The sequence below is a fragment of the Mercurialis annua genome, linkage group LG6 (assembly GCF_937616625.2).
Source record: "Mercurialis annua linkage group LG6, ddMerAnnu1.2, whole genome shotgun sequence".
Classification (NCBI taxonomy): Eukaryota; Viridiplantae; Streptophyta; class Magnoliopsida; order Malpighiales; family Euphorbiaceae; genus Mercurialis; species Mercurialis annua.
Genome location: NC_065575.1, coordinates 43,266,787 through 43,410,965, shown reverse-complemented (window position 1 = coordinate 43,410,965; position 144,179 = coordinate 43,266,787). Strand labels below are relative to the sequence as shown.

At 31.9% G+C, this 144,179-nt stretch overlaps 12 protein-coding genes, 2 long non-coding RNA genes and 1 other non-coding gene across 18 annotated transcripts; 4 read left to right on the top strand and 11 right to left on the bottom strand.

Moving 5' to 3' along the window:
* Positions 1-10,549: 10,549 nt before the first annotated feature.
* Positions 10,550-15,231, bottom strand: LOC126686803 (probable alpha,alpha-trehalose-phosphate synthase [UDP-forming] 9). The gene is made up of 4 exons (XM_056106164.1): positions 15,040-15,231; positions 11,825-13,859; positions 11,454-11,727; positions 10,550-11,354 (listed from the first exon to the last, which is right to left on the bottom strand). Exons 2-4 carry the CDS (start codon positions 13,810-13,812, stop codon positions 11,031-11,033), a joined length of 2,586 nt encoding a protein of 861 aa, XP_055962139.1. The 5' UTR covers positions 13,813-13,859; positions 15,040-15,231; the 3' UTR covers positions 10,550-11,030.
* An 8,654-nt stretch (positions 15,232-23,885) lies between these two features.
* Positions 23,886-32,426, top strand: LOC126685824 (uncharacterized). Of its 2 annotated transcripts, XR_007643741.2 has the most exons (4): positions 23,886-24,419; positions 25,132-29,252; positions 31,382-31,497; positions 32,210-32,426. It is a non-coding gene; the product is annotated as an uncharacterized LOC126685824 (long non-coding RNA). The 2 variants fall into 2 exon arrangements; XR_008791076.1 differs by lacking the exon at positions 32,210-32,426 and having other exon boundaries at positions 31,382-32,203.
* Positions 32,427-44,819: 12,393 nt separating this feature from the next.
* Positions 44,820-45,931, bottom strand: LOC130015629 (uncharacterized). Its single transcript, XR_008790905.1, has 2 exons — positions 45,816-45,931; positions 44,820-45,177 (listed from the first exon to the last, which is right to left on the bottom strand). It is a non-coding gene; the product is annotated as an uncharacterized LOC130015629 (long non-coding RNA).
* An 11,716-nt stretch (positions 45,932-57,647) lies between these two features.
* LOC126688284 (LOB domain-containing protein 16-like) lies at positions 57,648-59,419 on the bottom strand. The gene is made up of 2 exons (XM_050382922.2): positions 58,952-59,419; positions 57,648-58,078 (listed from the first exon to the last, which is right to left on the bottom strand). Exons 1-2 carry the CDS (start codon positions 59,243-59,245, stop codon positions 57,788-57,790), a joined length of 585 nt encoding a protein of 194 aa, XP_050238879.1. The 5' UTR covers positions 59,246-59,419; the 3' UTR covers positions 57,648-57,787.
* Positions 59,420-63,990: 4,571 nt separating this feature from the next.
* Positions 63,991-71,242, bottom strand: LOC126687363 (poly [ADP-ribose] polymerase 1). The gene is made up of 20 exons (XM_050381910.2): positions 70,777-71,242; positions 70,607-70,656; positions 70,306-70,507; positions 69,520-69,706; positions 69,136-69,412; positions 68,367-68,562; positions 68,131-68,295; positions 67,986-68,046; positions 67,823-67,886; positions 67,492-67,743; positions 66,772-67,009; positions 66,563-66,675; positions 66,407-66,483; positions 66,114-66,274; positions 65,487-65,678; positions 65,277-65,385; positions 65,098-65,180; positions 64,884-65,021; positions 64,442-64,624; positions 63,991-64,237 (listed from the first exon to the last, which is right to left on the bottom strand). The coding sequence occupies exons 1-20, from the start codon at positions 70,918-70,920 to the stop codon at positions 64,190-64,192; spliced, it is 2,940 nt and encodes a 979-aa protein (XP_050237867.1). The 5' UTR covers positions 70,921-71,242; the 3' UTR covers positions 63,991-64,189.
* A 3,833-nt stretch (positions 71,243-75,075) lies between these two features.
* LOC126688202 (uncharacterized) lies at positions 75,076-77,285 on the bottom strand. Its single transcript, XM_050382824.2, has 2 exons — positions 77,205-77,285; positions 75,076-76,774 (listed from the first exon to the last, which is right to left on the bottom strand). The coding sequence occupies exon 2, from the start codon at positions 76,752-76,754 to the stop codon at positions 75,450-75,452; it is 1,305 nt and encodes a 434-aa protein (XP_050238781.1). The 5' UTR covers positions 76,755-76,774; positions 77,205-77,285; the 3' UTR covers positions 75,076-75,449.
* A 1,111-nt stretch (positions 77,286-78,396) lies between these two features.
* LOC126688374 (uncharacterized) lies at positions 78,397-80,539 on the top strand. Its single transcript, XM_050383040.2, has 2 exons — positions 78,397-78,500; positions 79,467-80,539. Exon 2 carries the CDS (start codon positions 79,482-79,484, stop codon positions 80,508-80,510), a length of 1,029 nt encoding a protein of 342 aa, XP_050238997.1. The 5' UTR covers positions 78,397-78,500; positions 79,467-79,481; the 3' UTR covers positions 80,511-80,539.
* Positions 80,540-89,335: 8,796 nt separating this feature from the next.
* LOC126688304 (uncharacterized) lies at positions 89,336-90,354 on the top strand. The gene has a single exon (XM_050382956.2). The coding sequence runs from the start codon at positions 89,895-89,897 to the stop codon at positions 90,240-90,242; it is 348 nt and encodes a 115-aa protein (XP_050238913.1). The 5' UTR covers positions 89,336-89,894; the 3' UTR covers positions 90,243-90,354.
* A 4,578-nt stretch (positions 90,355-94,932) lies between these two features.
* On the bottom strand, positions 94,933-97,401 carry LOC126685701 (deoxyhypusine hydroxylase). Its single transcript, XM_050379628.2, has 7 exons — positions 97,114-97,401; positions 96,804-96,937; positions 96,480-96,715; positions 96,258-96,396; positions 95,813-95,939; positions 95,368-95,486; positions 94,933-95,279 (listed from the first exon to the last, which is right to left on the bottom strand). The coding sequence occupies exons 1-7, from the start codon at positions 97,265-97,267 to the stop codon at positions 95,244-95,246; spliced, it is 945 nt and encodes a 314-aa protein (XP_050235585.1). The 5' UTR covers positions 97,268-97,401; the 3' UTR covers positions 94,933-95,243.
* Positions 97,402-98,378: 977 nt separating this feature from the next.
* Positions 98,379-101,653, top strand: LOC126685834 (bet1-like SNARE 1-1). Of its 3 annotated transcripts, none has more exons than XM_050379806.1 (6): positions 98,379-98,536; positions 98,715-98,786; positions 100,513-100,660; positions 101,031-101,087; positions 101,189-101,248; positions 101,332-101,653. In XM_050379806.1, exons 2-6 carry the CDS (start codon positions 98,773-98,775, stop codon positions 101,419-101,421), a joined length of 369 nt encoding a protein of 122 aa, XP_050235763.1. In that variant the 5' UTR covers positions 98,379-98,536; positions 98,715-98,772; the 3' UTR covers positions 101,422-101,653. The 3 variants fall into 3 exon arrangements, with proteins under 3 accessions (XP_050235763.1, XP_050235762.1, XP_050235764.1); XM_050379805.2 differs by having other exon boundaries at positions 98,382-98,536; positions 98,725-98,786; XM_050379807.2 differs by having other exon boundaries at positions 98,382-98,536; positions 98,712-98,786.
* Positions 101,654-102,029: 376 nt separating this feature from the next.
* LOC126687917 (uncharacterized) lies at positions 102,030-105,243 on the bottom strand. Its single transcript, XM_050382468.1, has 2 exons — positions 105,163-105,243; positions 102,030-104,330 (listed from the first exon to the last, which is right to left on the bottom strand). The coding sequence occupies exons 1-2, from the start codon at positions 105,241-105,243 to the stop codon at positions 102,030-102,032; spliced, it is 2,382 nt and encodes a 793-aa protein (XP_050238425.1).
* On the bottom strand, positions 104,521-104,591 carry TRNAG-GCC (transfer RNA glycine (anticodon GCC)). Its single transcript has one exon. It is a non-coding gene; the product is annotated as a tRNA-Gly (tRNA).
* Positions 105,244-109,614: 4,371 nt separating the features above from the next.
* Positions 109,615-110,588, bottom strand: LOC126688165 (zinc finger protein 10-like). Its single transcript, XM_050382769.2, has one exon. It carries the CDS (start codon positions 110,367-110,369, stop codon positions 109,797-109,799), a length of 573 nt encoding a protein of 190 aa, XP_050238726.1. The 5' UTR covers positions 110,370-110,588; the 3' UTR covers positions 109,615-109,796.
* A 7,794-nt stretch (positions 110,589-118,382) lies between these two features.
* On the bottom strand, positions 118,383-119,333 carry LOC126687916 (putative CCR4-associated factor 1 homolog 8). Its single transcript, XM_050382467.1, has one exon. It carries the CDS (start codon positions 119,331-119,333, stop codon positions 118,383-118,385), a length of 951 nt encoding a protein of 316 aa, XP_050238424.1.
* A 20,447-nt stretch (positions 119,334-139,780) lies between these two features.
* Positions 139,781-140,731, bottom strand: LOC126687915 (putative CCR4-associated factor 1 homolog 8). Its single transcript, XM_050382466.1, has one exon. It carries the CDS (start codon positions 140,729-140,731, stop codon positions 139,781-139,783), a length of 951 nt encoding a protein of 316 aa, XP_050238423.1.
* Positions 140,732-144,179: the final 3,448 nt, after the last annotated feature.

The window sequence follows — 144,179 nt, the reverse complement described above, 5'->3', positions numbered from 1 at the left end:
AAAATTTATTATTTTTTATTAATATAATTTTTATTTCATTGCACTAAAATAATAAGCATTCATTTAGAATAATTTTATAATAATTAAAATAAACATATTCAATTAAAATAATTTTTCTAAGTTAGACTCGTTTTAAACTATAAATGGTTAAATATTCGAATTTTGGATCACGTGGACTTATCCAAACTTTTTAAAAATAAAATAAAAAATTTAACGCAGTGTTTAATTAGCCATATGCGTAAGACACAAGCCAATGAAATATAATATAGGGATTTAAATTAAAAATTCCTGATAATGTAGGGAAGAATTTTAAGTTTTTGAGTGCATGGACCCAATCTGGAAAAAAATTGTAATGCAGGGACTCAATCTGAAAAAGAATTATAGTGTAGGGACTCAAATATGTATTTGGCTGAGTTAACATGTCCTAGTCATCACCTGTTTTTTATTTCCTTTCTCACCAAGCTATGCGTGTAACACACGAGCTAACGATATTTAACGGAGGGACTTGCATTAAACATTCCTGATAGTGTAGGGAAGAATATTACACTTTTTTAGTGTAGGGACTCAATCTGGAAAAAAGTGATAATGCAGGGACTTAAATATGCGTTTGGCCAAATATTAATAATCTCATCTCAAGCATGAGTCCATTTAGACACCGCTTGAATTAAAAAATAAAATTTTCAATTTTAATTATTTTCTAATTGTTTACGTTTCTCATAATGTTTATCCCTTTTTTCTAACATAAAAGTGAATTAACTATAATATTTGATAAATATATTATTGAAAAAATGAAGATGAATGTGCGAAGTTTATTAATATTTATGAATTTTTTAAAATTTTTTGAAAGTGACAAAGTGCCAATTAAAATGATAAGCTGAAATAAAAACATTTGTAAATTTGTGATCATCTTTTAAATTTTTTATTTTAATTATCATTTTTTGAGTAAAAAATATAAATTTATGAATTATTTTAGTATTTTAGAATCATTTTCGTAAATATGTTATTTTATATTCAAATACATGGATAAAACATTTTATAAATTTAAAATTCCTAAATGTTATTAAATGTATAAAATTTAAAAAACAAATTGCGTCCAAATTCTTAGTCCTATCTTTGGTACATAATATATTGGTAATATATATATATATATATATATATATATATATATATATATATATATATATATATATATATAATACTTGCTTGCTTAAGGAAACATTTTAAAAAACAAATAGCAAAAAAAAATAAAACAAAATCAATGTTACACCTTTCGGTGTAAAATAAATAACAAAAAGAAATACAACAAGATAACGGCTATATGCCTACTATGTTATACTCCCTCCGTCCCGTTTAAGAAGTGATATATTTTATTTTTATTTGTCCCATCTAAAAAGACCATATCGTGTTTTCTGTATCAATTTATACTAAATTTCCACTTTTATCCCTTTCCTTATTTCAATATGCATTAAATACAACTCAATTTACAATACATTTATGATATGCGTATTTTATATAGAGTTTTTCCAAGTATTTGATATAGTATTATTGCATTTTTTTTAGGATATTATGCTTGGAAATGTGTTTATTTTCTAGATTTATGTGTATGGAGTGAAGCGTAGCAATTTAGAGCAAATTGGAGAAAAGCTAGAAAAAGTGCCTAGTTCCTCAAAAGTGTCTAGTTCCTAGAAATCAGGCACTATCGAGAAACTGGCCCAGATTACTTTCTGCGAATCTTTTGTGGCCAATTCCTCAAAAGTGCCGAGTTCCTAGGAACCAGGCACTATTGAGGAACTGGCCCGGATTTACCTACGAACCTAAAACGTGAAAATCCTTTTTCTACGTAGATTTGTATCCGATTTCAACTACAACTCTTGCAACACATCAAGGACTCCTCTACTATATAAAGACATCTCAAGATCATGTATTCTATCTAGTTTTTCATTATTTTCTATTCTACAAACAGTTTGTCTTAGGTTAATATCGTTTTAGTCCTTAGTTTATTTTTAAGACTTAATTCTTCGAAATTTTGATTCGAAGACTTGTGTTCCGAATAATTCCAAGTTTTTAATTCAAGTATTTTCTTTCATATTATTTAATTATGTTCATTACTTTTGAGTTATTGATTTCTTCAATTATGTTTAGCTAAATTTATTAAATCTATGATATTGTGAGTAGTATGGGTTTAATTCAAATCTGAAATTTAATATTCTTATCTTTCTTTATTCTTGCAATTCTTATTATTGGGATTAATGCTTGTAATTACTTGATCACCAATTACATGATTAAAAATCGATTTGTGAGTAAACGTCATTAAAGCAAGTTGGTTGGAAAAGATAATAAGAACGTAGTTATAAAACATGAGTCCGTCCACTATGTTTGCGTTGCGTGGCATGTGTGGATAACTTTTCTTAATGCTTTGTTTATGATTGTCGGGTTATTTTCTATTGTCCTCTAAGCCGTGACAGTAAGGACGATTCGGGGTAATCGGGTTATAAACGATAGGTTAACTGTCACGACCCAATCTCAGGGCCGAGACCGGCGCTAGGGAATGGGAGTGGTTGCTCCGAAACCCGTAGCAAGCCTAAAAAAACATAAAATAATTTTTCGCGAACATAAACGTCATGCATGACAGACAATAAACACGTGTCATGCAGAATCATACATGCCGGGCATACACATCCTCTGACAATCTCAAATATCAAAACGCAGCTAGTGTAAAACATTTAAAACTTTAAAACATTAAAGTTATATTTACAGAAAACTATACATTACAAGCTGACTTGCAAAATACTTATCTACTGCAGCTCTAAGAGTAAAGTACTGTTTCTTTACATACTCAAAAATACAGACTTCTGAAAGTAGGATAGAAGTCCGTTGCTTCAAAGCGTCTTTATCCTGAAAGGAAATCTGTGAGGGGTCAGTATATGGGAATATACTGAGTGAGTTCATACATTTACTAATAAGTATTCAAATAAAACATAAAACCACAATCAATCGTATGCAGCCAAGTACAGAATCTGATTGAAAACCTTAATCCTCAAACATATTAATCATCAATCAAGCAACCCAATCATTAATATCACATTGTGAGTCCAACTCACTGGTGGGTCCAACCCACTAGATACGGGGACTCCAGGCTACACCGTAGCCGAGTGCTCGCTCGTATCGAACTATACCTCAAATTTCAAATTTCGTAATCATAATCAGCTCATAGCTGTATCAAATCAAAACTGGTGATCACACAGTCTTATTGCCGCTCAATAGGTAGCACGTTCCATCGGATCGATACTGGTTTCAAATCAAGCATATGCGCAATTCATATAAAAGTTTCGCATATAAAACATGCAGTTCGAATATAAAGCAATATAAAATAATTGCTTAAATAAACACTTTAAAAGTAAATCATATAAACTCACAGAAAACGCTTATCCAAAAATACGTCGGGGCTTTAGAACGTCAAGCTTCCCGAACTACTGGTCCAGCTGCTTCTTGCCTCGCCGGATCTAAAACAGTTTTTAAAACATTTGACTAATATTAGAATCCTATTCTAAGATTGACTCTAGACTCGAGACTCGACACATTTTACTTTCATTAATCGTCGTGCTTTTCACGTATATTTCGATAAACGGTATCTAACTTGTTTACGGATCGTATATCATTTCTAATTCAACTCCCGTTTAACCTCATTAGGTTAACTATACACACTAATCGATCAATTACTATTCGATTTCCGATTCAACACGCGAATTCAACTAATTCAATTGAGGTACGAAGAATCGGGGTGCGAGAATCGTAGGGTGCACGTTCGTGCATGGGATAGTTCATTAATTGATCAAATGGAACTTGAGAAGCATGTTTAGATATCCCCGTGTCAAGTTGAAATTATGATATCTTTAAGTTTGTTGAAAGTATTTGATTGAAATCATGAGTTTGGTTTTGTTTTAATAATTTTTATTAACTTTTGAAGCATAACATTTAAGCACAAAATTCTCTATTACTTGTGATTTAAAGATAGCCAAAAATTTCAACTCTTATCAAAGTTAATTTTGCTTAGATTTTAATTAAGTTTCTTGAGAATTTTTGAAGGACTAGCCACATGATGCTGTTTACAAACTACACTTAAGAATGTGAGATTTTTGAGCCTAAAGTATCAATATTTTCTTGAGTGTGCTACTTGATAATTTTATTAGTATAGATCTACTTTTATTAGTATAGATCACCGGAAAATTATCTTCTCTCCGTCCATAATTTTATTAGTATAGATCTACTTTTATTGTTTGAATAAGACTTTTTTAAAATGTTTTTTTTTGGTTTGGAATTTTATCTTATGAAATAAATTGTTATGATTTGTTTTCTTACCTCTTTGATCCGATGTTGTATATCGTTCAAAACTATTTAGTGTTCGTTCGAGCTATAGATCCAAGTTCTTGTAAATCTAAACATTGGGGAGATTTTTAAATCTATCTCTTTAAAATATCGTTGAAGATGAACCGAAAATATTAAACTTCGTCGGATAGAGCGGATTTCTTATCAAATCGGAAAAAGGATGATCTAAGTACCCCTTCCAACGGGAACATAGTTCTTTCTTATATTAAGTTTATTGTGATCCATGTCATGGTTTTATCCTTATTTTCGATTATTTTTTGCTTATCTTGAATTGCTGTTTAGTAGTTGTTTGTTCAAATTTGAAAGATCATATTGAAATCCTTATGATATAATTTCCATTATTTGTATTTATATCTTCATCAATATATTCGAGCTTGGGAAAAAAAACCAGTTATAGTTTCAGAAGATCAAATTGAACCAACTCGCTTGAGCTGTTCGAGTTAATTATTAAACAAATTCGAGCATTAAAATACCATGCTCGATAATCTAGTAAGTCCAATTGAATTTTAATTGATTTTTTACGCTTTTTAATTATAAATATTTATGTAATATCATTATTTTTATATGAAAAAATAATTTTAAAATATTTATGCAAAATATAAAATCAAGTCAAATTTAAATTTAAATTACTGTATCGAATTCGAGATTGAACTCCTAAAATTAAATTCAGCTGAATTTGAATAAAATTTTGAAATTTAAATTTTAATGTTGAATATAATTCAATTTTAATAGTGTTTTGATTCGATTCGACTAGACTCGTTTAGTAAAAATAGAAGTATCATCTTAATTTCTTTAGCACAGAGATGGTGAAAAATATCTTTTAAATAAGATAGGTGATTTTGAGAGCGAACAAAGGATCACTTTACCCCTCGAACTTGGCACAAAGTATCAAAAACGTCCAAATTAATAAAACGGGATCACTTTTACCCTGAACTTGTCAATTTTGGTACAAAAACCCCATCCCCACTCTCAACTAAGAGAGTGAGGCACACTCTCTGGTTTTAGAGGTGGATTTTTTTTCTTAGGTGGTTTTTAATGGTGAAATGTTTAAAATTGTCCTAATTTTTTCAATATTGTATAAATTAGTCCCTAATAATTAAAAAAAAAACAATTTAATTTTAAAACCTTACATACCAAAATTATACTAACTAAAAATATAAAAGACTTTTTTGTATATTTTTACAAAAAAAAATCGATTTTTTTTTAGTTTGTGGTGAGCAGCTGCCGGAATTTTTTCCGGCAGCTGCTCACTGTGAGAGACGAACTGGAGTTCGTCTCTCAGGCGAACTCCAGAGAGACGGAGTTCGCCTGAGAGACGAAGAGACGAACTGAGTTCGTCTCTCAGATCTGAGAGACGAACTCAGTTCGTCTCAGCCGCTGCGACGGTACCGGCGGTGTCGGATGGGTTTGGGCGGCGGATTATGAATTTTAGGTGGTGGTCGGTGGTGGAGGAATAGGGATAGTGGTGGTGGAGGAAGATGTGTTTTAAATTAATTAGGGTTAAATATTTAATTAGATTAGGTTAATTATTTTAAATTTAGAATCTCACTCTCCCATTAAGGTGCCACATCAGCATAGGGGTGTTTTTGAAACGGTTTTGCCAAGTTCAGGGTAAAAGTGATCCGGTTTTGTTAATTTAGACGTTTTTGATACTTTGTGCCAAGTTCGGGGGGTAAAGTGATCCTTCGTTCTTTTGAGAGCTCACTAATTTGTACATTAGATTCTATATATTTATTAAATTTTTTATTTTTAATTAGAAAAACTTTAAAAAAAATGTTCTAATATCACCAATATTAGTGTTATATGTGTAGCACAATTTTTGGAATGTAGATTACAAATTTGTAATTTTATAGATATTTTGGTGATTTAATAATAATTTTGCTTAACCATTTGATCTCAAAAAACATAATATAAATATAATTTAAAAAATAAAATAAATAGAAAATCAAAATCAATTTGAGCGACCGTAGTGTTGGGAATGACTCCCTCTAATTTAAATTTTTTTCATTTCCCTCAAATTCACTTAAATTTTTGAAATCTAAGCAAAATGATATGTAATGCCCTTTATTTTTATTAATTTATTTAGGTGTCAAATATTTAGGTGAACTTGAAAACACAGGAAGAAATTTAAATTTGAGGTGATCCTGCTTGTCATGGCTTGAGCTGCTAAGAATTGGCCTATTAAAGAGAAATGATCTGCGTTTGTGAAACTAACTGGAGGAGATGCTAGAAAGTGGTACTCAAATCATCGAGATGAAATTCAAATAGCTCAAAATCAAGTTGAATTTTTCAAATCGATTTCGAATAAATATGAGTAACCCAACTCATATACATCCCTACATCCCATACTTTAAGAGTCTCCACTATAAAAACGACAAATTTGTTTTTCAAAAATATTAAATAATATAGATAGAAACGGAAAAAATTGTGTCGTAATTTTTTTTTTTTTTGATAAAAGGTGTCATCGAAACTCAACCATTGGAGATTTCCACCGACGACACCAAAAGTAAATCTATACCTACATGTTACATGGACATGTGGGTTGAGAATAAAATTCTAAAATTGATTTCTATTTAAGCTTTGCTTGGTTGGGAGGTAAATAGAGTAGGAAAGTTGTACTTCTCGGAAAGTAGCAAATTTTTTTTACTTGATTCAATTTATACGTTCTACTTTCCGGGAAGATGGATGTTTGACTTTCCTTTGAATAGGGAAGTAACTTTGGCTTAATAGATCATTTGACCCCTAAACTATACCATTTTATTCTCTGCAACCTCTAAACTAATTTCGTATTCTTCTGGACCTCTTAACTCTTTTTTTTGTTCTATTTAACCCCTCATCCGGAATGTGCACACCACACGCGATGACGTGGATAAAACTGATGACATGGCTTTGCTGACATGGGGTTAAATAGAATAAAAAAATAGTTAAGAGGTTCAATGGAACATTAAAATAGTTTAAAGGTCATAGGAAATAAAAGGATAAGATTTAGGGATTAAAAAATATATTAAGCCTAAATATTTTTGTAATTTAAAATAAAAAGTGATGTACTTTACATATTATTTGAAAAAAATCATTTAAGGCTTTAAAAATCATAAAATTTAGCGTGTTTTCCAATTTTAACACGAATTTTAAAGATTCAAAATTGATTTGAAAAGTTTGAAATTGCAAAAAATTAAAAGCTGGTGTATTAAAAAATTTAAAACTGGAAATTCGTGAAACACACTAAAAATTAATTTTTTTTAAAAATGTATTCTTTTTTTAATATTATCACAGTATAGTAAATTTATAATATTTTATAATATCGCTAAAAACAGACAAACTTCATTTATCATTATTGAAATGTAAACAAATATTTACATGTACAAGAAGTTATATTATGTAATTACTTGATTAAATTTCAATATTTTTTTATTTTTCTAGAAGATTAAATGGATAAAAATTAAATAATTGTATTTTCGAGAAGGTTAAATGGGTAAAAATTAAAAGTTTGAAGGTGCAATAGAAAAATAAAATAAGTTTAGGGGTCAAATAGAACAAAATAGTGTAGTTCGGGGGTTAAATAGAACAATTTATGCATTTTAATTATCCTTCACGCGCTTCAAAGCGTTTGAAAACACGCGCTTTTGCCACGTTGGATGAAAAAGGTCAGATCGGCAAAAAAGTTGCAGTTGACGGGTTAAATAGAACAAAAAGTAAAGTTAAGAGGTCCAATAGAATATCAAATTAGTTTAAGAGTCTCTAAGAATAAAAGTGTATAGTTTAAGGGTCAAATGATGCATTAAGCCAAGTAACTTTCCTAACAAAATCCAAGGAAGTAGAACTTACTTAGCACTTTTGTTTTATTTTTCTAATTTAACCTTAACTTTTTTTTCTTTTAAAATTCATATAAAAAATATTTTTATTTACTTCAAAAAATATATCTACATTATTTTATAATTATTTATAATAAAATAAATATTTTTATTTAATATTTTATATTATGTAAAATTCAAATAAAAAAATATAATTTTTAAATTTTAATATTTAAAAACTCTCTCAAATAGTACTTGAATCGTAAAATAAGAATTAATAAGTAAAAATTAAATTATTTATTGCTCGATTTAAAAACATATTTATTTATTTAATAATATAAAAATTATCAAAGGAAATTTTTGTCTTTTAATTAAAAATCAATTTCGCACTTCCCGGGAAGTAAAAATCAAAACAAACAATATTTATCAACTTCCCAGGAACTATACTTCCCGGGAAGTTAATTTTCCAGGAATTACTATAAAACGAACCAAGCGAGGCCAGTCATATGTTCTTTGTTTATTTAACATGATTTTCGACTCATAAATAATTCAAAAGATAATTGAATCTTATAGTAAATATTTCCAATCAATAAAGTATGAACAAAGGGTCAACGCGCCCCCTAAACTTGTGACACGGGGTCATCTAGCCCAATTTATACTTTTTTGAGCAACTAACCCCAAAACTCTTCAGTTTTGGGTCAAATAACCTCATAATTTATATTTTTATTTTAAAAAACAGATTTAGGATAATTTTATCGCAACAATTAGGGAAGTATTTAATTACTTTTTTGCATCCCTCACCTCCGATTTGTATTTTACACGTTTTAAAAATAGGGTTAAATGCAAATTCATACACCAACTTTGACCTAATTTGCAATTACAACATAAACTTTTAGACTTGGCAATGTCGGAAACAAACTTTCATTTTTTGGCAAATTGGTACACCGAGCAATCATGCAACGACAAATGGCGGCATATTATAATGTCCACGTTAGTGTTTTTTGAGTTTGGTGTATCGATTTTCCAAAGGTGTAAAGTTTGTTACTGAAATTGCCAAGTTTCAAAGTTTATGTTGTAATTGCAAATTAGGTCAAAGTTGGTGTATGAATTTGCATTTAACCCTTAAAATATAATTATGGGGTTACTTGACCCGAAAATGAAGAGTTTTGGGGTTATTTGCTCAAAAAAATATAAATTGGGTTAGATGACCCCTTGACACAAATTTAGGGGCGCGTTGACCCTTTGTTCAATAAAGTATTGAGCTATTGAAAATGTCGTATTCTATGCTAGTTGGTATTCAATAGACAAGTTTCAAGCTGTCCTGCTTGAATTCGAAAGAAAAAAATCTTGCTTATATACGGACGAACATATTAAAAGGATCAACCATCATAGATCAATAATTATCAAAAATTGTACATAAGAACAGGAAAACAATAAGCCAATTATTGTCAAATAACCAATACCATCAATTTAAGCAATAACCAATACCATCAATTATTGTCAAATAACCAATACCAAAAAGTTTTCTCGCCCAATTCTAAACACACAACCCCACAATCAATCTATATACATCAAATAACCAGTACCATCACTAACACACTCCGCATGTAAAAATCCATTGAACTTAGAAATGTAAACAAACATATGCACCAAAATGGAACTTAGAAATGTAAACAAACATATGCACCAATAAATTGTAATTCAAATGGCATAATCTCCCTCCCTTCTAATTATATATAAAAATAAACACATGTGCACATTTCATATTGTGTACACAATTAATTAAAAAATGTACCAAACACTAGACTTTTCAATCATAGAGAATCTGATACCACGTAATAAACAATTTATAAATAAAACATCAAGCTATTTACAGGAACTCTTATAATAGTATATCATCAAAAATACATAATTGTTCTTATTCTAACATCATGCATTGAAGATTCATCATGCATATTTTATCTCCAACAGCTATCAATTTTGCAATTGCAACAACCAATTAATAAATTTCTATTGGTGCATTGAAGACTACTTTAGAACATCATATCTAAATAGGGGAAAGGAAAATGACACAACTACCAATGAATGATGGGACATCACCTTCCATTATCCATTTTTAATTTTAGGAAAAATACAACTTTTTATCAGGATAGCCGTCCGATTTTCTTGTTTTCTCGAACCGTACAAAACAAAAACTACAAACCAAGTCGAGTCGTAAGAAAAACGAGTCGAGTTGAGTCTATGGTATGAATCAAAATTATCGGTCCCGAATCGGAAGAATCAGTCCCAAATCAATAGAATCAGTCCCGAATGGACTGCATCGGTCAATAAGTTCACATTCAGAATCCAAATTGACAGAAAAATAAGTGCACTTCACAAAAAAGGTATATTTGTTATCGTAAAAATTGAGATGGCAACACAAAACTATATACAATAGCATCATGCAAATATCACTGAACCATGCTATACCAAGAAACATTCCAATCATGTTGATACAGAGTAAAATTGACATGCGTATCAATCAAATTGTGACAGTAACAGTGTGCCTATACAAGTTAATGGGGCCTCCTAATTTTGAAAGAGTGGGAATGAAAAAAAATACCGGTCGTCTCTGTCAGAAACTCCGGAGGGCTAATGGCGCCAGTAAATTCAAGACTCGTCTCACTCTATACATCAACAAGAATTGTATGATCCTCACCCTCAATCCATGCAAGCCATCCATTTCAATGGATGTTGAAAAACAAGAATAGAGTCTGTGCAGTTATCTCGTGCACAAATAAAGTTAAGATCAACAGATCAACGGTCGAAAACCACGAAATCGAAATGATGCAGAATTTACCAGCTTTATCCAACTCAACTAACACTCTCAAAAGAAACAAGGGTTTCTTCAATGTGCTTAGGTCTTGGGCATGAAGAAGTTGCAAGGCCTTGAAGCAATTTCATCACATCAGAAGCATCGTCAAGATAATATCTGGCCTTACTTGGTTTCCGCCCAACAGTGCAGGCAAAAATATCCGGAGATGCAGGTAAACTTGGGCCGGAAACTGTGCTCAATAAACTCTCAAACATGTCCTCATCTGATCTATCATCACCAATGCAGAGAACAAAATCAGGTGAATTGTCACGATTGACCATGTCCAATAGAACTTTTTCAGAAACAAGTCCTTTACTTATTCCCTGCATATTAAAAAATAAAAAAATTATACGCATTTTTACATGAAGTGTGAACACATGTACAATCAACGTATAAGTGCATGTTTCGGTGTGTAAAACTACCTGAGGTCTAACTTCAACAATATGCTGGCCTCTCGTAACAACAGCTGCTTCATTCGCAAGAACATTTTCGAGATGATCCAACAATTCTTTAGCCTGGCAGGATCCAAAATCAGGGTCTGCATCTTGATGGTGCCATACCAAAGCACTTTCCTTGACTTCTATATTGGAGCCATCAGTTGTCTCTGTATACAGTCTCATTATCGGTTCCACAATGTTTTTCCAATCAAGATCATCAGCGACATGATTGGTTTCCCATTCAGAAGTTCTGTTCCATCTAAAACCAAAAAAACAAATCAACAAGTAAAAGCATCAGTAACTTTTAAATTACTTTGACAACAAAGCTGTGGTCAAACATAAAAATATTGATGTACCTCATGAAATATCCATGTTCAGCTGCTATTCCTAAATTTTCACAAGGCTCAAGCCAGTCACTAAGTGATTCTCTTCCTCTCCCACTAACAATGAACACAGTGTTATTCGGATCGTTTGACAGAGTTCTCAGAACAGAGATGACTTCAGGGCTGGGACTTTTAACAATTGAACTCTGCGGAATAACAGTACCATCATAATCCAGAAATATTGCTCTTCTGTTTGTCCTTTTATATGCTGAGCCAATGTGATCAATACCCAACCTCCTGAAGCTAGGGGAAAGAGAGACAACCCTGAACCCCAGGCCAAAACCAATTCCCCAACACCTTTTGTTAAAATGATCTTGGCACGCTCGCTCCAAATCCTGCATAAAGCTGCGTGCCCAATAAGCTACATCGTGAGTACTAACATAACGGTAATGTTTTTCATGGCGTAACTGCTTCTCAGATTCGGGCATGGTAATGGCCAGACTTAAGGCATCAGCTACTGCATCAATGTCCCATGGGTTTACCCTGATTGCTCCACTTAAAGAAGGTGAGCAACCAATGAACTCGGACACAACAAGCATGCTTGTTCGAGGAGAATCTGCTTCAATGCCCAGAGCTTTTTCCATATATGGGGTTCCCTGCCTGCAAATTATATATTTGTAAGGTACTAAATTCATCCCATCTCTCACAGCATTCACTATGCAACATTCTGCTAGGGCATAATAAGCGGTCTTCTCATATCGAGGAACATGACGATCGATCAAAATAACAGGCTCGTATTCAGGTGAACCATAAACCTCATTAATCCTTTTAGCAGTACGATATGTTTCGCTCTTTGCTTCTTGAACATCTTTCCCTGACCCCCTCGCAGGATTCACAATCTGCACCAGAACCACTTTTCCCCGCAAGTTTGGATGTTGCTGCAAGAGTTGTTCCATTCCTAATAACTTCAGGCTGATGCCTTTAAATATATCCATGTCATCAATACCAAGAATAAGTTTCTTGCCTTTGAACTTTTCTTGAATTTCCTTGACTTTAGCAGATGTTAAGGGCAGATTCATTACGGATTCGAGTCTGCCCATGTGTATACCAACCGGTAGTATCTTAATGTACACTGTACGGCCAAAATAATCAAGACCAATGTGCCCCCTCTTAGATTCATAGTCCAATCCCAGCATTCTGCTACAACATGAGAGAAAATGCCGTGCATAATCAAACGTGTGAAAACCGATTAAATCACAATTCAGAAGTCCCCTCAGAATTTCGTCCCGGACTGGCAATGTTCGATATATTTCGGATGAAGGGAATGGACTGTGAAGGAAAAATCCGAGCTTGACGCGGTTATAGCCCTTCCTCAGAAAGGTCGGCAGAAGCATTAAGTGATAATCATGAACCCAGACATAATCTTCCTCTGGATTGATTATTTCCATAACTTTGTCGGCAAATATTTTGTTAGCAGAAACATATGCCTGCCAAAGCACGCGGTCAAAGCGATCACCATGGTCTGGGCACATTGGCAGCATGTAGTGAAAAAGCGGCCACAGCTGCTGTTTACAGAACCCAAGATAGAACTTCTTCTGCAAGTCCTGGGGTAGAAACGTAGGCACGCAGTTGAAATCTTCAAGCAATTTTTGAGAGACTTCTTCCTGCTCACTAACATCTATATCAGCTTTGAGAGATCCCACATAAATAACTTCAGTTTCAGGAGAAAATCCATCTGTTAGTTGCAAATAAAGTGAATCTTCGTCTCGACTGAAGCACCATTTGCCAGTTTCAGTGTCCTTTTTAGCATGCAGTGGTAGCATATTTGCCACTACTATTTTCCGTTCATGATAAATAGAAGAGTTGGCCTCCGAATCCCCATCGTTACTGCCATAACCTTCTAAATTGGAGATAATTCCCGGGACTGTCATCACTCTAGGAAGAGATCTTGGAGTTTGGGGAATGTCCAACAAGTAGCCAGAGGCCAGGTCTAAGAAGTTCACATATGATCTTGAGACCATCACGCATTAAAAATGGCGAACTTCCAAATTACAAAAAACCTCAACACCTACAAAATAAAAAAAAAAATCAATTCTATTGGACATCTTCTCATTTTCCAGAACAAAACTATGAGGTACATCACACATCAAAAGGCCTAGACCAATTTCACTTTGGTGTTTACTTGGATTACTTTGTTTTAGAATTCACAAAAAGATTATAATAGTTTATCAAATAAGACAACATTTAGTACATTCACTGCAAATCATTTTAAGTTTTAATATAACTCATGATGTGTTTAAGCAAATAAATCTCAAAAATAGTATTTTACATAAAGATGATCATATACTTAAAGTACTCTAATTAACAAAAATTGAATATAAATTAACATTTTTCGTGAGATTCGTATAATATTCAGAGAAAATGAAGTGGGGGTGACTATGAAACGCAAAGCAATCCTAGAAAGCACATCCAAATAAATAGCTTAAATTAGCAATCTTAAGTAACTACATCACAAATTTACTAAACTGAAGTTCCTAAAGATACCATAGTTATCAACATCATTACTTTAATATTATTCAAAAATTAGTCATATTGAAATACGTGAGCACATAGGTACCATTCTTCAGATAGACAGGTATGAAGAGAGTTGACATTCATTACTGTCGACATTTTTTCTATCGGAGTGTATAGAAATATATAACAGCAGCTAATGTTGATGAAACAGCCTAAATAATGATTTTTTTAATTCTATTATTAACAAACCAATATGCTGTTAAGCAAAAAATTTGAATTAAAATAACTAAAAGGTACTATAATTCAACGGAGTAATAATTTCACAAAATTTCCTATAGAATTTTTAGCATAAATAATAAAAACAAATATGATAAACATAAAATAGAGGATAAAAACACTCAAAAGAGCAAAAAAAAAACAGAAAATAGGTTTAGATCTTGACTAATCCAAAAACAAATTAAATTCCTTACTTAGATCTTCATTAGACTAATTCTAACGCATATAAAATTGCTATATACATAAAAAAAAGTCAAAGAAACCGAAATTCACTCATCAAAAATAGAAAACAAATAATAAAAAAATTATAATGTTTTTCTATTTCTGTTTGGATGCAAAGAAAACGCGTTCTACACAGTTCAAATAACCTTCAAATATCTATCTCTCTATCTCTCTAGCCTAGTCCACATTCTAACGATAACAAAACGGAAAACAAAACGGAAAAACAATATCCTCACCGTTAAATGAAAATTAACGAACGATCCAGGTGACCGGAGGAGAGACGTTAGCGTTCGGCGACGGAGAGTCCGGCGAGTATTAAAAAAATTGGAGTTAAATATAAAGAAAAATAAAGAGAGAGGAAATGGAAGGTGTGTTGGATTTTGAATGAAAATGAAAAGAAAGATGAGAAAGTGAGTAAGGGAGATGTATTTATATGAGACGTGTTTGGATTGGTCTATTTTTTTAAAATTTGGATAATGAAAATAAGATTAGATTAGGATATAGCCTGGCCGACCCTTAACTTAACTACAGTTAACTTCTTCTATTTAACTCTAGTTTTCTAAAATTTCAAACTCCACCTCACACCTACTCATTTACCAAATTGTCCTCCTTTAAATATACTATTAATTGTTTTGAAAAATAATATTAATAATTATTGTAAAACAAAATATATTGTCTTTTATATTTTACTATCTCCATTCCAAAATGATAAATCGTTTGGACAAATACAATAATTAAATTTATTATTTATCTATATTTTAATTTTTATGAAAAATTAAATATGTACATAGTATATTAATAATTAATCTTTTATTGATACATTTTGTATTGGTATTAGATATAATTTTTAATTTATGTTGGAATATGAAATAATTACTTAATTTGTAGATAGCTATGTATGTTTATTAAATATTAATAAAAAATGAAGTTTTTAAAATTATTTATTAAAATAGAAGATAATGTTTAATTTGAAATTTTAAAAATATAAGGTGGCATATCAATATTATACGAAAAGAATATTAATTAAAAAATAAATATCTCACTACTTTAAAATAATTATAGCTCTATTAAAATGTGCATATATTTTTGAAAAAAATAAAAAGTTTATTTTCAAAAATTATGTATATTCTCGTAATGATTTGTAAAATAATGGTCATATAAGCACATTTTTGGACCCTCCAATGTGCCCACCTAACACTAGGTTATAGGTGAATCAATATAGGTGGACTAAAATGTTGAAAATTATTTTCCAAAATTTTATGATTATATGCGACCGACTTTGTCATGCTTCTTATCTAAAATATAATAAACCATAATTAACCAATTAGATTAAAATAAAATGCAGTAATTATTTTATTTTGACATAAAATTAATATTTTTGTAAATACGAAAAAATATTTGCAGCCTTTTCTTGAAGTTTTATTTTAGTTTATATGCAATTATATTTTTTGGAAGATAATGAGAAATTGGATTGAGCTTACCTACAAATTGGCTTGAGTTAGACGGTCTTCATTTTGCATGACGAAATGTGTAGAGAAAAATGTTAGTGGTAAAGACTAATTTAAATTAGTTTGAATTTTTCAAATTAACTGACTGAATTAACCAATATATATTTACATACAATGTTATTTTTACAATTATATAAAAGTTAAGATATTCTATATAATATTTAAATATCAATAAACTATATAAATTTGTATGTAACTGTAAATTAATATTTAAATTATCTTTGCATTCATTCGTTTTTTTAAATTAATTAATATTAACAAATTTTAGTTGTATAATTAAATAAAATATTAATAATTGTTTTAGTTTAAATAAAGTTTTGATTCGTATATTACTATTATATTTTGGTTAAAAAAATTGATTTCAATTTAGTTCAATGACCGTATTAGTCGATGCGCATTCCTTTCGACTACCTCCGCCTCGATACATAATTATATCGGGTAATTATAATGTATAAAAAACTAGGAATAACCTATTTACAGGTCTTTAAACTATACATGTGTTGTTCATCTAGTCCTTAAACTATTTTTTATCCTTATCTAGTCCTTCAACATAGCGAAAAATCATTTTCGAATCCTTAATTGACAAAAACGACGCCGTTTAGGATAATAAATTGCATTTTAAAAAATAACAAAAAAACGCCGTTTTTATCATTCAGAGACTTGAAAATTATTTTTCGTTAAGTTCAAGGACTAGATAAGAATAAAAAATAGTTTAAGAATCGGATGAATAAATTAAGTATAATTTAGGGACCTAGAAATGGGTTATTCCAAAAAAATATTGTGTGGAAATGAAGGATAAGGTGGTGAGAAATGCACATGTGTTTTACCAAAGGGGGTTTTCAGGCGCTAATAAATAACATTATCCTCCACTAACACATTATTTTCTCAATTAATTAATTTTTCATAATTTACCATTTTTAGTTAGGTCAAATGTTGAGTTTAGGTCCTCCAAATTATATACCTAGAAGTGTTCCAGCCTAGCACTAAATGGAATATAAATTTGTTTAATCGGATACCAATTTATCTTAAAATTTGCTTAGCACGCCTGATCTGCAATCATTAATTGAATTGAACTTCAACAAAACAAGTAGTACTTCCGTTTGAATTGACGGGTTATTTATTATTTTTGACGTTCTAAATTATACTTATATCATTTTTGTAGTTTTTATAAGGCCTAATGGTAAAAAAAACCCAAACTTTTACGATTTGTTGCAATTATATCCAAACCTTTTAATTTTTTGCAATAATATCCAAATTGCATTTTTTTTGTTGCAATAATATCCAAATTGCATTTTTTGTAGCAATAATAGTCAAATTGATGGATAAACTTGTTGTTTTCAATTAAGATATTAGGCTATTACTATATTTTGATGTATAATAATATAGTAAACGTCTCAAAAAATGGCAAAAAACTCAAAAAAAATCACATAAAAAGTACAATTTGGATATTATTGCAACAAAATAATGCAATTTGGATATTATTGCAAAAATTAAAAGGTTTGGATATAATTGCAACAACTCGTAAAGGTTTGGGTTTTTTTTGCCATTAAGCTTTTTTATAACTAATTATAAAATTGGTCTTATTTATTCCTAGTATAAAAATAATTATTCTCAAATAAATTAATTGTTCTATATCCAACATTTTTTTTATAATATATCCGACATAAAACAAAAATCACATTTAATACAATATAAAATGCAGTAAAAAGTAGTCTTATATTTTAAGAAATTATAAAATGGATACAATTATAAATTTTAACCAAATAAACTATTTTTAAATTACCATCATTTTGAAACGGATGATGTATAACTGTTTATAATTAATTTAGAATTAATATTGTGTTATACATATAACTAATTAACTGAGTATGAATTTTTTTGTTTGTATGTCATTGTCTGTCAAAAATATATTCATAAAACAAGAAAAGAGTGGAATAAACACATATAATCTAAATAATTTTCAATAATCATCCTTGAATATATTATATCTCTGAACCGTTCTAAAATTTTAATTAATATTTTAATATTATAAATTATTTGTTTATGTTTATCTAATTCTGTTCATTTTGAATAATGTGTTATCTGGTTTGATAGTCTGTTTAGTGGCATGTCAGCCAGCTTAAATAAACTTTTTTTAAAAAATATTTAACCTATTAAAATATTAATTAATATCAGCAATCAAATTTGATAATATATCATTTTTTCAATTATCTGATTCGGCATATATGCAATAAGATTGATAAAGATAGTTTAAAATGTAAATGAATGGCTAAAATATTATTTAATATCGTATATTAAAAATATTATATTTAATAGAAGATGAAAATATATCGAGAATTACGATAAACAAATTTGTTTTGTTATTTATTATTTTATTGAAAACTTGTATAATTACATAATTTAAGTTTTTGCTATATAAATAGATCCCACCATACGAGATTTATGGATCCGTTACTGATAGGGTAGTTTGAGGATGATACCATGATTTTAACATAATTCTAGGGTCTTATATTAATAATACATGGAAATTAATGATATGGGTACTTTGCGAAATAAAGGTTTACTTGTGTTTGGGGAAATAGAGTATTCAGGTGCTAATAAAAAACATTATCCTGGCTAATCAACAAAATTGTTTTATTTTTCTCAATTGCAATGTCCTTTCTTCATTATTTTATTCATACTATTGTTATAGCTAGCTAGGTCAAATGTACAATTTATGTACTCCATATTATATATATACAAAAACAAAATGCAATTCCATGTTAATTTCTAATAATAAATTGGTCAATCGAAGAAATATGTATATTTGATTATCATCTCTTAATAAATTAACAATTTATATAAACTTTCTAATACTTATAAACCACTTAATATTATTACGAAACTTAATTTATTTAAAACTTTTTAATGTATTTTACAAAAAAAATTATGTCATAAGAATTATCACATATGTAATTAATTAAATATATTTTTAGTTTAATACCATTTAAAAGTGTACGAATGAATAAATACAAGAAATGCCATGTTGTTGAATTTAACATTAATTAAACAAGTTGTTACAACGACCTTATTAATTTAATGTCGATAAACTAATCATATTGGTATTGTTATTGTGGTCAATATGTATCTCAACTGCACCACACATTGCATTTTCTCGGTCAATATTTCGCAGGAATGTCGATTAAACCAATTTCAAATTGTGTTTAAAACCAAATTAAATTGAAAAATTCTAAACTCTAATTTTGTTAAGTAATTATAAGTAAATTTAGGGGTAAAATGGTTACAAGATTTTAACATTGATCCCGTTTGTGTCAGACTTTTTTAGAGCAGTACAATATGAGCTGTGTTTTAGTATATGCCAACTGGATAAGCCTAAGGTTGCCCGAATTTACCATATCATCCTTCCATAAATATTGCTCAAAATAATATGAGCTGCGTTTTATAAATGCCAACTTTATAAGCATAATGTCACTGAGTTAGGAATTTCACGCGCTAACCGCGCGGCATTTAGGCGATCTTGCTTGTGAAGATGTTAAGTAAGCCTTGAATTTTAGTACGAAAGTAACTTAGTAGCAAATAGGGACAATAAGAGCTTGAAAAATACAACTCTGTATTGATAGTAAATAGAGAGCTTTACAATGATTCATGTATGTTACAAATGAGGGGGGGTTTGCCTATTTATAAAGTTTTCACCTCCTCAATGAATGGTTTGGATCTATTTGATCCAATGGTTTATATTCTACATTCTAGAACTATCTACATTATGCTATACAATGTAAGAAGCTACTATATACATCTAGTATCTTCTTGAGAGTTCTAGAGTATTCCGGATTAGTCTAGAGGATTCTAGATAATTGCAGAATAGTCTCGTGAAGAAGCTTCTAGAATGTTCCAGAACATTCTAGAGTATTCATGAGAATTCTAGGATGTTCTAGAGGATTCTAGAATATTCCGGAGGATTCTAGAATGATCTAGAGTGTTCTAGATGATTTTAGAATGTTCTAGAGGATTCTAGAACGTTCTAGAGAATTCCGGAAGATAAAGTTTCTAGAACGTTCCGGAGGATTCCGAAACATTAGATTAGAGTGTTTTAGAGAGGTTCGGGACAATAACCTCTATCACGTGCGAAAAATTATATAGCGCGTGACATTCTCCCCCACTTAATCTCGCAACGCCCTCGTTGCGCCTTCTTCCTTGTAACGTCGAACATGGTCACGGAATTGCCATAGTAGATCTTCTCGTTCCCAACTGATCTCACTATTAGGCATATTTTTCATTTCACCAAGTATTCAGTGTAGTTAGGGACTCCACGTCTTCTTATCACACGATCAGCTAGGATGCTATCAATCTCCTTATCAAACTCTGTAACAACAGCAGTTGGAGCTCTCCTCGACTCCCCTCTCTGCGGATCATCTTTGTCTTCATGATAAGGCTTTAAAAGACTCACATGAAAAACTGGGTGAATCTTGAGTTTAGGAGGGAGTTGTACTTGATAAGCAGCCTTGCCAACCCGCCTAATGATGGGAAGAGGTCCTTCGTACCGTCTTATCAAACCTTTGTGCACTTGGCGAAAGGACTTGGATTGATTGGGCAGTAGTTTTACCATTACTAGATCACCCTCGGCAAACTCTAATGGTCTTCGTTTATTATCGGCCCACTTCTTCATTTTACGAGCAGCTTTGTCAAGGCAGATCCGAGTGATATCGGCTTCTTCTTGCCACTCCTTAGCAAATTTATATGCTGTAGGATTATTTCCTTCATAATTAGTGGCAATGGCATTCGGAGTTATGGGTTGTTGTCCCATAACAATCTCAAATGGACTTTTGCCGGTCGATTCGCTGCGTTGGAGATTATAGGAGAATTGGGCGATATCAAGCAATTTAGCCCAGTCTCGTTGATGCGCACTAACATAGTGCCTTAAATATAACTCCAATAATGCATTGATGCGCTCCGTCTGACCATCACTTTGCGGATGGAAACTTGTTGAAAAGTTTAAGTCTGTCCCCATCAGTTTGAATAGTTATCTCCAAAACTTGCCGGTGAAGCGGGGATCTCGATCGCTGATGATGCTTCGTGGAATACCCCAATATTTAACAACATTTTTGAAGAATAAGCGTGCTGCTTCATCAACTTTCACGTCTGGGGAACATGCAATGAAAGTAGCTGTAATACCCCGAAAATTTAAGGATGTAATCTTAAAAGAACGGACGGTGAGATTAGTCCCGTTGACTTTTAGGCCGGGAATAGAAAAGTTAATTTGACAATTTAAGGCTTTAATCGAGTCAAATTGTGTGAATTATGTGATTACGTGTTAGAAATAGATTGCGTGCTATTTGAAAATTGATTTGTTATGTGCAGTGGCATTTTCGTAAATAAATGCAAAATATTTTAAAATGGATTTTGTAAATATTTAAATGGGTTAAAATATGAAATTTGACTTTTAGAGCTAAAATAAATATTTGTGGATGCATTGGTAGAACATATTTTATTTGTTTTAAAAAAAAACGGTATTTAATTAATCATAAAAATAAATATACTATAAAATATAGTGTAGAGACTAAAAGGAGAACAAATGGGGTGTAAGGGTTGTGATACATGTAGATACATGTGTCATGGAAACAAAAAGGGGTTGACACATGTAAAGACATGTGTCACCATTTTGGAAAGAACTTGGAAGTTAAGTTTCCAAGGTGACAAAATGTTTTGTTTTATTAACAAAAATGGCAATTTCCTTTCTTTCTCTTTTAAAACAAAAGCTTCCATTTTCTATTTTTCTTACCAAAACCGTAACACCCCCACCAAGAAGAAGACTCTAGTTTCTTTTGATTCTTGTACTTTTTCAAAACTACAACAAGGTATTCATACTTTCCATGGTTAATTTTATGTATCTTTTAAGAGTTATTTTGTAAAAATTCATGATTGTGTGGGTGATTTTTCAAAGGTCAAAAACTTGATTTTTATTTCAAATATATGATAGAAAAGATGATTAAGTTAATGGGTTTTGATTATCTTTAAGCTTTACTTCATATTTTTATGGGTTATGATTTTAAAGTTTATAAAATCAAAACTTTTCTTTGGATTATGGTCTATTATGATGATCAAACTCATGGGTGTTTAATAACTTTGAGTTTTGACACTTAAATCTAGGTGTTGAGTGTTAAGTACCCTTGAGATAAAGTTTTAATTTTTAAAATTTATTAAATCCGAAAATAAGGTTTAAATAATTATAATTTCAAGTTCTAAACTTGATTATGATTTTAAAAGTATATAATCGTAAGAAAATATTTGAGTAGAGAAAATCGACATGCAATTGAGTTTTAATATTAAATAGTCTAAATTAAATTATGGGTGTTGGTTGTTTTCGGAAATTTTGAAATATTTTTCAAAGTTATGGTTTGTTTGATAAATGGTATATTTGAGTGTTCTTAAGATAAAAGCTTTGATTTTTGAGTTTTACAAAATCCGAAAATTTCATGAGTAATTGTAATATGAAATTTTGAGGTTTAGAGTGTTCTTGAACTCTTGATAAAAAAGTTAAAGATCTAATAATTATTTTATTTTATTAAATCTGAAAATAATATTTAGATGTTATAATTTCAAGTGGGAATCGAAAATAAAAATGTTATACCTTAGAGATTATGATTTTGAAATTTTTATGTGTTAAAGTGAAATTTTGATATGGAATTATGGTGGATAGTTGTCTGTTAGAATTGTTGTGGATGCAATTAATTTTGTGTTGGTATTTAAAAAAATGTAGAATTGCTAAAAATTGGAGGCCGAATATATTGATTTTTATTAGTCAAAATTGTTAATAATTTGTATGAAAATTGTTTGATAATTCGGTATTATTTTTGTAAAGCATAATTACATGGTTTATTATACATGTTAAATATTCATGCTTAGATTTATTGAGAATGGTTAAAAGTTGGTGTGAATTTTGTTAATTTTGGAGATGATTAGCAAATTAAAAAGTTAAGGGATTCAATTGTATAATTGGTTAAAATGACGGATTTGATTGAAATTAAATGAGAACTTGATTTCTGGATATATAAGAATTTGTGTATGTGAATTTGATGGTTTATTGAATTTTGTTAGATTTGGACATGATTGTCAAAGTTTAAAGTTAAGGGGTTAAAATGTAACTTTCGTAAAAATAAAGGACCAGGCAGTATTTTAACCAAAATTTCAGATTATAGATGTACATAATCTGATGTATAATGATTTTAAATGATTTTGGTAATTTTTGGAAAGATTTGAATGTTTTTGCCGAAAACTAGAGTTTTGGGGTTAAATTGTAGTTTTCCAAATTATGAGGGGCTACATGGTATGTTAGCCAAAGTTTCCAGATTATATTTGTTAATAATCTGAAGTAGAATGATTTTGGATATTTTAAGTAATTTTCTCGATTTTAAAATCGATTAGTTTACGAAAGGACCTAAATGGTCAATTTTGAAAAGTTTGAGGATATTTTAGTATTTTAACCAAAAGAGGAATTTAAGCCAATAAGGGGCTGTTTTAATTATCTTATGAAATGGTTAGACCCAATATTGAAAGTAAATCCAAATTTTAATAATTAAAATATTATTAATTAGTTCGGTAATTAATGGAATAAGGGTAATGTGATAAAAGGGAAATATGGTAATTTGATTAGTTTAGTGAAACTAATTAAAGAGATAAAAGAAAAAGAATTATTTGTGATTAATTATGAAAGGCCATAGATGTGGAATGAACCTTGAATTTATTTCAAGTGTTTTCCTGAATCGAACCCGATATAGTAGGTTCGTAATTCTCGAATAGTCGAGAATGAGAAGGAATTGTGAATCGGTTACGTTGAAATAACGACCGAAAATGATAGTGTTTTGTGAAAAGTTTTTAATGTGATGATTGTTTGTATACGATATGATATCGTATTTATGTGGCTACGTGTTTAGAGGTCGGTAATAGATTTAGAATTCTATTTTGAAATCGACTTAACACGATTCCTGAATATAGATGTGACGGAAAGTCAACTATTGACGGATCAAATTGAAGGAGCACCGGTTGGAATAGACCGAGTGGCTAATAGTGGATCATCGTGGCGTATTTAATTATTTATGGAGCGACAGTCTGTGAGTTTGCATTTTTACATGCATACATTAAAGTAATAAAATTACTATTATTACTTTAATGTGGAAATTAATGTCATAAAGCATTTTAAATATATCGTATATTTATTTTGAGTAAATAAAATTATTATGGAATGAGTCTACGAAACGTGCCATCCTATTGGGCTATAATAGGACTATGTGATCACTAGTTATTGCATGCATATTTATTTTATGAGTAAAGTGGAATGGCTGTGTGAATCTAGACGACGGTCTAGAAGTCTGAGACGACGGTCCAGACATAGCGGGAGAGCTTCTAAGACGACGGTCTAGAACCCCGAACAAGTTAACGGCGATGGAACGATAGAGTTCGGCCGATTAATTTAAGGACTAACGGCGTCATGGAACATTAAATGTTATCGGTCGTTGAGTCCATGAGAAAAGTTGGAAACAGTCTAAAGAAAGGTTTAGAACTGTAAAGGATTGTGGAAAAATAAACTAGAGTCGAGCGAATGTACGGGTTCAGCCGACTAGTTTATTAACCTAAGTCTGAAAGGAGACTTAGAGGGAAATGGATTAGAAATGGCATTTCATTTAAAGCATTACGTTTCTGTGATTAAACCGGTAATAAATATTTTAATATGTCTATTTTATAACGTGGTAAAGTATTTAATGTGTGTTTGTAAGTTGTAAACTCACCAGTATATCTGACCCACGTTGTGGAACTATTTTTCAGGAATATTGCCTGTGTTTGGACGAGACTTCATCTTTTTGATTCTTGAAGTCTTCGTTTTGCGTATATGGTAATTGGTCTTATTTTGATCTGTAGAGCTGCAGTAGAATAGATAGACAGACGCCTTAGCATGTCAGTATTTGCGATATTTGCCACGCATGAACTCTGTTTTGTTTTCATCGCACGATTATAATATAATTTAACGACATGCATTAAGGTATTGGAAAATAGTTGCAACCCGGGTACACGGTAGTACCGGGAGTTTTGAGATACAGTGTAAAGGAAACTGTACGCAACTATGTTATGTGTATAATATGGGGCCCAGCGTGGCTATATGCATGATTGCATGTTATCGGTTTTGTAAAAGACGGTATTCGAGGGATACGCGTTAAAACGATAACTAGTAATTGAAAAGTAACGGTTTTAATTTAATGAATGTATTTGCATAATGAAATGCATTTAAATCCATAATGAAATGGTCTGCATAGTGAAATGCAGTTATCACCATAATGAGATGGTGTGTGCATAATGAGATGCATTATTAACCCCAGTGTAGTGGGTATGAAACTTGAATACATTAATTAAATAGGAAATTAATTGTAAAGTTTCATTATGATTTTATCGGAACGTTTTTAAACGGAGATTTTAAAATGTTCGAAAATGTGTTTTGAATTCCGCGAAAAATTTGAAGTGATTTTTAAAGTGTTTTTAAGGCTTGCTACGGGTTTTGGAGCAACCACTCCCATTCCCTAGCGCCGGTCTCGACGCCAAGAATCGGGTCGTGACAAAGGTGGTATCAGAGCAATGGTCGATGAGTTGGGCCATTGCGTGATAATGTGTGAGCAATATTCGAAAAAGTTGAATTATTGCATAGTGATAAAGAGTAAAGGCTTAGAAATGTCTATCGTGTTCCTAGGAATTGATTAGTATTCATAGGAATCTACTGCAGCATATAAGAATTCGAATCATGTCTTTGTTATGTCATCGTTTTCAAAATCCTCGATCTTCAGCTTTCCCTTAGGAAGTGAGTATGTGATTATGTGATTATGTGCTTATTTGCAATTCTATGATTCGTTGATTAAAGTTGATTTCGGTTAATGAAAACCGAATATGATTGCATGATTTTTAGTATTTAAAACGTGCAAAATGTGATATGTGGGAAGTATGAAAATTAATTGTTTAATTGTTATATGAGGAAGTTATATGGTTTATGTTTGGCTATTCGATGATTATGTGTTTAAAGAATGATGTGCGATTTGTTTGCGCATTTGAATTTGATTGGTTGCTAAGTGAGCAACGTGATTTGATTAGAATGAGTGGCTAAAAATAAGTGGAAACTCATGTTGTAGAAGTAGAACATGATAAAGAGGAGACTCATGATGAGACCTCTGTTAAGGGTAAAGGAAATGCCCATTACCTATAGTAGGTAAAAATCGTGAATGATAGATGATAATAGAGATCGAGGCGTTATCGTTGACATTTCAATGGTCAACGAAAAATAAAGTGAGAACGATTTCTACAGAGTCGAAAAGATGTCTAAGGCAAACTTATTAAAACAAAATTTATGGATTGTTTTCAAATGAATTTGTTTCAAAAAAAAAAAAAAAAAAATTGTGCGCACAAGAAAAAGAAAGTTTTAACGATATTTCTTTGATTTCAAAAAAATGAGAATTCTGAAAGGTTATTGAAAAGAAAAAGGGGACGCCCTAATTTTTAAAGTGAATTTGAGTTTCAAATAAGTATTGCTGGACACAACTCTGTAGTATCGAAAGAAGTTTGAGATAATCAATATTGTTCGTGGGACAAAGAATTCAAGTACGTTCTGATATTCAAGTATAAGGAGAAATTCTTATCGAATATCCGGATTTCTACCCGAGTAGAAATTCGATAGCGATAGAGTAGAATTATCAGGTATTTTAGATGATAATACTGATAATGTAAGCTAGGTATATCCTTTGAGATATAAGGATTACGCGGCGGACCGAGCGAATAGATCGATTAAGCGTACGCTAGCGAGATGTTGCACTAAAGATAGAGTAGTTAGTACGAAATGTAGAAAGACATTGAGTAAGTGGTAACAATTGGATGTGTAGAACCATCCTATTATAATAAGTAAGTGCGTTTGTGGTTAAAGACGATGTTAATGCCAAAGTATAATTTCATCTTTTACGAAATATGATGAAATGGAAAGGGAGTAATCCTGAAATAAAGAGTAGAGGTGAATAAAGGATTAATAGAAAAGAGTATGGAAAGTGATTACGATCAAAGATAATCGGTAAATCTTGTGTATTGGTCATGAACGGAATTCATGAATTATTTAAAGAAAAATAAGTATAAATGGAAGAGCAGATAAGTGAAAGTTAGCATTGAAGCTATATAAAGTGATGAACAAGAATTTAAAGATTGTCGTAGTGAGAATAAAAAAAAATCAAATGAGAAAGGTGATTAAGAGGCAAAGTGATTGGAATAAGGATGTGTGTTCTCTGACGAATAAAGTCATGAGTAGAAAGTGATGTGATAAGGAGACAAGATAATTGGGTACCAGAAATATCTTTTCTGACGCCTAGAAAGGTAGTAGAAGGTTGTATGCGTGTGCTCAAGATAGAGACACGAGTTGTATGATGTAATTAGTGAGATTTTCACGAATCAAAGTGAATGGAATCTCAGGCTGAGAAATTGATTTAGAAAATTTCGAAGCTATGATTACACTGCAAAAACATTACAGAATAGGAAATGTTATGGCAAATGTGTTGAGTACAAAATCTTCAGATAGTCTCACGCGTAATGCAAAAGCATTGACTAAATTCTTAACTCAGAAATATTATAATTTTCTAGAGAAAGAATTCTGTGGTAGAAGGAGGTAAGTTTCGGTGTGGGAAATTGATTATTGGCATATGAATTAAGGAGTTATGAAGTAATGAAGTGTATTTGGCGAAAGAATCGTCACAAGTTAATTCTGGAATTGATTCAGATTAAAGAGAAAAAAAGGGAGAGAATCTAAGGACGTTACGAAATAGAAAGTACAGTGACGCAATGGTGTAAGAAAAAGCTAAAAGAATAAGATTTGATATAAGAAAGTGGTAAGTACGAGTTTGACATGTGAAACTCGGAAAACATAAAGATGAGTGCAGGAGTTGTAAAGATGTAGTCAATATGAAAACTGTGAGAGAAATATAAATAAGATAGTGATATTTGGATGAGAACGCAGTGAGAGTGATAGGTAGAGTCGGTAAACATTAACAAAAAGTAAAAGTAATTAATGAGATAAGGACCAATGAAAGAATTTTATATATTGGAAAAGAGAAGAGGTAAAGTATCAGAGTAGCGCAGTGGAAGCGCAAAGGATTTATATTTTACACTAAAATGAGTAACTGGTAAGCACAAACGAGTTTTAAGCAATTCGAGGACGAATTGTTTTTAAGTGGGGGAGAATGTAATACCCCGAAAATTTAAGGATGTAATCTTAAAAGAACGGACGGTGAGATTAGTCCCGTTGACTTTTAGGCCGGGAATAGAAAAGTTAATTTGACAATTTAAGGCTTTAATCGAGTCAAATTGTGTGAATTATGTGATTACGTGTTAGAAATAGATTGCGTGCTATTTGAAAATTGATTTGTTATGTGCAGTGGCATTTTCGTAAATAAATGCAAAATATTTTAAAATGGATTTTGTAAATATTTAAATGGGTTAAAATATGAAATTTGACTTTTAGAGCTAAAATAAATATTTGTGGATGCATTGGTAGAACATATTTTATTTGTTTTAAAAAAAAAACGGTATTTAATTAATCATAAAAATAAATATACTATAAAATATAGTGTAGAGACTAAAAGGAGAACAAATGGGGTGTAAGGGTTGTGACACATGTAGATACATGTGTCATGGAAACAAAAAGGGGTTGACACATGTAAAGACATGTGTCACCATTTTGGAAAGAACTTGGAAGTTAAGTTTCCAAGGTGACAAAATGTTTTGTTTTATTAACAAAAATGGCAATTTCCTTTCTTTCTCTTTTAAAACAAAAGCTTCCATTTTCTATTTTTCTTACCAAAACCGTAACACCCCCACCAAGAAGAAGACTCTAGTTTCTTTTGATTCTTGTACTTTTTCAAAACTACAACAAGGTATTCATACTTTCCATGGTTAATTTTATGTATCTTTTAAGAGTTATTTTGTAAAAATTCATGATTGTGTGGGTGATTTTTCAAAGGTCAATTTTTATTTCAAATATATGATAGAAAAGATGATTAAGTTAATGGGTTTTGATTATCTTTAAGCTTTACTTCATATTTTTATGGGTTATGATTTTAAAGTTTATAAAATCAAAACTTTTCTTTGGATTATGGTCTATTATGATGATCAAACTCATGGGTGTTTAATAACTTTGAGTTTTGACACTTAAATCTAGGTGTTGAGTGTTAAGTACCCTTGAGATAAAGTTTTAATTTTTAAAATTTATTAAATCCGAAAATAAGGTTTAAATAATTATAATTTCAAGTTCTAAACTTGATTATGATTTTAAAAGTATATAATCTTAAGAAAATATTTGAGTAGAGAAAATCGACATGCAATTGAGTTTTAATATTAAATAGTCTAAATTAAATTATGGGTGTTGGTTGTTTTCGGAAATTTTGAAATATTTTTCAAAGTTATGGTTTGTTTGATAAATGGTATATTTGAGTGTTCTTAAGATAAAAGCTTTGATTTTTGAGTTTTACGAAATCCGAAAATTTCATGAGTAATTGTAATATGAAATTTTGAGGTTTAGAGTGTTCTTGAACTCTTGATAAAAAAGTTAAAGATCTAATAATTATTTTATTTTATTAAATCTGAAAATAATATTTAGATGTTATAATTTCAAGTGGGAATCGAAAATAAAAATGTTATACCTTAGAGATTATGATTTTGAAATTTTTATGTGTTAAAGTGAAATTTTGATATGGAATTATGGTGGATAGTTGTCTGTTAGAATTGTTGTGGATGCAATTAATTTTGTGTTGGTATTTAAAAAAATGTAGAATTGCTAAAAATTGGAGGCCGAATATATTGATTTTTATTAGTCAAAATTGTTAATAATTTGTATGAAAATTGTTTGATAATTCGGTATTATTTTTGTAAAGCATAATTACATGGTTTATTATACATGTTAAATATTCATGCTTAGATTTATTGAGAATGGTTAAAAGTTGGTGTGAATTTTGTTAATTTTGGAGATGATTAGCAAATTAAAAAGTTAAGGGATTCAATTGTATAATTGGTTAAAATGACGGATTTGATTGAAATTAAATGAGAACTTGATTTCTGGATATATAAGAATTTGTGTATGTGAATTTGATGGTTTATTGAATTTTGTTAGATTTGGACATGATTGTCAAAGTTTAAAGTTAAGGGGTTAAAATGTAACTTTCGTAAAAATAAAGGACCAGGCAGTATTTTAACCAAAATTTCAGATTATAGATGTACATAATCTGATGTATAATGATTTTAAATGATTTTGGTAATTTTTGGAAAGATTTGAATGTTTTTGCCGAAAACTAGAGTTTTGGGGTTAAATTGTAGTTTTCCAAATTATGAGGGGCTACATGGTATGTTAGCCAAAGTTTCCAGATTATATTTGTTAATAATCTGAAGTAGAATGATTTTGGATATTTTAAGTAATTTTCTCGATTTTAAAATCGATTAGTTTACGAAAGGACCTAAATGGTCAATTTTGAAAAGTTTGAGGATATTTTAGTATTTTAACCAAAAGAGGAATTTAAGCCAATAAGGGGCTGTTTTAATTATCTTATGAAATGGTTAGACCCAATATTGAAAGTAAATCCGAATTTTAATAATTAAAATATTATTAATTAGTTCGGTAATTAATGGAATAAGGGTAATGTGATAAAAGGGAAATATGGTAATTTGATTAGTTTAGTGAAACTAATTAAAGAGATAAAAGAAAAAGAATTATTTGTGATTAATTATGAAAGGCCATAGATGTGGAATGAACCTTGAATTTATTTCAAGTGTTTTCCTGAATCGAACCCGATAGAGTAGGTTCGTAATTCTCGAATAGTCGAGAATGAGAAGGAATTGTGAATCGGTTACGTTGAAATAACGACCGAAAATGATAGTGTTTTGTGAAAAGTTTTTAATGTGATGATTGTTTGTATACGATATGATATCGTATTTATGTGGCTACGTGTTTAGAGGTCGGTAATAGATTTAGAATTCTATTTTGAAATCGACTTAACACGATTCCTGAATATAGATGTGACGGAAAGTCAACTATTGACGGATCAAATTGAAGGAGCACCGGTTGGAATAGACCGAGTGGCTAATAGTGGATCATCGTGGCGTATTTAATTATTTATGGAGCGACAGTCTGTGAGTTTGCATTTTTACATGCATACATTAAAGTAATAAAATTACTATTATTACTTTAATGTGGAAATTAATGTCATAAAGCATTTTAAATATATCGTATATTTATTTTGAGTAAATAAAATTATTATGGAATGAGTCTACGAAACGTGCCATCCTATTGGGCTATAATAGGACTATGTGATCACTAGTTATTGCATGCATATTTATTTTATGAGTAAAGTGGAATGGCTGTGTGAATCTAGACGACGGTCTAGAAGTCTGAGACGACGGTCCAGACATAGCGGGAGAGCTTCTAAGACGACGGTCTAGAACCCCGAACAAGTTAACGGCGATGGAACGATAGAGTTCGGCCGATTAATTTAAGGACTAACGGCGTCATGGAACATTAAATGTTATCGGTCGTTGAGTCCATGAGAAAAGTTGGAAACAGTCTAAAGAAAGGTTTAGAACTGTAAAGGATTGTGGAAAAATAAACTAGAGTCGAGCGAATGTACGGGTTCAGCCGACTAGTTTATTAACCTAAGTCTGAAAGGAGACTTAGAGGGAAATGGATTAGAAATGGCATTTCATTTAAAGCATTACGTTTCTGTGATTAAACCGGTAATAAATATTTTAATATGTCTATTTTATAACGTGGTAAAGTATTTAATGTGTGTTTGTAAGTTGTAAACTCACCAGTATATCTGACCCACGTTGTGGAACTATTTTTCAGGAATATTGCCTGTGTTTGGACGAGACTTCATCTTTTTGATTCTTGAAGTCTTCGTTTTGCGTATATGGTAATTGGTCTTATTTTGATCTGTAGAGCTGCAGTAGAATAGATAGACAGACGCCTTAGCATGTCAGTATTTGCGATATTTGCCACGCATGAACTCTGTTTTGTTTTCATCGCACGATTATAATATAATTTAACGACATGCATTAAGGTATTGGAAAATAGTTGCAACCCGGGTACACGGTAGTACCGGGAGTTTTGAGATACAGTGTAAAGGAAACTGTACGCAACTATGTTATGTGTATAATATGGGGCCCAGCGTGGCTATATGCATGATTGCATGTTATCGGTTTTGTAAAAGACGGTATTCGAGGGATACGCGTTAAAACGATAACTAGTAATTGAAAAGTAACGGTTTTAATTTAATGAATGTATTTGCATAATAAAATGCATTTAAATCCATAATGAAATGGTCTGCATAGTGAAATGCAGTTATCACCATAATGAGATGGTGTGTGCATAATGAGATGCATTATTAACCCCAGTGTAGTGGGTATGAAACTTGAATACATTAATTAAATAGGAAATTAATTGTAAAGTTTCATTATGATTTTATCGGAACGTTTTTAAACGGAGATTTTAAAATGTTCGAAAATGTGTTTTGAATTCCGCGAAAAATTTGAAGTGATTTTTAAAGTGTTTTTAAGGCTTGCTACGGGTTTCGGAGCAACCACTCCCATTCCCTAGCGCCGGTCTCGACGCCAAGAATCGGGTCGTGACAGTAGCATACTTGCTAAATCTATCAACCACCACCATGATGCTACCGCAACCTTTAGATTTTGGTAGCGCAACAATAAAATCCATGGAAACACTCTCCTATGGTCTTTCGGCAATGGGCAAGGGTTCCAATAAGCCAGGTGGGTGTTGTTGTTCTACCTTGTCTTGTTGACAGACAAGGCAGGTACGAACATATGCCTCAACATCATCTTGCATTCGCGGCCATAAATAAGAATTTTGTACGAGAGCTAGCGTTCGTGCCATACCTGGGTGCCCGGCCCATAATGAATCATGGCACTCCTTGAGGATATCTTTCCGTAGACTCCCATATTTTGGAATGAATAACCTGTTTCCAACCGTACGGAGTGTGCCATCCTCCAACCAGAAGCGTCGTGTTTTACCTTCATTTGCTAATCTCAACAAGTTCTTGGCCATCGGATCTTGTTCAAGACCTTCTTTAATGCGACCAAGGAGGTCACAGTGGGGACTACTCATGCTTATGGAAGATAATTCGGCCTTTCTACTTAGTGCGTCAGCTACTACGTTTGCTTTCCCTGGTTTATACTCTAGCTTGTAGTCAAACTCAGCAAGAAAGTCTTGCCAACGAGCCTGCTTCGGGCTTAGCTTCTTTTGCGTTTGAAAATAACTGGTGGCAATGTTATCTATCATCACCACGAACTTGGTCCCAAGCAAGTAATGCCTCCATGTACGCAGGCAATGGATGATAGCAGTCATTTCTTTTTCTTGGACAGTATACCGCCGCTCTGTGTCGTTTAGCTTGCGACTCTCATAAGCGATGGCATGGTGATCTTGCATTAGGACACCTCCAATCGCAAAATCAGAAGTGTCTGTGTGTACCTCGAATGGTTTTGAGTAATCGGGCAATGCCATCACAGGTTCTTCAGAGATTGCTCGCTTCAACTTCTCGAAAGCTTTTGAGCACTCTTGAGACCAGTCCCATGCTTTATTTTTCTTAAGCAAGTCAGTCAACGGGGCTGCTAGATTTGAGTACCCTTGGATGAACCGACGATAGTAATTAACCAACCCGAGAAAAGATCTCAATTCGGGAACTTTTGTTGGAGGTTTCCATTCTTGGATTGCTTGCACTTTTGTCGGGTCCATCATGAGCTTTCCTTCCTTAATCTTGTGACCAAGGAATTCTACCTCTTGTTGTGCAAAAGAACACTTCTCCACTTTGATGTATAGCTCGTTTTCGCGGAGGACTTGAAAGACTTGCTTGAGGTGTTGCACATGTTCATCTAACGTCTGGCTATACACCACAATGTCGTCCAAGTAAACAACCACGAATTGATCCAAGAACGGATGGAACAACTTGTTCATGAGTGTGCAAAAAGTTGCGGGTGCATTTGTTAGACCAAATGGCATAACGAGGAACTCAAATGCACCATAACGCGTCACACAAGAGGTCTTTGGCTCATCTCCGGCAGCAATACGAACTTGATAGTAGCCTGACCGCAAATCGAGCTTGGAGAAGTATCTTGCTTTGCCCAATTGATCAAAGAGATCCGCTATCAAGGGAATGGGGTACTTATTCTTGATAGTGATCTTATTCAATGCTCTATAGTCGATGCACATGCGCAACGAGCCGTCTTTCTTCTTTTGGAAGAGGACAGGTGCACCATACGGGGCTTTCGAAGGTTGAATATAGCCAGAATCTAGAAGGTCATGCAGTTGCCTTCTTAACTCTGCCAATTCCGGTGGTGCCATGCGATAAGGGGCCATGGCAGGGGGTTTTGCACCAGGCTCTAGCTCAATCTGATGATCCACCTCACGTCTGGGTGGAAGTTTCTTAGGCAGCTCCGAAGGCATTACATCCTTGTATTCATCAAGGATAACTTGGATAGATGGGTGAACTTCTTTGGGGCCAGATTGACCTTCTCCGTCGCTAAGTTCCCTTACGGTGGCAAGATAACATGGCTCCTTCTTGGCAGCCCTCTTAAATTGTAAGGCAGAAATCATTTTTGAGCATGATTTCTCCATGCATTTTGTTGGGACCACCCGTATTTTGGAGTTATCCAAAATTACAAGGGAGCATGATGCAGGAACGGGGAAAGCCAATGCCTTGTAGAAGAAAGCTAGACCCAACACAACTTTGAAATCGTCCATAGGAACAATAGAGAAGTCTAGCGTACCTTTCCAATCGCCAATTTGAGTAGTTACTCCTTCGGCAATGCCAATTAGTGGTTTTGCATCGGAGTTTACAGCCTTCATAGTTCCATTCCCTTTTTTAATCTTTAGGCCCAATCGTTTGGCTTCTTTTTCATCGATGAAGTTGTGAGTGGCTCCCGTGTCGAGCATCACACTCACATGTTTTCCTTCAATCGCAGCGTTGGCGTATAAACGGCCTTTCTCCTTTGAGGGTTTTGAGGAGAAAAGTTCGCTTATAGCATTCAGCTGTTGGAGAGATCCCATGGTATCTTGGGATTCCTCTTGTTGTTTGTCCTTTTTGAACTCTGCGGCCATAGCATTGATGGCTTTCTTGTTAGGACAATCTCGAGTCCAATGCGGTCCATCACATATGAAGCAGGGTTTAGGCGGCTTCGAGGCATCGCGTTTAGTACCGAATTGCTTATCATTTTTATAGCTACCCGAAGGCTTGTGCTTGTCATCCTTGCGGGCTTTATCCCCTTTTTGTCCATCTCTATCTCCCCCATTCTTATTCAAATTAGGCTTCTTGCTTTTGAATTGAGAAGAGTAGTCAACGAGAGATTCAGCCGCAGCGATAGCATCATCGAGAGACTGAACACCACGTCGATCTAGCTCAACTCTTGCCCAATCTTTTAATCCGTCTTTGAAGTAGAAGAGGGAGTCCTTATCGGACAAGTCCTCGATTTCAAGCATGAGAGTAGTGAATTCTTTAATATAGTCAGAAACGGTACCTGATTGTCTCAACCGTCGCAACTTTCCCCTTGCTTCACTGTCAGCATTATGCGGCATAAAATGCTTCAGTAACTCTACTTTGAATTGTTCCCACGTATTGAGAACACATAAGCCCTTTTCCTTGTCAGAATACTTCCTTCGCCACCAAAGTTGGGCAGCATCACGTAGGAATGTAGGGGCATTGCTAAGCTTAGTTGCATCATCCAACACTCCCATGGCATCAAAGTATTGTTCGAGGCCAAAAAGGAAGTTTTCCACCATAGTCGCATTGCGAGTACCATTGTACATCGCTGGCTTAGGCAGCTTGAGACTGTGCGCAGCAGGGACATTATTGGTGGAGCAAGGGCTACTTGCTCTACGATGAGAATCAAAATCTGTACGAATCTCATCCACCTCCATTCTTAGTCCGCGAAGCTCTCTCTCAACAAATCCACGAAGATTTGGGAGTTCTCTTGCAAAAGATTGTATTTCACCCCTTAGGGTCTTACCAAGTTCATCCATTATGGATTTTGCAGCTCTAGTAATTTCTGCATTCTCTTCGACCAAGTTTTCAAGGTCATCCGGGATATTGCCAACAACATGTTGAACATCCTCAACGTGTTTCTCCAACATAACAATTCTAGGCTCAAGGGTCAACCCAGTGGCATCACCTGTTGGAACCTTAGATTTGCTACGTTTGGTGTTGGTACGTTGAATAGGTCGTCCACGAACGTCAGATTGCCCACTAGTTTGCTCTTGTTGCACACTCACACTAACATTAATGGCTTCCTCACTTGCCATGTTGCTAGTTTGCAAAACAGGAGTACCTAGGATAAACCTTTGCTCCGATACCACCTATCACGGAGTTAGGAATTTCACACGCTAACCCGCGCGGCACTTAGGCGATCTTGCTTGTGAAGATGCTAAGTAAGCCTTGAATTTTAGTACGAAAGTAACTTAGTAGCAAATAGTGACAATAAGAGCTTGAAAAATACAACTCTGTATTGATAGTAAATAGAGAGCTTTACAATGATTCATGTATGTTACAAATGAGGGGGGATTTGCCTATTTATAAAGTTTCCACCTCCTCAATGAATGGTTTGGATCTATTTGATCCAATGGTTTATATTCTACATTCTAGAACTATCTACATTATGCTATACAATGTAAGAAGCTACTATATACATCTACTACCTTCTTGAGAGTTCTAGAGTATTCCGGATTAGTTTAGAGGATTCTAGATAATTGCAGAATAGTCTCGTGAAGAAGCTTCTAGAATGTTCCAGAACATTCTAGAGTATTCATGAGAATTTTAGGATTATCTAGAGGGTTCTAGAATATTCCGGAGGATTCTAGAATGATCTAGAGTGTTCTAGATGATTTAGAATGTTCTAGAGGATTCTAGAACGTTCTAGAGAATTCCGGAAGATAAAGTTTCTAGAACGTTCCGGAGAATTCCGAAACATTAGATTAGAGTATTTTAGAGAGGTTCGGGACAATAACCTCTATCACGTGCGAAAAATTATATAGCGCGTGACAATAAGGTGCCCAAAATTACCAATATTATCCTTCCATAATAATTTGTTCATTACTAGTATTAAATTACATTATGGAGATCGAGTTTATAATTATTTATTAAAATGCTAAAAAATGTGTGTATTTTTTTCAAGAAATTTTCTTTCATGTCTTACATTATTTATACATAATATTTTTTTTCCTAAATGGTTCTTCCAAATAGGGCCATAAATATATTGTACATTGATTATGGAGTTACTAAAACATCATTTTATTTTAATGATTTAACTAGAGGTTTTTATGAATAATGCATACTTTGCAGTATATCTTACTTAATTTTAGCAGTTGGCGAGTAGATTTTGTTAAATTTTATTACTTTTGCTAATTTATGCATACATGACAAATTTTCAAAAAAAAAAAAATTCAATTTTTGCATGTGTATTTATAATAAAATCAGGTGTCATATATGCGACATTGATATAAGAATGTCTTATTGAAATTAAATTAAAATTAAATAAATTAACTTTTCATCATATAAATGAAATAAGACGCTAATTTAGTAATTCTAAAAATCAATAGCCTCGATATGCATGTTATAAAATTTTAGAAGGATAACAATTTTAAAAATTAATTACCGCCGCACACCTACCGAAATTTGTCGCCGCCTCCTTATCCTCTGTCGTCCGAGAAGGAACGATGTTCTTCCTCGCTAGAGAAGGAGCACAACTCCTTCTCGGACTACGACGGCTACGGAGTCGACGATTTTTTATGGGAGGAAGGATGAAGGCAATCGGCGGTCGGAAAATCAGAATGGAGTACTGGAGACGGCAGTTGGAATGGAGGAGTGAATTGATCTGGTTTTGCATAGTAGAGGGGGGGGGGGGGGTGATATCTCACTCTTTTTTGGTGTTTTTGATAGATTTTTGCAAAGGTGTGGATTTGTTTGATCAACTTTCACGACCTTAAGCTGTTTTGATCTTTCATGTTAAGTACGGGGAGTGAATTGATCATTTGTTCATTTTATAAACATAGCATACGAGAACGTATAACTTGATTTGAGGTTTATCAACGAGAAATTTAAGTTTTGTATATTTCTCTTCATTACATTTTAAAAGCACTACAAATAAATTTGAAATGGTTTATTTATTATTATTGATAACCTATCATGGGAAAAGAACAATTCGACAGCCTGAAGTCATTAACTCTGATAATACCATGATCGACCTAGGTATAACCAAACAGAAGAAGGCTAATAAAGAAAAAAATCGAGATACCTACGACTATATTTCTATATATCAATAGACTCACGATCGATATAAAAATTGAGCCTACACTTCAACCGATATTGAGTATACATTATCAGACTGAGTTCGAACTGAGATAAGAACTCGAACATTACCTACTTAGCAAGATAGTAAAAGACCATAGAAGATTCGCCAACATATATGAAGTATTTCTCGCACCATCTACATCTCACACACTTTAAAAAAAATAGTACAACTATCAATATAAAAATTGTTGAAAAGCATATCATAACCTACTTTATAAGATCTTTGTTAAGATAAAACCTTAAACACTTATTTTTTTTTATTATATCGTATCTGTTTTCATACTAACTTGAACGTTAGAGTAAACATCCAAAACTCCATTCAATGTTCTTTATAACCTCTATTTCTTTACATTCAGGCTATTCATCGTCGCCAGAGTACTGCGGAAGTTCATGATTTATTAATTATTAAATGCTAAACCAATTTTCAAGTCCATACATTATTAATTTTTATTTCATTTAATCTTTAACAAAAAAATTATATTCAGATGGTCCCTGAACTATTTATTTTATACTTTTGTGGATGAATTTTGGAGCATGCAACCAAACGCAAGTGACATTGTTAACTATTTAAGTCTAACCTACTTAACTCGTACTATTTTTATTTTACCTAGTTCTTAAATAAATATTTGGTATTTAAGTAGTCTTTTAATAATTTATTTTTCAATTGATCTTTAATTTAAAATTTTTGTCAATAAAAGATCCTTATGGATTAATTTGCGAGATATTATAAATATTGAGGTTATATTCAAACCTTTTTTCTAATAACTATGATTGCACTAACTATGATTTAACATTTGACTGCACAAAATATTTAACAGAAAAATTTACTTGTACAATTTCAAAAAATTTAAGAGTTTAAATGGTCCAAAAATAAATTGAAAAGACTTAGTTGTTTTCAAAATAGTTTAAAAACTAGTAATTTATATTTTTGTGAAAATTACAAAAGATGTTCTTTACCTTTTGCCTGAAAACAATCATTTTAACTTTAATTTCTTATTATTTATATTTTTGATTTCTATCTTTCTACTGTACATCTAATGGATCTTGAGTGAAATATTAAAAAAGAAACAAAAATTCATTTTATCTTTTCACCTTGGAACTAAAAATCACACGAGGCTGCACTCATAGCTTTGAATAAAAACACACTTGACATAGATGTTTTGAATAAAAATATTTCAAAGTAGATGTTTTAACTCGTTTACTCTTCTAATTTCAAAATGGTCAAATAATTCGATGTCATTTCAGCCCCAATTTCTCTAATCATTTTGTCATCTCAGTTAGGAGGTAAAATAATCCAAATTAGTCAAATTATCAGTGTTTTTATTCGAAACTGTGAACTTATCATTAATTGAAATTTTGTACCAAGTAAAATAATTTGTTTATTAAAACAGAGAACCACAGTATAAAAGAGCAGGGATAAATGTGAGAAGGATAAAAAGGACATTTAGTTAAGGAGCGTGATCCCGGCATCACGTCGCTGGCCGACCAAACCATTTCCAAGCTGGCAATCTGGATAAGTACTGGATTAGACATTTAGAATACTCTCTATACGATCACATCGCCCACGTAGTTCTTCTTATTTACGTCTTCGCCCTCGTCGTAGAAACTTTTTAACTTTGCAATTGGCATGCACTCGTCAAAGTATTGTTTTCTTACTCAACATCTAATTGAATTTTGCAAAAGAGATTAAAATTTCAATTAATTCTTAACTTTTCAAGATTAGAATAAAGCACAAAATACACAATCTATGCCCAACACAAGTAGCATGCAACTTATAAAATCCAAGAGGCCGTGGTGTCTCATTAATTTTGTCATTAGAATAAAAAATATTAATCTCCATCTCAAAAAAATGATAATCAATTTACAATAAATATAAACATTAAAAAATCGAATTAATTTATAACTAAAAATCATTACATTTATTCTATTTAATATAATATTAATCTATTTTTTTGTTTTATTACTTTTATTTTTAATATGTTTTACTATTATTGATAAATACATATATGACAATTAATTATCAAAAAATAAATAAATGTTTATAATTTAAAATAAAAATGTAAATTTTGGTTATCTATTTACAACATAATGAGTATTATTTTGTAGTAATAATATTCGTATATCCATAATTTTTAATATATTTATATATCCATAAATTTTAGCATATAAAAATAATTATTTTTAAATATACAATTAAAATAAAAAAATAATTATAAAACATTGCATCTTAACTATTACTATTATTTAAAATAAAATTAACACCCGCTTTTTAAATTTAAATGTTCGCTTCTTTTATCAATTACAATCAAATATTTTAATGTTTATAAATGCAGGTCAAATAGATAGACTTGTTGCGATTATGTTACTTTTAAAATTGAAATTTAATTTTATTTCATGTTTTGGCATTATTTTCTAGCCACCTTGGTGCGATATCTAAAGGTGTTAAATAGAGACTATGTAGCTTGTTATGTAAGTAAAAATAGAATTTCAATCAAAAATTAAAATAATTACATCAAATTTTGTGTGCAATTGACAAAAATTGTAAAGATAAGAATTTAAAAAATAATTTGTCAAAAAATAAAGGATGAAAAGTTAAAAAAACCAGAACGAATTGAATCTTTCTTTTCATCTCCTATGTCAATTTTCTCGTCCATGACAGAAATTGTCAACAATCTACAGCGCCACGTGTCATGTCCCCACCATACCCTCGTGCTTTTGAAGCCTACCTAATCCTATTTTTCATTATCCAATACAATGGCTTGCGTTCTGATACTGACTCCTTATTGGACCTCCCTCTATGGCCCCACCCTATCGAAACGTTTCGTAACACAAAAAAAGTCTAAATGGGCGTCGGGGTCATCCTTCCCCGACACGTGTCTTCCACGTGATTAATAGAGAGAGAAGATAGGCCCGTTTTTTGAGTGTAGGGCCCATGGTTATCTGGTCGCCGCATTTGGCGGGATGGCTCGTCCCTATCCAATACCCAATTAGGTGGGCCCTTTTGCGGTATTCCACGAACCTGCTTTTTTTGTTTATTATTTGATTTTTTTCTCACTTTATTTTCACTTCAAAAATAAAATAAAATATGACTTTGTTAATTTTTGAAGTGGAATGTTCCGACGTATATCTCACGCACCGATATTTACAATTTCCATTTGTTATATATAAGAAATCACATTTACATTTTGTTTCTTTCTGTTTAAGTTTTAACCATCTCTACACATTTCAATTTTAAAGAGATATCAAGCTTTTTTCATATTTTATTACTCAAACTCAAGTCTAATAAATATGAGCTGAACTGATTCAATTCGACTCACAACGAGTCGTTAATATACGGAGTATTAAACAAGTCAACTTTTAACTCATTTCTAATAAATTTATTTATGTACAAATAGATAAACTAAAAACTGAATTAGAATAAATTTCAAATTAGCTTGGCAAATGTTTAACTTTAAAGCAATGAGTTATAACTCAAATAGTATAAGTGATGGGCATCAAACTCCTAAGTCGTGGTTCATTTTTTTCACAAGCGCTCCCTTTTCCAATGATAGAAAAACATTTAACTTTAAATACTAAAATTTAATTTAATGAGTCAAGTAAATTTCGAACTAATACTAATTAAATACAAATAAATTTTAAAACATAATATAAAACATTTGCATATTTTTTTTAATAGGAATAATTACTTTCTTTTTAGTTTTTTCTCACCATCGATGTGAAAAGAAAAGTTTATAAAATCCTATTCGAGAAACCACGAAAACAGGCATGAAAATATTTTATACTTTTATTTTATATTTGATACTCCGGCCGGAGAATATTTTATACTACTATATTTGTTTTTTTAAATACCATAGAAATACGAACTAATGTGAAAAAAAAACAAATAAATTTATGGTTAATCATTCTACCAGGTTTGTACTTTTTAAATTTTTGGTTTATATTTAGTAATTGAGTAATTTTACATTTATCCAAGATAACTTTAATTATATTAACTTTTTAAATTCTTAGGGAAGGCTAGGTATTCACTCCACATATTCATTTTATATATTTAGCTATTGTTTATAATATAAATACAAATATTCGATATTATTATTTTTAATTATAAATTGAGTGAATTAAATGACCAGGATTAACTTTCTTGGCTACCTCCCCGGTTCTGAATCGATTTTGGCTTGATTCTGATTTTGACTGGTTAAGGGCCTGTTTTGATCAAGCAGGTCAAAACTGGCCCATGTCCAAGGCTATTTAAGCCCATTACTGACTAACGCTTGCAAGAAGCACATTTAATAGCCCACTAGAAGACAACAAGAACAAACGACTCGCCGTTTGAAGCACACATGGCACAGATGATTACATATTGCTCTTCCTACGCCCCAAACAGAAAATACAGTCGACATGTCGTTCTTGTTGAAAGCGAAAACTATATAAAATGGGCCGGTCTATCTTAAAGAGTAAGTTTACGGGCTTTTGTTTATGAGGTTATTACATAAATATCGGAAAAATAAAAAATATTTAAAAACTACAACCTTAAATATTTATTTACAAACAATACCATATTTTAAAAAATATTTATAAAAATGTAATCTTTTTTATATACAAAAATATGGTTTTGTATACACTCAGTACAAATTTTGTATATATTCAATACAAATTTCGTATATAAATTTAGATAATATGCATATATAATTTTATTGTATATAATTCGTATATAATACAAATCATATACGTATTATATTTTTTTTTTTAATTTTCAAATTTGAGAATATCATATCTGAAATTTCATTTGATGAGGGGTGGCACTGTGGAGATGGGCGAGCGACGGCGTGGAGGAGAAGCACCGTAGGAGCAGCAGTGACGACAGCATGGAGGAGTAGCGGGTGGCGTCGTGGAGGAGAAGTGGGGGGAGGCGGCGTGGAGGAGCTGACGAGTGGCGGAGCAACAAATTCATGATAAAGAGCGGTAGTAAAGTTTAATAGGTGAAGGTTGATGGTGGTGGTAGATATTAATGGAAGAGGAAAAAGGTTTGTAGGAAATAAGAAACGAAGAAGATGAAAATATGATATTTTTATAAATAATTTTTAAGAAAGAGTATTGTTTGTAAAAAAAAAAATGAAGTGGTATTTTTATAAATATTTTGTCTTTTTTTGGTGGAGGGTGTAAATTTCCCTTTGTTTATAGAGAAAAAAATCATAAATACCCATACTATGTATAAATATTTTGAAAAATACAGTTTGACCAGTCTGAGTTGATTTTTACGGTTTGACTTTTAAAAGTTGCGAAATTACACTTTTTGAGTTGAAAAATACGGTTTTTTATTTTTAAAAATACATTAAGTTTACTATCGGGTTACTAACAGTTTACCAATAGTTTACCAACAAAATGTTTACTAACGGTTTACTAACAATTTACTAACGGTTTTATTTATAAAAATACGGTAAAACTCCTATCGGTTTACTAACAAAAAGTTTACTATCAATTTACTAACTGTTTACTAACAGTTTATTTAAAATTAATTTACTATTAGTTTATATTTTAACCGTATATATTAACCGTTTACTAAAGGATAAATTAATTTACTATCCGTTTACTAACAGGTTTACCATAGTTTACTAAAAATAAAAGTTAATTTATTAAATAAAAAATATAGTTAATTTATTAACCGTTTACTAACAGTTTACTATCAGATTACTAAAAGTTAAATTAATTTACTAAAAAGTAAAGCAGACTCCTAAAATTTATAAATCGAAAATAAAAAAAAAAATAAGATTGGAAAGAGTGTTTAGACAGATTAATGGAGAAATCATAATAATTTTCATGATGCTTCCCGGAGAAAACACATCATTTGTCCTATTTTTAATTATAGTTGTGATTCTTGTAGTTTGGTTAGTTAAAGTAAATAAATCAGTAATCAACCAATAGTAAACCGGTAGTGAACAATAGTAAACCGGTAGTCAACAGATAGTAAACCGTCAGTCAACCGATAGTCAATCAATAGTAAATCAATATTCTAACATATAATAATTTTAATTGGGTATCCTTAAAAACACAAAAGATTACAATTTTTGTAATATTAAGCTTGAGGATCCATCTAACAAATCAGTATGATTCTTCATAATTTTAAGGTCATTTTTATTAGAATAAGTGCAAAGTTACATCGACACTTCAACTACATAGACCATTGGTTACAACAAAAATTATACCAAAAGACAAGAAAATGTAGTGGACACTTCAAATGCATAGACCACTCTTGTTCAATTCACAAAAATCAATTGACCATCTCATTATCATCTTCAATAATTTCTTCGATCTTCATCTTCTACAAAGCGTGAGCAGTACCATTCTTTAAGATACTTGGAATCAACACATCAACTCAAAAAGGAAATTCTTTGGGATACAAACATCATTCTTTGGATCTCATATCCGCTGCTAGACTCCATTGGTTCGAATCATCTTTGATTGGTTTCTGCAAATTGGAATAATAGTTTAAAGAAATTCATTCTATATAATTTGATTCTATATACAAAATCAAATACTATTCTATCGTGATTGTTTTACTTTCCTTACAACAACATGATCATTCACCCAATTACCAATATTTCTAAGAACTGTTCTAATGTTCCTTCAATTTCCTACAATGTTTTGCTTTACTTATCCTAAAATTGCACAGTAAGAACACATGTGTCAAACATGTAATAATAACAAAAGCTTCACTAATGATCTTAAAGAACAAGAATGTGAAAAAGGCAAACATCTAGAAAACCATCTTTATGACACTACAACCTCTAAAAAGAGAATTTTCGCATCTGACTACAAATTAACTTGGCAAAAGATGATGAACTTAACATTGTATGCACAAAACGGCAAAAGATGATGAACTTAACATTATATGCACAAAACTTTGTCAGAATTTAAATAAGTTTTAAGAAATCCATAATAACAAAATATCAAATGAAAGGCTCTTTTCAGAACAAAATAAAGTGAAGACCAATTCTTCTAAATTATACGAAAAAAGAACATTATAAATATGAATCTACTAAAAGAACCCTAAAAATCTAATCTTTTTTTTCACAAAGGGTTCGAAAATAAAGAAGAAAACAATACCAATTTCGGCAACCTATCGCCGTTGTAGCCGCGGCACGACAACCCATCGCCGCCGCCATCGACAATAAACCCATGGATCGGCAACCCATTGATGTTGTAGCCGCAACCTTGAAATTCAGAGAAAAATCGGAGAAAAGAGTACTACTTGAGGAAGACGGAGATCGGAATAAAGAAAGAAACGTTGGAACTGATAAAAGCTTTGGACTTGATTAATTGAAACAGTAATATTGCAATGAAGAATTTTGTTCCCAAGTTTTAAACGTATTATTCATTACGGGCTTTAGAAACAGTAAATCTCAAATTAAGTTGGGCTGTAACAGTGCTGGGCCTAATTTCCTCTTGTTTATATTAGCAGAAAGCCCAACTATTTAATCAGCTGAAGTCCTTTTTTGCCTTAGTAAATCAATAACTTTTTTTATCTATTTTCCCTGCTCTGCTCTGCTCTGCATTTCATTTCATTATTTTACTTTTAATATTTAATATATTTAAAGTGGTTTATTTTGTTTCGCATACATAGTCAAATTGGGAATTACCATTTGAAAATAAAGGTGATATATACAATAAATACACATAAGATACAATCCCACACCCTTGATGAAATTTGGGTCCTAAAACTAAAGTTGTACTTGTATATAATACATGCATTGAATCAGCTGTATTATTTCGAATTGTAATTAAATTATTAGAATTTTAAAATAAATTCTATAATGTAAAATTTTCTTAATAGAGAAAGGTAATGGATAAAATACACCTCAATTGGAATTATTGTATAATATACTAATATTTGTTTTACTTTTTTAAATAAATTTTATATTTATTTTTCAAACACTAATTCCATTCTAATATTTATTCAACAAATGAAAGAACAAAATTTAATAAATATTATTCCTTCCGTCTATTTGTAAGTCCTTTTATATATTATATATATAAACTAGTATTTATTTATTTTTAGTAATGTCTTATAAATATTCAAACTATTTACAATTATTTAGGAAAATATAAAAAAGAATATTATTTTTAATAAAAAATAAATTTAAATATTTAAAATGAGATTAATATTTTAAAATGGAATCGGGACTTCGAGAGGGTATATTTTTCGTACAACTCATGAACAAACCGGACCTACAATTTCACTAGCTAAAATGCACGTGTGAGCAAATTATATGGTCAAACATTTGTATTTAATCCATGATTGCTGGTTTATACTACTATTATTAATAATTGTTTACTATATAGTAATCTATGCTAAGCTCCAACCATTTGGTTCGTTATTCCATTTTATTTTGTTTTTCTTTCAATCAATTTATTATGAATTTAAATATAAACTTAGATGAATCGATATATCACAATATGATTTTTTTTAACACAATCATAGCTTTAGGTACTTTTGTCTCATGTGGAGCAAAATTGCTTTACAACAAATCAATTGTACCACAAACTTGAATATTGAAAAGGTTTATTACTAAAGAATTACTTAAAGTAATCACTAGAAAATATGTTATGAAATCCAGCTGTCATTAAATCAGTAGAAAACCAAGGATTAAACATTTAATTAAAAACTTATGAATTATATTGAAAATTAAATTAAAAAAATTGAGGTACAAAATCAAACTAAACCGAAAAATTAATATTTTAAAATATCAAATCAAATCGAATCAAACCAAAACAAAATATGTTATTTTTTAAAATAGGGGGTGAAGTAAAATTTTAAGAATATAAATTTCCCAAATCGAAATGGACCCGTCGGTTTGCTAGGGTTTAGTTTAATTATTTTAGACTGGTTTACACTAGAATTTAATTTGAAAAGATACTATGTGAAAGAACGAACCAACCCAAAAACCATTTAAAATATCAAACTAGATGAATCAAATCAAATCAAAAAAATTCATTTATTCAGAATTGAACCGAACCAAAATTTTATATTTTGGTCAATAACAAATCAAATCAGAATTTTATTTTTTTCATACCAAACCAGACCCATTGTTTCAGTCGGATTTTTATTCAATTTATTATAATTGAACTAAAAAAATTATGTCCAGAACCAAATCAAATAGATTTTTTGTTCAATTTATTATAATATAACTCAAAAACATTTTTCTTTTTGATTTTTAATGGGATATTGTTAAAGTAGTTTTATTTCTTTATTTTCTTAAATATTAGTACAATCTTTAATTAAAATCACTTTCTTGGGACAACTCCTTTGAACTCACATTAAACAATCATTTAATTGATTAGTAATTATGTAATTTTGGAATAATCACTTTTCTTCAAATGCAGCAATGGACACCCAACATAAGACTTATGTAATAATGGGTCCCATTTTTTTCTCTAATAAAGTTCTAATTATTATTAAGTTATACACTAATAAACCTTTTTTTTGCTATTGTCCAAAACAGAAGGCGAAAGTGGTTCAATGGTGCTTGAACTTGACTATATATGAAAAAGAGTATAAAATATGTTTATTAATCTTCTGGCCATGGGATCGAACCCAACATGGTGTTTGATTAACTAAATTATCTATCTAATCATGCGGCTTCTAATTACTTTTGTCAATTCTTTAAAAGCTTGGGACAAGAGATATATTCTATTATATTATAGCATATAAACTCAATTATGAATTGTTGTTTCACATTGTCTAGACATGATAATTTGAAATTTTGGATTCAGCATCGATACAAGTAGAAAATCCGCTAACTCGTTTTGATTATCTTCCTGCATAGAGAATAAAAAAACTGAAACAGTCTCAGACCGATGTCGCTTGATAACCACTCTGATGTTTAAGTCAGATTCTTTAATAAAGTTAATGAACGTAAAGAGTATTTAAATTTTAAAAAATATTATCCTCCTTAACATAAGTCGAGTGATATTTATAAATGTACAGTAATTAACTACCTAGAACGTGGTTTTGGCATGTTCTTTTATAGTTAGTGTATACATGGATTACTATGGTGTGCAATATTTGCCCGACTCCATTCCTGGAAGACTTCAAGTTGGTGAGCTATGAATGGCAGGGGCGATCTATTAGCTCTTAGGTTTGGATTATATTAGGACAATATCAAATATTAATTTATGTATGTTCATTATTTAAGTCGTATTTATATCATTCGTAGGTGTGACTAACTCCCCATAAGCCACAAAATTGCCGAAGCCTACGCCTTTTTGACATGGCGATATATTTATACAAAACTTCTACTCCGAGTACAAATTGGATGGTGATCTATTATATTATAGAATAATTACAAAACAAATCATTTTAACCTATTTTGAAATATCTAGTGAACTATTTACATAATCTTATATAAATTCTAGTCTATATTGCCATCAATTTTTAAAAAAGAGAAATAGATTGGATTTATAGTTAAATCAGAGTCAGAGAGGTTAAGCCTAAACTACCGGAAGGTCAGAATTCAGAAATGGACGAAATGATTCACATGTCATTTATCTCAAGTTAAACAAATATCACGTTTCCGCCACCGCTTTAAATTTTAACACGAATCATTATAATTTTTTTTTTAAATATGACAAATAATTTTAAAAAGTACAGCACCAAATAATTTTTCAATAAAAAAGTTAGATGCGGATGTCATAATCTATATATTATATAATTGAGAGGACCAACGGAGCTCTCTAATTGATTCTCACCAAATAGAGCAATTCTATGAGTTCCCATTTTATATAAACAACTTATTTTAATTTTATTTTTTTAATGAGTTGGATAAAAACTAAATGCTATATTTTGTTTTGATAAGAAAAACTAAATGCTATATGAATAGAAAGTGTAAATAGTAAAAAAAATAAATACAGCAAGTCTATGAGTTTCACTCTATCTAAATTAAATAACTTATTTTTTTAATGAGTTTGATAAAAAGTTAAAAACTAAATGCTATTTGGATAGAAAGTGTAAATAGTAAAAAAATTGTAAATTACTTACAAAGTAAATAGTCAAGTTAACGGCAATGGAGATTATACGTTAGAAGAAACATATAAATTTTTTATATTCATAACAGATAATTTTATCAAAATCAAAAGTATTGAAAAAATTGAATACATCATAAAAGGTAAAACTTCTTTACTTCATAAGTTTGAAAAATATGGTGAGTTTATATTTGATAGACTTGCTGTAAAAATTATCATGACATAAGAAAATTAAAAAAATTTACTAATAACTTTTATAAAACTACCAGTAAAATTTTTATCATCAATTTTATATAGAGATTTCAACTTTTTTCACTAATATTTTATAAACTCTGTACTCACCAAATAGAATTTTCTCATTAATTCTCAACAAATAGATTATTCTCATTAGTTCCCACTTTTGTTAAAATATTTAATTTAAGATCAAAAAAAGTTAAAATTATTTAATTAACATCAATTTCCTAAGAATTTCTCTCCATATAGATTACCTATTTGAATCAACGTGTATAACTACAATTGAGAGATTTCAACTTCGTACTTATCATATTAATGTATTTCAAACAAAACCATCCATATACTTAGTATTATACTATTACTGAATTTGAATCATGCTTACTGTAATTATCTTTGAAATGCTTCAAAAATATTGATCAGATTGTTGAAATTTATTTTTTTATTATTTAAACATCTTACTGAAAAGCTCTTTGTATTAATGGTTGCTAATCTTTTATAACTTTTTCATTTGCAAAAAAGCCTAGGAGCTGGATGCCACGTTCATGGTGTTTCATCATCTTCAAAACTCTTACTAATACTGTTTTGACTCTTTTTTATTAAACCGGATAATACTTTAGATATTAGCCACAAATTTAAAATTTATTGCTATTTACGTTTCATTGTGTGAGTTTATATTAATTATCTATAATTTAAATTTGAATTTATTGTGATAGAAAAGGCTCAAGGAAATTCCTCCATCAACAATAACAAATTCTGAAAATCAGTTTTATCAAGATGTTTATAATCTTTGATTTAACTTTCAGGGGCTGGTGTTGAACAGTAATCATTCCCTCGCTGTAGTTAGTTCTGATATGTTTGTTTGCTGAGGATAGTTTATCTACATCTAATTATTCGCCACAATTGTTAATGCTTTTGTTGTCATTTGTAAACCTATCAATACTTCATTTTTTATCATTAGAGATGGATCAACTCTTTATATTGTTATTATTATTATTTTTTTATCGGTGGTATACATGTAACTTTTTGCTTTCTTCACTTATTAGAAAATATATGTTTGTTTGATTTTGGATTTTGAGATCTAATATTTTTTTTATATAATTTTATTGTAGTAATATGTCCGTTGCGTTACTAATAATCTTTGATTTAACTTTCAAAATCCAAAATCAAAGATATTAGATCTCAAAATCCAAAATCAAACACATTTTTGAGATCTAATATCGTTGATTTTTTGTTGTAATTTTATTGTAGCATATGATAAATTAAAATCTTTGAATTTGTATAACGGAACTCTTTCATTAATTCTTACAAAATAGACTTTTTTTTTATTAATTTTCATTAAATAATTTTCATAATTTCCCACTTTTTTAAATTTTTCAGAGTTTTTATTGCTGAAAGCAATAGTATAACCATACAAATCTAATAAATAGACTATGGAATCAGTAAAAAAAGTACAAAGCTTTATATTAGTTGATATTTAAATTTGAAAATAAGTTTTAAAAGATGTTAATATCTATTATGTTGATTTTTTTTAATATAACAACTCATTTAAGAATTTTATTAAAGCCTATCATTTTTTAAATCTAAATATTTACATTTTATATTAATGGGTTAATTACATATAAAATTATGACCTTTGCACCAAGTTTCAAAAATAACATGACCTTAAAAACGTGTCAGTCACATATATCACATTTTTTTTTTCAACATTGGCAATTTTTAGTGGCATTTTTGCTGACGTGGCAGGCCTATCGGGTGTCCAAGTCAGTAAATTTCACCGAAAAATATGCTCATCTTTTAATTTTTACGATTATTTCTTATACGAAATCATTTTTGTTTTTTACAATTGTAACCAAAACTTTGAGTTTCATTTTTCAAAATCAAACATATACATATTTTATCTATTACGACCAAATATTAAAAAATTGTCTAACTTCTAAAAAACAATTCTATAAACTTTTGATCACAATTGATAAAAAAATTTGAAAGTTTGGATATAAAAATAAAATTAAAAAATTTTAAATTGGATAAAAATTAAAAGGCTATTGAAATATATTTTGATTTTAAAAAATAGTTACTAAGATTATTGGAATGCATTTTAATATTATTAGTTTATTAGTTTAGAAATTGCAACGCTTTAATTTTTTGAAATTATTTATATTTTTTAAATTTTATTATACTTTAAATAATATATAAATTGGATTTCGCGCAAAAGCGCGGGGCTTACGACTAGTAGTATATATTCCGCTGTCTAAAGTAATATTTGTTTAAAAAACGTATTCAATATTTTGAAATACAAAAAATTAGTAATAGATTGTATTTTAAATTATAAAAGTTGTGAAGGCTATAGACTCATAATGTAGCCTGGTGCATTCAAAAAAGGGGACATATTGTCTATTTTTATGAAGACAATGGCAATATAATTAATCATAAGAATTAAAAGTTAAAACACAGCCTATATTTGTTAGGTAAACCTACTTGATTAGAGCCTCATATTTGAGGCAAGTGGGTCCCTATATATGGTACTAATCTCAACAAGTATGTGTGTGTTTTCCCTTAATTTCAATCATCTTTTTCCCTAATCCCCATTTTTGATTTAGATTTTGGTGTGTCAAAAGAAGAGAAGTTTGTGCGATGTCGTTTTGTAGTTAATTTGAAGTAAATTATGTTTTAACTATAGTATATGAGTAGCTCTTATCAAGTATGGTTATTTCCAAATTAACTTCTTATGGTTCCTATAAATATATAGGAACTTCATTAATCCACATAATATTGTATGGTTGGCTTGGAAATTTGTTTTTGGGCAAAAGACAATTGAGTGTTCAAATTTGTCTCTATATATATCTGTTGTCACTTAACTTCATACACAAGCATATATGATAAGAAATTCTCAAACAATATATTATTCCTACCGTATGCTAGTATATCTATATCTATATACTTATATAATTGAGAGGACCAACGTAGCTCTCTCATTGATTCTCACAAAATAGAATTTTCTCATTAATTTTCACCAAATAGAGCAATCTTATGAGTTCCCTCCTTTTTTAAACTACCTCTTTTAATACTCCATCAATTCTCACCAAATAGAATTTTCTCATTAATTCTCGCCAAATAGAACAATCTTATGAGTTCCTTCTTTTTTTAAACTACCTCTTTTAATATTCCATCATTTATTTTGTTTAAACTACTATCCATTATCCATATAGAATAACAATTCTACATAAACTAAAATATTGAGAATGTCCAACTAAGTTAAATATTAATCGTTTATTAGCTTTTACAGTTGTTCGTAATAACACTTACATGAAAAGCATTATTTAAACTAAGTTTATATTCTTTTGTTTTGATGAGTTTATAAGAACATTGCTATGTCTATGACATTCCAAATCTCCATGACCTACTGCTCCATCAAATATTCTATTCCAATCAATATTATAAATTCAATATACATATATATATACAATTCGTATTACCCTTTAAAGTAAAATAAAATAAATAATTTGTTGAGATTAAAAAATTTACATAAATTAGAATTCAATAAAAATAAAACTAATAGTTAATAAAAAGTTAGAACTCATTAAATAAATAGTTTATAAAAATAAAACTCACGGTAAGTACTCTATATAAAAATAGAACCTTATTTTTAGGCTTAAATGCATAAAAAAAATCACCAACTTTCGCGTGTTTTTGGTATTTGACACAAACGTTTAATTTTGACATATAAATACACGAACTTTCAATATTTTGCATATATGACCAAATTTCCGTTTTAGGTGAAAAACAATGTCGTTTTAGGTATAAAACGTTTTAGGTATAAAACGTTGCCGTTTAGGTCAAAAATGGTACCGTTTTATGTCGAAAACGGTGCCCGCGTTATATATGCAAAAAATTGATAGTTCGTGTATTTATATGCCAAAAGTAAAAGTTCGTGTCAAATACCAAAAACACGCGAAAGTTGATTTGGAGCAATTAAGCCTTATTTTTATGTTAAAATCTATCAAACATTTGCTAATAATACACTTTTTAGTAGCTTTTGACATACGGTGATATAAATTTATTTTTAATTTTTTACTCCTTAACAATTGCTTTGAAATTATGTTTAGTTATTAATTATTTTAATTGTATTCAACTGTTAAGTCTAAGAAAGGTAAAAAAATAAGTTTTAAAAAGTACTAAAAAAATTAAGTGAGACTTATAGTGGGATAATATAAAAATAACATTGAAATTTCGTAAATGGGACAATAAATATATTTTTCTAATTTTTAATTAATGTAAATACAATTTTAATAAGACATTACTAATTGCAAATAAATTATTATCTAATCAGTTGATCCAAACTTCAAATTATATAAAGACTTTGAATATCACATTCCTCTAAAAATTCATACACAGTATTTTAAAAAGTCAATATAATATCATATTAAAATATAAATGAGCAAAACAAGAAATATCATATATTTATTATTGAAACTTACCAATTTTTCTTTCGCATGAAAAATAGTTTAAAACTTTATATATTCCAGAATATCTATATAAAAAGTAAAATACAAAAAAATTAAAGAGGAAGAAGGAAAAAAAATCATGACAAAATAACAAAAATCATTATAGATATAAAGACAGAAAATAAGGCTGAATTTTATAAAATATAAAAAAACATTATAAATATTTAATATTTTAAAATAGTTAATTATTATAATAAATTTTCATTTTATTTAATTTTATTAGTTTGCAGATTACGAATTTATTTTGACATTTTTAGTATTAAAATATTTTCAATAATATTTATTTATATCCATTCCGCGCAAATGTGCGGGTGTACGACTAGTACTTATATAATTGAGAGGACCAACGGAGCCCTCTCATTCATTCTCACCAAATAGAGCAATTATGTTAGTTCCCATCCTTTTTAAACAACTTAATTTTATTTTATTATTTTTAATGATAATTAATATAATATTTATCTTTAAGGCTAATACTTCTATAAATTTTATCCTCCTCAATTTAAGATTACCACGTTTTGCAGTATTTGTTTTCTAATAAACTACTTAGTCATTGTTTATCAATCAAACTTTTTTATTATAAATTGTATATGACATCAATTATTCATAAAAGTCACGATGAGAACTTCTATTTATTCTGCAATGATACAACTTTAGTTTGTGCATTATATATGTGTGATTTTTTTATTTAAAAACAATTGCCATATGAATTGTTTGTATGTTCAACAATTGTCATATGAGTATGCTTTAATGCGCAATTATATTTTCATTTGCAGGGATATAGGCAGCTTTCTCTTTGAGAATTTGATCCATTCCAGGCTTGAAATGTACGAGGTATTATTATTTTATTATACACATTATTCATTTATATCCGACTATAACCAAACTGATATTTTTGAGTAAATAGATTTCTTCTTGGCTTGCCATTTTTTTCTCATTGATAAACTGGTAAGTTTGTTGACAAATATTTAACCTTAACAAAGTATTATTTATTTGATATATTTTCTTCATTTAAAAAATAAATATTATATAATTTTTTTTGACGATCTTTCGATTTATTTAATATGGATGATTTGTAATGAAATATTATATGGTTGTTTTGTATGTATAACCCTACAAATGGGACAATTTTTAGTTATGTAAAGATAAATTTTAGTATATATAACCTTACTAACTAATTTAGTGAAAGCAGTTAGTATATATAACCTTACAAATCTAATAAATAGACTATGTGGCTTTAGGAAACAAGGTAGAGGAAAGCGCGATAGATCATCGTCAGTTGATTGCAGAAGACATTGTGGCTCTAGGAAACAAGATAGATGAAATCACATTCTCTCATGTTAGACGAGAAGGTAATCGATTAGCTCATTCTTTAGCTAAATGGGGTTTGCAAAATAGAATAGATACTATTTCGGATAGTGTTGTTACAAATGAGTTGCAAGACATTGTAATGGCTGATATTTTTCTGCAATAAAATCCTACCTCATTCTAAAAAAAAAAAAAAATAGACTATGGAATCAGTAAAATAAATACAAAACTTTATATCAATTGATATTTTAATTTGAAAATAAGCTTTAAAAGGTGTTAATATCTATTATGTCGGTTTTTTAATATAACAGCTCATTTAAGAATTTTATTAAAGCCTATTATTTTTTAAATCTAAATATTTACATCTTATATTAATTACAACCAAAATTTTTAATTTTTACAAAATTATGTCTAATATAAAAGCATTTTTTTTTTGCAATTGTAACCAAAACTTTGAGTTTCATTTTCAAATTCAAACATATACATATTTTATCAATTACGACCAAATATGAGAAAATTGTCTAACTTTTACAAAAAGTTTATATAAACGCCTGGTAACAATTGATAAAAAAATGAAAGGTTTGGGTATAAAAATAAAATTTAAAAACTTTCAAATTAGATATAATTTAAAAATTAAAATGTTATTGAAATATATTTTAATTTTAAAAATTAATTACTAAGGTTATTTGAATGCATTTTAATATTATTATTTTAGTAGCTTACAAATTACAACGCTTTAATTTTTTGAAATTATTTATATTTTTAAAATTTTATCATACTTTAAATTATATAGAAATTTGATTCCGCGCAAATGCGCGGGGCTTACGACTAGTTTATAAATAAAAGGAGAAACAAAGAAGTGAGAACAATAATTTATTATTAAAAAATAAACACGACTGAAATAATAATGACAATAGAATTGTGTTAGATGTTTCATCTGGCCTCATGACCGATTCACTTTTTACATCGACCGGTTCATGAACCTTATGAAAACTGAGGAAGAAGCACTTAAGTCAGCTCTATGGCTGGCTCAACCATGGTGCGAGCTTTTGCCAAAAAATTGGACTTTTTAAACGGTTCGACAACCTTATGAGCAAACTATCAAACCAAATTAATTAGAAGGTTGAGTATTCTTGTGGAATCGATTCAAAGGATCCAAATCGATATGAAATTAGATGAAAAGTATATTATAAAGGATATCATAAATATTTGATACACAACACTCTCTTTTTACTAGAATATCGAATCACGTAAACTATTGTGTCTAGGTTATTTTCTTATAACTTTCACATCACCAAAAAAATATAATCATAAACAGTCGAATATTGACGATAAATCCACCACTTATTTCGCCCCTTAATTTTACCATTGACGGTCTCCAAGTGTTGTAAAATATCTTTTATTTTCACTAGACAAATTGACAAGCACAAACACATATATGCACAAATTCAGAATTTATATTATGGATAATAGAGAAGAAAGTACATTGTATTAATATAAGAAAGGCAGACAGAAAGAATTAACTTTGCCAAGTTGTTGCTTTACTGTACTCTTTATGACAAAAGAAGACGAGAAAATTGCCTGTATTAGGCTCATCATCATCGCGACGACTTAACTAATGAAACCTTCTAAATAAATAATCATCCGACGTATTCATTCATCGTATCATATGCGTGATACAATGTTTGTGGATATAACAGTCATTTTACGTAAAAATCAATCGTGCCATTGTCACCTTGACTGGTTAAATTTAGTACAATAGATTATTACTATTATAATAAAATGTTGAAATTAAAACATTATTACAAAAATTAAAAGTTTTAGTTAAAATTACAACATTCGAAAATGTTTTGATTTAATTTACTATTAAACCTAATTATTGGAAATTCACATATCTTATTAAATTACAAATGACGCGACACAACATGAAATATATTTTCTTATGATCTCTCAATATGTACAAGATCCATGTTTCTGAGCAAAATTAAAAAAAAATGAAAACAAAACATTAAATAATTAATTTCTCATCATCCGAAGAGCAATCTCTTCAAGCTCACCCAACTCAGTACAATCGAATGTTCTAATCTTGGAATTAGTACTAAATTGGTACCCATATTCTTCTCTGCTTCTTTGAATGTCTTGCATTCTAATTATTCCTTCAATTGAGCCCTGTGAACACATTGGATTATTATAACTATTACCAACAAATGCTGACGTCATTCCATTAACATTTCCCTGCCATTGATTCTCCATGTTTTGTGCTACTTGAGCCTTCACTTGCATCAATTGAGCTTGCAAACATGCCACCTAACCATATTTTAATTTGCACAAAAGTTATTGTACTGATTATTAAACTCGAATTAGAAATGAGCATATAAATATTAATATATACTCGAGTCGAGTCGAGTCGTTCTTCGGAATGTAAGATCACTTGCATCAATGGAACTTGCTATCATACCACCTATGAAATTTTTGGCAAAAATACTGTGTAAATTTTACTTGAGAAACTAATGAACACAGACATATTACTATCGTAATAATTTCAAGATGATGTTTAAAGGGTTTAATTATATAAAAAGAAAATTGTTGAATTAAGGACTTAATAGAAGAAACTAAGAAAGTGATTTATAGTTGCACGGAAATATAGCTGAAATAAAAAATAACGGAATAGCATCTTCACATAATAAAGTATAAAGTATAAATATAAATTTTAAATAATATTTATAAAAAGAAATATAAAATGTTAAAATGTAAAACGGTATAAGTAAAACATAGATTATCCGGGTAACTCTTTCGCGATGTATCCAAACTATCGTCTTATTTGATTTTGATAATCAAATTTTGATTGATTCTATTTTAATTAATAAATTTAAATTTTATTTCAACGAGAGACATTCCAATTAAAAGTGCATAAGTAGCAGCTAATTTCAAATTCTTTTACTTAAAAGTTTGCCACATATGCATAATTCGGAATGAAACTTTTTACTCAATTGAAATTATGTACACGTGACAAGTTTTCATGCCAAAATCAGTGAAAAACTGGTTTTTACATGGCAATCATTTTAGACGGAAAACCAATCGTTGAAATGAAATTACAATTTAACAATAAAAATGAAATGAATTAAAATTCGATTATAAAAATGAAATACGAGGATAATTAAGAAAGAGAAAATAAGTAACCTGTTGTTGCAAGGCAAAGATATGAGCAACGCAGCCATAAACAGGGTCTCTAATCCTAGCTTGAGCTTCATAAGCAATAGTAACAACAGCCTCACAACGATCAGCAACCGGTACATGTAATAACAGCTTCGACACATTACTCGCACCGAACACCTTATGAATCGCGGCAAACCTCGCGGCCCCTTGTTCCGAGCAAAAATAAGGGGCGAAAATACAATCCGACGCGCATTTTCGACGCAAGAACTTGCATGCCCCGCATGGAGAGCCGGTCGTACTACTCCCTGACGACGCCATAGCCAAATCAAGAAAACAAATTTAGTTCAAAGGAAAAAAAAAAAGGATCTCGAAAATTTGATCGATAATTAACGCGCACGAGGAAAGTGGGAAATAGTGCAAATCAAGAAAATGAGGAGAGGTTATTATAAGTGAATGGGAGACATGGAAGGTTTTGTTGTAGTGTTCTAAGGAAACATTTACTAATGGTTTTTTGTATTTTTTAATGGTATACAAAGACCAAGCTTATGTATATATAATAATTTAATTTGTTGTAACTATTTTTTTAATGGGTTTAGTTTAGTCTTAGTCTTCTTTTTCTTTTTGCTTTTGAATATTGGAAACTTAATTGCTTTCAGATTTGATTTTTAATTCCTGAGAGGGTTTTAGTTGAAGTTTTTTGATTATTTTATAGTATATATTTATATTTTCTCCGCCGAACGCCGCACCTGGGAACTGCTGTTGTTTGTTGTTTTGTGAGTTTTGATTATGGATGGATTATACTATTTTATTATTTGTTGAATAGCATAATATAGATTTATATATTAGTCCGTTGATCAATCATAAATTTTATATTACTAATATATAGTTCGTGCGAATTCTTTGTGTATGCAATAGTTTAATTGTAATAATTACTCAGTCTATATTTTAAGACAAAAGAGATATGTTTTTCTTTAGTTCCACTTTTTCTTTTTAACTATTCTGATAAAAAAACTAAAAATTAAAATGTACTAATTGTTTTGTTAGCGACACTAATTGTATACAGAGAAACAGACATTTTTTACCATTACTGTCAGAAATTGTCAAAAAAATTCAGAATTTTTTTTATAGTGAATTCTGGAGTTAAAAAAGATTAAGCTCGGGATGTCGGGAGGATATAACAATGAACTAGATGATTAGATGAATTTAGCTACAGTTTTAAAAAAATCTGATTCCGCCACTAATTGTTTACTAAAATATTAATGAAGTAAATTGAATGACATGATATTTAATCAAATTAAAAAAATTCAACTTAATGATTATGAAATTCTTAGAGCTTTTTTTAACAAGGATACTTATATATAGAAAAATTATTCAATACAATGTATGTGCCACGTAAATGTACAATATATCTCTCACATATATAAATATGCGGATCATGTTAAAACATTCATTAATTGTATAAATTAAAATATAAAACTCAACACATTTGTATTTTACATGACAATTTATTGCATAGAATAATTATTCATATATATTATGTATATATTTGAATATAATAATTCAATATTAATGTGATAGAGGGACTGTCTTTTTATTCTCAAATCATTATGACCAATTTTCCAATTGTCTACAATAAGGCAAAGAAGATGACTTTCTGTTCAACTTTTGTAAATAGGAAGAATGGGGAAAATTGATGATTATGGAACTATGCTTCCATGCCAAAAGTATCTTGCCAACAAAATTGGTGAAGTTTGTGATGTCCTCATTTCTCACAACCAATGTTTTTAAAACCGGACCGGACCGGCCGGTCCGACCGGGTTAACCGGGAACCGGACCTTTGTCCGGTCCGGTTAGATATAAAAGTCAACTTTTTCAAAAAACCGGTCAAAAACCGGATTGAACCGGGAAAATCCGGTTTTTGACCAAAACCGGCCAAACCCGGTTTTCAGAAAAATTAGACCAAAAAGTCTCTTTTTTGTCAAAGAATATTTTTGTGGTCCCATTTTACACATGTCCACATCTCATGTGTTTATTTTTCTCTTTCTTATACATATTTTACTTTATACACACTTTATTTTATTTTTTCTCTCTCATACATACTTTATTCTCTCTTTTTCATACTTTTTTCTCTTTCATAATAACTCACATTTTCTCTTTCATATACAACACTCATTTTTTCTCTCTAACACAAATTAATTATTCAACATATTTTTAAATATTAATTTTTATTATTATATTTCACACAATAAATTTTACTAAAATTAATTTTTATTTCTCATATATAATAATTATTTTATATACTCTTAAATATTAATTATTTATAATTATATTTTACTTTTTTATAAAAAAAACTCTAAAAAATGGTATTACATAACTATTTTATCATATTTTTTTATAATATTATACATTTTTAATTTAAAAAATTTATATTTATTAAAATTAAAAAATCCGATCCAACCCGGTTGAACCGGTTGAACCGTGAACCCCCGACGAAGCCGGTTCCCGTTCCGGTCCGGTTTTAAAAACATTGCTCACAACAGACAAGTATATATATTTTGTAGGCTAAATCCATCCTAAACCCCTTTTATTACTAATTTTATTTTACTTGGTCCTTAGTGAATATTTTATATTTAAATTGTCCTTTAGATATTTATTTTGCACATTTATGATCCTTTTTTAAATGTAATTTTGTCATTTTGATTGACATAAAATGGCGGCGTTTTTTTGTAATTTCAATGTACAAGTTAAATAGTTAATAGATTACTTAAACACAAAATGTTTGTTTAGGACGGAGTAATTTATAAAATGATAATCTTAAAATGAATAAAATATAAAACAATAATCCATAGAAAGTTCACAGTTTTGCTATAAAATGAATAAAATATGAAATGATATTAGTTTTTCATTATATTTTAATATAAATAGAAAAATAATTATGATGTACACAATTATACTATTAAAATTTAAGCTAATGAAGTTGTTTAAAAATTTGAATTTTTGAAAATAAATAACTATATGTAGATCCGCTCATAAACCCACATCAAAAGCGTGATTCATGTTTGACTATAAGTATGTATTGAGCAAATTGTAGTATTTTTGCAAAAAAAGAGACGTAAAGAAGATGAAAGAATTCGTCAGCTTTAACACAGAGAAATGGCCGTTTCCAAAACAAGATTCTTAAGCACTCCCTTGTTGCGTCAGCTTCACATCTTCCTTGCCATTCCCAACTCAGGCCAGTGGTACTTAACACCAGTTTTCAGATTTTAATTAACCATGACAATATCCTCATTTATTTCCACTCATCATCTTCTCACATGGCACACGTGCATGCTTTCTCATTTTAACTCCCGCCCCTTCCGGCTTCCGAAACTAAAAACGTTCTCGGATAAATCTAGTTTATCATGTGAGATTATAAATTTTCCATTTGTAATGTGAGGTGTGGAGTAATTTAAAATTTCTTGATGATTTTTTTGATTTAGATTAAGTTGTCATTATTGATTGAAAATGTAATCGGTTACACCTCGTGTATTGTACTATTAATATAAAGTTGGTAGTACTAGGTAATAATTTGAGTTTATTTAAATTTTCTCGAAACGAATCCATTTATCAAAGTTTAAATTGGAAGTCGGAACAAAAATAAACAAATAGAAAAGATTAGTTTTCTCTCTCAAATAGCAAACCCTAGCCGCCAAGAGTTTTTTTTGTTTTTAGCTACGGCCGCTGTCAATGGTTTATTTTGCCGTTGGCGATAGCCATTTTATTGCTTTAGAATAAATAAATAACCGACTCTTTTTCATTTTTCATTTTTGTTGGTAAATCTATCGACAAGACGCATCAATTTCAATATAAATACAATCAATAATCAGAGATAGATTAAGACATTTCAGGACTGAAGATAAAATCGTTTATAGGTTATATTAGTTTTTTTTTTGATATTCTTACTATAACGATTGTCTTTTTTTACGAAGGTTTTGTTGTCCTTTTTATATGAAAGATTTGTTTGTCTGTATTTATTTTTATGAAGGATTGGTCATATTAGTACCTCCCTCTAATTAGTCGAGTAATTTCTCAACTTATATTTTTTGTAGAACTAAAGTATAAGATTATTAATTGTGCATACAAACACATCTTAATAAAATAAGCAGACATAATATCCTGAAAACAATAAGAAGAAAGACTCATAAACAAACATGTGAATTTTGCCTTTATGGAAATTCGGATTCAGTCCAAAGGCTCCAAGTTCCCATTTTAGGTACCTTGATCGCAAAGGTGATCATAAGTGCATAATAAAACAATTTATCAAAATAAAAATAAAAATGCATAACAAAACATTTCTGCGTTTATAGCGTGTAAGTTTGCATGCAACTTTTATTTGTTTCTAGGTTGGAACTCGTGAAATAATTTTCAAATAATCAATCGAGCATTTACAAGCAGCTTCGTGCTCGGCTCAATAACAGCTCGGCTCGAGCTTGTTAATGAACCAGCCTAATTTTATGTTCACTTTGTTAGTCTAAGTGAACGAGCTCTAGCTCTAATTTTTGTTCATTTAAATAAACAAGCCAAGCTTGAACTTGGTAGTGTTTGGTTCGTTTATAGTCACGAATGACTCATATATAAGCCCGTGAGCTTATTTGATTATGAGCTCGATTACAAGCTCATGAATTGGCTTATTCGTAAAGTATGTATGTAAAACAATGTAGTTCTGATTAAAACTGTGTAACTTTTAGTTAATTAATCGAGTTTGGTTCGTGTTGGTTCATTTAGATGCTAAACGAACTTGGTTCGTGTTCGTTTAACACCTAGATGAACGAGCTCGAGCTCGGCTCGTTTAATATCAGAACGAATGAAGACGAATTAAGTCCGAACTGAACATGGATATTATAAAGTTTAAATGAACCGAGCTCAAACTCAGCATTCAAAGCTCGATCTGAGCTAAAGCTGAACATGAACAGCTCATTTACATAACAATTTTGAACATGAACACCTCAAAGCTCCGCTCCGCTTGGTTCATTTACTATCCTAGTTCCACGCTATAGACTTCGAAAAAGGGAAATAACAAAAACTAAAAAATCAAGCAGAGACGAGAAGGATACATTTAAGCATTTAGAAGTTTGCCCCTTACCTTGTACTGTTGTACATATAAACAAAAACGAGTTGATAGATCTCTAGCAAACCCCAAAAATGAGACCTTGTCAAGAAGTTGCAACACTTGCGAACTACGCAAGCTGGATTTCAAAATAAGGAACAACTACATGTGCCCTATCACTTCTTATGATGAAACCTCACCTTCACCAAGAACTGCATCTTAACCTGCCCAATAGAACCAACTCCGCAAAATCAAAAGACGTATATTTTCTAACTAGAGATGGAGTACCAAGGGTGTATTTCCATTATGCATTCATTCAAAAACTTATAGACATGAGATTACTATCATGTAAATTGCTAGTGTAGGGATCAGATGTGATAATGAATTCAACATTATAGAATAACATGAACAAATATGAGATAACTTACTTGAGCCGTGTTATAGACGATGTACTCGTTATACATGAGCTCAGAGGCTCTGACTTTAGATGCCACTGGTTTACCGCAAGGAACAGTAACTTCATCCCTCCATTTCACAAACTCCGACTCCTGAGGTACTTTCTTGCCAAGCCCTTTTGTCGAATGCTTTCCTTCAGGAGGTTTGTCCATATACTGTTAACATTTGAATAAAAAATTTCAATATAGTTTTAGTTGAGATGGAAATTTTTCAAAGGCACAACAGAAATTGAATATGCAAGTTCTTCTCATATGCAATTATTGAGATTCACAAAATGCTTAGTGAGAAAGCATGTGAATCCGATACAAAATACATAGACAAGATATGAGCAAACTGAAAATAACTAATCAAACCCAAGGTCTACAATTCACACCCCTGCACTAAAAACATGCATTTGTGATAATTTTAACTCACCGTGGCATTCTTCAGCTCATATACCTCCCCTAAGGCAACTTCACTTAGAAGCATTAATCCCACAGGGGTTTTCTTATCAGTAAAGCAATACTGAGCACTCTTACTGACTAAATCAGCAAAATAAACTCCTTTGCCAAACTGCAAATATAGGTATTCAAACATTAGACCCATAGAAGATCACATGACAAAGCCTCACAAATAGGTGAGAAAGAACCATATATCCAGTTGCTGGAGCTTCAGGAGGAGCTATTCTCAGTCCTTGGTTAAGTATTCCGACATAGTTAGTCAATCGAGAACCTGAAAAGTAGTCAGAAAGATTTTTGTTTCATTTCACATTCTAGCCATTTATTAAAATACTTTGCAAGGTTCTTATAGATCATGAAGTAAACTTACCATGCCAGAGGAGCATTCTATTCTTAAGCTTTCTTCTGTAGGGATCAAACTTATTTAATTCTCCCTCCCTTTCTAGTGAAAAGACTTCTTCCAGTTCAAGACTCCAGTCCTGCAAGTGTCATCAAAAACCAATAATATTGTCAGAAAGGTGAGGAGGAATTTTAAGAGATACAGATCGCAGGAAAGACGATTCAGTAAAAGTCAACCCACAGTATGAGTGGGAGCATGAGTATTATGGAGATATTTCTCAATCAACCGGTAGTCGTCACTATCATGAGAGAGTGGAGTTACATCACAATTAAGCTTCCTATACTTATCATCAAGCGAGTCATCATTATCAGCATCAAAACCTACTAATCTGGAAGCTATCTCAATATCTTGGAGAGCTTCTAACATTTTCACCTGCAGTTTGAGCAAAGACCGAGAACTGTGTTATTACCCATGTTGCAAGTAACTAGTGATATTACTGCTTAACATCATTTTTTGTAGATTTGTCTAAATGGTGAAGCTCAATCACAGCTTGAAACAACAGCTTCCAAGTACTGTTTAAAACAAGACAAAAGATTCACGAGATAAGTAAATTTCTTAGGATATAAGATTTAATGTTTATCATGGTACTTGTAAAAGGAGTCTTCACCTGAACTGAACATATGGTACCGATTTATCTATTACTAAAAGAATAAAAATTACGCCAATCAGCAGACCTCCTCCACAGAGTTGGTAAGTTGAAAAAGAGAAGGAAAAAGGAACCTTATCCAATATATGCTTGTATTCTTTAGGTAATTGAGACAAATGAGACACCTTAGGCTAAAACATGCTATTGCAATTACATTTTACCTTTGACTTAAAATCATATTCATCTCTAATAACATGTGGATGAATAGAAGGAATGACAGTAAAGAATCTGTTGCTGGCGTCAATGATTAAGGTTTCTTTGATGGAAGGATCATGCGAACTGCTATTTAATAAGTTCTGTATCTCTGTCAATGCCTCAAAACCTAGAAAAGTGTAACTAGAATTGATCAGTAGAAATTCTTATCGAATTCTCCTATTACTAAAGCAACATATGAATGAATTGCAGAGCAAATACACAACTTTGGCTCCATAAAATAAAATTTGTGTAGTTTTACCTTTTTGAATATTACTTTTGCTCAATTTTCCAAGCGGCATTTCTGACATGTTAATCTCAAATTCCATCATCGCAGCTCTGCAAAATACAAGATCTAATATTTTAAAAATAAATTCATACCAAGAAACAAGTAAAAGGGGAAAACAATTTTTTTTACCTGTATGCTTCCACATTAAACAGCATTTTCAACAATTCCACCAGTGGACGAGCAAGTTGGCTATTTACATTCTTCCTGGGTTGTTTTGTCAGCTGCTTGTTAACTCCATAATCCTGCAAATGCAAACATTTAAAAATGAGTGAATACCAAGAGAAATGATTCCCTTATGGCAGAAGATATGAAAAGAGCAAGAAAAATAAAAGCAGTACAATTTCCAATGGGAAGAATTTGCCAGGTCTCTTCTGAAAGTTCTGCTTCTGTTCCCATGCTTCCCATGAATTTCCAGTCTTCTCAAGGAATAAACGTTTAAATTCAGTGACAGCTTCTGATTTTGACATCCTGTCAAGTTTGTTTCCTCCAATTTTGTCATTACCCACACGCCCCCATTTACGAAATACGTGACAATTTGACCCTTTATCATCTTGAATTATCTGAAGGATATAGCAGCTTTACATAGCCATAAGATAAAAATTAGAAGGAGAAAATAGAGTGTAAAACAGTTGAAAACTAGGTAATATTAAAAGCCTATTGTCATACACAGCAGCTCACCTATGTGCGCAAACATGCATTAAAAAGAAAACCTCCAGCATTATAAGTGCCAAAACCTTCTCATAATAATTGTGCCAATAAGAAACTAATAGACTATGCTATGTGGATCGTCCTAATTACCATGGAAGCGATACCGACACAAAATTCACTACATTGTCTATTTTAACAGGAGAATCCCTGAAAACTGCCTTACAACGTGCCATATTGCCATCACAAACCTGTTATTTCAAATAACAGTCTCAATTCAGAAAAATAAACGAAGCACATCAAACCTCTGATTCCATGTTAGATTTCAGATATTGTGCAGTAACCATCAATTGACAAATATGCAAACCAAATCAATAATATGTTCAAAATCTAGAATAATAACATAGACCTACCTGTTGACACCAGTTGATAAGTCAGACATGTTTAAAGTTGTGTTATAGATGCTCTTTCCATCCTCAAGGATATGACCTGTATCTTGCATACCAGATGCTTTATGCACTGCACTTCGCCCTTTCACTTTCACAGTCACCATGCTAGAGGTTTCACCAATAGATTCGACTTTGTATAAACCAAATGGAAGCTTTTTATGTTTCTTAAAACATTCAACTAGATAATCCTCCTTGACTACCGGTAATTTCATTCTCCTATAAACCAGACCATTCAAAGTCAAATTTACATTAACAAACAAGAAATCTGAGACTCACAAATAATTAGCAGCTTCACCTTGCCTTCCTTATCTCAGCATCTTCATGATCTAGTACTCCACCCGCAATATAGCAATTTGTATCTGCAGTTTGATTCATTAACAAAATAAGTAACAATGTCTCAAGTTGACATGGTAGAAACAATTAATTTTCCTACAAAATCAAGCCCATAAAGCAAATACCTTTCTTTATCTTGGCATGCACCTGTCCACCTGCTTCTTCAATCTTGCCCTTCCATTCTTCCTGCATATTTTACCCAAATAAAATGTGCAATTCCACAAATTAGCATTTAAAAAACTGGTTCAGTTATGGAACTTATGACCATACCACAGACTCCTTAGGTAATCCAGAAATAACAACTTTCAGATCTCCCAAACTTTCACTGTCTGAAAATGGCGACTTGCTATTGGAAGCCTGGCTACCAGAAGGATTGTTAGATGATGGAGAAGGCAATGTCCTAACAGGTTTCTTAATCTTCTGAGACTTAAACCACTGCAGAAACAGCAGCATAATAAGTAAATATCACATATTTTTACACATGAAATGAACAAAAAGTTCCATACCTTGCTCAGATACTCATTATCAGTGTCCTCTGGGACTTTCCACTTCCCCTTAAGGCGCTCCGGTTCACGAGTTGAGAATGAACATTTGCTCCATTCTGACAGAAATCCAGTACACTTATACGTTCCTCCAGAATAACGAAGAAAACCGGAACAAAGCGAGCATAGCCCAAGTGCTCCAAACATCATCCCATCAGCACTAAAGAGGATAAGTGCAGCAAAAGTAAAAAATCCAAAGCATAGAAAACAAATGAGGGGTTTATGTCAAATCTCATAATGTTAATTTCAAACACAATTGTAATTCATTGATATGTCAAATCAAATGTTGATGAAGTAATTCAACAATCACATTGCATTTACATCAGAACTCATCCATCAATCCACTAATGCTGAAGGGTAAAGATACGTAAGATTAATGCTACATCAAGTTGTCAGCTGGCGTTTTCAAAAAACAAACAAGAAAAGTGAACTGGCCTTTAACACAATTCATTTGTCATAATGAACTATATGTTCCACTACGGTACTACCAAGGTGAATGGAAATCATTACCCAAATCCAACTTCAAATTCAACAAAAAACAAATATATCCATAATTTAAAATTGATCAGAAAAAAATGAAAAATGACGATGTAACAGTTTTCAGTTCTTGCAAGACAGAAAAATCATATACAAAGTGTGTTCATGTAAAAACTTGATACAAAAACATCAATTTGAAAATGGTGAAAAAGAGACTCCATAAAATGCATGTGAAAATATCTCAAAATGAAATTACCAGCGGTCCCGCAAATCAAGTTCTGATCCAGAGGTATCTTGACCATTGGCTTCAAGCATTTGTCGCAACTCTACAGTTGTAACATGCTTTTTCAGGTCATCCTTTAAGGACCATAATTCTTTGGATTGAGCTTCCAGTTTGCTGTCCAAATCATCAGCAGAAGCTACCCTGCTAGCTGAGACATCTCCCTCAACCTTGGCAATCTTTGATTTCTGATCTCCAGAAACATCTCTTTTTCTTCTAGCACCAACTTTGGAAGCTGCTTCTTTTTCCTCAACTATGCCGGACAGAGCAGAAAAAACAACATTTTAGACATGCCTACATGTAATTCAGTAAATAATTAACGGTAAATACAACATTTGAATGATGATTTCCTCAGCATACCAATCTTTGTAGTAGAAGGAACAACTTTAACAAGTGCACGAACTGCTTCCTGATCAGGAGGTGGCAGACTTTCCCATCCAGGCATCTTATCCACTTGGACGGATGGATACAAGTCAATCAAGCAGTTGGCGTGATGCCAGGCCAGACCCTTTGCTCGTGGTTCGTCAGGCTTTGACGATATACGGACCTAATTGACAATTTGTCTATTAAAATACTATAGCAGTGATGTAATTAATTAGTAGATAAGAAGACCAAGGATATATGCAGTACACGTTTCTAATGTATGAAGATTAGCCCCTATCATAAATAATCCAGCTCCCTATAAACAACCAAGACGACTGACACAAATTACAAAAAAGAAAACCGTAATAAAATATTGCGAAGATAAATTAAACTACAATATGGAGGCCCCGTGAAGCACCTGACAACCAAACATGGAACTTCATAAAGAAACAGAAGTTAAATGCTCCTGAAAATAAATGGTGGAAAATACATGCATTCCGGACGACCAAATATGCAACTACTTGAGAGCTTCGCCATATAAAAATTGCACCAAGTCATTTAAACAATGAGATCAGAAAACCACACAAAATCACAGAAGTCATTCATTTACCATATGTAATATCCTCAATTTATCTCATTTTTTTTCATCATTTCAATAAACTGCAGTAAACATTGGCTTATTCTGAAAAATCTGATTTCTCAAAGAAAAGTGCAAGAAAACACATGCAACTGAGAGATAACTTCTTCATAAGTAAAGATCGACAAAGAAACCAAAAAACGCACCTGTCCTTTCATAATCTTTAGTTTACAGTGCCTGCAAGCAGCTCGAGATGTCTGCGAAACTTCAATACCATATTCCATAGTCTTGGCACCCTTTTCATCAGTGGTGCCAGCACCACTACCAGTACCACCACCCTCCACATACGTCCTAATCTTCTGTTGATCTTCCCATCGTAACGAATCTATACCTTCAACATCATCCATCCTAACCCCATCATATTGAACCAAATGCCAATCAACACAATTAATTTAAATTATTATCTGATAACTAATTATGTATGAAAGTAATGAAACAGTCTCTTACAGCTTAATCTGTTTGGCTTTCTTTAGTACACAGTTGCCATGGTTCCACATCTAGTTGAGAGTAAAAAATGTCAAACAAGAAAATTATTAAACTAGCTAATTTTCACAATGTTAAGAAAAAAAATCGACATTTTAGGGTTTGAAAATGCTAATGTTTAAGTTAGAAATTACCGGCATGAATCCGTCAAATTGAGTAGCTTGGACCATTTTGCCGAGCCGGAGCCCCTCTTTATTGATAGGATTTTTGCAAATTTTGCATGATGATCGGCCTGACTTAGCGTACTCAGCCTTCCACGGCTTCGGAGGTGCCGCCATTGTTATATCTCTAAGCTTCTCTCTGTGCAGTGTTTGCACAGACACAAAGCAGTTGTATATATAGGTATGCGTTTAGTAGCAGATATAAGAGGTGTCAGTGTCGCGGTCGGTAGCTAAAAGAATCTCTTGTTAGTGAATCTTTATTTTTACCTCAGCTTCTCTTAGACGCTTCTTCTGAGCTATAATAATAATCCATCCATAGCACCTCATTTTAGGGTCTAAATAAACCCCCAAAATTTTAAAATCGATCATTAAACCCCTTAAATTTAATAGGGGCGCTCGCTAAACCTTCTTTGCCCTAAAAATGACTAAAATATTTATAAAAATAATTATTTAACTAAAAATAAATTAAATACAACCAAATTCAATCAAACCCAAAACCATCCACCCAACACTCTAACCGGCATCTATCCATTTGCCACCGGCGAAAACCACCTCCACCGCCTTTGCTTTTTTTCATATCTAAAAGGAGCAGTCTGTTCTTCACGATGAAGAACATATCCAGACGGATCTAGGGGTATAAATGAACCGAGCCGAGCCGAGTTTTAGAGTGTTCATGTTCGGCTCGTTTAGCGAACAAGGTGTTCATGTTCGGTTCATGTTCAGTCGAGCTTTGAACAGAGTGTTCATGTTCGGTTCGTTTAAATTTTATAGTGTTCATGTTCGGTTCATGTTCAGCTCGTGTTCGTTCGTTTAGCCGCTAAACGAACAAGTTCATGAACAAGCTCACGAACGAGCTCGATAAGTACTAAACGAGCTCGTTCACGAACAAGCTCGCGAACGAAATCAATAAGTACTAAACGAGCTCGTTCGTGAGCCCGCTCGTTTAGCGAATAAACGAACGAACACGAACTTTTAAACGAACAAACACGAATATGAGCTGAATAAATTAAAAACAATCTACTCGACCTCGTTCACGAATATGAGCTGAATAAATTAAAAATAATCTAATCGAACTCGTTCACGAATATGAGCTGAATAAATTAGAAACATAATTATACAAATTAATTTAAATATGAATTAGTTCGAGAACACCTAATCGAGTTTCTAAACGAGCTTGTTCGTGAACTACATACGAGCTCGTTCGCGAACTTGTTTACGAACTTGTTTACGAACTCTTAATCGAGCTCGTTCACGAGCTTGTTCGTGAACTTTTATTCGAGTTGTTCGCGAACATAAACGAGCCGAACACCACTATGTTCATGTTCGGCTCGTTTATCTAAACGAACATAAAATCAAGTTCGAACGCAGTTCGCTTAGAATACGAACGAACATGAACCGAGCTCTTATCGAGCCGAACACCGAGCTGCTCGCGAACGACTCGGTTCATTTACACCCCTAGACGGATCTATTCCTTCTCGTACTGGAGAAGGAGCAGCTCTGCTCCTCCGACGATGGCGATGACTGTTGCCATGGATATGTGGCGGTGAGTGGGTACCAATTAGAGAGATGGGTGAATGGTTTTAAATTTGGTTTAATCGATAATTTGTAAGGAATTAGATGGTGTGGTTAGTGGTTGGGCCTCCCATGAGTTGGAGGTCTTGGGTTCAAGCCTCCATACTCACACCTTAAGAGATTTAATCTTGGACACACAAAAGACCCCACTGATAATGTGGTGGTATTAAATTTTTTAACTACTAACACCTGAGACTTTATCAGTCGATTTACATCTAAGGCAAAAAAATAATAAGTTGTAAGGGTATTTTAGTCATTTTTTGAGACAAAAAGGATTTAGCGAGCGCCACTAAAACTAGGGAGTTTAGTGATAAAAATTTTAAAGTAAGATGTCATAGGTGATAATTAATCCTTCTTCTGTTTCTATTTTTGTACTTGTGAAAAAATTACACGAGGTATTATGTTTGAACTTTTCTAAATCATTTATTTAAGTTATAAATTATTTAGTTTAAATTAATATTTTAATATTCTAAAATAAAATTAAATAACTATATTTAGTCTTTTTTTGTATTATCGAACTACTCATAATATTAAAATTAAATTTTACATTTGTTATTCTAATTTTTAATTTTGATGTGAAATAGAAAAATATGTCATATACAAAAACTATTATTATTATTATTTTATTTTGAGTAAAATGAAGGTTATTTTTTTTTATCTCAAAACAGTTAAAAGCACTTTTATATGCATATATTGAAGTGAACCATTCATTTATTTAAAAATAAAATAAAATATTCAAATAATTTTTTTTTAAAATTTAGATGTTACTATTGTAATTTTGTTGTTGATGATATGTAATAATTTTCAATTTTTATGTTGTGCATATTGTTAGTCAATTTATGGCTGCACCCCAGACTGCTCATTTTTATGGAGTCATTCGTATCCTTCAATATATTAAGGTTACTGTATTTCAAGGCCTTTATTTCTCTATTTAATCCTCACTTTTGCTACGAGTTTTTCTAATGCAGATCAAACAGGTGATCCTATCGATTGACGTTCTACCATCGAATATTGTTTGTTCTTAGGTGACTCTCTCATTTCTTGGTGCATTAAGAAGCAGACAGTAGTTGCTCTCTAGTACAGAAGCTGACTATAGAGCAGTTGTTGACGTTGCTTCAGAACAAATTTGGCTGGGATTTTTTTTTGTCAAATGTTTGGTTGGGATGGTTATTGCATTTATGGGTGTTTTTCAATCGACATAGTGCTATCCAAATAGCTCATAATAACATTTTTCATGAGCGAACTAAAATTATTGAGATTGACTGTTATTCTATTCGTCATCATTTTCTTAGTGAGACTCTACAACTTGCATGTCTCCTCCATTGATCAAACGACCGACATATTCACCAAAGCTCATAATCCCTTATGTTTTCAAGACTTATGGTACAAGTTCTAGTTGGCTAATATGTTGCCTATTTGAGTTTGAGGGGAGACGTTAGTTGTTGATTTTGTTGACCCGCACCCTTTATTACAAGGGTTAATTTCATATAAAAAATCACGACCTTTACACGAATTTTCATTTTAATCACGACCTTTAAAAGTTGCCATATAAAACCATGACCTTTCATTTTTTTTTCAAATCTATCACCAAAATAAAATTCGGTGTATTTTTTTGACGAAAAATTACTAATCCTACATACTCTAACCGAAAGATAATAATATTTGGTGTCGATTTATAATTTGAGTTTTTAATTAATGGTTTAATGAAGAAATTAGTAAAAAAAATACACTAAAATGATAGATTTGAAAAAAAATGAAAGGTCATGGTTTTATATGGCAACTTTTAAAGGTCGTGATTAAAATGAAAATTCATGTAAAGGTCGTGATTTTTTATAGAATTAACCTTTATTACAACATATCATATTTTATAGTTGTTACCTACGACTTTATTTTATACCCTTTATTTCCTTCCTTAGTTAGCTAATTCTCTTGTAATTGTATATAAATACCTTTCTCTAACTTGTACATATATAACTAAGATATATGAATATACAATACTTTATCAGTTTCGTTGAATCGTAGAGACGAGACGATTGTTCACTACAAGAAATTCTGTATATGTCAACAATTTTTTTTGCACCTAATTTTTTTTACTATTAATTTTAAAAGTTGCTGCCATTAGTTAAGTTATAACAGCATTTTACAGTAAATTTTATTACCAATTATTTAAGGCAACGTTTTATTAGCAGCAACATGCCACAATTTGTTTTTGTTGCTATATGTTAATAGTAACAATTTTAGCACTATTAGCAGCAAAAATGTTTGCTGTTAATTCTAATATTTCTTGTAGTGGTTGCAAAGATTCGTGAGAAAGCTGAAAATTTGTATGGAGATTCAAGAAGTGGATATCATGAATACACAATATACATTATCTCACAAATATAACTGTTTTGGATTTTTCTTAATAGATTCATTCTATCTTTAAAGAAAAACTTTAATTATATCAATTTATTCAAATTAATATTTATTTTATTCATTTTGAAAAATATTCAAACATAAAACGCAAATTTAAATAAATCCCTAATATTTTAAAATATAGTAAAAATTAAAATTACGTATCATATATATAAAGGACATTTAAACCCTTTTTTTAAAGTGAAAAACTCCAATCTATACAAATGAAATAAACAACCAAGTAAAAGTAACAATTCTAAATCGTTTGGATATAAAAATAGAAAGGAGATGATTTTATATGGTTAGTTAATATAGAACTAAGTAAACTAAAACAAACAGTTAGAAACAGAGAAAATATATTTTGAGAATCCTCAAGCACAAGCATGCGCAACACTGCAAATTTTGGTACATGAGGGTGTAGCCCGGTGGCTACACTCCTTGCCGTACATTCCTCGGAAGGTCAGGGGTTCGATCCTTCCTTCCGTTGGTGGATTTCTTTAAAATATTATTTCAACTAATTTCCAACACTGATGCATAACATATAACTGATAAAAGAAAAACACTGCAAATTTTGAAGGAAAACAATCATTAGATGCTATCGACATATCTAAGAGACGAGCGTAACTCGACTTCTATAAGCATGCAAAATCAAAAGCGATTTCAATCTTAAGCGGATACCTTTAGCCCGATTCTTCAATTCCATTCCAAAGTTCATCCATCTTTAATTCCATTGCTTTATATTCATCCTTTTGCTTCATACTGAGAAAATCTTCTTCCCCAAAACCGAATGCAGAACCATCCACCATATTAAGATATTGTGATTTAAACATTTCCAGTTCTCGCTCGCAATCTCTCATACCATCCTCCAACGACCGAAATGTATCCGCCATCATTGACATCTCGGGGTCTGGCAATCCTCTATGCGTCCAAAACAGCTCTAAACGACAGATTCCTTTGAGTAAAAAAAACACAAGATAATCTGAGTGGTCATATCCTGCTGCTTCCGTTTCATCACGCCCCATTGCTGCTTCCGTTTCATCACACAACACTGCTGCTTTTCGTTTCAAGGATCCTCTCAACATTTCGATATCTGCAGTGTGAAGTAAATCAATAAACTTATTGACTACCATCGTACTTTCACCTTCACCAATCCAACTGAGTGAATCGCGAAGAGCCTGAAGTTTGAATAAGTTTTCCTGAGCCTTTGACATCATAAATATCACATGGATAAGCTTACGAGAAAGATCTTTCCCCTGATCTACGGCTCGAGTCCTTAGAGATATCAAAGTCTCGTAACCATCATCGAAACTAGACTCGTTGAACAAATTCAAGTAGTCCAAAAAGCTCATATTCTTCCCTTCCTCTTGGTAATCTTCTTTATTGAAAAGATAATCTTGATCACCTGTTTGCAACAGAACATGAATCTTGGGTTCGAGTCCCTCAATTCGCTTAACCTTACCCTTGAATCGGGTGAGCTTGCCAATGAGTTGATCGACAGTCAATTCCTCCGAGATAAATGATCTAAATACGGCTTTCAAACTATTAAGACCCACTTGTTCCTCTTGTATTTCTTGACTAGCAACTCCGGAAACAAAGTCCGAATCTGGTTCTGAATCAAAGTCCGAATCTGATTCTGAATCAAAGTCCGTAAGTGGAGCCGGTTCACTTAGAATCTGAGACTTACGATCTTGCACGGCCTGCTCATTCGCGATAAAGTCCTTCGGTGGCATGAGAAGCTGCAGTTTAAGATCTCGCATCGCCTTCTCACAAACTTCTAAATTAGGATTGATGTCACCATTAAACTCTACTCGTTGCTTATACTGTGTAAGTTCCTTCTCAAAAGCTTGTAACTTAGACATCAGATAACGAGTGCTCAATATTTCTAAAGTTACCTTAGCAGTTAACAATTCTAGAGGACGATTCTGCAATGTGTCACTTGACAAGGACTGATTAGGCTTAGCAGATGACAATTCTTGTTCATCCATTGAATTCAGTTGATGAATCCCTGATTCAAAAAATAATTTAAAATTCTAATAAAATAATACTTATAAAAAATTCAATTACAATTAAATTTTGTTGCACCAACGAGTTGTAACTCAAATGGTATAAGCGCTATGTCAAGGTCGTGGATTCAAATTCTCCTATAAGCGCCTCCCCTTTCCTAATTATAAAAAATATATACTTTGTAGCAAATTAAAATCTATTTTTTTCCTCTAACAAACAATCAAATAAAACTGCTCAAAAGTTAACCTACTAATCGAAACAATAGTAAGACATTAATAAGGAAAGAAAAACTAAACCTGCATTAAAAAAATCAATGCAAATATGAGTAGAAATAGGAAAAGTAATTCAACCAGCAATCTTCACATTTAAAATAAAACCCTAATCCAAACAGTCGAACAACATTAGAGACAAGTTTTGAAGAAAAAACTAACCTGCACAATGCTCTAAACTTCTTAATCCAAAGTCCGAATATTAAGAAAACAAATAAAACCTAAAATTCTAAAGCAAATTACTATTATACCTCACCCTAAATATTTCTTAATTCTCACTTTCTTCTCATTATTTTTTTAATCCACTTGTATTTTTAATTTTTCGATTTACTTTTAGTGGTAGTCAATTACATTAAATTAAAAAAATTAAAATATTAATTTAGTTTTTAAATTCATTTTTAATACAATTTTTAAAAACTATTAATTTAGTTTGTGAAACTTTTGTGAAAGGTTTGACCTTTTTTACAACATTTGGCCTATTTTATAAGATTCAGCGGTTTAATATATTTAATTTATTTTATTTTACTTTTGTAACATTTAATTTTTTCAATTTACAATTTATAATTTAATTTTTAAATTCAAAATAATTAAATGTATATCTTTTAATAAATTAAAATGTTAATAAATATTAAAAATTTAGATTCATTAAATTTTATAATTATGTCATTTTTTTTTATACATGTTAAAAATATGTTAAAAATATAAGCTTTTACTAAAATCAAGGATCAAACCAGAAAAGAGTATTCCTACCATTCCCAACTTTACATTCAAACGGACTCTTTGCTATACTTGTCATTCCAACTCCATGAAGCATTATAAGGTTTAATAGTTAATACCCCAATAGCTGAGATTTTTTAACTTACAACTCAAGTTTCTTGATATCCAAGCCACCATTTTTTTTATGCTTACAAACAACTTCCAGGAAATTCATACTTCCAGCCATTAGAACCCATAGTAAACTTTATCTTTTTAGTAAACGGAGTAAATCGATAGTAAAGTAAGAACAATTTTTTTATGTAAATTGATAGTAGATTAATTGTAAATTTTACTTTATTTTTAGTAAAATTATACATAAACAAATTGAAACTAACTTCGTCCTTGTTTATAATAGTGATAATAAACTAAACAATAATTTAATATAGCTTTATAATTGAAAAAAACAATCGAATAGTAAATTTGTTTTTTTTTTTTTGAGAATTGTAAATTTGTTTTTCAAATTAAACCAATAGTAAACTTATTTTTTAAGTAAACAGATAATACATTTATTTTGTTACTAAACCAAAAGTAAATAAATTAAAATTAATTTCGTATATGTTTTATAATACTGAAATTGAATTTATTAGGGTTTCTTTTTCAATAAATTAGGGTTTCTTTTTCAATACTCTTCTATTCGCTTATATTCAATCTGAGTTACAATCTGTTCAAAACAATCATTAAGAAGTCGAAAGCATTACGCAGGTTTATTTGTTTTTCCCTTGAAAATTGTCTTGTGAGATTGTTTGGATTATTAGGTTATTGTATTTGCCGTATTCGTCAAATTTTCAGCAGTTATACTCATATTTTGATTAACTTTATTCTATTTCTAAAGAATATTGGCTGTTTTTCTATTCATATTTGCATTAATTTTGGCTTTTCAATCCAATTCCGTATCCGTTGCGACTTTGTAACTCTATAAAACTGCAAATCTGTCGGTTAGGTAGCATGGATACAGGGAGATGGGACACTCAGACTCGGCGAAACAATGTTATTTTAAGGTCTTCTACGTAAAAAAATGAAATTTCGTGTCCCAACTGTTTCCGAAACGGGACATGTTAATTTAATTAAGTGTCCGTGCTACCTAGGTCGGTATGGTATAATTTAATTATTTAATAACTATTATTTGATTTGAAGTTGGCCTAATCACTCAAAAACCCCTCACCTTTAAACTTTTTTTCAATTCCACCCCGACGTTGAAAATTTGTCAATTCTACCCACTTTTGAATTTTCCGTTTTCAATTGTACCCCAATATTTTAATTTTTGTTAATTTTTTTACTTAAATGATGAAATCATTCAATTAATTAAGTATAAACATGAAATTAAATTCTTTTTTATTCAAAAAAGTACAAATAAGTTCTTTGTTTTTAAAAACTAACTAAAAACCATAATCAAATTAACACTAATTTAAATTCTTAATTAATTTAACTAAATTTAAATAAATTTTAAAAATATGCAATTAATATATGCGAGACATGGAGAATGTTTTAAACAAATTTCCAAACGCAAAAGACGTTAATTTAATTTTTCAGGGTACAATTGAAACACAAAAATGCAAAATAGGGTAAAATTGACAAATTTTCAACGTCAGGGTATGATTGAAAAGGGGCTAAAAGGTCGGGGGGTTTTAAGACATTATGCCTTTGAAGTTTGGTTATTGATCTTTGTAGGGATTAATCAATTCAATGGATCATGGTGATACTAATCAGTTGATGTCTAAGTTAGAAGATTTTAAGAGGGAAATTACGCTTTTTAAGAAGGAACTAGACTTTAACAGTGATCTCGAGCCTTATTTAGAAGCTTGTGAGAAGGCCGTACAAGATTTTAAACATAACATATTGCTCGATCAAACAGTGGGTTTAAAAGGTTTGAAAGCCTTGCTTAGTCCATCTTTGTTGCCCAAGCATTTGAAAGTCGTAGAACTCGGGGATAAGCTTACCCGATTCAAGGGTAGGGTTAAGAGAATCGAGGGCCTCGAACCCAAGATTCATGCTCTGTTGCAACCGGGTGATCAAGATAATTATTTTAACGAAGAAGATTACCGAAAAGAAGGGAAGAATACGAGCTTTTTGGATTACTTGAAGTTGTTCGAGGAGTCTAATGTCGATAATGGTTACGAGACTTTGATATCTCTAAAGACTCGAGCTGTAAATCAGGGGAAAAATCTTTCTCGTAAGCTTATTCATGTGATATTTATGATGTCAATGTGCGAAGAAATTATGTTCAAACTTGAATTTCTCGGAGATTCGCTCAGTTGGATAGGTGAAGGTGAGAATACTGTGGTAGTTAAGAGGTTTATTGATTTACTTCACGTTGCAGACCACGTAATGGTTACGAAGATCAAAGAATCGTTGGAAGGAGAAGCGATGCTTGATGAAACACAAGCAGCAGCACATGACCACTCCGACGATCTTATCTTTTTATTACTCAAAGAAATCTGCCGTTTGGAGCTGTTTTGGACGCGTAGAGGATTGCCAGATCCCGAGATGTCAATAATGGAGGATGTATTTCTGTCGATGGCGTCTGATATAAGAGATTGCGAGGAGGGATTGGCAATGTTTAAAACACATTTTATTGAATTGGTGGAGGAGGGTACATTTGATTTTGAGGAAGAAGATTTTCTTACTATGAAGCAAAAGGATGAGTATAAGGCAATGGAATTAGAGATGAATAAACTTTGGAATCGAATTGAGGAATCAGAAAAGAAGGGCTAATTCTGCTCCTGCTATTCTCTATTCCTAGACATGGGAATTTTTTTTTTAAATATATTTGCTTAATTCCGGAACCGCAAATTGATAAATTTCAGCGGCTCAATCTTTACATTTTCTTATCCTAGTGTGTATCACAATTTCAAACGGTTTTTAAAATAACAATGAAACTGTCTTTTAGAAGCTGTTAAGAAACGTTTTCTAAAAGAGTTTCAAACAGTTTTTAAAAATATAATTGGCAACTTTTGATCAACTGTTTCTTAAATACTTTTAAAAAGTTTTAAAAGCGGTTTTAAACGGGTTTTTAAAATATATATTGTAACTGTTTCTGAAATAGTAACTAAAAAGCGTATTTTTTTGCAAATAAAGTTAAAAAATGGAGTATTTTTGACAAATGGTCTAAAAAATAATGAAAACCGTACATTTTAGACCATTTTTCAAACTCCTTACATTCATACTTCGCGGGTCAACCAAGCGTTTGCCCCTTACCAAAAGTTGAAATTTTGTATCATTTCGACTTCAATGGAAAATTGAAGGATGTTTACAGAATTCGATTGTCATAGATTTCCAATTTTACCAATAAATTAAGGCTTAATATATAGTTTGACCCCTGAATTTGTACTCTTTTACCCATCTAACCTCTAAACTTAACATCTTACCAATCGAACCCAAAACTTGTTGAATAATCCGATTTAACTCATGAACTTGATAAATACGTAAGTATTGAACCCCTCCGTGTCCACCTGTCGCTTGAAACATTTTAGAAGAAATTGTGTATGGAGGGATTTAATGTTTACGTATTTATCAAGTTCAGGGGTCAAATCGGATTATTTAACAAATTCAGAGGTTCAATAGGTGAAACGTTAAGTTTAGGGATTAAGTGGGTAAAAGGGTACAAGTTCGGGGATTAAATTATATATTCAGCCAATAAACTAAGGTAAATTTAGCATTGATATCACCATTAAACTTCTAAATTAGTATTGATATCACCATTAAACTCTACTCGCTGCTTATAGTGCGTAAATTCCTTCTCAAAAGCTTCTAACTTAGACATCAGATTAGCAGATAACAATTCTTGATTACGATTCTGCAATGTGTCACTGATTAGGCTTAGCAGATGACAATTCTTGTTCATCCATTGAATTGAGTTGATCAATTACAATTATGCTTTGTAGCGATTTAAAAACTAATTCTTCCTCAAACAAACAATCAAATAAAACTGCTCAAATGTTAACAGTTAACCTAATCAAAACACATTAATAAAGAGAGATGTTTCAAAAAAAAAAAAAAAAAACTAAACCAAATGCAATATATGAACAAAAATAGAAATAGGAAAAGTAAATCAACCAACAATCTTCACATTAAAAATAAATTTTGTCGTAAATTTACAACAGCTCAACAAATCAAAATCAAACCTAATCGAAACAGTGTAAACAACCAATTTTTTTTTAAATAATTACAACTTTATGGTAATTAAATTCTGTATATTTGATGTATATTATCAATATACTTACTATGTTTTATTTGTTTTCTTAATGCTTTAGTAATGGTAACACAAGTTATTATCAAAATTAATTTGAGATACCTTTTGTATATTTTTGTAGTGTTTAGTATTTCCTTAATACATCTTTTACTTTTCTAGTTTATGTCTACGACGTGTTTGTATACTTTATGCATGTCGTCAGTATATTTTATGTATATTTTGAATGGGTAAATTTTCTAGTACAATCCAATATATGTAGTATCAACAAATTCACATCTATTTAGTGTGCTGAACGGGAAACATTCTTTATGTTTATTACTATTTTAACTTTTAAAACAAATAATTCTTTTAATTGAAATTCATCTAGTTTAAATACTAAATAAACTAAAAAATAAAAAAAGTAAAAAATTATATAAATTGAAATTGATAAAGTTATTGAATTTTATAAATTAATAATTTTATTTTTATTTGTATAAATAAATTTAAAGACTATGACTAAATTAAAATTTAGGTTTTTATAGTTGAACTTAAAAAAAATATAATTCACAAATTACTAATAGTTATCATAAAATTCATATAAGATATAGAGATGATACACTATGTATACCCAATACATCTTAAAATACACACATAATATATATAGAATATATTTTTAATAATACATCTCAAATATACAAATAATACATATTAAACACAAAATTAATGATACATCTCAAATACAAAAAAAAATATATATTTAATAAAATTTGAATAAATACACCTCATACACATAAAATATATATATATATATATATTAATTACAGCTTTAATAATACATCTCAAATACACAAATTAATACATCTCAAATACACAAATTAATACATCTCAAATACATGTTTAAATAAATACACAAATAATACATCTCAAATAAAGTTTAATGATACATCCAAAAGATACAAATAATATTTTTCTGGTCTGTTTAGGTTCATTTAAAAAACGAACGTTTACCTTTCTGCTATTTTTGCGGGCGCAATATATGTCTATGCTTGTTTCTGAATCTCCAGTTGTAATTTGCTCATGCATATGTCAAAAACTGTGTGATATAATATATGAAAATATGTAAAAAAATATGAACATATATTTTTTTATTTTTACATAAAAATTTAAATTTCGAAAACAGTTGTGATACATCCAAAAAAAATATCTCAAACACATCTAAAAAATATCTCAGATACATTTTAAAAGACAGTACATTAAACTTCTTATAACTAAGACACTTATCAACTACAAACAAAATGAAAAATATAGAAAATATACACAAATAGTAACATATAAATATATATCACCTAATACATACATGATACATCTCTGAAATACTGTTAAAATATGATATATTCTCGATACATAAATAATATGTATTGTATTCAATTTTAATAATTAAAATAATAAATATGTATAAACTTGTATTGCTCCACGTAAAAACTTCAACTCAGAATTCATCAAACGTACATTTATCATGTATAAATAATGTACTAATAATGTCTCCATAGAAAACGTTTAATAAATATCACATAATGCATATAAAATACAAAAATAATACATCTCTGAAACTTAACGAGTAAACAAGTAGGACATATCAAACCTTCAAGTAATAATTTAAAACACAAAATACAACTTTTATGATACATTAAAAATACAAATCGACATAATATATTTGCATGAACCAAACAATATTAAAACACTCATTAAAATAATTTATAATTTACACATCATAATAAAAAACAATAAAGTGATAGTCTTTTAAGTATTATCTAAACCACTATAAAAAAAAACCACATAGAGAACTGTTTAAACTAATAATTTAAAAGAAACTAACTTCTTTTTTTCAAAAAATAAATGAATTTGGGTTCTTTACCAAAAGTAAAATTTGGGGTTTTACTTAAAAGTATTTTATTTTCATTTATACCATAACTTATTAAAAAATTCAATTATATCATATTTTGGGTTTATATATTTCATCTCTAGCCTAAAGAGTTAAATTGACATCTTTTTATTTGAAAAAAAAAATTAAAATAATTCTTCATATTTAGTTTATACTGTAATTAAATATTAATGTTATTTATAGTACAAAAACACATTTTTAAACTGAACGATGCCTCTGTGATGATGATAATAACGATACATTTGTTTCAAATTCTTTTTTCAGAAATTCACTATTTTTTTTAATTAAAGCTTAATTATCGTCACTTTTGCATATTTGTACGTAATTGTTAATTTATCTTAATGAAACCTGAAACTGTTGTATGAATTCATCATCAAATTTTAGTGAGTTAATAATTACATAAATTGGATATGGGTATTAAATGTGATTTAGATATGAAATTCATTATGAATTATTTTTTGCTTTATATGCTAATTTTTCAGTAAACGGTAAACCCATTGTATTATTTTCTGCTCCAAGTTTGAAAGATACTTTCTGTGATAAAGGGAATAACGAAATTACTTTGGAGAACTTCCCACTTATTTGAATGAGGATTCACTTCTAATGAAAGTTGTTCTCGAAATCTAAATTTGTTTGAGTTAAAAAATTCAAAATCAAATGATGTATTGTGAATAATTTTCTATCATGATGTGGCAACTTTCTTCTAAATCAATCACCAAAAGATCTTCTCTTTTATTCTTCTATTTTTATTAAAATGGAGATACCAAATGATGAACATGAACAAAACCGTCAATAACTGTATTGTCAACTTTTGTATGTTGGTGAGTTTGATATTTTCGTCAAAGTTTATTTATTTTTCAGAAGCCACAATCAACTTTTCTTAATTAAGGTTATATTTCTTTAATTTTTGATTGACACAATATGATCTTATAGCTACTGCCTTTAACTACATTGATGATGGTGTAATGTCATAAAAATTCATCAACTTTACACGTTTTCTCAATTTAATAACGTTCTTTAAAAATTGTCATTTTCATATACGAACTATTAGTTTTTTTTTTTCAAATCCATACACCATTCAAAAATCCGATGAAAATTGCTGAGTTGGCAACCTGATGATGACATGTTATAATGAACCAAATATGGAGCATGTCTTTCTCCAATGGAGAAGGGGTGAGCTGCTACAGTTGGCTCCTTCTCCAATGGTTATGGTTTAAATTTTAAAAATTAAGAGTTTTAGATTTATATTTTGTAACTTTTTCTATGAAATATATAAATAAATATTTAATATTTTGTATATATATGTGCCTTACTTGTTGCTCTGCTTTTTATTGGATTTGGAAAAATGTTCTTTGAAATTAGATTCTTCTCCTCTTTCTGGAATCAACTTGGTATAGTAGAATAAGTCGGGGTAGTTTTGATGAATATGTTTTTGCTTATTTGTTTATGTTGGCTTTGTTTTAGCTTTTGAGGAGATTTTATCGTAACTGATTTTATATTACATTCTTTTTTTTACAGATAACATGGCAGAGAGAGCCTTGTTCAGCCTGTCAGATTTTGAAGATAAAATGCAAGGACTGCCCATTAGCCTGTCTTTTTTCTCGTGGTTCCGCTGAAGCAACGAGTCACTTCGAAAGAATATTCGCTGTTCATGGCACACCTACGGCTAAAAAGTTGATAAGAAGTAGAAGAACACTCGAGGATAAGCGGGAGGTCGTTGCATCTTTGAACTGGGAAGCGGAAGAAAGAATTAATGAGCCAATTAATGGTCTTTCGGGTGTTAACGAGGCACAGGGTGCGTCAGCTCGAGAGTCTGAATGTACAACTTTTAGCTAGAGTGAACCATTTGGAGAGGTTGAACGAGGGACATGGTGGGTAACGAGCTCTTTTCTAGACGCTGAGTGCGGTTTATTTGATACTTTTTTTTCTTAGTGATTTGATTTGAGTGAATAATTTTCATTGAATTTAGCTTTTTTGTATCTACATTAAGAAACGACAACTTCGCTTTAAACATTTAAGTACTTCTCATTTTTTTTTTTCAAAAAGCCTGTTTTTTTAAATCAGACAAAACATAAAAAATCTTCAAATAGATAATTGTTTTTTGGATTAATATCATAAAAATTCACCAACTTTACACGTTTTCTTATTTTAATCACGCTGTTTAAAAATTGTAATTTCATAAGCGAACTATTAATTTTCCCAAATCCATACACCGTTCAAAAATCAGGTGAAAATTGTTGAGTCGACAACTTGTTGGTGACAAGTAATAACGAACCAAAAATCGGAGCAGGAACTTCTCAAATGGAAAATGAGCTGCAACTTCTCCTTCTCCAATTTGGAGAAGGGGGCGAGCTGCTGCAACTTGTTGCTTCTAAAATGGTTATGGTTTAGATTTTAAAAATTAAGAGTTTTACATATAAGTTTTATGATTTTTCTATGAAATATATTAATAAATATTTAATATTTTTATATATATACGACTTACTTGTTGTTCTGTTCTTTCATTGGACTTGAAAAAATGTTCTTAAAAATTAAATTGTTCTCCTCTTTCTAGAATCAACTTGGTATAATAGAATAAGTCGGGGAAGTTTTGTTGAATAGGTTTTTGCTTATTTGATTATATATGTTTTAGATTTTATGCATATAACCGAAATAAGAGAAATAATACATATTAGGACATTATGTTTCCTTCTTGCATAATTAGTTAAATAAAAATCACATATCATTCATATTATTGCAATGCATGTTTACAATATTTTCGATTATTTTACTACACTCTCAGTACTTTATAATATTGGGCCTTAATGTATGATTGAAGATTATACATATTATTACTTGTATAACTTAATATATCCATATAGGTTTTTGCTTACATTCCTTTTATATACAGATAACATGGCAGAGAGAGCCTTGTTCAGCCTGCCAGGTTATGAAGATAAAATGCAAGGACTGCACATTAGTATGTCCTTTCCTCGTGTTTCTGCTGAATCAATGAGTCAGTTCGAAAGAATATTCGTTGTTCATGGCACACATACAACTAAAAAATTGATAAGGAATAGACGGACACTCGAGGATAAGCGGGGGATCATTGCATCTTTTAATAGGGAAGCGGAAGAAAGACTTAGTGATCCCATTAATGGTCTTTTGGGTGTGAACAAGGCACTTTCAGCCGGGGTGCGTCTGCTCGAGGGTCTGAATGCACAACTTTTAGCTAGAGTGAACTATTTGGAGGGGTTGAACGAGGGACATGGCGGATAACGAGCTCTTTTTCTGGATGCTAAGTGCGGTTTATTTGATACTTTGTTTACTTAGTGATTTGATTTGAGTGAAGAATTTTTGTTGAATTTAGCTTTTTTTATATCTATATTAAGACATGATAACTTCGTTTTAAACATTTAAGTATTTCTCATTTTTTTTCTTTTTAAAAAGCCTGTTTTTTTAAATCAAACAAAACATAAAAAATCTTCATATAGATAATTGTTTTTTGAATTAATATAATTAAAATTCACCAACTTTACACGTTTTCTCATTTTAATCACGCTATTTAAAAATCATAATTTTCATAAATGAACTATTAATTTTTCCCAAACTTATAAACCGTTCAAAAACAAGATAAAAATTATTGAGTCGGCAACCTAATGGTGACATGTAATAACGAACCAAAAATCGAAACAGGAACTTCTCCAATGAAGAAGGAGCAGCGGCTTCTCCTTCTCCAGATTGGAGAAGGGACGAGCTGCTGCAGCTCGCTCCTTTTCCATTGGTTATGGTTTCTATTTTAAAAATTAAGAGTTTTACATTTAAGTTTTATGATTTTTCTATAAAATATATAAATAAATATTTAATATTTTATACATATTTGCGCCTTACTTGTTGCTTTGCTCTTTCATTGGATTTGAAAAAATGTTCTAATTGCAAAAATGTGAAAGTTCATGTCCGAAATTGCCAAAATTAAAAGTTCATGTTAAATATGCAAAAGACGCTAAAGTTTGTGATTTTTCGTGCAATTAAGCCTACTTTATAATATTGGGCCTTAATGTATGATTGAAAATTATACATATTATCACTTATATAACTTGATATATTCATTTAGATTTTTGCTTACATTCTTTTTGTATACAGACAATATGGCAGAGAGAGAGCCTTGTTCAGCCTGTCAGGTTATGAAGATAAAATGCAAGGCTTTCCGTTTGCATGTCTTTTTCCTCGTGTTTCTGCTGAAGCAATGAGTCAGTTCGAAAGAATATTCGCTGTTCATGGCACACATACGGCTAAAAAGTTGATAAGGAGTGGACGGACACTTGAGGATAAGCGGGGGATCGTTGCATCTTTGAATAGGGAAGCGGAAGAAAGATTTAGTGATCCCATTAATGGTCTTTTGGGTGTGAACAAGGCACTTTCAGCCGGGGTGCGTCTGCTCGAGGGTCTGAATGCACAACTTTTAGCTAGAGTGAACCATTTGGAGAGGTTGAACGAGGGACATTGTGTGTAACGAGCTCTTGTTCTAGATGCTAAGTGCGGTTTATTTGATACTTTTTTTACTTAATGATTTGATTTGAGTGAAGAATTTTTGTTGAATTTAGCTTTTCTGTATCTACATTAAGACACAACAACTTCGTTTTAAACGTTTAAGTACTTTTTTTTTCTTTTCAAAAAGCCTATTTTTTTAAATCAAACAAAACATAAAAAATCTTCATATAGATAATTGTTTTTTGGATTAATATCATACAAATTCACCAACTTTACATGTTTTCTCATTTTAATCTCGCTGTTTAAAAATCGTAATTTTCATAAACAAACTATTAATTTTTCCCAAATCCATACACCGTTCAAAAATCCGGTGAAAATTGTTGAGTCGGCAACCTGATGGTGACATGTAATAACGAACCAAAAATCAGAGCAGGAATTTCTCCAATGGAGAAGGAGCAACGACTTCTTCTACAGATTGGAGAAGGGGAGAGCTGCTGCTGCTCTCTCCTTCTCCAATGGTTATGGTTTAGATTTTAAAAATTAAGAGTTTTAGATTTATGTTTTATGATTTTTTTTATGAAATATACAAATAAATATTTAATATTTTTTATATATATGCGCCTTACTTGTTGCTATGCTCTTTCATTGGATTTGAAAAAATGTTCTTAAAATCAAAATCTTCTCCTCTTCTTGGAATCAACTTGGTATAGTAGAATAAGTCGGGATAGTTTTATTGAATAGATTTTTGCTTATTTATTTATGTAGTCTTTGTTTTAGCTTTTGAGGAGATTTTATTGTAACTGATTTTAGAAAAAAAAAAAGGCAAATATGCCCCTATCGTTTAAGGGGTGGAGTAAGTAAATCCTTATTGAATTTCGGATCTCCAATAAACCCTTAACATTTTAAAAGAGGACCATATATGCCCTTTTATTTAACACTTCTACAGTCCGTTAATTTTTGCATACATAGTATTCCACATCATTTAAATCTCAGAAAAGAAAATTCACGTCGCCAACCTAATTAATACAGTCACCAACAAAAAAACACCTAAACTTAAATCAAAATTCCCAATTTCATTTAGGGTAGAGTTAGGTTAATTTGAAAATTTGAGATATTTTGCACTCTCACCATTACCATCTACATTCATTTTTTTTTCGAAACACCATCTTCATTCATTTTTAATACTTCTCCATCACTTCATTTCTAACTCAGCACAACCATGGAGCTTAAACACAACAATGGCAGAATTTCATCAACATATCTTCAAAACCCAACAATGGCGGAAACAATAGTATGTCCTCTTTATGTTAGTGCGCCGTCTATCCCTTGCCGGATTAACAGAACCGAACACATCAATGGCGTGTTCTTTTATAACTGCCCAACTAGTCCAATGCATTTTGCTATTACTATAGCCAAAACTTACTGAACTTATGTTGTTTGTTTACCTTACCATGGTCGTGAGTTTGAGTTCTTTGCAAGATATGTTTCTATCGGGTCGGGTCATTCTGGGCTGTCTATGAGTTCTTCCGATGAGTTGTTCTTGGACGGTCATATCCGTATGAAGCTTTCTTCACATTTGAAAAGTCCTCAAGTTCTTGCTCCTTCAATGGATCTTGAAAGCGAGGAAGACGACAACGATGATGCCGGTGGAGGAGGCGATGAGAATAATATGGGAAGCAAGAACGGCGGCGGCGGTGGTGCAAGACTGGTTAAAAGAGGAATAGATCTGAGAATAAGGGAAGAAAAAATCAAAAAAACCCATGATAAGATCTATTATAAAAAAGAGATTTCTTGTTTAAAAGAAGAAAAAAGTATTAATTTTGAAGAAGTAACAACTGATCCATTGAGATTTTATTCTCTGTAGAATTAGGTTAATTTGAAATTTGGGGATTTTAATTTTAGGTTTAGATTTTTTTGGTTGGTGATTGTATTAATGAGATTGGCGACGTGGAATTAATTTTTTAAGATTTAAAAGATGTGGATATACCACGTATGAAAAAACTAACAGATTGTAAACGGTGTTAAAAAAGAGGGACGTATATAGTCCTCTTTTAAAACGTTAATGGCTCATTTGAGATCCGAAATTCAATGAAGGCTCACTTGCTCCACCCCTTAAACGATAGGGGTATATTTTCCCCTTTTTCCCTGATTTTATATTACATTCTTTTTGTTTATAGACAACATGCAAGGACTTCCCATTAGCCCGTCTTTTTCCTCGTGGTTCCGCTAAAGCAATGAGTGAGTTCGAAAGAATATTCGCTGTTCATGGCACACGTACGGCTAAAAAATTAATAAGGAGTGGAAGAACACTCGAGGATGAGCGAAGGATCGTTGCATCTTTGAACAGCGAAGTATAAGAAAAAGACTTAGTGACCCCATCAATGGTCTTTCGCGTGTGAACGAGGCACTTTCAGCCAGGGTATGTCAGCTCGAGAGTATGAATACACAACTCCTAGTTAGAGTAAACCATTTGGAGTGGTTGAAAGGGAGACATAGCGGGTAACGAGCTCTTGTTCTGGATTGTGAGTGCAGTTTATTTGATACTTTGTTTACTTTTGAAACATTTTTGAGAGAAGAATTTTTGTTGAATTTAGCTATTCTGGATCTACATTTTAAAGTTACATTTATCAGGGTAATTAAACAAATTCAAGCTTGATTTGTTTCTTTTTTTTCGTTTTATTTATGTTGTTCATGATTAATTATTCATATTTTTATTGTTATTTTAATGTGAGCAACTATTTGTACTTTTAAATAATTAGGGGTGAGTACTGTTTGGTTTAATGTGGGAATTTATGAAACCAAACCAAACCACCCTTATAAAATTCAAAACCAAACTTTCTTTGTTAGGTTTATGGATTTTTCGGTGTGGTTTATCAAAATTTTGGTTCGATTTGAATTGGTTCGATTTAAATCAAAAAATATAAATATTTATTATCATCATTAAAACTATATTTATAATTAATATTTTTACTAATCATAATGATTATTACTGACGATTTAATATTAATTTGCAATAAAAGTCCTAATTAATAATAAATTTAGTGTTTTAATTTATATAATTTTACTATCTATAAAAAATCAAAAAAATATATAAAGTTTGGTTTTTTGGTTCGGTTCACCGGGGCCTAAAACCAAATCGAACTTAAAAATTACTCCCTCCGTGCTAATAGAGTTGTCCACTTTGTCTTTATCACACCATTTAAGAAAAGCAATTATTGCTTATGAGTTTTGTCAATTTTTCCTTACTTTTCTTGTTATACCCCTATTTAATATGGAATCCACTTGCAATTTACTTTCAATTTACTCATTAGTGGATTTTAAATAAGGTTAATAAAGAAAAATTGAGTGTAAAAGTTAGTTACTTTTTGAAAGTGGACAAGAGTTTTGGGACAAAAATATTTTTCAAAGTGTACAACTCTATTGGGACGAAGGGAGTATATTTTTTGAAAATTTTAAATCAAATTAAATCATTTTAATCACTTTTTTAAGAATACCATTTTAACCATTCCAATTCCATTTTTGCTCTCCCCTATTGATAATAGAGGTAATTACTTATAACCCCTGAAGTTTAACATATTACACTAATAGAACCTCGAGATTTTAAAAATACATCAGAAGAACCTTTTTTTTTTGCTCCGTTACACCAAAGTAATATTAGAATTATTAATTTATTGAATACTTAATAAGACATAATATTCAAATTGGTTCCCTAAAATTTTATTAATTAATAGAATTATTAATTATTGAGTATTAATTATTAGAGGGTCTACTGTATATATTACAAGTCAAAGGTTTTAAAGTTAGTCAAACTATTAACAAAATATAAAAACCCAAAACTAACCTTATATCTAACGTAATATAAAGCAATGCTAACTGTTTTCCTCTGTTTTTTTTAAAGATAGAGTTAATTATGAAAATTCAACTTACACATGATGAAAGTCATATAATAAGGCCTTACATATGATCTTTTAAAAAATTAAACTACAAAATAATAGACAACGATAAAATACAAGAAAAAAAAAATCGAAAAAAAATATATCTAGACATAGATCCCCAAAACTTAACACAACAAAATCGTTGGAAGGGTGTTTCGAAATTTTCTTGCACCGATTTGACAATCAAACCGCTTGAACTACTGAAGCTTACTATTTTCGATCGTCGATCTTCATCTTCATTTCTTAGATCTACAATACTTTGGAGTTAAAATTCAGACAAATGCTAAAATTTCTTGTGGATCTAAGAAATATAAACAAATGAGAAAAAGTAATTTAAACTTTATTTCTAACAAGCAAAAAACAAAATCCAGATCAAATAAAAACTAAATTTTTATTTTTAGATTTATTGAACTAGATAAGTAAATTTAGAAAAATTAGTAATATGGACGGGGAGGAAATGATCTTCCGGCTAGCCGGAAAAATCATCTTCTCCCACCCTCAAAAAGATGAAGAGAAAGGAAGTTATTTTTTTAGAGAGAAGTGAAAACATCAAAATTTAGAAAGAGAGAGAGAGAATTATTTTTTAAATATTCATAGAATTATTATTAACTGTTTTACTCTATTAATTCCTTTTTTTCAAGTAATTATTTGACCCTCATTTTTTTCTTTTTCAAGTAATTGTTCGAACCACCCCTAAATATACAATATAATAAAGAAAACATATACATCAGGTAACACATTAAAAAAGGGACATTTAGCAAAGTATCTAAAAAATTAAAAATATTTACAAAATTTAACTCATAAACTGAATGTTTGCAAACGTACCTAAAAAATTTAAATATCTATTTTTTTACTCCGCAGTTGCAAACAGTTGCAAACAGTTTTAAAAAACACAATGTGAAACCGTTTTACAAAACTTTTCGTATACAATTTCAAATAGAGTTTCGAACGGTTTAAAAAAAATACAATTTGAAACTGTTTTATAAACCGTTCCAAAAACAGTTTATAATAGGATTTCAAACAGTTTATAACGGTTTATTAAAAAAATAATTTGAAATCAAAAACAGTTTCAAATAGAGTTTCAAACGGTTTCAAACAGTTTATAGAGTATTTTTACAAATTTTCAGAGTAAAAAAATAAATTTTCGGAAAAAAAGGTAAAAAAATAAATTTTTAGAAACAGAGTATTTTTATAAATATTTTTAAAAAACAGAATATTTTCTGCAATTTTCCTTAAAAAAAATGCTATTCAATTGCAATGGATACAAGACAATAAACATTAATCATAAAAGATCTTAATTTGTTCTAAAAAAAACCATCTCTTTTGACATTTAATAAAAAAAACAATACCAAAAAAGCTGAGGATACTGTGAGTCTGTGACAACCACAAATGTAAAGTTACTCAAAATGATATGTATGTATATATTATCCTGTTATAGATATTTACGGATCAAAAAATTATTAAAACTCTTCATGAATTACTTTCATCAACTTAATATGGAAATTTTGCCCCCTTTCTTATAAGAAATTCTTAGTGATGTGATCACTCTTTGCATCATCCATAAAGCCGTGTCTAGCCCATTGTGTAAGAGCGATTTTCAGAAGCCAATCGAAAGGTTCTCCACCGCTAACAGCTTTAATCTTCTTCATAAAATTTCAGAAATACTAAAATTAACCAAATATGAACACAATATCAACACAAGATCAACACTGTAATATTACAATAATTTAACGTTATTATTATCTCCTTCACCAATGCTAAAATCAACAAAATATCAACCGAAAATCAACACAATATTGATATTGTAACATCGACATCATTATTTACCTTATTCTCCAATGGTAACATATCATTATCCAGTTTCAATTTATTTTTTTAGTTTATTTCACGGATAATATTATCTTATTGCCTATTAAAATCAAGCAAATATCAACTGATTATCAACAAAATATTGACAAAAAATCAATAAATTATCAACATGCGTACAAAACTATAATTTCTCTTTTTTTTTTCTTCTTCCTATTTTAATTGGACAAAAAAAACAGATCAGATTTGATTTTTGAAAAATGGAATAAAAAAAACAGCGAAGAAACGTGAGGAAAATATTTTAATTTGGTGATTTTATTGGAAGAAGAGTATGAATCAAACGAGGATCGTGTACTTAGGACCACACAGCTAGGTCTGCATTGTTGTGGTGTAGGAGTTGACGATGGGATGATAGTGGTTGTAAGCGGCTTGAGTATGGCGGAAAGATTCTAACGTCAAAAATAAAGGAAAAGAAAAGGACGTTGTTGCTGTTGTAGTAACAGAGTTTATGATGGTACGGACGAGATCAATCTTCGGTGAAGAAAAATTTAAAAAGAAGAGAGTTAAGAAATTTACAGAGAAAAAGAAGACAAAAAAAGGAGTTATAAATGAATAACAAGAAAGAAGAAGGGGATAAGATGAAGGAGAAGAAGAAGATATCCAGATTATAAATGATGTAAAAACGAGCGTGTACAGTATTTTTAAACTATGGAAAGTATTTTTGTAAACCAGATTAAAATCTTGATTATTTCTGTAAACGACCCCATTATTATTACAAAAGATTAGGATCCTTTCATGTCCTAATAAACATGATAGATAAAGTTCACTTTATTTAAACAAATCGACCGTTACAAGCATTACAAAACTTAGCTCAACTCCTGCACTACAAATACCATAAAATATGTCTACCACAAAGTACTCATGCCATCACAAATTACAAGCATTACAAACATATTAGTACAGGTCAGATAAATACCAGTATTAAATCAAGTATAATCAATCCTCTTATCCTTAATTCTCCAGAATAATCTCTTCTTTCTTATTTCGCAAAATTATCTTCTCAAAAAATGCGATGATAAGGTGATTTGAAATTGGTACATCCATCGGTATACTCGTTTCAGAATTTACGCTTGTGCTAGAGGATCTTGCATGAAAAAAAACTGAGAACTAAGAGTCAGTCATTTGATCTAAAAAATGTTGAATCCATAAAATGTAATCAATCTAAAGTTCTGATATCTAAATGCATACCTCAAACGATTTTCCTGATCTTTCATATTCTAGCATGCTAAGAGCAACTTCGCAACTTTGTGAGACAATAAGCTCAGAATCCTTTGAAAATTCCTCGAGCAATGCAATGCTTTGTTCGTCTAGATAAGCACACGAACAAAAGGCCAAATGAAATTAACTCATCAAAGGTTAAGATATAAGCATCTAACATACACCCAAGTGGCCAAAATATCCCAGTGATAATTAAGCAATACATAGTTTATCCAATGATAATATCTATTTCATACTTCCTCACTTTTTTCCATTTAAATTATTTGTAAGATAGTCTTTTACAATCATTTGTTGTTCATACAGTGCAGGTAAAGACTTTCCACAACCCATTAAAATTTTCTATCTAGGTGTACAATCATTATTCAATATGGAAGAACAATAACGAGACTCGTTAGAAGTAAAATAACTGGCATACCAGCAATGGAACCAAGAGCTTCGGCAGCCTCATGTCTAACCATAGGATGCTCATTTACGTCTCTTAGTATTCTGCTAAGTGCAGCTGAAGCAGCTTTGTTCTGCAGTTGGCCCAAAACATAAGCGACCTAGAGAGTGACAAAGTACAGCAATAAGCATCCAAAAATTAGAAATACAAATCAGAATCGTCCGACAGTGGCAGAAATTACAAAGAGTAACCACATTCAAAAAATGATGCAATACAATACTAAGTGAACCTGGAGTAGCATATTAGCTACATCATAAATGTGATTGCTAGGACATAATTCTTACCAAAAATCAGGAGACATGGTCAACTTCAGCAAATACATTTTAATTATACGATGTTCACTATTTTACTCTGACAACCTAAGAAAATTCCTGATTACCATAAAACAAATAGATCGATTGAAGGCAGTTTAGCATACCTCATGCTTAAGCAGAGCACTCTTGGCACCCAGTGATTCAATTACAGCAGAAACGGCATCATCTCCTCCATTATTTCTAAGAGCAAATAGAGCAGCATAGCGATCATACATGCCCTTGTCTTCATCCAAAAGAACTTCCCTTAAAATTTAATTCACATCAGTAAACTACCAAACAAATCATCAAAACTAACAAAATTTACATACCCTCTCCAATAAGCATACCTCAATTTATCAACCGAGGAGCACGAAGAAGCTGGTGCAGCAGGGTCAACTGACAGAAAAGGCGATCTCTCAGTCTCAGATTTACCATCACTATGTTTTGCACCACTCATTTCCTCAATTCGCTTGAGAGCGAGTTCACATGTTTCTCTAACCTCCTGAGCCGGATCTACGGCCAAACTATTTTTAAGCAATGGAATATTACTCTCTAAACCAATTGCACCAAGAGCTTCTGCAGCCTGTACATAAAACTACGCAATAAGCATCTACGATAAACATAAACATAATTTGAATTAAAATAAAATAGAATTGAACATAAATTCTCACCTCATGACGAACAATAGGATGCAGCGCAAAATCGTTTAAAACCGATATTAAAGCAGGGATAGCTTCAGAATCTTGCATTTGACCTAGAGCAAATGCTGCCTCATGCGCTAGCAAATTCGAAGAATCCCTCGTCGCTAAAAATTAACACAAACAACAGCTTATTGTGAGTATTAAAAAAATTGCATTACAATTTACTAATAGCACATAAATCAAATGCTGCATCCAACAACAATTTAATATTAAATAAAAAAATAAAATCCAGCCAAGAAATTAAACTTAATTAAGCAAGACGGGATTTGAAATTACTTACCATGAATAAGGGCGTCGCGTGGAGCGGAACCTTTGAGGTTACGGAGGGAGAAGAGAGCTCTGAACCGCTCGGAGATGGGCTGGGTTGAATCGAGTAACCGGTTGCACAGAAATTGCTCCATATTTGATCCCGATTCACTTCTCAATGAACCCATACTGAGTCGCTGACCCTGCTGGTTAATAGTGTTGAGTTGGGTACCGCTGCTGCGATGCGTCGTTATATTGTTATAAGAATCCGATTCTTCTTCTACTGTTGTTTTTTACTTTTAAAAAAATATCTCGCGCTTCAGCACTCTTCTTCCCTCTCTATCTAAAATTAGGTTTAATTGCAGAAAATGTTAATGTAGAAGAAATGAAGTTTATTTTATTAATAGTTTTATTTTAGGAGAAAAGAGTTTATAGTATTAATTAATATAGAAAAAATTGCCATTTTTTTAATGCATTTTCCGATGTGCAATCAATTTAGACTTATTTAACATAACATGAATCTATATTAGATCATATCTCTGAAAAATAATTATATAATTACTTAAACATTTTAAATATTAATAATAATATTTTAAAATTAAAATATATTATACTTATTTTTTTAATTAAATAATACAATAATCAAGGATATAATAAGAGTAATTATAAATGATAAAAATACAATTATTTTTCAATCTATTAATTCGAGATAAAATAAGCCATTTACCATTTTTTAAAACTTACCTACAAAAATATCATAAAATTTTTAAAATTATAATCATACTCTACAAATTTAACATTCTTTATTTTATTTTAATTTTCATTTATAGAAATAATGCGTTAAGAAAACACCTGAAACTCCTAAAATACACCAGAAAAACATCACCGAAGTCTAATGGTCAGTCGCCAAAATTTGATTGAAAATTGAACGAAAAAATTGGGCAGAATCGTCAACGACTGCTATGGCCGTTGATGGTGGCCAACAATGCGATCAACATATGGTTAACAATCAACACACGTCAACACGTGTCTATGTACATCGTGGAAGGTTGAATTATTGATTTTTATTAGCTTTTATAAATGAGTACTTTTAAGTGTTTATATTTGCAAATATATTGTTTCGGACTGATAACGTAGCTAGTAACATAAAGACGGATAATTCTAAAAGAAATCATTATTTAAAATTATTAAAATAATAAATTGATTTATATATGACGGAAGAGGTAATAAATTATTTTCCAAACATATCCTTAACTAATAAGGCTTATTTGTCTTATCCAACGGTGACAATAGGATCAAATGACCATTAATTGACCAAAAAGTTTCACACGAAACTCACCGATTCGCTCTCTCACCCAGTTTTATCCTCTGATCTCAGTCCCTATATAAACAAACAACAAATCACAATCCTCGTAATCTATTTCACCAGCGGGAAATTCTTCTAGCTTCCTCCACAGGTATCACTCACGCTTCTTCATTTTTTACTCAATCCCAATATTTTTCTGCTTCCTTGTTATTTTCTCTGCTAAGAAACTGCCAAACAGATCTGATTTTTTAATTAATTTCTAGTTACGTTGATCCATATCTCGCTCAATTTTTGTTTACATTTTTCTTGTTTTAATGCTGTTTTAGCAGAAATTAGCAGGAGCAGATTAGCAAATAAACGGATAAATCCTTACTTACAGTTACAGCTATGAATTCCAGGAGGTTAGTCTGATTATTGTAGATTTTTCAGCTCATTTTTTTTATATTATTTTGTTTTATGCTGTTACTAGTTAGATCTGTACTGTACATGTTTTTAGCTTTGCGGTTTTCAGTTTGCCCTAACAATAGTAATTGATCATCTGATTAACTTTATTGTGCATCGGATGCGATTGTCATTGCGTATCGTTCTGATTATAGTTGTGCTTATGAATTAGGACTTTAGTACGTCAGATTATTAAAATTTGTGAAAATTGATTTTTACTCTGAAGTTAACACTGCAGTACGTCATTTTCGCTGTGTATAAATGATGTACATGTGCTGCCTCAACAATGTGATGCTTTCTGCATGTGATATATTTATTAAGGTTTTATTTGCAGTTTGAGTTGCGTAAATTCATTTGGCATACTCAGTTAATTTCTTCAAATAGTCAAAAGATTAAAGATATTCGGTCTTGAATCTTTGAGATGCTCTGAAAACAAGGATAGATTATGTGAAATGAATGTTGGTGTTATGGATTTTTTGTAGTGGAAAATTATAGTTAAGTACTAAAAGCGAGTGCGAGTGAATACCGATCTAGTTGGCTTGGAGGCAAGCTTGGGGTTCCATGTTGTTTGAGCTAATCTGCTTTTATGTAATTGGCCGCTTGACCTTGTCAAAGTTTTGCTGACAGTCTGCATAGTTTAGCTGTTGCTGTCAGGAATGATGAATCTGAACTAAATTTTCCATTTTCGATGCCTGTGGGATTACTGCTAAAAACTCTTAGGATATATTGTTAGGATTGATCTAGTATATTAGACTGTTTGAGTACTAGAATAAATAATACAATGATAAGTGTTTTTTTTTTTTGAAGTTAATCACCATTATTAGATCTCTGAGCTTTTATGAAAATGCCTCACTTTACCATAAGCCAGTCATTTGGCCGGTTCTCTATAGATTTATTTAGGCAAATATGTTCAACATAGCAATTCGTAACATGTATCTTTTGCCTTGTTTCCATTTGGACTTCTGATCATTAAATACCATATAAAAGGTCATTTCAGTCATTACCTTCAAGTTTATCGATCCAAAGATAGGTATTGAAACTTGAGAAATTATATACTTGATATTTGTTTAATGAAGTTCTGTTTCATGATGTAAATTCAGCCATGAACTGATGGATATTGGTGTGAGCAATGCACTTTTATTGAATTGTCCCTTCTTAATGAACTTGAATGCTGCTATTGTAGACTGTCTTCATGCAGATCTTTTTTTCTAATGGTCTTTATATATTGCCGTCTTTCATTCTGAGACTCACTTCCAGAGTATTCGTGCACACATTCAGCAAGATGTGTGTTTCTTCTTCTAGTCCATGAATGTTTCTTTTACCATAATGTTTCTTACTTTTGTTTTTAACAATTTTGTATTTCTTAAGGGAAGTGAAATGAGTAATTACTTTCTTGAATCTGGTTTGTAGTTGTGAAAGATATGAATTTCTTGTGGTTTCTGAAAAGTTATGAATGGTTTTACTGGTTATGCATAAAACAGTAATGGAGTATTCTTGTGTGGGATTGTCCGGATGCATCTATCTCGAATGTGAACTCTGTCCTAACTCTCCTTACTCTTTGTTGTACTATCATGATGTTGCTCTTACGGTTTTATGGGATTGCCTGGTTTTCCATATATACTTGTTGAAATTGCACTGTTTGTATTATTTCTTGCTGACAAATTGCCCAATTTCTTCTGTGTACAGAGATGTCCGAACCAATAGATCTCCTCTTTTTGATGGCATTGAGGAGGGTGGCATCAGGGCCTCATCTTCTTACTCTCACGAAATTGATGAGCAAGATAATGAAAGAGCTATGGAAGGATTGCAAGATCGAGTCATTCTTCTGAAGCGTGTAAGTTTTATTTCCTTAAAATAAAAAGAAGATGCTATGTTTTGAAACTTGATACCGTAAGAGGAAAATAAATAAAAAAATTACCCCAGCAGTTTCTTAGCTTGGAAGAATTTTGTTAGTATTCTGAACGATTACTACTCTTAGTCTAGTTTCTCAGCAATTCAAAGCGATTAAATTTTTGTGAATCTTCTGTAAAACAAGATGTATAGTGCACATTAAATTACTATGTAATGTGTTTAGCAACCTTTTGGTATATGTTTCTGTATAAACATAAATAGAATCGATAGAATACGATGGAATTTGGTTATTTCTGTATGTGCTAAATATTCAGCTCTTATTGCAAAGAAATTAATGCAGTCTATTCATGTAGTTGTCGGGTGATATTCATGAGGAGGTAGAGACTCATAATCATATGCTGGACAGAATGGTATGCATGCCTTGGTTATATTTCACTCTTTTATAATGTTCATTTTCACGACGTCGCTCTTACTGTTTTTATGGCAACAACAATGACTTCTTCACCTCTAGGGAAATGACATGGATTCATCCAGAGGACTTCTATCAGGAACTATGGACCGATTTAAGACGGTATGAAGATTAAACGATTTTTTTTCGCTTTTTTTTTAATATTTTTGTAATTTATGCTGAATTTGTATTGTTTAATGATGTAGGTGTTCGAGACGAAATCAAGCCGGAGAATGTTTACACTTGTGGCATCCTTTCTGGTCATATTCCTTGTTGTATATTACCTCACTAGGTAATCAAAACTAATATGGTGATCCAGTTGCTAGTTTTTACGTTAGATATGGAATCCATTTTATGTGGTCTTTTTTTTCTTTTCTAGTTGTGAGATATTGAGGGATGTTTTTGTAAAGATGTTGCAATATATCAAGTCTGTGTTGGCTGTATGGAATTGGTGTATAAGTGTGTCGTGGACGGTTAATCTTCTTAGTAAATACTAAATACAGCTGAAGGTTAAATTTCTTAAGTAAATGCAACTCCCTTAATTAAGTTGAATCAATTGTTTAAAAAATTGACCTGAACAAATTTCAAAAGAATGTTACAACTCTAAATTGTAACGAATCTATCAGGTTCGATTTACTTTGGTATTTTGGTTTGTATTATGATTGAATCAAATATTTTCATCATCGAATTTAAACTAGTCAAAAATGAAAATTAAAAATATATTATTTAGATGAATATGAATTAATTTTGTATTTTGGTTTAATTTAGTACACCCCAACTTGAGTTCACATGTGATATTTTTTTTTTTTTGGTGAAAACCCCAAAAAAGACTTTTTTACTAGATTGCAAAAAAGATTACAACTCAGAATTACAACTCACAAGGAGCAAAAACTAAACAGAGAATTTAAGCATCAACTCTCTGTAACATACACAAGGCATTATAAATAGGAGAATTTACATTGTCAGTACTCAACTTAGCTAGAACAACATTTCTAACATTGTTGATGATGGCTGCACTATCTGGGTTCTCATTGGCAAAAATCTTCTTGTTTCTGGCTCTCCAATCATAGTACACAGTAGCAGAAAGAATGATTCTTCTCATAGCTGCTGCTGCATTCTTACCAACAGCTCTGTTGCTAAACCAACTGATAAGTCTTCTCCAAGTCAGAATGTTCCCTGGACAACTACAGATAGGAAGCAGCTTGTCCCAAATCTTCTTCACATACTCACACTCAAAGAGACAATGATCAATGGTCTCTGCATCATGATTACAGAAAATACAAACTTCATCCTCCACCACTTTCCATTTAAATAATCTGTCCTTGGTTCTCATCTTCCTTCTCATAGCTAACCAAAGCAAGAAGCTAAATCTGGGAACAGAATGCTTGTTCCAGATAAGTCTATGCCAAGAAACTTGATCAAACTGCTCTCTCATTTCATTCCAGGTATATGAAATAGAGAATCTATGGCTTTTAACCATATTCCATCTCACCAGGTCAGGAGTGTTCCTCAACTTATAATTCTCTTTAATGAAACTCCAAGCTTCTTCAGTATTACTTTCTATGGGGTCTGGCAGATTCCACCTGTTATTTTTCCACAGATCAGCAACACAAGAAGTCTTGGAAACATTGGCATCCTTCATCTTAACTCTAGGAAACTTTTCCAGAAGGGAACAACCCTGTAACCAGGGATCATTCCAGAAGTTTACCAATTTGCCATCACCAATGCTATAACTCACCATTTTTCTTATATCACTCCTGATGCTAAGTAGACCTCTCCAAATCCAGTTTGAATCATTATTAGCTTTGATGCCCCAGAAGCTGCAATTTTTCAACTTATTCTGATGAATCCACTTGACCCAAAGAGAACTACATCCACTCATAACCTGCCAAACATGCTTGCTAATAGCTGCTTTGTTCCAAGTACCTATGTCTTTAATTCCCAGCCCTCCTTCTTTTTTCTGCTTGATTATATCCTTCCAGGCAACTAAGGCACTATATTTCCCTTCCTGATTACCATTCCAGAGGAATCTAGCACAGATACTCTGGATTTCTTTGTTAACCTTCTTAGGCAGCAGCATAATTGAGGCCCAAAACACATGCATACTCATAAGGACATACTGAATTAGTTGAACTCTCCCTGCATAAGAAAGGAGCTTGCTAGTCCAGGAGCTAATTCTTTTAGTAATCTTCTCTATAATACCTTTACAATCTTGATGGGACAGTCTAGAGGTAATAAGAGGTATTCCTAAATATCTAAGGGGTAGCTCACCTTCAATAAACCCCAACATATTTAGGATTCTGTTTTTCAACTCAGAGTTTATATTGCAAAAGAAGATCTGGCTTTTAGAAGGGTTCACACTCAGACCAGATGTGTTTTTGAAGGAATTCAGACTATCAGACAGAAATTGGACAGATTTAATATCCCCATGGCAAAATAATAACAGGTCATCAGCAAACATCAGATGGTTAATTTTTAACTTTTTGCAACTCTTATGGAAACAGAAGTCATTGCTCACATCATTTAACATTCTGGACAGATATTCCATGCTAAGAACAAAAAGAAGAAGAGACATAGGATCCCCTTGTCTGAGCCCCTGGCTAGAATGAAAAATCTCACCAGCCCTGCCTTTCCAATTAATGGAGAAACTAGCAGTTTTGATACAGTTCATGACAAGGAGAATGAAACTGTCAGGAAAATCTAAACTAATGAGGATTTCTTCAATGAAGTCCCATGACAAAGAGTCATAAGCCTTCTTGAGGTCAATTTTGATAATGCATCTAGGACTCCCAACATCTCTATGGTAATTCCTAGTTAGATCATGAGCTAACATAATATTGTGGGCAATAGACCTCTTAGGGACAAAAGCAGACCGATTTTCAGACACAATATTGCAAAGGATAGGACTAAGTCTAGAGGATAAGATCTTAGTAATAATTTTGTATATCACATTGCAACATGCAATAGGTCTAAAGTCCCCTAAGTTCTCAGCATTAGGGCTTTTAGGGATAACAACAACAGAAGTAGAGTTAATGTTTTTCAGAATTTTACCATTTTGGAAAGCTTCCTGTACAGCTTTGATAATATCTCCTTTGATAACTCCCCAAGAGTGCTTATAAAAATGATATTGGTAAAAGGAGAATGGTCTTACTGAGATGGTTATGCAGGCAGGTGGAAGAATTATGAGGCCATTTGTCCCAATGCACTACCAACAAATTCATGACCTATAAAATATTCCCATTAGTCTTCAGCTGTTGCTATCAGCTTTCCGGTGGTTGAAAAAAATCATAAACAGTCAGCAAATTTGTTATGTCGTAGTCACTGTCTTTGTCCAGGTCGGAGATGGATTATGCGAATATAAAATTAAGGGAAAATAAAAAAAAAACAAAAATAAATGCACCAGCCGGGAATCGAACCCGGGTCTGTACCGTGGCAGGGTACTATTCTACCACTAGACCACTGGTGCTTTGCGTTATAATTTATACATATATCATTAATAAAACAAAATTTATAAGGCTATGGTTTTCTTTTAAGAATATATAGTTTAAATAAATAATAATATTTTATCTCAAAAAAAAATTGTCATAATAATAATATTTTTTTTAGCAAAAGCTTACGATATGAAGATATTAACAATATTATAGCCTAACGTCGAAATTCATCATAAATTAAAATTACAAAATACAAAAAATAAGATAAAATTTAATAATCGATCTCCAAGAAGAAACAAAAAAATAAAGAAATTTAAAGATGCAAAATTTGAAGGTGACAATAATCAAATGGAATTTAAGTTGAGAGAATTCTCCGGCACCAATTATATCATTAGAACTTCTATTTTTGGTTTGTTCCGCTACTACGTCAAACAATGAGAAAAACCTTGAATGTTTACAAATTTAATTTGAAGTTTGAACAAACGCTGAAAAATCTTGAACAATCCAAGATCAACACAACCAAACTTCAAATCTAACACACTCGAAAAAAAAACATACAAAATCTTAAAAAATAGAGCAATTTATTGGAAAAGTTAAAACAAACACACAAAAAAACAAGCTAAGAAGTGATGATTTCGGGCTAAAAGGCAATAATTTCCTGCTAAAAGCCGGAAATAATTGTCCCATGCGCTTTAAATCGAAGTATATTAAACTTTTTTCTTTGAAATAAGATTTTCTCTCTTTAGAAAGTAACTAGAATTTGCCACTTATCTATTTGCATAAAAAGATAACAACAAAAAAATATAGACGTTTTATGCGAAAAAAGTAAGTATATAAAAGATTATTGTATCGTACAATTATATTAAAATTATACTCTTATACAATTTGTGTCACTTTGTCATAAACATATTACATTTGGAGTTTATTTAATGAGTTAATTAATATGTCCAATATGTTTACTATAAAGATTATAACAATTGCTATATTTTTCTAACTAAAATGAATAGAACCAAATAACAAATTTTATAAACCACCACAAAACTTCATATAACAAACAACAAGTTCAAAAGCTAAACAAACTGTTAAAATCGGGGATGAATTTTATATATTGGATTATGCGAATATAAAAATTTAATAAATTGTTTGTATTGGATGAATTTTTTGGGTCGATAGTTTAAGCTATCATTTTAATTTTTTTAATTCAATTAAATAATTTAAATCATTTTGATAATCAAACTAATTTAAAATAATAGTGCTGAAAATGATTTTTTTTTAAAATAAAATGAATTATTGAACACGGTAAAATATCCCCTCCATTGAAGTCAAAATATTCTGGGTCATTCATTCATGACTTCTTGTTAATACCAAAAGTTTATATGTAAATTTACGCATTCAACAATTTTTCAGTTAATTTATAGTTGAGCCTGCAATTCCTGATATTGGAAACAGTCCACGCAAATTTTCTTTGTTGTTTCATAATTCATATGCCTATTTAGACGAAGGAATCTAACTTATTATGAAGTTTCTATAATTATTTTGACCTTTATTCTGAGTATATTATTAATAAATAAAATAACTGATAAAATATGCGGTTGTTAATTCCACTTTAATTATTTATACCGAAAACAAAGCACCATATGCACTACGTACTCTTTGCTGCATAAGGTGCTGTCAACTTGAAGAATAAGTGTCAAAATAAAAAGGGAAAACCACTATTTAAATCTAAATATTTATGTTTTGTAATCAATTGTGATCGAATCTTTTTATTTTTATTATATTGTCCCAATTTAAAATGTTTATTGTAATTATATCCAATTTTTTGCATTGTATTCTCTAAATTCAAACATTTGTATTTTCTATCAATTACCAAACTTCAAAAATCTAACATCGAAAAAAAAAAAATTGTGATAAAAATTCAATCACGTTTGTAGTTTGGTAGCAATTGATAAAGAACATAGATATTTAAATTTAAAAAGTGAGACTCAAAAATTTGGACACAATTGCAACAAATCTTTTAAATTAAGATACAAGTTTAAAAATCAAAAGATTTGGTCGGAATTGATAAAAAAATTCAAAAAATTATTTGGCCAAATAAAAATTAGAGCAATATTATCTTAAATTTATTTTTGCAAAAAGCTTGGTGGAGAAACTATCATGAAAACTTGTTTTTAAAGGAGTAGATATAGAAAAATTTATAAAGTAATCATCAGTTGAAGTTGTTGTTATGTAATTTAATGTGGTAAAAAAAACTTCTATTTTCTCTCAAAGCAAACTCTAGCCATCTAGAGTTTTATTATTATTTTTTCTTCCGCAGCCGTCAATAATTTGATTTTGCTGTTGACGGTAGCCATCCCTTTATATATGTTAATTTAATTTCATAGATATAATAAATAGCCAATTCTTTTTCATTTTTTCTTGATGGAGTAAGATTTATTAACGAAGCGCAATTCAATTATCAAAAAGGAAAGATAAATTGAAGATCGGCAACAATAAAATAAAATCGTTTATGAGCTATATTAGGTTTATTTATTTTTCATTGTTCGTTTTTTTTCTGAATGTTTTATTTTGTCCTTTCTTTGTGAAAGGTTTGTTGTCCTTCCTCTGTAAAGGTTTGCTATCTCTTTTTTATGAAGGAGTTATCAAGTGGTGGTTGAAACAGATGATGTGAGTTTGCGGGTGATGGGTGATGGATGAAGTTTGATCGAAAATTGTTTGAAGACTGCATTTAATTAGCGAAACAGTTAATAATTTATTTTTGTTTTTGTAAGTAAGATCTGCGAATCAGATAGTATGTTGTCTGTTCCATATCAGGTCATCGGGTTTTATTTTCGAATTATCCCGAATTTCTTATAAATGTAACTATTTCATATTCGATTTAATGAGATTTGATAAATTCGAGAAAAAAAAAGTTGTTGTTAAGTTATTTTTTTTTTATTCATAAAAAAAGTTTTGTTACTATTTTTTTTTAACCGTATAGGAAGTAGTAAGTAATTAACATTAAATAGTATAAGATTATTTTAAGTTTCAGGTTACATCCATCAACAATTTGAATCGAATTTGTAGAAAATATTAGTTGAATGCATTAACATTTAGATAAAATAATTTGAATATTCATAACTTTAACAAAATTAGCAGAAATATCTCTAAAAATAATTTTAACAGTCCATGATACTCCTTCCTTGTAATACAAGTATTATCATAACCAGATATGTGAACTGAGCCAATTGCAAGCAAACAAAATTGCCAATAATCTACAACTTATTGCTTTACTGTAAATGAGCACATTTTAAATTCATACCAAAATCTAAATAATTTCGAATTCTAAACACTGTAAAGAAAAAGAGAAGAAGAAACTTAAACATAATTATTCGTCCATAAATATTTCAAAAAGCCTCCTATAATTACACTACTAAAAAACAGGCTTTTGTGACAGAAAAATCTGTCACTAATCCGTCACAAACTGTCATTTATGACGGATTTGTGACCGTCATAATTTTGGGTGTATATTAGTTGTGACGGAAAATGGAGTCTGTCACAAATTTGTGACGGAACATTCCGATTAGTCAAACTAATATATGCCAAACTCCAAACTGTCATGAGTCTTGAGTTTTGCATAGTAGCTTAATGGAATCTGTCACAAACTGTCATGAATCTTGAGCTACATACACTATAAGAACATTTATTATGTACAAATTCAACAAAAACTGTAAAAGCAATTAAAATGTACACACTACACATGTTTAGATTTGTTAAGTTTTCAATCAAATGCAAGTTAACTAGATGACGCTCAAACAATAATAACATTATTATCTATAATATGTACATACACACTAATGTCTATTGAGCTTAAAATTAATGTAAACAATTATATACTCATTTTATAACCTTCTCATTTAATCAAATGACGACTGTCTAAAATCAAACGCTAAACTTTCCTCTTTATAGAAACACTAATATCATGTCAAACAATCGATTTATTTAGATTAAGCTAGTATGCAAAACTCCAACAATAATATTATCTCTTAACACTAAAAACACATATCCATATAGAGTAAATTAGAATGTGAGTTTATTTATCCTAAAAAAAAGAATGTGAGTTTATTTACTCTATATTTACTAATTAAGTAAAATGATTCTATCAACCACCAACTATAGCATATTTTTTATATATACCATAATTTCTAAATTTTATCAGTTTGATCTATTTTTTTTTATTCAGCTAAATATATCTATGTTTAGTTCGAATGACGTAACGCCATATTGTAGTATGATATGTTTTGTACACGTTGACGTATAATATTCCACCATGTCATCTCCGAGTTATGGATATAATTGATAAAAATGTTAAAATGATGAAACAAACTGACAATATTTAAAGATTATGATATATTTGGCATAAGAGCTATAATTATGAATAAATAAATTTATTCTACACACTAATTATAAGCAATAAGCATTGCATAAATTAATGCAAGATTTAGAAAGAAAGCATATAAATATTCTAAAGCTTAAAATTATTCAGAAAGCACATGCATATACATGCTCTAAATTATTTAAATTCATGCATGCAAAACTATCCTATTAGAGTTGTAAAGAGTATCAATGCATATGTATCCCAAGATCATCTCATTTTTTAAGAACCCAAAATGAATTCTAACATAACACATGAGCTTATATGCATATGAATTTGTAATTAGAAGAAAGTTCTTGCCTGGCTACACAAATGTATATATGTGAAATTCAATTAAGCTTTATAGATACTTAAAATTTGTCTAACAAAATTTACATTTAACTTTTTATTTTCCAATGTTCAATTCCATCACTAGCTATATATACTCAAGCAATTAGGGTTTCAAAATTTCACAAAAGAACATTTACAATTTCATTAAAAAGATATCAAGAACATCTCATAGAACCCTAATATGAATCTAGGGTAAGATGCAGAAGATAAAAAAACTATATACACCTTCAAAATCTTTATCTATGAACGTCTTTTTTATTCAAAACTTACTAATGGAAAACAAATATTAATCTTCCAAATAGAATACCCCAAAAGGATAATCCAAAAAAGATAATAATTATTAATGCAAAACAAAAAAATACATTTTTCTAAAATTTTCCCACATAGCTGTACAATTATATGACAAACACAGCTATATATATAAAACATATAAAAGTATGCAAAAGTTCCATAATCAAATACCTAATCCAATATATAATAAGGATGGATTGATGATGAACTATGGATCATGACCGAGTCTCAGCTCCAAATCTAACTCGCCAGCTTCACTTCCGTCGTCTTTTTCTTTATTATGAACATCATGTGATGAACCAATTTGCAAGGTTAGATCATGAAAAGGATTTAAAATCTGTGGATTTTGAACATATAATCTATCTCCAATTGAAGGGTTGCAACCCCATGAACTAGAAGATGGAAAAAATGTTTGATAATTTATGTGTACCTCATGATAATTAGGTGTTGAATAATATTGATGAGGTGTATAGCTTTGAATTGGAGGGTACCCTTTTATAGTAGCATAATAATCTTCATCAAATTTGCTCGAAATCAACGGAGAATTTAGCGATGATGACGAGTTAGAACTAGCTCTAGGTTTTGCTCTATCTTTTCTATGAATATTCATATGACCACCTAAAGCTTGTGCTGTAGTGAACCCTCTCTTGCAAAACACACACTCATAAGATCTACTTGATTGATCATTTGATTTCTCCGATGATCGATCCGTTTCTTCTTCACTCGAGCTCTTCGAGTCTTCTAGATTAAGATTTGATTTCATGGTTATGAAGTGAAGCATGAATTATTTAGCTTGATGAGTAAGGAAGATGGATTTTGTAGGAGGTGAAAAATAAGAGACAAATAAAGGACATATAGACATTGGCTAAGTGTTCAATTTTGAGTGAAGAAAAAGAGAGAAAAGTCTTTTAGATTTTTGTTAATAGAACTTTTCTGATTTAGCCGGCTTTGAAGATCCATGATTTGCAGACATTATTTTTTTCTTTTTGTATTAACTAAATATTCATTCTTGATTTGATTAAAGTTTATGTCTCCCTATTAGAGCTCTTGTAGCTTTCATCTATGTTGGCTTTCTTAACAAGGTCTAAATCTTGTCATATCTATGTTATATTACATATTATAATTAGTATAATAGTACAACTTTAAATTATATGCAAAATGAATTCATATATTTATAATTAGGATAAAACTGATAAATATATATAAAAAAGATTAAACCGGTCCCTAAATTTGTAACCTGAGATAAAATAACTCATTCTCGACTATTTTGATCAATTAAGGATAACACTCTCTGATTTTAGGTCAACTAAGAACAAAATAATTTAACACAAACAAGTTCAGAAACCGAGATGACCTAATTTTATTCTTAATAAAATATAGAATATTGTCCTTAATTGATCTTAAACTATAGACTATTATCCTTAATTTGATTCAAATAGATGAGAGTGAATTATTTGACCCTATATGATAAGTGCATGAACCATATCGATCATTTGCTCATAAAAAATTAGCAATGTTGCCAAGTAACTTTATATTTTTTTAGTATTCACCAAAAAATTTAAACTATATAATTTTAGTCAGTATATCTTAAAAAGTTAAAATATAAAAAGTCTAGCTAATAAAAATAAGACACAATTAAATATCTTAAATTATTTTCATGATAAATCAGTTTCCAGATTTTTTTTGTCTATTTTATATAATAAAAAATTATTTAATGAAACACTTAAACTTTTATAGAATTACACAGATAATATTTTAAAAATTATGATTTTTTTCTTTAATTGTGGATAAATTTATCATAAAAAAGGTCCAAAAAAATTAAAATTATTTAATTTTATCAGTTCAACATTTCATCTTTTTTTTTATCATTGAATTTAATAAATATAAAATTAGTATAAAAGTGATAAATCAAACTGTCAATTTTTTTATTCACCATGAATTTGAATTTATTCTTTCATATTTGCAATTCACATAAAAATAATAATGAATAACATACTATTGGAGAGGAAAGATGTAAGAACCTTCCTACATGCTATAACTATGATGAATTATAAATATTATAAATAGTGCAATTTTGTAGTTTAATTTCTACTTTTGTTCTTGTTAAACAGTTAGTGTTTGTCTTTTAAGTATCAGCTTTTGAAAAGCATTACACACATATATATATATATATATATGTCTCAATTTGGAGTTCCACGAAAATTCTCAGGACCAATATATCACTCCAAAATTTCATTTCATTAATCTCACCTACTGTCAATAATAATAATAATTATGTAATTATATAAGTCCAAGATTTTTTTTCTCTCAGCCCAAGTGAATAGATAATACATATAATTGAAAGATATAATCGGCTAAAATAATACCCCATTTTTAAATGGTTTAATGGTTAAACATTTTTTTGGACTTTGTATAAATTTATTTAAATTTCTAATTAATTCTATTCCAATTGGATGATTCCATTATAAATATATTCATTCATTTTCCAATCAATATTTCTTTTTTGGTTTTCAGTTTGATTTTCAACACTAACACTGAAAATAAATTATTTAACTGTTTTAATTTTTAGAATTATAAAATTTAATTCCTAATTGAAAAAACAGAAGCAATAATTAAATTTAGATAAATTCTATCCCAAGCTCTCAGTGTTTTTTTTTATCGTTAAGATTTTTTTTACTTGATTTTTATACTTTCGAAAAAAAAATTATGAAATTCTTCTGTTAAAAAAAGTGCGGAAATGTGATGCACTTTCAGTCTTTTGACCAATTAAAATAATTTTTAAAAGTATAAAACTAAGGAAAGAAAAAATTAAAAAGATTTCATAAAACTGTTTATGAAAGTACAAAACCATATAAAAAAAAATAAAAATGCATAGGAACGAAGTAAAGAAAACAGAAAATACAAAAAAGTTAAAATAGATTAAGCCTAATATATAGTATTAAACTCTTTAATTTTTCGGCGGTTGAAGTAAAAGAATAATAAATTTAAAGTTTAAGATAAATAAAAAAAAAGCAAATAAATATATAATGAGGTAAAAAAAAATCATTAATTTTATTTGGATGGATTTTTTTTTAAAAGCTGAAAAAGTTTGGTTTCGTCGGCCATTATAGCCTTTTTGAATACAGCTTAAAAAAAGAAAAAAAATATAGTTTAAAGTTATATAGGTGTTCGATTTTTATTGGCCACTCAGAACATGTATTAATAATGGAGAACACTAATTATACATCAATTTAAATAGCAATTTACCTTCAATTTGTGAGAAATGAGCAATTGACATAAAAATTAATTTTATGAATAAATCAGTCATGAACTTGCTGAGTATGTCAATTAGCCCCGTTTTAGAATTTGTAAGCTAATCTTTTTTTAAAGTGGTAATTTATCCATCAACTTATAAGCTAATTTGCTGAAATAGGCTACTTGTCTGATTTTGCTTGTAAAATTAATTTATATTAATTATGTATTGTTTATGAAATAAGGACAAATTATTATTTAAGTCATTATTTTTGAAAAAAAAAGAAATAAGAAAGAATGAGATAAATTAATCTTATGATGCACACTAGGAGATGCAATTTCACATTTTCGCCGTGCAGGCCAAAAATTATTTTAAAGTGTAGCGTTGAAATGGAGTTTTGCATGGAAAATAGCAACAGCGTGACATGTAACTTGTAAGTAAATTGATTGTTTAAAAAGAATAATATATGTATTAAATTCACAACTTTGGACACCTAAATATATAATTCTAATTCGACTCTTCTTTGAAAACAAAGTAAAGTTAATCTAACTGACATAATTTTAAAATTCGACTCGATTCGGTTTATTTATAATTCTAATTTTAAATAAAATGAAAGAAATGTATATTACGTATGATTAAAATTATGTCTCTCTAAATCTAATAATTTTAAATTCAAATTCCTCTTTTCTTCATGTAATTAAATTTTTTTACCTTTTTAGTTATAATTTTGAATCTGATTGTTCTTCATGGAGCAGACACAAATGAAGATGGTGGTTCAAAATTTAACAACCAGACATTGCACATAAGATCATTAACAAAAAAATTGTTAACGTATGATCTCTTGTCTTCAAGTGCATTACTATGTCTTACATACAATCATTATAAGATATAATTTTTTTAATTAACTGTTATACACAGTCAGAAAGCCATACTTTAATCATGATTGGAATTGTTCAATTCTTTTAAAAAAAGAATTAACATGTAACATTGAATTTTTAATTTAACCCTCTTTTAATAATATATATGTCTATTTTATTTTATTTTTATATTTATATTTAAAAAGGTTAATATAAAAAAAATTACAAACTTTACACGTTTTCTCATTTTAATCACGCAGTTTAAATTTTCTCATTTTCATGCACGAACTTCCACTTTTTCTCAAATTCATGCATGGTGCTGAGGTGACATTCATTCATTGGGTATAAAATGACCTCCACCTTAGCGAATTACACCAATAGAGCCGTAACACCTCAGTACCGTGCATGAATTTGAGAAAAAGTGGTAGTTAGTGCATGAAAATGAGAAAATTTAAACTGCGTGATTATTATGAGAAAATGTGTAAAGTTGGTGAATTTTTATGATATTAACCCTATTTAAGATAATAAAAATAATAAATTTTTATTATGTTTAAATTTTATTTATCTGTAAAATAATACATAATCATCTAAAATTACACAATTTTTCATAGTTTTTAATTATCTTTCAAACATTAATTTTATTTTAATTTTCAATTTCAATTGTATCTATTTGTTTAAATTGGAATAAATAAAATATTCAAATTGATACGGTTAAAACTAAAAGCTAAAAATTAAAATAAAATTGATGATTTTTAAAATTTAAAATATAATTTAAAATATATATTTTTAAATGGTTAGATCATAAAATAATTCCTAAATTCATCTCTTATTAAATTATTGCAATACACGACATTGAAAGCTCAAGAATGACCACTACGTGAGTAGCTAATTGTAATTAATTTTTCTGTACCAAATCATTTCGTCCTCTAGTTGCATCATTTGCTTTTCTTCCATTTAATTGTTTATGGTCTAGGTAAAAAGGTTCCTTAAAATTGTTAGTTTTATTGGAAAGATTCAAATGTAAACAGTTTTTTTATTTATTTTTGGCACCTTCTAAATGGATTAAGTGATATTATATTATATGTACCCATTCTTAAATGTAATATTTACTAATTCAATATATTTCTTCAAGTAATTTATGTCTAATGGTTTGAAAAAGACAAACCTTTTCGAGTTTTTATAAATATATTTAAACCTTTTCAAAAGTTTTAAATTTGTCCAAATTTGACAAATTTCTTGTAAATCTATTAATTTTATCAAAATTAATTTAATTATACCTATAATAACAATTGATTAAGTAATGTTTTTTCAAAATTAAAAAGAAAAAGAATTCCAATTAATATGCTAAGTTCTTTATATGCTTGCTATTGTTTAATAGATCAATTTTGAAAACAAAATTCCTACAATCACTTAGGAAATCATGGATTATTTTCTTAACTTTTCTCCCCATTTCATCGAAGGCATTTTATTTTATCCAATAGAAGTAATTTTTTTGATTTTTAAATGGTATAACCATAAAGTATTTATCATTCATTACAGCTTCTATGTCAATGAATGGTGATCTGAAAGCCTATGATGTTTTAATTTTGACGAATAAAAGTTACAAATATAAAAAGAAGGCAAAATATAAAAAATTAGGGACTTCAAGAAATAATTATCTATAAATCATTGATCAAGGGCATAGTTCAAGCCGGTTAGCCTATAGATCTAGGTGTTTGCACCGGGTCAAATCCAATTATTCTATTTCCATTGGATAGAAGCATGGTGCCGACACCTATTTTCCGGGCAGGTAAAAAATAATAAGGAATTAAAGTGTCCGATGGATTTTTAAAAAAAATTGGTCGAGTGACAAGCTAACTATCCGCACGTTTGAATTCAAGCGGACTAGATCAGTACACAGTGACGAACTTAAGGGATTAAAGCGGAATTAGCCGCAAATAGCTCATAAAAGTCCAAATGGATCACAATATAAGTCTAATAAATTAAAGTGATTGCAGTATTTTAAAAGTTTGTGGACCAATTTATAAATTTGGCAGATAAAATTTAACCATACACAAACCCTTAAGATTTTGAAAGTCTCTTTTGATACTTTCAGGCACCAAAACGGTTTTTAGCCACCTAACTCATTATGTAACATGAATTTAATTAACCCAGTTTTACCCTTTTTTTTTCCATAGGGGGATTTGAACCCAGTTTTACCTAAGATAGAGTTCTAAGCTAATGCTAATACTTAGCTATACTAGTTGAATTGAACTAAGGCCATGTTTGGTTCATGTAATAGAATAACATGGAATAGAATAGTTATTCCATAAATAATGGAATAGCCATTCTTTAGTTTTTGAGTGGAGTGTTTATTACACAAAATCATGTAATAGCAATACTTTAGAATACCTATTACATGAATCAAAGCAAAGAATTGTCATTTTATGCGGAATAGCTATTTCATTCCGCACCTATTCCATGAACCAAACATGGCCTAAACAATACACTAAGTTTAGACCTACCTAAACATTATTTAAATGATTTTATGAAATTCTAATCAGTGGTGGCACACATAATAACACTTGCTGCAGAAACCAACTCAAATATGATCATGGTTACAACCATAATATGCACCATTTGCCTCATGAATCTACAAATTTGAAAAGTAGTGGAACTATCCAGCCCTGTTGATATAATTTCATCAATCAGAAATACTTTAGCATAAAATGGAGCAAAAAATGCAAGCCTGCTAACTACAAGACCAAGAAATCAAAATCAGTACAATCTTATGTAGTTTTGACTTATAACCAAGATATCCAGACTAATAGTACGATGGCATTTTTAGAAGTATTTAGAAAATGGTAATACCCCCGAAATCGAAGGAGACTTCTTAAAGTTCCGATTCCATTGAAAATCAGAAACTGATGCTGTCAAGGCACCGTAATCCCTGGCAGCCTTCATCAGTAACCCTGAAAATTGTTTATGTACAACACACAATCACAATAAGTTCAAATCATGGAGAAAAAAGTCAGCAATTCAGTAACCCCTGGCCAAAACCTACTATAGAATTGTAACAAAGTTCAGCATTTGTAGCATTTGGTATACAGGAAAATCACTGCATCAAATACAAGATGCACATAAACACACTGAAAAGAAAATGAATTATAGAATCATCGCATCGCCATGTAATGCAAAAGAGTAGCATTCAGATTATACGCTGCAACGACAGCATGTGTTATCTGCAGCCATGAAAGAAATCAGACGACTAGTATTGAAGATATCGTATAACCACATATTCATTGAAATGGCAACATCTGTAGTGATCATTGGTTTTGGCTAATTGTAGAAAACGAAAAACAGATATAGAAAATCAGAGCAGAACCTGCAGAAACCGGGGCACAACTGTGGAAAACCATCCAAAACTGCACCAGCAAATGCAAAGCATAGAAAATTATGAATCAAAAAATAATGAAATTGCAGCACAATACACATGAAGCACTATTATCAAAAGTTTAACAACAAAACAAAGAAACTTAAAAATAACATTTATTTTAAAGATTTACTCAAAACAATTACCAAGTTGATCACAAACATTGTAAATGATTGCAAAACCAAAATCAATCTATTCAAACTTAAATTAAAAAAAATTATGCTTGTAATTTTTTTGTCTAATCATTGATTAACTCATAATAGAAGGAGAATATAGGTCACATATATACATATATATTAGATCACAACCAGGAAATGGCATGAGTAACCACTGCCATATTTCCACAGTATATAAATTATTTCTAGTAGTCCTGCTTTCGCTAATCACAAAATACGCAACAAGTTTATTTGAATCAAGAGATATAGCATTCTGCCAGGACTAGAAATTTCTCATACAATACTGCTCCTTCTCATAGTTTTTGGTCCCGATAAAGCAAACAGTAGAAGTTTAGAAATTATGAGATCGCGACTGCATGCTACTTTAGGCTCTCTTTTACTACGGTTTGTGTCATTTTTCATGAGTCATAGCTATGTTTACCTTTAAATTGTAGTCATATTAATGTTACTTGACGATTCTTTCGCATTGCAAATATGACTTAGTTTCTAACTCTTGGAAAAAAGAGTCCAGTACTGTCCCGAGATAAGCTTCTTGCAATTCCTCGTGGTTTTATCGCGTTGGACAGAGAGCTCCATGTAATGACTCTTCTGAGAGGATGTGAATCGACTGATACGCGAAGGTCAAGACAACAAAAGAGGGCAAGAACACTTTTTATTCAAGTCTATCATACTAGGAAGAAAACGCGGAGATCACTCATTACAAAGGCGCCCTTCCTTTGTTCTTTGGATTTCAGTACGGCAGTCATGTGTACCATTCGACTATAGGCATCTCTATATAAAAAAAAGCCAGCATTAGCTTAGTACTCATATAAATTCGTGTTCTGTATTATGGATTTTATCATATTCTTTGCTTTAATAGCTGATACTCATAGTGTAGGTCAGTGTACAGATTAGTAAGGGTATAGTGCTATCAATTGATGTACACATCGGTTTGTTTTACATATCATGCAATTGCAATAGCTTGTACCTTGTCATCTAAATTCATTTGTGACTATATTAGTATATGCAGTAAAGCGATAGATTGTGTAGCATTTGATGAGCAATATTAACTTTTTATATAACAGATAGATTAATAAACTTTCTAATAATAAATGCAGATTACAATAATAGACAAAATCTAAAATAGTAGCCTATGAACCGTGTGCACCGGCTTCATTTGAACTCTGCGCATCCCATAAGGACTACAAAAAATGGGAACAATGGGACGCGGCGCAGCACGGAAACACATGATATTTGGTGGAATCTGAACTCGGACTAGAGCGTTTGGTGGAGGCTGAACACGGACTAGTGGCTGCTGCTGCGACCTGCAAATTCTTGACTGAATACTGTAGAGATGTCCAAGGTAGTCAGCTGGCTGAAGTTCATTGTAAGTCATCAGAATATTGTTGAAAACTAAACAAGTTAATGAACTATCAGAACCCGCTTGATGTGCTCCTCCGACCCGTTCGACTCCAAGTATGTTAGCCAGCTTTTCAAGACTTAACTCGCCTTCGAGCAAACCGTCACATAACCTAGCCATATACTTTACATCGACCATGCTGCCAAAGCATTCTCCGATAAGTCGAGTGAAGTCCGTAATGGATTCGGGTAATAAGTCGTTGCTCAAAAGCTTGACTAGATAACCTAAATCGTATAAGCCGTGAAAATTCACCCAAAGTAAATCACGATGACGGCTTAAAAGAGAGAGAAACAATGTCGAGAACTCTTGTAAATCAATGCCGTCTGTCTCGAGTCTTACGAAATCAATTCCAGATTTCTCCAAGAACACGATGGAATCTTGAGAATAAACATGAAGGTCCCTGCTGAAAAAGAAATTAAACTGCCAGGTTCCGCCAATCTCGCCTTCCATGTTCGAAGGAGTTAATCCTAGTTGAAGCATATTCATAGCGTCGACATTACATTTTAAATCAGCGTATCTCCGAACATCCCCACAGTCTCGGGGTGAAGTCGCAAGAAACCCTGGAAACTCAGTATCAAATGACACAACTGGATAAACATTAAGAACTGTATCAAGCTTTCGGAACTCTTCAAATAAATTATGACTCCAAACGTTGGTACAACGAGCCATATTGCTCTCTCGCTGATCAAATGTTTTGTTCTTTCTCTAATTCTGAGCAACTGGCTCTGCTTTTATAGGGGATGGGACTCCTGTTCTTGTAAGGAATCCTTATAATATAATATTGTTTCTTAATTACTGCTTCCTGTTCGTATAAGGAATCCTTATAACATAATGTTTCTTAATTAAGGACGTAAAAGATGCTGAAAACATTAGGGGTATATTTTTGCTTTTATCCTTTTAATTAATTAGCCCCATACCAGTTCTAGTTCCACAATAATTATTTTACAGATGTGATGTGTAAAACCAGCAGAAATTAGTTGGTTTCGTTTTTTTGATTGGTTCTGCTTATTTGGGCCTGTTTTTGGTTTAGCTGTGTATCAGCTTGTATTCTTTGCCTGTTTCTAGGCTTTAGCAATAAAATTGCTCTTTTGGTGATTGACCAAAAAAAAAATTATTTTAAGTAATTAATTAGTAGTAAATTATTGTTATATTGTACCACTACTTTTGCTTTTCATTTAAACCAAACATTAGGAGTATAATTGTACTTTTACCCTTTGATTAATTAGCCCCTAAGCATCTCCAATGTAATGCTACTTTTTATACTAAATTTAGCATGAAAAAGTGGTAAAATGCTATAAATAGCATAGCATTTCAATTTTTATTCCAATGCACAAAGTTAAAAAGATATGTTATAATTATTTATTAGGATTAATATTTCTTAATTTTATTTAATTGTTAATTATTTAGTAATTTTATTAATTAAATATTTTAAACTAAAATTTATGTAATATTTTTTTAATGTAATATAATTTTTTATTATATTGATGTATGGTCTACTATTAAAAAATCAAATCGATGTCGTAAAATTAAATAGAAGCACAAAATGTAAAATGAAAAAAAATAAAAAAGTAAAAAAAATAGGTTGAAATAATAAATGCAAAAAAATAACCGTGGTAAAATTGTAATTGATAATGGATTGCTATTGGTTGTTGTAGTTTAGCATATGCTATAATCTATGCTAAATTAGCACGTGATATAGCATATGCTAAATTTAGCACAAAATATAGCACTATATTGGAGATGCATTTTAAGATTAAATGCTAAATTATGGCATTAGCACTCCATTTTAGCATTGCATTGGAGATGCTCAACAATCCTAATTAGTACTTACATAATGGTTATTATTAAGTAATTAATTAGTAGTAAATTATTTTTATATTGCATTTTTTTCATTTAAACAATTATGAGATTACTTAATAATAACCCTAGACATTAAATAAAACCAAACATGGGGGAGAGGTGGTTGGTTTATTATCCCCTGCTGATTCCAATTTCATTATTTAAGTAAAAAAATGGGCAAAAATTGAAAAATCGGCTTGAAACGGCAGAATGCGAAATAGGGTAAAATTAACCAGTTTTCAACGCGGGCAGGATTGAGAAAGGGCTAAAAGGTCGGGATTTTTTTAAGGTATTAGATCTTGAAGTTATGTGATAGTTTGTTGAAGATGAGATATTTTTTTTTTGAGTAAAAGCTTGCATCATGTTCTAAAAATCAGAAAATATATTAAAGATGAGACATTTATTTATGGATGGGGATCCCTTAAGTTCATTTAAATTTGAGGAGATTATGTTTACGATCTACACCGTTTATAATAAAATGAACGGTGATAGATTAATTTGATTAAAATTGTACCTTTTTTTATCTACACCATTCATTATAAAATGAACGGTGTAGATCGTGAGCATTGACCCCTCAAGTTCAAAATGAATTTGAGAGAATCTCTATCTTTTATTTATTTGCATATGTGTATAAAATTGTGCTTGGGAATTAGTTTTTTTTAGCTTTTTTACAGGCTACATAGTCAATGCCATTTTTATGCTATTATTTTATACCTATGGGATTTTTCTAGTCAGTTTTTAGTTTTTAAGAAGTGATTCTTATACGTAAGATGCTACTAAGCCATTGCCGTCGTATTGGTCTTTTGAATTATGCATGAACAGTTAATCATATTTTTTCCTGCTTTACAAGGTTATTCCAGAGTTCATTAAGTAATTATAAATAGGCACGGCAGAGGATTAATAGGAATTGATGTTAGCTGATCACTGTGAGTTTATTTAGCTACTGATTTATGAAGGTACCATCTGAGTCCTTGTTTTTTTTTTTTTTGAATCTCAGACCAATTTCATTAGAGAAAAATTGAAACAATTTACATGCTTAAGAATTTAGAAAAATCCAAAAACCAATCCCGATGACCTGATAAGAAACGAGCATCATACGCTAACAAATGCGTGACTTGATTCGGCGATTCGCAGATAGCCTTGCAAATGAAAAAGACAAAAACTACTAAAATCTTGGATCGCCAATTATTATCAAATCATTTAATTTAACATTACCAAAAAAAAAACTCCTAAAATCTTATTGTCATATGAGAATGCCTTCCAACAAACTCATCATTAATAATAAATATATATAGTTTTGTGTGGTAGTGGTCGGTGTAATTAATAATTCAACAGTTCATATATATTTGAATTCTAACCCAACTCTGATAGGTGTTGGTGAAAATACGCAAGCGTACGTATGCCAACTTGTAATACAGACTGCGAAGTCCGGATATCGTACCCACAGAGAAAGCTTCTAAAGACAACCAGTTAAGGAACTCGATTCGAATAGCCGAAAAGATAGTTTTTGTTTGTTTTGTAATTAAAAGACAGAAATTAACAATTGTAATTTAAAGTAACTAAAGCTGTAATTCAAACGGTGTTTTAACAATAATGGGAAAGGCAGGGATTATTAATCTTCGTTATGCTGTTTACTTGATTTGGGTTATGGATTGTATTGTTCTGATGATGTTCGAACTAATCTAGAGCACCTAAAATTCTCTCTCGAGCAATTACAGGCAAAAGCATTAAACTCACTAATACTAGATTAATTATTCACTCTCGCACAATGATTAACCTATGTATAAATCAATTTAATGGTTGTTAAGCAAATTCAATGAACCCGCACTCGTTAATTCACTCTCGCACAATTAACTCCTGCGTTCTTAATTATATTGTTCTATTCCAATTTTACTCTCTCGAGCTAAAACTAAAACAAACGGCATAGACTAAGTGATCAGTTCAGGCTAAGCGTTAAGCACAATAATTAAAACCCATCAAGAACAAAAACCCATAAATTCAATTCAATTAAACAGACATAATTTAGATTAATAATCCCCAATGAAGGGTTTAGCTAGACATAATAATAAAAAGACTTAAAGCAATAATTAACGAATTCATTCTGCGCTTAAATAAATACTGAAGTATGAAATTAATAGGCTTATCCCCTTAAAAACCCCTCACCTTTTACCCCCAATTCGTTTGCACCCTCACGTTGCAAAACCACCAAATATACCCAAATTATGACCTTTCACTTTCAATTGCACCCTCAAGCATTAAATTGATCTCTTTTCACTTGAAAAAATAGGTTTATTTTTGTTTTAAATAAATTATTAAGTCCTATTTCAAAATATATGCTAAAATTTAAAGTATTGATTTGAACATTTTTCAAATAAAAAGAGGTCAATTTAATGCTTGAGGGTACAATTGAAAGTGAAAGGTCGTAATTTGGGTATATTTGGTGGTTTTACAACGTGAGGGTGCAAATGAAATGGGGATAAAAGGTGGGGGGATTTTAAGGGGATAAGCCAAATTAATATCAATCGTACCTTGGTTGAAGTAAACTAATAATGAACAATGGAAATCCAGCGATAATAATGAAGAACGAAACTAAAATTGTAATAAACTAAGGTACAATCTCAAAAACAAAGTCGCGAACCCTAATACAATGATTAAGAATGGTATTTATACTATGTTTTCTTGTAATCTTCGAGCTATGTGAAATTCCCAAAATACCCAGGTCTTTAATAGTCAAATACGGGCTAAAACGTCAATTTCGCCGGCTGCTATCGAAGGGGGCACGACGTGCAGGAGTCAAGGGCACGTCGTGCCCTTCTTCATTCCACACCGCACGACGTGCACAGCAAGACCGCACGTCGTGCGGTCCCAGTTTTCTTCAAGCACGTCGTGCTCAACGACGTGCTCTCCCATCTCCAAAGTTCTGGACACTGGACCCTGACGTGCTCCCAACGTGCTCCCAACGTGCACGACGTGCACTTACAGATTTTGGCTCCAAACCTCCGATTCTTGCTTCAAATGCTTCCCGAGTCCTCCGCAAGTCCAAAATCACTCTAATAAGCTCCGAAATCATCCGTTTTCATGCATATACCTGAAAAACTTGGACATAACAATAAGAACCACAAATAACATGAATTTGACATTAAATACGCATTAAAAAGACCTGAAAGTATCTAGAAAATAGGAGTATTTCTACTCCTATCAAACATCCTCACACTTACCTTTTGATTGTCCTCAATCAAATAAAGAACAACGCCACATTACCAATCATCAACCTTTGTCAGAAATCCCAAAATTAAAGCACTTTCACAACCCCCTAAATAATGAACCGATCAACACTAAACCTTTAAGCCGAACAGTACTGCAAAAATAACATCAAATAACAATGCCTAGTGCCAAATCATGAATTAATAACACCGAGACTACACAGATACACTTATGAAAACATGACTTCAAAATTACATTGATCACAAATGGCAATCCAATCAATTCAAAAATACAAACGAAATTCGAGCAAATGAACAAAAATACAAGTCTGCATAATGAAATCACCAAGTACTCCTCACAAGGTAGTCTCTCGCACACACACGTGTAATAGGTACAAACGATTAAGCTCTCACATCAATACATGTAATCTTGCCATAAGCTTGCCTATAGTCCGCAATTCCACTACTGAGTTAAGTCAAACAAAAGGAATCAAAATGGACTTTAAAGGGTTGTAATGGGGTCTGGGTTAGGGTACGGAAAAAGGTAAATAACATGGTGAAAAATGACTTGACAAACCGACAAGCATCACTGGAACTACACAACTAATCACATTCAGCTCTTCAACTAATTTAATCTCTCTTTTTTTTTCTTCTCTTTTTATTACCTTGAGTTCAACTTTTTAGCATTTTATCTTTTAAGCTCAACTTTTCTATTTTTTTTTTTCTTTTGTTCTTTTTTTTTCTTTGCTTTCTTTTTCAAGCTCTCTTTTATTTTCCGCTCTTTTTCCTGAACTTCAAAAGGCAGCATTAATCATATCAAACAAGAGATAATCAATCTAATATCATGAGCTGAGGATGTTATACATCCTCACACTAGTTTCCTGCATATCCATCAATCTGTCAAGTCACAATAAGGTAGAAAAGAGGGAGATAAGAAAAGGTAAAGTGTGTAAAATGTGTGTAAAACAACAAAAATATGGCTAAGGCTCAAATTGGTTAAACTAAGGGACACTGGGTAGGCTATTTAAAGTGGTCTAAAGAATGGGTTATCCTAATTGCCATTTATCACTTTCAAATTATTCAACCTACAATGCAATTTTACTATGGACGCAAGGCAAGTTCTAGAAAATTAACATGTATCGACTCACACCACAATAAAATGAGACATAAAAAGTATGCTCGATAAGGCTCAAAAATCTCACAAAACTGGGTAAACACAAGGTGATTTAAATACAAACATGTTTAATTGCTCAAAATTTCAAAATTTACACAAGTACTCCTGTCAAGATCGTCATGCCAAAATTCACAATATTCAGAAGAAAGAACATGTTCCATGAAGTGCAAATTTTCACCTCCGTCCTATTAATTCATGCTGGCTAACTAGGTAAATGTTATTTAACTATCATTCTTACACAGTTGTTCGAACATAAAAGCAAGAATTAACCAACTCATTAAATAGGGGGAACGAAAACACTAAAATCTCAGAAATTCTGACATCACAAAAATCATGGCATATGGGCGACAAAATGACACAACAAAGCGGTAAGTACAAGTAGCAAAATATCCAACATGACATAGCATAAATACACCCCACGGGTTCACCACATAAGATCAACCACTCCTAAAACATCCTACAGACAATACACAAGGATAAAAAATAAAAACATAAGTAAGAAAGAAAATACAGTTTTCTCCCTACCCTCACACTAACCGATGCATTGTCCCCAATGCAATCACACTAAACAAAACACACATAAACATAAAAGTACGATAAGAAAGAACAAGACATAAAAAATAACATAAAAGGGAAAAGAAGACAAAACGCTCTAGTAATCCTCCGGCTCTGGTGATGGTGAGTAGACAGGAGAAGGGTAGTCACCACTCGGGTGAGTGGCCCGCATGTGGGCCCGCTGCATGCGATGATGGTCCCGCTGCTCTCGAAGCATCCGCCTCTGTCTGTTCTCCATGCGCCTCTGCCTGGTCTCCATCTGCTGTCTCCAATCAGTCTCAGAAGATGGCTGTAACGGCTCCTCAAAACCTGGAGGACCCTCAGTAGCCTCAGTACCCTGTGCACTCTCCTGAACATGCTCTGTCTGATGCCCCTCTGCATCCTCATCCTGATCATCTGCAGCTTCTGGCTGCTGCACTACACCATATTTCTTCACCCATCCTGCCCTCTGATAAAAAGGGATAATCACATTGTTGTTATCCACCACATTGCATTTCTTCAGGTAGTCCATATCAATATGTTTCAGCTTTGGCTGATGTAGTGCTTCCCATTCCTCCTCTGTAGAATAAGCCTGGAAACACTCAGCCATAACACTCACAAGCAACCCCATACCCAGTGGACTCGCAGCTTTCTGCTGCTGCATCTTCAGGAGCATCTCCAAAATGCGATATGCCATGTTGATCCGTAAAGTATCATCGTCGGGATATAACAGAGCATAGATCACAATCAAATCATTATGGCCAATTTTGTTGGCCTCCTCGATTCCACAAATATTGTACTTGTACCACTTGAATGCTAGCAGTATGGACACATCCTTGATCAAGTTTGCCTTGGAATCCTTCTGAAACGCAGGCTCGCCAGACAATTCTCTCCACATCTGATCTCTCTGATACTCTGGAGGAGTAAGACGCATACCGCCACTACGCATCCCAAACGTGGTTCTCAACCACCTCATATCAAAAGTGTGCCGTACCCCTCGCAGACGAAAACTATACTCGGATTCCACCCCACCCTTTCGCTTCAACGTGGTGAAAAACTCTCTAGTCAGCTCTGTGTAAGTGTGGTGGGATGCCTCGCTGAACCCAAATAAACCCCATCTCCTCAAGTGACTGTCAAAAGCTTCTTGCATATTCAGTTTGGCAAGAGTTTCTGCATCTACAATCTTACAACCTATCATCCTCCTCTTACTAATCACAGCATATCGCTCACCTTCCTCGACAGAATAAATAGGAAAGGGACAATCATACCTCACAGCCATACTTGGCCGCGGTCTACTGCTCGACGGTGCTGTGACTGGCGGAGGAATCCGTTCCGCAGCTGCTGTCCGTGATCGTCCCCTGCGAAGTTGTGCCACTGGTGGTTCAGGAGAACTATGAGTTCTCACTATGCTTGAATCCTCATCCTCGGTATCGTGTTCACCAAAATTCGGATTTTTGGACCTAAATGTCATGATTGGTGAAATTAAGTATGAACCCTTGAAGATTTGGAGTGCAAATCTGTTTTGGAGATAGTTTAGGGATAGGGAATGTTGGATTTTTGAAGAATTTGAGGTGAAAAGAGTGAATTTGTTTAGGGTTTTGGGTGGGGAATTTTCGGAATTTTGAGAGTGAAAAAGGGTTTCTTTTAATTCTGATATGGTGTGGGAAAATAATGGGGAAATCACGGTTTTGAAGTCCACCATCGCCCTCCGCACGACGTGCGCCGGCATCCTGCACGTCGTGCGGCCGCACGTCGTGCGCTGAAGAAGTGCACGTCGTGCGCTGCATCAACTGTCAGCGCCTGCGTTTTTCCTTCCTTCTCCTAACCCTGCACATCACGAACACATAATACCGGGATCAATCTGAACTACAAAAATCAACACGAAAACATAAAATAGACAACTCACAAAAAAAACTAAATCTAACTAATGCACAAAATAAATCTCAAATGCAGTAAAACATAAATTATCCGGACTTGTCATCCAAATAACACTTGTTTTAGGTCGCTAGCGTTGACCGTGTAGTACCTGACTCAGTTTGGAGCGTCGAGAGTGTAGCACTCTCGTCCTTCATCCGTCAACGGACCTAAGTACGGCTTGCACCGCTGTCCATTTACTTTGAAAGTCTCTCCACTTGCATTTTCGAGCTCAATTGCTCCATGCTCAGCTACATGGCGCACCTTGAAAGGTCCGCTCCATCTCGACTTAAGCTTGCCAGGGAATAGACGCAAGCGAGAGTTGTACAGTAGCACATGACTGCCTTCTGTAAACTGCTTAGGCACGATATGAGCATCGTGCCATTTCTTGGTCTTTTCCTTGTACAACTTGGCATTCTCATATGCCGACAAGCGAAACTCATCAAGTTCATTCAGTTGCAGGAGGCGCTTCTGCTTCGAGAGTCGAGGGTCAAAATTTAACTCTTTGATGGCCCAATATGCGCGATGCTCTAGCTCCAAAGGTAAGTGACAAGCTTTTCCATAGACTAACCTGTAAGGTGACATACCAGTTGGTGTTTTGAATGCTGTCCGATATGCCCACAACGCATCATCCAATTTCTGAGACCAGTCTTTGCGCGAGCTATTCACTGTCTTTTCAAGAATGCGCTTCAACTCTCTATTGGACACTTCAACCTGTCCACTCGTCTGAGGGTGGTATGGAGTCGCCACTCTGTGATAAACATGGTATTTCCTCATCAGGGCGGAAAATTGCTGATTACAAAAGTGTGACCCTCCATCACTGATGATCGCCCGTGGCACACCAAATCTATTGATCAACTTCTTCAGGAACTTCAGGACCACTTTTCCATCATTAGTGGGCAAAGCAGCTGCTTCCACCCATTTCGACACATAGTCGACGCACACCAAGATGTATAAGTTCCCACATGACACAGGGAATGGTCCCATGAAGTCTATACCCCAGACATCAAAAATCTCAACCTCCTGAATAGAGGAAAGAGGCATCTCATCACGCCTTGATATATTGCCAGTGCGCTGGCATCTGTCGCAGTGCTGCACAAAATCTCTCACATCCCTGTGCAGTGTAGGCCAGTAGAACCCACTCTCTAGGACTCGTGCTGCTGTCCTACCCGAAGCATAGTGACCCCCATAATCTGAAGAATGGCACTGAGTCATAATGGCCAACATTTCTTCCTCTGCAACACATCTCCGGATCATCTCATCTGCACACACTCGAAATAGATATGGCTCATCCCACAGATAGCGCTTAACATCAGAGAGGAACTTCTTGCGCTGGTGACTGCTCATGTCAGGAGGCATAATGTCAGCTGATAGATAGTTGGCGAAGTCTGCATACCATGGATTCATCGTCTCCTTAATGAGCATGAGAGCCTCATCAGGAAACCTTTCGTTGATGACTTCGCCTTCTATCACTGGCTCGGGAACCTCTAACCGCGACAAGTGGTCTGCTACCACATTCTCCGTGCCCTTCTTGTCTCTGATCTCCAAATCAAACTCTTGCAGGAGCAAGACCCACCGAATCAACCTAGGCTTTGCATCTTGCTTGGCAAAAAGGTATCGTAGCGCAGCATGATCAGTATAAATGATAACCTTTGAGCCAAGTAGATACTGCCTAAATTTATCCAGTGAAAACACTACCGCTAGCATTTCCTTCTCCGTGGTAGTGTAGTTCAGCTGAGCTCCTGTTAAAGTGCGACTCGCATAATAGATGACATGAAGCTTCTTGTCCTTCCTCTGCCCCAGAATGCTTCCCAACGCCTGATCGCTTGCATCGCACATGATCTCAAAGGGCAGATCCCAATCCGGGCTAGAGATGACTGGGGCAGTGACCAGTGCTTCCTTTAACCTGAGAAAAGAAGCTAAACAGGCATCAGTAAACAAAAAGGGCGCGTCCTTGACAAGTAAGGTAGTCAAAGGACGCGCTATGGAAGAAAAATCCTTGATGAACCTGCGATAAAAACCTGCGTGCCCGAGGAAGGCACGGACTCCCTTCACTGTGATTGGAGGTGGAAGCTTCTCAATCACCTCTGTCTTTGCCCTGTCAACCTCGATACCCTCTCTGGATATCTTGTGCCCCAAAACAATGCCCTCCTCAACCATGAAGTGGCATTTTTCCCAGTTCAGCACTAGATTTGTCTCCTCGCATCTCTGCAGGACCCGGTCTAAATTACGAAGACAACACTCGAAGGAGTCTCCAAAGACTGAAAAATCGTCCATGAATACTTCCATGATGTCTTCGATCATATCATTAAAGATCGAAGTCATGCACCTCTGAAACGTAGCAGGCGCATTGCAAAGACCGAACGGCATGCGGCGGTAGGCGAAAGTGCCATATGGACAAGTAAAGGTAGTCTTCTCTTGGTCCTCTGGGAAGATAATGATCTGATTGTACCCAGAGTAACCATCCAAAAAACAGTAAAATGCATGTCCTGCCACTCGCTCTAGCATCTGATCAATAAAAGGAAGCGGGAAGTGATCCTTCCTAGTTTCGGCATTCAGCTTCCTGTAGTCAATGCACACTCGCCACCCAGTAACCGTGCGAGTAGAAATCTGTTCCCCTTTCTCATTCTCTACAACTGTCATCCCGCCTTTCTTCGGCACACACTGAATTGGGCTCACCCATGAACTATCAGAAATGGGATAGATGATGCCCGCATCAAGTAGCTTCACAATCTCCTTGTGAACCACCTCTTTCATGTTAGGGTTCAGCCGTCTCTGTCTCTGCGCAGATGCCTTAGACTCATCCTCCAAATGAATCCGATGCATCACTACTGAAGGGCTGATCCCCCTGATATCTGAAATCTGCCACCCAATAGCCAAGATACGTCCCTTGACTACCTCAATGACTCTCTGCTCTTGCTTCTTGGTGAGCTTGTTGCTGACGATAATGGGCAAAGTGCCATCCGCTCCCAAGAAGGCATATCGTAAGTGTGCAGGCAAAGTCTTGAGCTCCACTTTTGGTGGCTTCTCAGAGGAGGGAGGAGTGATGTGCTTGCTTTTCAACAGTGGTTCGAGGACTGGTTCCTCTAAGTACTCCTCCCTTTCATTCGGCATAGACTGCAGGATGGCATTGGTTTCTGCCAGTTGTTCTTCCACTAACTCATCCACCATGTCTACCCGCATGCATTCACCTCCAGAATTGGGATGGCGTGTGATCTTTCTCATGTCAAACTCAACTCTCTCATCCCCAATTCTCAGAGTCAGCTTTCCATCATGAACATCGATAAGAGCTCTGCCAGTGTTCATGAATGGCCGCCCCAATATCATCGGGCACTCCTTGTCCGCTGCGTAGTCAAGGACAACAAAATCCACAGGGAATATGAATTTGTTGACCTTCACTAGGACATCTTCCACAATCCCATGTGGCTTTTTGAGAGAGTGATCCGCTAGCTGCAACATCATCGGCGTAGCCTGTACCTGTTGATCACCAAACATACTACGAAAAAGGGATAAGGGCATCAAATTAATACTAGCACCTAAATCGCAAAGGCAATTAACAGACTGCATGTTACCGATAGTACAAGGGATAGTGAAACTTCCTGGATCCTTAAGCTTGGTCGGTAGACTGCTCAATATGATTGAGCTGCAGTTTTCTGTCATCGGTACTGGTCCCTCTGCATCCCAACTCCGCTTGTTGGTGATGATCTCCTTGAGAAACTTTGCATAGTGCGGCATCTCTCTCAATGCGTCTGCCAGACTGATGTTAATCTGTAGCTTCTTGAAAGTTTCAAGAAATTTGTGAAACTTCCAAGTGTCCTGCGGCTTCTTCACTCTGTGTGGGAATGGCACCTTTGGCACAAAAGGAGGTGGTGGAGGTGGTTTAGCAACTACCTTTTCAGGCTCACCACCCTCACACTGTTCCTTTTCCGCCCCAACTGTAGCACGTCCTGCATATGGATCATCCAGTGCTTTCCCACTTCTCAACTCAATAGCCTTGAGATGCTCTCTGGGGTTTTCCTCAGTAGTGGATGGTAAACCCCCCTGACTTCTGCTTTGCAGTGCTTTAGCCATCTGCTGATTCTGCACCTCAAGGTTATGAATTGTGGCAGCATGATTTTTAAATGTTTGCTGCGTCTCGGCATCCTTCTTCATCATCATCTCCATCAATTTATCAAACTTGCTGTGGAGAGACTCGCCTTGCTCTCTTTGTTGGAAGCCAGGAGGATGCTGCGGTCGGTTGTTCTGATGTTGGAAATTCCCTTGATTCTGAAAGTTCCCTTGATTCTGGTAGTTGCCCTGATTGTGTTGTGGCCTCTGTCCGCCCTGAAAGCTCGGACCTGCCTGATTGTTGGCATTACCCCCATTGTCCTTCCATGAGAAGTTCGGGTGATTCCTCCATCCTGGGTTGTAAGTGGAAGCGTATGGATCATTGCCCTGTCTTTGCCCTCCCACAAAATTAACTTGTTCATTGTTAGGCTGACCCCATACAGAACATTCATTCGACATATGACCATGCTCCCCACATACCTCGCAGTTACTCTGAATGGCAGCTACACTGTTAATATTAACTCCTGCAGCCTGCCGTGTAAGAAAATCCACTTGATTTTGCAATGCTGCAGTCTTCGATTTTAAAGCCTCCATTGCAGACTCAGCAGTAACTGACATAACTCCTCTCTGCGCAGGTGCCTTCGCCCTTTCAGATGGCCAAAAACAGCCATTTACTGCCATCTCATCTAACAGATCGAATGCTTCATCCGCCGTTTTTCTCATCAGAGACCCTCCTGCGCCTGCGTCAATCGTGCTTCTCCCCAATTCAGTTGCTCCATTGTAAAAGGTTTGGATCAGATTCTCCCGAGTGATGTTATGATGCGGAACTTGCCTCTGCATCTCCTTATAGCGCTCCCACGCTTCATGAACTGATTCCCCATCAAGTTGCTGATAGAGCATAATATCCCTAGTCAGCTTTGCAGTCTTTGCCATGGAGAAATACTTGTGCAAGAACGCTTTCGCCAAATCAGACCAAGTGTTAATTCCTGCGCTAGGTAGAGCGTGAAGCCATTGTTTCGCCTTATCCCTCAGAGAAAATGGGAACAGGCGAAGCCATACCTCGTCGTCAGTCATGTTGTTCATCTTGAATGTGCTACATACTTCCAAGAAGTTTGCAAGATGTGCGTTAGGATCTTCCCTGGGCAACCCATAGAACTGGCAGTTATCCTTCAACAGCTGAATGACACTCGTTTTGATCTCATAATGGGTAGTCGGCACAGGATGTGCAAAATAGCCATGGGTGTTGTTTCCCACATTCGGCTGAAATATCTCCATCAGTGTTTTCACTCGAGGCCCTTCATTGTTCTGTCCTTGAGCATTCTGCGGATTCTGCTGATTTTGATTCTGCGGGATCACTCGATTATCACCCGCATTGTTGAATCCAGGAGGAGCATCGTTTTCGTTCTCCATGTTGAGATTCCTTTGAGTTGAGTGTGTTGCTTTCCTGACGCTGCGCTCAAAGGTAGTGAGGTCTTGTTGAAACGGTTCTAACGGTAGTCCTTTGCGTCGTGTATTATGCATACACTAAGAGAAGGGTACCTAAAACAACAAAATCAACAAACCCCACGCGTAAAACAAGAAAAATAAAGACTAAAACAAGTCAAGCAATCCCAACTTAGTTGTTAAAGAAAAACTTTCCCCGGCAACGGCGCCAAAAACTTGTTGGTGAAAATACGCAAGCGTACGTATGCCAACTTGTAATACAGACTGCGAAGTCCGGATATCGTACCCACAGAGAAAGCTTCTAAAGACAACCAGTTAAGGAACTCGATTCGAATAGCCGAAAAGATAGTTTTTGTTTGTTTTGTAATTAAAAGACAGAAATTAACAATTGTAATTTAAAGTAACTAAAGCTGTAATTCAAACGGTGTTTTAACAATAATGGGAAAGGCAGGGATTATTAATCTTCGTTATGCTGTTTACTTGATTTGGGTTATGGATTGTATTGTTCTGATGATGTTCGAACTAATCTAGAGCACCTAAAATTCTCTCTCGAGCAATTACAGGCAAAAGCATTAAACTCACTAATACTAGATTAATTATTCACTCTCGCACAATGATTAACCTATGTATAAATCAATTTAATGGTTGTTAAGCAAATTCAATGAACCCGCACTCGTTAATTCACTCTCGCACAATTAACTCCTGCGTTCTTAATTATATTGTTCTATTCCAATTTTACTCTCTCGAGCTAAAACTAAAACAAACGGCATAGACTAAGTGATCAGTTCAGGCTAAGCGTTAAGCACAATAATTAAAACCCATCAAGAACAAAAACCCATAAATTCAATTCAATTAAACAGACATAATTTAGATTAATAATCCCCAATGAAGGGTTTAGCTAGACATAATAATAAAAAGACTTAAAGCAATAATTAACGAATTCATTCTGCGCTTAAATAAATACTGAAGTATGAAATTAATATCAATCGTACCTTGGTTGAAGTAAACTAATAATGAACAATGGAAATCCAGCGATAATAATGAAGAACGAAACTAAAATTGTAATAAACTAAGGTACAATCTCAAAAACAAAGTCGCGAACCCTAATACAATGATTAAGAATGGTATTTATACTATGTTTTCTTGTAATCTTCGAGCTATGTGAAATTCCCAAAATACCCAGGTCTTTAATAGTCAAATACGGGCTAAAACGTCAATTTCGCCGGCTGCTATCGAAGGGGGCACGACGTGCAGGAGTCAAGGGCACGTCGTGCCCTTCTTCATTCCACACCGCACGACGTGCACAGCAAGACCGCACGTCGTGCGGTCCCAGTTTTCTTCAAGCACGTCGTGCTCAACGACGTGCTCTCCCATCTCCAAAGTTCTGGACACTGGACCCTGACGTGCTCCCAACGTGCTCCCAACGTGCACGACGTGCACTTACAGATTTTGGCTCCAAACCTCCGATTCTTGCTTCAAATGCTTCCCGAGTCCTCCGCAAGTCCAAAATCACTCTAATAAGCTCCGAAATCATCCGTTTTCATGCATATACCTGAAAAACTTGGACATAACAATAAGAACCACAAATAACATGAATTTGACATTAAATACGCATTAAAAAGACCTGAAAGTATCTAGAAAATAGGAGTATTTCTACTCCTATCAATAGGATTAGGAATCTTGCAATCAAAATCCTAAAAGTGTCTGATAGGATTAGGTTGGTATTTTGCAATCAAAATCCTAAAAGGAATTGGACCTTTAGTATATTGAAGCAGGGTCTCGTCATGTTAATGGTTATTTTAGGAACTTCATTACATTAAAAGTCTTTAATATGGATCCAATTGAAGCTGTGAAGATTCATTTAAGAGACATGGAAGTCCGACTTAATGAGAAAGCTGAGATGTTGAAAGAGTTGAAACCTGAATACAGACCTGCTATTTACGACATCATTAGTCCAACCACATACGAACAAGCTCTATTGAGCATCACCCAACAACTACTTGATCTCACTGACGACGCAGCCATCAAGACTCGAGCAGTTGAGATAGCGGATCGAATGGTTTCAGATTTTCTTATCGATGTCATATTATGGTCTTATTTGCCTGATACTCGACAATTGCTGCCCGCAGTTCCTGCTACACGTACATGTTCAACTCGCTCTCTCCAGAATTAAAGCGTTTGGACACGCACTAGACCATTGGAAAACTGAAACGTCCGCGTTTACTTACCCGGATGATGCAGCCACATCGAAACTGGTTAGCATGGCAGATGCAGGAACACGTATGATTACGCAATCCGACATACGAAGAGTTTATGGATGGCCTTGAGAATTTGGTGATGGCTTGGTTATTCGTTTGGGCCTAATAATGCGATTGGACTTGATTCATAGGTCTCCCAAAAGGCTCGCACACCACCTTCATGACCGTGAGAAAGAATTGGCCTACAGAGGGGGATCTGTTTTAAAGACTGTCAAGATTAGAATTATGTTTAGAAACAAAAAAAAAATATTTGTGTGGTTCAATTGTCTCGGATGGAATGTTGGAGATGCATTCATCGTCTAGTTTTCTTTTTTAAATTATCCCTTTGTATTCCTTTAGACAATAATATAAAAGTATTTAATATGTTCTGAACATGATGATTTCGCAATTAAAGATCAACACAGATTCCATAGTAAACATTCCATAATCATTCATGTCATAGCTTGCAGGTTCAGATGCCATGTAGGTGGACAAACCTGAATTCTTTAAGGTTCCTACATTCTTTTAGGTTCTAGTCACTTGTCGAAAACTGACATTTCCGTTTTGTTGCTGCCAACGGAGCATAGAAAATTCAAGTAATCTTTAGTACTTAAATCATAAATAAACCCTGGATCCATTGCTCGGTTTGGCATGATATGGCCAAAACCGTATGAAAAAGGGCTTGCCTTGAAATCATATAATATATCATCAATATCCTGAGAGTATTTTGTTGAGAAATACAAGTCCTTAAATCCTGGAGCTGGAGTTCTTAGTTCTTCAAAAATAACAGACACATTATAAGGAATCTTCAGAACTATGAGTTAGTTCCCATCTATGTTGCACGGAAACATAGATCAATTTAACAGTTTCAGGTTCTTACTGGTGGAGCTTAGAATTGTCATATATATATATATATCTGCAAAATCTACGTTAAGTTGAGTCTCTACTGCTGCAGAAGTGATTTCTGGCATCCATGTTATCTGTTAGATGAGAAATTTGTATTTCAATTGTACCCTGAAATAATAAATTAACGTCTTTTTCATTTGGAATTTTTTTAAAAACATTCTCTATGTCTAGCATATATTAATTGTATGTTTTTAAAATTTATTTAAATTTAGTTAAATTAATTAAAAATTTAAATAAGTGTTAATTTGATTATGGTTTTTAGTTAGTTTTTAAAAATAAAGGACTTATTTGTACTTTTTTGAATAAAAAAAAATTAATTTCATCTTTAAACTTAGTTAATTGAATGATTTCATCATTTAAGTAAAAAAATTAACAAAAATTAAAAAATTGGGGTACAATTGAAAACGGAAAATTCAAAAGTGGGTAAAATTGACAACTTTTCAACGTCGGGGTGGAATTGAAAAAAAGTCTGAAGATGAGGAGTTTTTGAGTGATTATGCCTTTTTAAATTATCCCCTTGTATTACTTTAGCAATATGAATATATAAGTATTTAATATTATTTAGTAAAGAGACAATAATATATATGAATGCTATATAATCATCTTTTTTAATCTACTTTTTTTGATCCATCTGGCGTGGCAACAAATTAATAGATGCATTACAAATTATTTTTTGAAATATATACTTTCGGAAGAAAATTGGACGAATTAGTATTTTCACATAAGAAGGGATAATAAAGGTGGTATAAAATAGTAAGTTAAATAGTATTCCATTTAAATTAGACTCCTTATAAATGCACTCGATCAGACCATATCAGCCAACCAAAAGTTGAGTTGAGAGTCTCTAGTCCGAAAAATTATTGCATAAACTATTGTGTCATGTCAACTTTATCTCTCTGTTTATTATCATTTTGAAAATTTTCTTGATATACGTCTGAAGTTCCCACATTCCTTAAGGTTCTAGTCAATGTTATATTATCTAAGAGATCAGGGATAGTGATTGCTGGGTAGTTAAAAATAGGCATAATAATTATCTATAAATCATTGATCAAGGGCATAGTTCAAGCCGGTTAGCCTATAGATCTAGGTGTTTGCACCGGGTCAAATCCAATTATTCTATTTCCATTGGATAGAAGCATGGTGCCGACACCTATTTTCCGGGCAGGTAAAAAATAATAAGGAATTAAAGTGTCCGATGGATTTTTTAAAAAAATTGGTCGAGTGACAAGCTAACTATCCGCACGTTTGAATTCAAGCGGACTAGATTAGTACACAGTGACGAACTTAAGGGATTAAAGCGGAATTAGCCGCAAATAGCTCATAAAAGTCCAAATGGATCACAATATAAGTCTAATAAATTAAAGTGATTGCAGTATTTTAAAAGTTTGTGGACCAATTTATAAATTTGGCAGATAAAATTTAACCATACACAAACCCTTAAGGTTTTGAAAGTCTCTTTTGATACTTTCAGGCACCAAAACGGTTTTTAGCCACCTAACTCATTATGTAACATGAATTTAATTAACCCAGTTTTACCTAAGATAGAGTTCTAAGCTAATGCTAATACTTAGCTATACTAGTTGAATTGAACTAAACACTACACTAAGTTTAGACCTACCTAAACATTATTTAAATGATTTTATGAAATTCTAATCAGTGGTGGCACACATAATAACACTTGCTGCAGAAACCAACTCAAATATGATCATGGTTACAACCATAATATGCACCATTTGCCTCATGAATCTACAAATTTGAAAAGTAGTGGAACTATCCAGCCCTGTTGATATAATTTCATCAATCAGAAATACTTTAGCATAAAATGGAGCAAAAAATGCAAGCCTGCTAACTACAAGACCAAGAAATCAAAATCAGTACAATCTTATGTAGTTTTGACTTATAACCAAGATATCCAGACTAATAGTACGATGGCATTTTTAGAAGTATTTAGAAAATGGTAATACCCCCGAAATCGAAGGAGACTTCTTAAAGTTCCGATTCCATTGAAAATCAGAAACTGATGCTGTCAAGGCACCGTAATCCCTGGCAGCCTTCATCAGTAACCCTGAAAATTGTTTATGTACAACACACAATCACAATAAGTTCAAATCATGGAGAAAAAAGTCAGCAATTCAGTAACCCCTGGCCAAAACCTACTATAGAATTGTAACAAAGTTCAGCATTTGTAGCATTTGGTATACAGGAAAATCACTGCATCAAATACAAGATGCACATAAACACACTGAAAAGAAAATGAATTATAGAATCATCGCATCGCCATGTAATGCAAAAGAGTAGCATTCAGATTATACGCTGCAACGACAGCATGTGTTATCTGCAGCCATGAAAGAAATCAGACGACTAGTATTGAAGATATCGTATAACCACATATTCATTGAAATGGCAACATCTGTAGTGATCATTGGTTTTGGCTAATTGTAGAAAACGAAAAACAGATATAGAAAATCAGAGCAGAACCTGCAGAAACCGGGGCACAACTGTGGAAAACCATCCAAAACTGCACCAGCAAATGCAAAGCATAGAAAATTATGAATCAAAAAATAATGAAATTGCAGCACAATACACATGAAGCACTATTATCAAAAGTTTAACAACAAAACAAAGAAACTTAAAAATAACATTTATTTTAAAGATTTACTCAAAACAATTACCAAGTTGATCACAAACATTGTAAATGATTGCAAAACCAAAATCAATCTATTCAAACTTAAATTAAAAAAAATTATGCTTGTAATTTTTTTGTCTAATCATTGATTAACTCATAATAGAAGGAGAATATAGGTCACATATATACATATATATTAGATCACAACCAGGAAATGGCATGAGTAACCACTGCCATATTTCCACAGTATATAAATTATTTCTAGTAGTCCTGCTTTCGCTAATCACAAAATACGCAACAAGTTTATTTGAATCAAGAGATATAGCATTCTGCCAGGACTAGAAATTTCTCATACAATACTGCTCCTTCTCATAGTTTTTGGTCCCGATAAAGCAAACAGTAGAAGTTTAGAAATTATGAGATCGCGACTGCATGCTACTTTAGGCTCTCTTTTACTACGGTTTGTGTCATTTTTCATGAGTCATAGCTATGTTTACCTTTAAATTGTAGTCATATTAATGTTACTTGACGATTCTTTCGCATTGCAAATATGACTTAGTTTCTAACTCTTGGAAAAAAGAGTCCAGTACTGTCCCGAGATAAGCTTCTTGCAATTCCTCGTGGTTTTATCGCGTTGGACAGAGAGCTCCATGTAATGACTCTTCTGAGAGGATGTGAATCGACTGATACGCGAAGGTCAAGACAACAAAAGAGGGCAAGAACACTTTTTATTCAAGTCTATCATACTAGGAAGAAAACGCGGAGATCACTCATTACAAAGGCGCCCTTCCTTTGTTCTTTGGATTTCAGTACGGCAGTCATGTGTACCATTCGACTATAGGCATCTCTATATAAAAAAAAGCCAGCATTAGCTTAGTACTCATATAAATTCGTGTTCTGTATTATGGATTTTATCATATTCTTTGCTTTAATAGCTGATACTCATAGTGTAGGTCAGTGTACAGATTAGTAAGGGTATAGTGCTATCAATTGATGTACACATCGGTTTGTTTTACATATCATGCAATTGCAATAGCTTGTACCTTGTCATCTAAATTCATTTGTGACTATATTAGTATATGCAGTAAAGCGATAGATTGTGTAGCATTTGATGAGCAATATTAACTTTTTATATAACAGATAGATTAATAAACTTTCTAATAATAAATGCAGATTACAATAATAGACAAAATCTAAAATAGTAGCCTATGAACCGTGTGCACCGGCTTCATTTGAACTCTGCGCATCCCATAAGGACTACAAAAAATGGGAACAATGGGACGCGGCGCAGCACGGAAACACATGATATTTGGTGGAATCTGAACTCGGACTAGAGCGTTTGGTGGAGGCTGAACACGGACTAGTGGCTGCTGCTGCGACCTGCAAATTCTTGACTGAATACTGTAGAGATGTCCAAGGTAGTCAGCTGGCTGAAGTTCATTGTAAGTCATCAGAATATTGTTGAAAACTAAACAAGTTAATGAACTATCAGAACCCGCTTGATGTGCTCCTCCGACCCGTTCGACTCCAAGTATGTTAGCCAGCTTTTCAAGACTTAACTCGCCTTCGAGCAAACCGTCACATAACCTAGCCATATACTTTACATCGACCATGCTGCCAAAGCATTCTCCGATAAGTCGAGTGAAGTCCGTAATGGATTCGGGTAATAAGTCGTTGCTCAAAAGCTTGACTAGATAACCTAAATCGTATAAGCCGTGAAAATTCACCCAAAGTAAATCACGATGACGGCTTAAAAGAGAGAGAAACAATGTCGAGAACTCTTGTAAATCAATGCCGTCTGTCTCGAGTCTTACGAAATCAATTCCAGATTTCTCCAAGAACACGATGGAATCTTGAGAATAAACATGAAGGTCCCTGCTGAAAAAGAAATTAAACTGCCAGGTTCCGCCAATCTCGCCTTCCATGTTCGAAGGAGTTAATCCTAGTTGAAGCATATTCATAGCGTCGACATTACATTTTAAATCAGCGTATCTCCGAACATCCCCACAGTCTCGGGGTGAAGTCGCAAGAAACCCTGGAAACTCAGTATCAAATGACACAACTGGATAAACATTAAGAACTGTATCAAGCTTTCGGAACTCTTCAAATAAATTATGACTCCAAACGTTGGTACAACGAGCCATATTGCTCTCTCGCTGATCAAATGTTTTGTTCTTTCTCTAATTCTGAGCAACTGGCTCTGCTTTTATAGGGGATGGGACTCCTGTTCTTGTAAGGAATCCTTATAATATAATATTGTTTCTTAATTACTGCTTCCTGTTCGTATAAGGAATCCTTATAACATAATGTTTCTTAATTAAGGACGTAAAAGATGCTGAAAACATTAGGGGTATATTTTTGCTTTTATCCTTTTAATTAATTAGCCCCTAACAAATTCTAATTCCACTATAATTATTTTAAGTAATTAATTAGTAGTAAATTATTGTTATATTGTACTACTATTTTTGTTTTTCATTTAAACCAAACATTAGGAGTTTATTTGTACTTTTTCATTTTAATTAGTTAGCCCCTATCAATCCAAATTAGTAATTACATAATAATTATTATTAAGTAATAAATTAGTAGTAAATTATTTATATTGTGTATTTTTATCATTTAAACAATCATGAGATTAATTACTTAATAGTAACCCTAGACATTAAATCAAAACCAAACATTAGAAGGGGGTGGGGGGGCATTTGTACCTTTTCCTTCAATTTATTATCCCCTACCGATTCCAATTTCATAATTTAAGTAAAAAAATTGACAAAAATTGAAAAATCGGGATACAATTGAAACAATAGAATGTGGTGTAAAATTAACCAGTTTTCAACGTCAGGTTAGTATTGAGAAGGGGCTAAAAGGTGGAGTTTTTTTTATGGTATAGACCTTAAAGTTATGTGATAATTTGTTAAAGATGAGACTTTTTTTTTTTTTGAGTAAAAGCTTGCATCACGCTTCTTATGGGATTTTTCTAGTCAGTTTTTAGTTTTTAGGTCGTATGTTTTCTTTCTTTACAAGGCTGTTCCAGAGTTCATTAAGTAATTATAAATAGGCACGACAGAGGATTAATAGGAATTGATGTTAGCTAGTGATTTGGGAAGGTACAACTTCTGATAGTTGATTCTGCAAAAAAGATGAAGGTCATCTTCTATATATAGCGAGGAATGAGGATTGAAATGCTGAAACAAGAAACACGAAAACTGAATACAGAGTTTCGGAATCTCATATGTATTTTGCTTAAACGTAGGATTCTATAAGTTTCCGTGCAATGTAGGTCATCTTGTTAAGCTCTAAACATTAACTTCCTACAAATGACTGAAGTTGGAAATCTAATTATTTGGTCACTATAACAACATCGTTCAAACGTCGAAACCAATTTTTTCGAAACTATCGACGCTCTAAAAGAAGTTCTGTTTTCAAAAATAGGAGTTTCTGAAACAATTCCAAAATGCTTAAACATTAGTCAATGAAGTTGCGGTGCGTTTATGAGTTATCAGTAAAAGTATATACCCAAATTTGATACCCGAATAGTTAGCATAGTCCTCATGCAGATTTTTACGATCCTCAGTCCAAATCCAACAAGTAGAATTAATAGGATTAGGAATCTTGCAATCAAAATCCTAAAATGTCTGATAGGATTAGGTTGGTATTTTGCAATCAAAATCCTAAAAGGAATTGGACTTTTAGTATATAAATGCAGGGTCTCGTCATGTTAATGCTTATTTTACGAACTTCATTACATTAAAAGTCTTTAATATGGATCCAATTGAAGCAGTGAACATTTATTTAAGAGACATGGAAGTCCGACTTAATGAGAAAACTGAGATGTTGAAAAAGTTAAAACCTGAATACAGACCTGCTATTTACGACGTCATTAGTCCAACCACATATGAACAAGCTCTATCGAGCATCACTCAACAACCACTTGATCTCACTGACGACACAGCCATCAAGACTCGAGCAGTTGAGATAGCGGATCGAATGGTTTCAAATTTTCTTATCGATGTCATATTATGGTGTTATTTGCCTGATACTCGACAATTGCTGCCCGCAGTTCCAGCTCCACATGTTCAACTCGCTCTCTCCAGAATTAAAGCGTTTGGAGACGCACTAGACCATTGGAAAACTGAAACGTCCGCATTTACTTACCCGGATGATGCAGCCATATCGGAACTGGTTAGCATGGCAGATGCGGGAACACGTATGATTACACAATCTGACATACGAAGAGTTCATGGATGGCCCAGAGAATTTGGGGATGGCTTGATTATTCGTTTGGGCATCTTAATAATGCGATTGGACTTGATTCACAGGTCTTCCAAAAGGCTCGCACACCACCTTCATGACTGTGAGAAAGAATTGGCCTACAGAGGGGGATCTGTTTTAAAGTTTGTCAAGATTAGAATTATGTTTAGAAACAAAAAATATATGTCTGTGTGGTTCAATTGTCTCGGATGGAATGTTGGAGATGCATTCATCGCCTAGTTTTCTTTTTTAAATTATCCCTTTGTATTCCTTTAGACAATAATATGTAAGTATTTAATATGTTCTGAACATGATGAATTCGCAATTACAAATCAACACAGATTCCATAGTAAATATTCCATAATCATTCATGTCATAGCTTGCAGGTTCAGATGCCATGTAGGTGGACAAACCTGAATTCTTTAAGGTTCCTACATTCTTTTAGGTTCTAGTCACTATTACATTATAATGTTGGTTGATGAGCACTTATAGGACTTGTCGAAAACTGACATTTCCATTTTGTTGTTGCCTAGGGAACATAGAAAATTCAAGTAATCTTCTGTACTTAAATCATAAACCAAGCCTGGATCCATTGTTCGGTTTGGCATGATATGGCCAAAACCGTATGAAAAAGGGCTTGCCTTGAAATTTTGCTCGACATTATCTCTAGTTCTTGCTGAAATATCATGCCAATATCGAATCATATAATATATCATCAATATCCTGAGAGTATTTTGTTGAGAAATAAAGTCCTTAAATCCTGGAGCTGGAGTTCTTAGTTCTTCAATATAACAGACACATTATAAGGAATCTTCAAAACTATGAGTTAGTTCCCATCTATGTTGCACGAAACATAGATCAATTTAACAGTTTCAGGTTCTTACTGGTAGAGCTTAGAATTGTCATATATATATCTGCAAAATCTATGTTAAGTTGAGTCTCTACTGCTGCAGAAGTGATTTCTGGCATCCATGTTATCTGTTAGATGAGAAATTTGGACATCTAAAAACTCTAATAAGGTATCAAAATAGTAGTCGGATGAGTCCTTTGACCAATAGAGAGAGAGTTATATATAGAGATATACCTTTGAGTTAAGAATTATCTCCATCAAAATAGTGGTTCGGTGTAATTAATAAATTCAACAATTCATATATATTTGAATTCTAACCCAACTCTGATAGGATTAAGAATCTTGCAATCAAAATCCCAAAATGTCTGATAGGATTAGGTTGGTATTTTGCAATCAAAATCCTAAAAGGAATTGGACTTTTAGTTTATATATAAAAGCAGGGTCATAATAATGGTTATTTTACTAACTTCAAGTCTTTAATTGATAGGTAGCAG

What these genes read in the sequence shown, in the direction of transcription:
- LOC126686803 (XM_056106164.1), bottom strand. Translation starts at nt 13,812, where the DNA reads ATGGTCTCAAGATCATATGTGAACTTCTTAGACCTGGCCTCTGGCTAC. An exon ending in GAACATGGATATTTCATGAG is followed by an intron (nt 11,728 to 11,824) that starts GTACATCAATAT and finishes TTTTGGTTTTAG; the next exon opens with ATGGAACAGAACTTCTGAAT. An exon ending in TTGTTGAAGTTAGACCTCAG is followed by an intron (nt 11,355 to 11,453) that starts GTAGTTTTACAC and finishes TTTAATATGCAG; the next exon opens with GGAATAAGTAAAGGACTTGT.
- LOC126688284 (XM_050382922.2), bottom strand. Translation starts at nt 59,245, where the DNA reads ATGGCGTCGTCAGGGAGTAGTACGACCGGCTCTCCATGCGGGGCATGC. An exon ending in TCTTTGCCTTGCAACAACAG is followed by an intron (nt 58,079 to 58,951) that starts GTTACTTATTTT and finishes AAATATGGTTAG; the next exon opens with GTGGCATGTTTGCAAGCTCA.
- LOC126687363 (XM_050381910.2), bottom strand. Translation starts at nt 70,920, where the DNA reads ATGGCGGCACCTCCGAAGCCGTGGAAGGCTGAGTACGCTAAGTCAGGC. An exon ending in TCCTTCTACTACAAAGATTG is followed by an intron (nt 69,413 to 69,519) that starts GTATGCTGAGGA and finishes TGTCCGGCATAG; the next exon opens with TTGAGGAAAAAGAAGCAGCT. An exon ending in AATTCTTCCCATTGGAAATT is followed by an intron (nt 66,676 to 66,771) that starts GTACTGCTTTTA and finishes TTGCATTTGCAG; the next exon opens with GATTATGGAGTTAACAAGCA.
- LOC126688202 (XM_050382824.2), bottom strand. Translation starts at nt 76,754, where the DNA reads ATGGATGAACAAGAATTGTCATCTGCTAAGCCTAATCAGTCCTTGTCA.
- LOC126688374 (XM_050383040.2), top strand. Translation starts at nt 79,482, where the DNA reads ATGGATCATGGTGATACTAATCAGTTGATGTCTAAGTTAGAAGATTTT.
- LOC126688304 (XM_050382956.2), top strand. Translation starts at nt 89,895, where the DNA reads ATGAGTTCTTCCGATGAGTTGTTCTTGGACGGTCATATCCGTATGAAG.
- LOC126685701 (XM_050379628.2), bottom strand. Translation starts at nt 97,267, where the DNA reads ATGGGTTCATTGAGAAGTGAATCGGGATCAAATATGGAGCAATTTCTG. An exon ending in ATCCTATTGTTCGTCATGAG is followed by an intron (nt 96,716 to 96,803) that starts GTGAGAATTTAT and finishes TTTTATGTACAG; the next exon opens with GCTGCAGAAGCTCTTGGTGC. An exon ending in AGCTCTTGGTTCCATTGCTG is followed by an intron (nt 95,487 to 95,812) that starts GTATGCCAGTTA and finishes GTGCTTATCTAG; the next exon opens with ACGAACAAAGCATTGCATTG.
- LOC126685834 (XM_050379806.1), top strand. An exon ending in GAGTCATTCTTCTGAAGCGT is followed by an intron (nt 100,661 to 101,030) that starts GTAAGTTTTATT and finishes CTATTCATGTAG; the next exon opens with TTGTCGGGTGATATTCATGA. An exon ending in ATCATATGCTGGACAGAATG is followed by an intron (nt 101,088 to 101,188) that starts GTATGCATGCCT and finishes CTTCACCTCTAG; the next exon opens with GGAAATGACATGGATTCATC.
- LOC126687917 (XM_050382468.1), bottom strand. Translation starts at nt 105,243, where the DNA reads ATGGGACAATTATTTCCGGCTTTTAGCAGGAAATTATTGCCTTTTAGC. An exon ending in TTCTTAGCTTGTTTTTTTGT is followed by an intron (nt 104,331 to 105,162) that starts GTGTTTGTTTTA and finishes ATTTGTTGGTAG; the next exon opens with TGCATTGGGACAAATGGCCT.
- LOC126688165 (XM_050382769.2), bottom strand. Translation starts at nt 110,369, where the DNA reads ATGCTTCACTTCATAACCATGAAATCAAATCTTAATCTAGAAGACTCG.
- LOC126687916 (XM_050382467.1), bottom strand. Translation starts at nt 119,333, where the DNA reads ATGGCTCGTTGTACCAACGTTTGGAGTCATAATTTATTTGAAGAGTTC.
- LOC126687915 (XM_050382466.1), bottom strand. Translation starts at nt 140,731, where the DNA reads ATGGCTCGTTGTACCAACGTTTGGAGTCATAATTTATTTGAAGAGTTC.